At 46.9% G+C, this 144,179-nt stretch overlaps 1 protein-coding gene across 1 annotated transcript; it reads right to left on the reverse strand.

The window, feature by feature from the left end:
• Positions 1-1,365: 1,365 nt before the first annotated feature.
• Positions 1,366-101,681, reverse strand: LOC132407534 (neurogenic locus notch homolog protein 1-like). The gene is made up of 34 exons (XM_059994215.1): positions 101,118-101,681; positions 93,688-93,769; positions 60,671-60,936; positions 59,205-59,543; positions 49,540-49,662; positions 48,601-48,834; positions 46,230-46,385; positions 45,798-45,983; positions 44,240-44,353; positions 41,831-41,944; positions 40,608-40,841; positions 39,682-39,792; positions 35,257-35,449; positions 34,343-34,488; positions 33,609-33,722; positions 31,280-31,399; positions 30,143-30,295; positions 28,990-29,218; positions 26,958-27,159; positions 26,466-26,619; positions 25,608-25,792; positions 24,855-24,987; positions 23,963-24,220; positions 23,709-23,821; positions 22,145-22,719; positions 20,422-20,850; positions 17,794-17,942; positions 16,885-17,101; positions 14,556-14,649; positions 13,845-14,010; positions 12,658-12,959; positions 10,727-10,874; positions 8,443-8,540; positions 1,366-4,747 (listed from the first exon to the last, which is right to left on the reverse strand). Exons 1-34 carry the CDS (start codon positions 101,164-101,166, stop codon positions 3,377-3,379), a joined length of 7,557 nt encoding a protein of 2,518 aa, XP_059850198.1. The 5' UTR covers positions 101,167-101,681; the 3' UTR covers positions 1,366-3,376.
• Positions 101,682-144,179: the final 42,498 nt, after the last annotated feature.

A 144,179-nucleotide genomic window follows, 5' to 3' on the forward strand; every position in this document is an offset into this window, starting at 1 on the left:
GTTTTGCACTACTTATTTTCATTTTTTTATATACTGTGTATATTTCTTACTGTAATTTATTGTTTTTTTAATGTATTGCACGTTACTGCTGCCACAGTGCAACACATTTCACAATATGTGCAAGTGAAAGTAAACCTGATTCTGAGATGGAGTCGGTGGTAGGGGAGGAAAATGTAATGTCAGCATTCATTTCAAGAGGACTGAAATACAAGGGTGTGAAGCTGAGGCTCTACAAGGCATTGGTCAGACCGCACTTGGGAGAATTGTGAGCAGTTTTGGGCCCCTTATCTAATAAAAGATGTGCTGACGTTGAAAGGGTCCAGAGGAGGTTCACAGGGATGATTTCAGGAATGAAAAGGTTAACATCTGATGAGCATTTGATGGCTGAAACTGTACACACTAGAGTTTAGAAGAATGGAGGGAGGATTTCATTGAGACCTATCAAATATTGAAAGGCCTGGGTAGAGTGGAGAGAATGTTTCCTACGGTGGGTGAGTGTATAACCAGCCTCTGAATAGAGGGATGTCCCTTTAGAACAGAAATGAGGAGGAATTCCTTTAGCCAAAAGGTGGTGAATCTGTGGCGGTCAAGTCATTGGGTATAGGTTCTTGATCGGACACGGCATCAAAGGTTACGGGGAGAAGGCAGGAGAATGGGATGATGAGGGATAATATATCGGCCATAATGGGATGGCAGAGCAGACTCAATATGCTAAATGGCATTATTCTATTCCCAAGTCTTATGGTCAAACTCTATATATATATATATAAAATCCCTTTTAGCTAGAGTCTTAGGCACCCTAACTATATATATATGTGTGTGTGTGTGTGTGTGTGTGTGCGCACTGAAGACTCTTGCACAGTACCATATATATATTGTAATTTATGGTATATTTTATATATTGCACTGTATTGTCACTGTAAAACAACCAATTTCATGACATTTGTCAGTGATAATAAACCTGATTCGGAATCTGAATCTCATTTGACCGCATGTGATCCGTGTTCCTCCATTCTCTGCATATCCCTGTGCCTCTCCAAAAATTTCTTAAAAGCCACTATCAGCTTCTAGCACCACCTCCAGCAGCCTGTTTCACAGACCTACCGCCCTGTGTGTCAACGTTCACTGGCTGAAGCCATGACTTGGTCTTTGCTTCGGGTGTTTGGGCTGCCTCCTTGGGGTCTTCATGTGGCTGTGACCAAAGTTTCTCTGGAATGATGACTCTGTGAAGCATCTTGTGATGTTCTACAAAGAGTGCTGTACAAACATAGGCTGTTGCCTTTCATTTGGGTGAAGCACAGCCCGAAGACAAGAAAGAACCAGAGCCCAAAGAAGACCAAGGAAATGGAGCTGAACGGGAGTAGATTAGTTCTAGATGCCCTTGGCACAGTTTTATTGTTACAAGTACAGTTTACAAAAAGCAGTTAACAGAAAATACACCATATTTTCAAACTAGCATCCTCTGGCTGGCTGTTACTGTATGTTATAATCACCAGAGGGTTTTACATGGGTAACTTGAAAGCTATAAAACACTGCATCACAGGGCCAGGACACATTTAATATCTCACTTACATCATACAGATTTCTGAAACAAAATCTTTTATTAAACACTGTTTATTTACAATGTTTACAGAAATGGTACTTTCACTAAAACAGCGGAATAATCCTTTTACACAATCTCCTTTTAAAGGTGATCCCCATGTGTCTAATATGGGGGGAGGTGACTCTCAGCACCTCCTCTTTCCCAGGACACTTTTATGGCTGAGGGGGGGAATGTGGGAGGAAGGTGCTCGTGTGGATCGTGGGCGCTCCACCCTCTCCGGAAACAGGCGAGTGCCCCGTCTGCACATGGCAGTTGCCCCCTGCCTCACCCTGTCCTGTTGAAATCATCCTGCGAATGCATCACGATACGAAGTCAAACACCTACTATGTCGAGAGGTGGCAAAGGGAGGGAAGAGGGGACTCCAATCAGGAGAGAATGGGGGATGGTGGGGAAGATATAAAAGTGGCTGTAGACCTTGCTTGCTAATTCACAGCACCTCAAACCATTAACTTTCTGACCTTTTCCCTTGCAGCCCCGCCTGACCAGAATAACTTAAATGCCATTTAACTTTAAACATAGTGTCATTATTGAATCAAGTCAGAAACACAGACTTCAGCACAATATGATTACAGAAATCAAAAACTGAAATCATCTCTCTCAGTAACTTGTCAATGACAAGTGTTCCATTTCCTGGTTTCAATCGCAGGAGAGAATTGACAATTTTGAGCTGAGCATCCTCTGAGAACATTAACATGACGCCCCCCTGATAATACCGAAAACTAAACACGCAAAGATGCTGTAATTTGTTCCAAATGTGCTGTCCGCTACAACCTGTGATAGTGTCTGGAATTCACGTCATCAAATGCCCTAGTTGGGGGGGTGGGGGCTCAGTCCTCTCACACACACATAGACGTGGATGTGAACATACAGGAGTGTGAAAGCGAGTGTGCGAGAATAAGCCGTAGGGATGGTGGGTGTGGGGGAGGCAACCTGAGGGTGTGTAAATGTGGGAATCAGCGGCTGCAACTGTGTGTGTGAGAGACTATGATTTTGAGTGTGTGTATGAGAGACTGTGAATGGAGAGAGAGAGAGAGAGAGAGAGAGAGAGAGAGAGAGAGAGAGAGAGAGAGAGAGAGAGAGAGAGACTCACAGAGGGGGGAGGGGGGAGGGGCTGTGAAAGACTCACTGTGTGCCAGTGAGTGAACTGGGTTGAATTCGCCAGTGTGTGCATTTACCTAAGGGACCAGCACTGGTCACTGGTGTGTTGTGGGGCAGAGAGGGTGCACTTACCCGAGGGTATACAGTGTGTACACAAACTTATTTTCACTCTTTTCTTCAAAGATTCTGAACTCATATATAAATATAAGTCATACTATTTTTATACATTTATCATTAGCAAGAGATCGATCGGCTAAAAATTCATCGACACAAAAACCAGCTATCTATTCTGTTTTAAAAGTGTCAAGTTTCTATAAAAACAACACTGTCTCTAACCATCCGTCAGGCTCTGAGATGGGGTGTTAGCATCCATAAAATAAACTGCCCACATCTCAAACATAACAAAAAAAAGAATTAAATAAAATAAAAACACAGTAAAAATGTAAAGTACATAAATAAATTAAAGGAAAACACAGAACAAAAATCCATCCCTTGTTCATTTGCTCCTAATCAGAAACTGGACACGGCCTTCTCTGACAGTCCAACAGATGGGCCCCCGCTGTTGCATCTCACCTCGTCGGCTTCCTCCTCTGTGTGGCTGAGCTGCCTGAACCCCAGGGGGCTGAGGGAGGGGAGATGAGAACGGGTTTGTCGGGGGGAGGGGCTGGAAAGTTCTCACTTGAAGACCTGATCAGAGAGAAGTCCCTTCTGGGAGTGCATGCTGGTCGGGGGACTGGAGATGCCCTCTGACCAGTCGGACATGTTGGAGTGGGGCGAGGAGCTGGACCACTGGTCGGGGGACTCAGGCGAGGGGGTCAGGAAAGGGTGGTCAGCCAGGTGCAGCTGGTGGCTGGGCGTGTTGTCCAGGGGCGAGGAGTAGCCGTGCTGCGAGGGGGGGGTCAGGAACTGGGTGGTGGCCATCGACTGACTCATGGAGCTCGGCAGCGAGGTCGGGAGGAGCTGGGTATCCTGGGCCGAAATGGCGTGGACTGGGAGGCTGCTGCCCCCCAGCTGGGGCAAGTCGGCCTGCCTCGGGTCGGCGCCACAGTAGTTTTGGCCCATGGAGTGAGCGGTGCCGCCGGGCATGGCACTGAGTGCCGAGACGCCCTGAGGCGGCTGCTGCATCAGGTGCGTCTGTGGCAGGGCAGTGGTGCTGGTCAGGCCTTGATAGCTGACGATCTGTGACAAGGAGGTGTTGGGCAGCCCGTTGTGTAGCGAGGTGATCATTCCATGCTGACTCTGCTGCAGGCCCCTGGCATGGCCCTGCGCTGGGTTCCTCATGGGGTTGTAGGGGTTCTGGACCATCCCCGTCTGCATCTGCGTCAGCCAGTCGCACTGGCCGCTCATTGCGCCAGCCCCTCCCAAGTTCATGGTCATGGAGGTGCTGCTGATGGCCTGCCCGTTGGAGCCGGGCAGGTGGGAGAGACGGGGGGCCACCGATTCAAAAACCATCCTGCTGCCTCCTCCCAGTGTCTCCTGCTTCCTGCCCATGCCTAGATGGCTCAAGTTGAGGTGGCCGTCCACTGCCAACCCCTGCAGATGGTTGAGTTGGATGGAAGGCGACTGTTGGAAGGGAGGCGTCAACAGGGGAGGGGAAGCCACGTCTGACAGGTAGGCATGGGAGGACTCCATGGAATCAACAGGAGACAAGACCGAGGAGCTGTCCAACAGGCTTCCCTTCCCGTCCTGGGACTTCTTCCTCTTTACCTTGGCTTCTTTGGATTCTTTGCCGTTGGCCCCCTTGGCGTTGCTCTTGCGAGACTTCTTGCTGGGGCCAGCTGGCTTGGCGCTGCCCATGTAACCATTGGGCGAGCAGATGGGTGGGGAGAGGTTGGTGGCATTGCCACCCATCTGCACCTGGGGGCTCCTCACCAGGTTGTATTCATCCAGCAGCCTCACGATGTCATGGTGCATGCGCTCCTGCGCTATGTCGCGGGGTAGCCGGTCCATGTGATCAGTGATCTCGCGGTTCGCGAAGTGCTCGAGCAGGAGCTTGCCCGTCTCGTAGCTCCCTTCCCGCGCTGCCAGGAAGAGCGGGGTTTCCTCCTGAGGGAGCAGAAAAGACAAAGGACGGTGGTGGGTAAGGCAGAGATTAAAAAAAAACTCTACAATGTCAAGCACTCTAAAATAGATGTATGACACCAAAACATAACAAATTGGCCACTTTACCCTTTAAGCCTCCTGTTCCATCCAACGTGATCACCCGTCCTACTGTCCTACAGTGTCTACCCATCACTGGGCTCCTACAGTGTCCAAATATGTATTGATCTTACTTCTGAACGTGAATATGATTAGTCAGTCCAAAATGCACAACCTCTCAAGCAAAGGTTTTTCTCGTTGTCATCACCCTTTTTTCTGAGACTGTGCTCGCCCACCCACTACCCTAGTTGTCCTCGCCCACCCCCTACCCTAGTTGTCCTCGCTCACTCCCTACCCTAATTGTCCTCGCTCACCACCTGCCCTAGTTGTCCTTGCCCCCACCCCCGACCCTAGTTGTCCTCGCCCACTCCCTACCCTAGTTGTCCTCGCCCACCCCCTGCCCTAGTTGTCCTCGCCCACCCCCTGCCCTAGTTGTCCTCGCCCACCCCCTGCCCTAGTTGTCCTCGCTCACCACCTGCCCTAGTTGTCCTCGCCCACTCCCTACCCTAGTTGTCCTCGCCCACCCCCTGCCCTAGTTGTCCTCACCCACCCCCTGCCCTAGTTGTCCTCGCTCACCACCTGCCCTAGTTGTCCTCGCTCACCCCCTACCCTAGTTGTCCTCGCCCACCCCCTGCCCTAGTTGTCCTCGCCCACTCCCTACCCTAGTTGTCCTCGCCCACCCCCTGCCCTAGTTGTCCTCGCTCACCACCTGCCCTAGTTGTCCTCGCCTACCCCTACCCTAGTTGCATTCACTTCAGTTGGGAAGACAACCTAACAAGAATTTTACATCTTGTGCTGTAATCATCTGTAGAGAAGGTGGGCCTGGTTTACTCACTCCTCTCGGGATAATCCCCTCTTCCCAGAACTAGTGAGCCTTTCTTGCATTGCTCTAGATCAGGGTTCCCAACCTGCGGTCATGGACCCCTTGCTTAATGGTATTGGTCCATGGCATAGAAATGTTTGGGAACCCTGCCCTAAAGCATAGTTTTTGTTAACTGGAGACAAAAAAAAACTAGACCGCAATCAAGATGAGGTCCATCTGGGCCCCATATAATTGCAATAGGACTTACTTGTAAAAACATACACAGTTTTTGTTGATTCAGTTGTATGCTGTACCCACATGATGATTGTCTGTGGTTCATTAATGAGACACTGAGGTTCCCTCTGTGTGAGAACCTTTTTGCAGCTTTTCCTACCTGTAGTTCAAAACTGACTAACTATATTCTCCGTTTCCTTTTCCATCTGCTTTAATCTTGCCCCTTCATATAACCTATTCATCTCTCCTCTTAGCCTCTCCACACCCACTTTAACAGCTTTCTTTTCCACTTGAGTTTGGTACTATCAGCAAACCCAGATACATTAGATAGACCATTACCCAAACCACTGACATAGACTGTGAATAAATGTCTCTTGCCATGCCCCATTAACTAAAAGCCAATTGATAGTGAGCAACTGTCTATGAACTAATCTTAAATCCATGCCAATGCATTATCCCAAACCCACAACCCCTAATTTAGGGCGGCTCTTTACCAAATGCCTTTTAAAACTTGACTTGTGTATGGTAGAGTAACACACACAAAATGCTGGAGGGACTCAGCAGTCAGGCAGCATTTACTCATCACTGTAAGTGGAGACAATGATGGAGACAAAATGAGTTCCTCCAGCACTTTGCGTTACTCTGGGTTTCCAGCATCTGCAGAATCTCGTGTTTATGACTGACATCTGTTATTATTTTTCTATACTGCTTGTACTTGAAAACTCTTAATAGATTTGTTAAAAAGACTTCCCTTTTCATGAAACTATGCAGATTCTGAGGAACCTGATTATTACTTTGAACACCCACATTCCTAATAATGGGCTCTAACATCTGTCTTCTCTAAAGCTAAGCTACTGGAATGTGCTTCCTTGCTTTTTCTCCCTTATCCAAGATTATGGTTCCCCCTTTCAATTCTCACACCCCATTTTGCACAATCCTTGCTGATTTGATTTGACTGCATGTTTCGACAAATACAGTTAATCTTTGGAAAAAAAAAGTCTGGGAAGTTCTGAAAGATGCAGACCAATGCACCCATTGTTCCTGCAGACAAATCCTAAATCTGGCAAAGTCAACAATCAGACACAGTAGGCAAGGATGGATTTTAGTCCCATTAATTTCTCCAGTACTACTTCTTCATGAACCGTAATGCTGAAGCCTTGAACTCTCTGTTGTTTCTGGTACAATTTTTTTCTCCCTTTCTTCTGTAACAGTTTGTAAAATGTTCCTTTTCTGTCATTAAAGTGATCCCAGATTTTGCCAGCAGGTGTGTTTTCTTGAGGAATTCTTTTCTTTTCACAATCCTATGCAAGTCTTATAAACTGATTTTATTCTCTTGCTCCCATCCCATGATCCTTTCCCTTCTCCAGCTCTGTATCACTTTCGCCAATCACCTTTCCAGCTCTTAGCTTCATCCCACCCCCTCCGGTCTTCTCCCATCATTTCGCATTTCCCCCTCCCCCCCACTACTTTCAAATCTCTTACTATCCTTTCTTTCGGTTAGTCCTGACGAAGGGTCTCGGCCCGAAACGTCAACAGCGCTTCTCCCTATAGATGCTGCCCGACCTGCTGCGTTCCACCAGCATTTTGTGTGTTGTTATTCTCTTGCTAGTTTATTTGCAAGTTACTGTGTCTCTTTGCCAACTTTTCAGTTATCTTTTGTATGCGTTCTAAATCCCTTCCAATCTTCAGACTTATCTGCTCTTTTTGGCAACATTATAAACTGTGCTCCTTAATCTAATCGTATCTTTATCTTTATTTGATAAACATGGCCAGCTCATATTTCTCTTGGAGTTTTTCTTATGAGAATGGATGTTTGTTATGACACGGAAGCAGCCTATTTAGTCCACTATGCCCAAGCTGGCTCTTTCAAAGAGCGATCTAAACAGACTCACTCCCCCAGTCTCTCTCTATAACTTCTTTCACATCATATATCTATCCAATTTCTGTTTGAAAGATGCTCTGGAATCTGTCTTCATTACCACTTCAGACAGCAAGTATAATTTGGAGGTGGTGCAGAGGAGGTTTACGAGGTTGATTCCGGTGATGAAGGGGTTAACCCTCTGAGGAGAGATTAAGGTGCCTGGGACTATACTTGCTGGAATTCGAATGATGAGAGGGGATCCTACAGAAATATATAAAATTGTGAAGGGGATAGGTAAGATAGAGGCAGGAAAGTTGTTTCCACTGGTAAGTAGACCAGAACTGGAGACATAGCCTCAAGATTTGAGGCAATAGATTTAGGATGGAGGTTCTGTCCACTGGAGGCCCAGAGGTGTGTCCTGGGGTTGGAGGGGAGTGTGTGTGTGTGAGTGTGAGAGAGAGAAAGGGGCTTGATTTTGTGCTTGTTTTGTTGTTTGTTATGTTCTGCTGAACATCATGGGTGTGTTGTGTTGGTGCTGAAAAGTGTGGCGACACTGGGGGTTGCCCCCAGCACATCCCTAGCAGTGTTGGCATGTTTCACTGATTGTTTTGATGTACACATGATAAATAAATCTGAATCCAGGATGAGGAGAAGCCCCTTGCCTCCCCAGGCCCCACAGGGTCAGTGTACCTCTGGTCTCCTCACCTTGTTATCCTGCATGTCCTTGTTGGCTCCATTTTTCAGCAGGACCATTGTGGCCTCCATGTTGTTGACGGCAGCTGCCCAGTGTAGGGCTGACTTCCCTGGGTTGACAGAAACACAATGGGCTTTAATTATCAACCCCCATCCCAGTCCTCTTGATACGGGAGTCCACCCCTTTACATTGGGGATTGGGGTAGGGAGAGGGGCAGAAAACAATAACCCTGCACAGCTTTCTACATTGGTTTATGGCTATATATAGAATGTGAGAGGTTTTGGCCTCTCTTTGAGTATCTAAGTGACTGTTCCTTAAGTTCTAGTTGCACTTCATCCCCACCATTCAATCTTCAGTCAGCTGGTGCACCTGGGGGTGGGTCAGTCAGTGGGGGTACTCTCCCGGACATGGGGGTGGGTCAGTCAGTGGGGTACTCTCCCGGACATGGGGGTGGGTCAGTCAGTGGGGTACTCTCCCGGACATAAGGGTGGGTCAGTCAGTGGGGTACTCTCCCGGACATGGGGGTTGGTCAGTCAGTGGGGTACTCTCCCGGACATGGGGGTGGGTCAGTCAGTGGGGTACTCTCCCGGACATGGGGGTGGGTCAGTCAGTGGGGTACTCTCCCGGACATGGGGGTGGGTCAGTCAGTGGGGTACTCTCCTGAACATGGGGGTGGCTCAGTCAGTGGGGTACTCTCCCAGACATGGGGGTGGGTCAGTCAGTGGGGTACTCTCCTGGACATGGGGGTGGGTCAGTCAGTGGGGTACTCTCCCAGACATGGGGGTGGGTCAGTCAGTGGGGGTACTCTCCCGGACATGGAGGTGGGTCAGTCAGTGGGGTACTCTCCCGGACATGGGGGTGGGTCAGTCAGTGGGGTACTCTCCCGGACATGGGGGTGGGTCAGTCAGTGGGGTACTCTCCTGGACATGGGGGTGGGTCAGTCAGTGGGGGTATTCTCCCGGACATGGGGGTGGGTCAGTCAGTGGGGTACTCTCCCGGACATGGGGGTTGGTCAGTCAGTGGGGTATTCTCCCGGACATGGGGGTGGGTCAGTCAGTGGGGTACTCTCCTGGACATGGGGGTGGGTCAGTCAGTGGGGTACTCTCCTGGACATGGGGGTGGGTCAGTCAGTGGGGGTACTCTCCTGGACATGGGGGTGGGTCAGTCAGTGGGGTACTCTCCCAGACATGGGGGTGGGTCAGTCAGTGGGGTACTCTCCCGGACATGGGGGTGGGTCAGTCAGTGGGGTACTCTCCCGGACATGGGGGTGGGTCAGTCAGTGGGGTACTCTCCCGGACATGGGGGTGGCTCAGTCAGTGGGGTACTCTCCCGGACATGGGGGTGGGTCAGTCAGTGGGGTACTCTCCCAGACATGGGGGTGGGTCAGTCAGTGGGGTACTCTCCCGGACATGGGGGTGGGTCAGTCAGTGGGGTACTCTCCTGGACATGGGGGTGGGTCAGTCAGTGGGGTACTCTCCCGGACATGGGGGTGGGTCAGTCAGTGGGGTACTCTCCCGGACATGGGGGTGGGTCAGTCAGTGGGGTACTCTCCCGGACATGGGGGTGGGTCAGTCAGTGGAGTACTCTCCCGGACATGGGGGTGGGTCAGTCAGTGGGGTACTCTCCTGGACATGGGGGTGGGTCAGTCAGTGGGGTACTCTCCCGGACATGGGGGTGTCTCAGTCAGTGGGGTACTTTCCTGGACATGGGGGTGGGTCAGTCAGTGGGGTACTCTCCTGGACATGGCCAATGGTGGTCATCCATGGGTCCAGGCAGCCGGCAGTCAAGGGTTCTGCCCATGCCGATTGCTTGCTCCCCTTCCGGGGTTACATTCACGTCCATGTGTCCCTGGAAAAGGGTAAGACAGCACCTATGGGTACATCGTGGGGCCTTTTGGGACCAGAGGGTCTCACGGAGGCTCAAATGTCTGCTGGATAAAGATGGCCGTGTGGTAATTGGAAGCTGTTTACTGTAAATTGTGTGAACAGTGGAATGTGGTAATGTAATGGGGTTGCTCCCACAACGAAACATACTGGATGGGCTGATTGGCCTGGTTCTGCTCCTCTGCCTATAGTAATCCTGTAATCACTAAACAAGCCCCTTTTTTAAAAAAAATCTTACATTCCAATCTGATTTCCTCCCCATATCTGATCCTCTGGTCTCAGATCCTCTCATCTACACAGTGAATTTTGACCAGATAACCTTGAATCATCACCTCCTGACCCTTCCAGATCCTCCAGTTCCCTGCCTCTCCACCCACTCGTTCCTCCTGCAGCCTCAACAAGAGCCCCTTACCAAAGTCATCTACTGCGTTGACATCGGCATGGCAGTTCACCAGTTCTTCCACCATTCCCTCCACGGCCAGGCGTGCGGCCAGGATCAGCGGTGTGGTCCCATCGTGCATCCGTGCATCCAGGTCTGTTGCTCGATTCCGGATCAGGATCTGGAGGGAAGGGAATAGAGTGCACGTCAGGAGGAGAATATTCAGCCCATCACAGGAACAGGGGGCCATTAAGTGAATCAGTAACACAAGAATAGGGGGCTTTACTGAGTTTCCCATCTGTAACACGACACGACCATTCAGCTCCACACAGGGAGAGAAGTGCCCCCCCCCCCCACCCCACCAACCCCTGGAGCCACAAAGGGACAACAGATGCTATTCAGGACTTTGTAGCACGCCATCAATCTCCCAAATGTGCTTGAACCACCTACAGAGAGGCAGGCAGAAGATACAACAGGGTTTCTAAGAGACTCTTGGATAGGCACATTGAGCTTAGAAAAATAGAGGGCTACACGCTAGGGAAATTCCAGGTAGCTTCTACAGTAGGTTTCATGGTCAGCATAACATTGTGGGCCAGTTTTCTATGTTCTAAGTCATACAATTTTCCCTCCATGTGTTACATAGAAACTGGAGAAGACAACCCAACCCTTCCCCTCGAGCCAGTCACAAAGAGACCTTCCCCAGCCCCGCTGAGTCTGTCACAGAGCAAACGGAGTCCTCTCAGGCCCTCCTCTGAGCTCGCAAATAGGAAGAGGAGAAACCCAATCCATCCTCTGTCAAGGGCAGTCACACAGGAAGCAGAGGGACTCCATCTTTCATCAAAGATCCCCAGAACCTGGGGCCATGCCGTCTTCTCACTGCAACCATCAGGTAGGGGGGGACAGAAGCCTGAAGTCCCACACCAGCTGGTTCAACAAGTTACTTCCCTTCAACCAATAGGTTCTTGGACCAACAGGCACAACCCAAATCACTAACTCAGTATCTCATCACCATGACCAGTATGCGCCACAGTGGACTGTGTTTTCTTCTTTGCTGTTCTAATTGAGTTCTTTCTTGTATAATCACATAATTTATGTTGTTAGCTTTTTTTGCTTGTTGTCTACCTGATGTAATGTGCCTGTGGCAGTTTCCCGTTGCACTTCTGCCATCACAACAAAGGCATGTACACCGTGAAGATCACCAGCACATCTACAGATGTACAGTAGAGAGCATTCTGCCTGGTGTGGAGGCTCCAAAGCACAAAGTTGCAGAGGGTTGTGGGCTCGGCCAGCTCCATCGTGGGTGCAAGCTCCCCACCATCGAGGACATCTTCACAAGGCAAAGCTCCGAGAAGGTGCTTTCATGGTGCCCTCACCATCCAGAACATGCCTCATTTTCATTACTACCATCAGCGAGGAGGAATGCACACGCTCACTGTTTTAGGAACAATTTCTTCCCCTCTGCCATCAGATTTCACGAAAACAACCTTGCTATTTTGCTCCCTTTTTACACTATTTATTTATTTTTTATATATTCTTATTGTAATGTATAGTATTTTTATGTATTGCACTGTACTGCTGTTGTAAAACAAATTTCACAACATAATAAAGCTGACTCTGATTATTGTTCTAATGACAATAAATGGGCCTCCAAGAGGGCCACAACCTTGTCGTGCCTCAGTGACCTGGAGAGCTGTGCTGGCTGGAGTCAGAGCTTTATGCTTTGGTAGGGTCGCCCATGCCAAACGGGTCAAAGGGCAAAGGCCAGACAAAACTGTTACGGAAACAGCAATGAAGAATCCTTCTACATCTGAGTAGCTGTGGACAGAGAGAGATGGGACCTTCATAGTTGCCCTAAATGCCAGTGGTGTAAAGAAGGGCAATAAAATTAACTTTGATCACAGCTGGAAGCCGGTCCTGTCAGTTCGTCAGATAGCAGCTGGCCTGTGGCTCGTGCTAGTACCCACCTGGAAAACTCCCTGGGCATCCGCGGCCACAGCAGCATGTAATGGCGTCCTGCCCATGTTGTCCTGAATGTTGGCATCGGCGCTGGATTCAAGGAGACGCTTGGCAGCGTCAGACCGGGCATAGCGGGCAGCCAAGTGAAGGGCGGTTTCGCCTGTCCGGTCTGTCTGGTTGTGGAGGTTGGCCCCCTGGTAGATGAAATCAGAGATGAGGTTGCCTGGGGCGTCGTCCACTTCCTCCTCGCTGTTGCCCGTTTCCAGGCCACCCCCGCTGCACGAGGCAATCATCAGGGGAGTGAAGCCATCTGTGGAGACAAACCAGCTGGTGACCCCTCCATGGACTCTGTCTGCACTTCTCACCGCCTCAGTAAAGCAGCCCCTCCCCAGTCACCCCAGACATGGCAGAAGATACAAAAGCCTGAAAACATGTACCACCAGGCTCAAAGGCAACTTTCATCAAACACTTGTGTAAGAAGGACACTTGTCTGCACAGTCTACCTTGTTACGACCTTGCCCTTCACCGTTTGCCTGCTCTGCCCTTATCTGGCAGGTTTTACTCTCGATTCCGAATTGTTTGCGTTTCACCTCGTTCTAGCCCAACGCACTGAGTAATTATTTGATCTGTATGAACAGTTTGCAAGACAAGCTTTTCACTGTAACATGGTACATGTGAGAATACCTTGCAATAAGCTTTTCATAGAAACATGCTCCCCAACCCGGCCTCATACCACCCACCCAGGCTCAAGGAAAGCTTCCATCCCACTGACTCTTGAACGGACATCTTGTATGATAAAGATGAGCTCTTCATCTTTCAGTCTCTCTCAGCACGACCCTTGCATCTTATTTGCCCACGTGCACCGTGCGTGCTGTGCGACGCTGTATTCTGCCTTCTGTTATTTATTTTCCCCCTTTGCACTACCCCGACATACCTGTGTACCGATGACACACAAAACAAAGTTTCTCACCGTATTTGGGCACATGTGACAATACTGAACCAATTACCAGTGTCACACAACTCAGCCCACTGTCAAAGCTCAGCTCCAATCCAAACCCCATCTCACAGTAAACTCTCCCCCTTCCCTGTACAAACATAAGCCACTCTATACAATGCCCTCCTAGAGAGCAGTTTTACCTAGCGGCGTGCAGAGTTCTTTTCATATGTTACAGACCGAATGAGATGGGTAACATACCTGGGCCCCTGACGTTGACATCTATACAGTCGGGCTCGATTTCACCCTGGGGCGGGGTTGGCGCCATGCTCGGCAGCCGAAGGTCAGCGGCGTCCAGGTGCTGCTGGGTCCACTGTCTGTGGTCAGTGTGGTCCTCGCGGTTTGCCAGGATCGCCTGCTCTTCAAACTGCCAGAGAGCACAAGCGCAGGAGGACACCGTCACAGAGCGTCTCAGCGCTGCTTTGTGAGCGAGCGGGACGGAGGGAGGGAGGGGAGGACGGAGAGAGCAAAGCTGTACAGGTGCAGCCCGGCACCTTCCATGGTGGAAAAGCCCAGTGCAATGAAATGGGCCAGTACGGGAGGAGTGTTAAAATAATGCAGGGTACTGCCAACCCTTGGTGTTAAGAGGAATGTATTGGGGTAGTGATGAGGTGGGTGGGTGGGTACTGGAACTGATCCAGCTGGACAGAGTGAATCACAGGGTAGGTTTCACCCAAGAGATGAGGGTGCTCATCCCTCTCCCCAATCAGCCTCCAACAGGAGGTCCAAGGTACTATTAGAGTCATATTCCCCTTCTTCGACCGGTGTCATTCCGACTGAAAATGGCAGATTGAATACTGAATGAATGGGCCTGCAATCCTCTTGTCCACAAAGACAGGGAGAGAACTGGGGGCCAAGGGGTGAGTGGGGATGTGTGTTCTGTTTCATGTTTGTCACATGGAGGTTCTATACCTTGAACCTTTTCGTGTCTATTCCACTGTCATCACCCCAGTGCTCGTTCTGGTTGTCGTCCATGAGAGCTCCATCAGAAACGTTCTTCAGCGGCCTGTGAAAAGGTACCAAGAGGAGGGTGACCCCTGCTATCTAAATACCTGCTCACTCAGCAGCCCAGCCCCGACAAACAGAGTGATTCCCAGACTCCCGGGTAGCAAAGGGCAATGGGGAGACAGGTGGTGGTGGGGGGGAAGAGAGAGAGAGTTGAAGGAGGGTATTATGGAAAGAAGGTGAGACAAAGAATGGGAGAAAGGAACAATAGAGGAGATATATGGGAGAGATGGATGAGAGGGAGGAGAAGGAGACATAGAAAAGGAGGGAAAGGAGGAGAGGAAATGAGTGAAGAAACATGAGAGAGAGAAAGACAAGATGGGGAAGGAGTAAGAACAGAAAGGGGAGAGAGAAGTTAGTTAACAATGCATGAAGCTGATTGGCTGCATCTGGGGATTTTAAGAGAAACAGAGAAGGGAAAGAGGAAAACACAAATTGAAACAGAGAGACAAAAAGTGCAGCAGTGTGTAAGAGAGCAGAGGACAGAATAAATGAGATCTGTGAATATGTGTGTATGATAGAGGACAACTGTTTCTCCCTCAGAGTTCATATTTTAGGGTTCTTCTGAGAATAAACCTGCAGTGGAGCACCAGGAATGAGCAGGTTATTGAGTTCTATTAAAAGCCGGAACGTTGGAAGAGTTGGTTATAGGCGAGAGCATCACAACAGCTAGATAGCTGGCATCCTGGGTAATGCCATGCCAGATAGTTCCAAATCTGTGATAAAGAAAACTTTTAATGAAATTTCTCATTAAAGATATGAATTTCTAAATTCTTGCAGAAGTAAAGCACATTAGTTTTGACAATCCTTTGCAAATCACTGACTAAATGTTAAAGAATTATTTTAAGTTGAGGGGGGGGGGGTCAGAGATAGATCTGGATAAGAATGGCACCAGAAACACTAGTCTTCAGGAATGTGGAGAAGCAGGAGAAATTGTTCTTTGTTCTGAGACTGGTAGGCGGAGATCTAAAAAAGGTGTTGAAAATTCTGCTGCAGGACCTGATTCACAGTATTGAAGGATATGGAGGGTGTAGGGAGGTTTGACTCAGGAATCAAGTTGAGGAATACAGTTGGAGGTTGGCTGAGGAGATTAAAGGTCAGCTCAATGCAGAGGTTTAAAGTTATGAAGGAATAAGACCATATGTAGATAGAGCCATCTAACTGTACTGGATTGAGAGACAACGGACTGGATACAGAAATAAAATGAGATGTTTACTACAAAAAGCAGCAAAATCCAGTTTCTACAATGTGGTCTGTGCAAGATGGAAGGAGGATAAAAGACTAACAGTGGGTTGGATGAGTGGTCAAGGAGAATAAGGTGAATGGAAACAGGGTGGAACATTGGATTCGAGGACATTAAGGACCAAGACTTACGTGGACTGGATATAAATCTGAACAGAGCTATCAAGAGACACAAAGCTAGAACAAGCGGTAGATACCCAGCATACATGAACAAAAGGAGGGAACTGAGGAAATAATCACACACAGAAATAAAAGGACGGGTAAGATAAGAAAATGTAAGGGATAGACTGAAGGGAGGAAAGCCCAGAAAGGCAGACCAATAGTCGAAGAAGTAATCAGACAGACAGAAGGGAGGCAGCTGGGATCAGACTGACAGACAGACATTAAGGCATTCAGACAGACAGTCAACAAAAAGGCAGATAGGTACGACAGACATATAGGCCAACAGGCTTGTCTAGAAGGCAGACAGGCATGCAGAGAGACAGATACTGAAGCAGATACACAGGGAGAGAGTGAAAGACAAGCGGGTGGACAGAGGCTGCAGGAAAGCAGCTGAACAATCAGTCTTGCAGACAGACGGGTAGACGTGCCTAAACACACACACACACACACAAAAAAAAGGGGAGATAGGTGAGCTGACAAGATATTCGGACAAAGGACATTGTAAATCAGAATTATAAACAATCTTAAGCACATGAATGGGCCAGTGTGTGTAAATAATCTTTGCCCAAGTTTGGGGATTTGGTGGAACTCTGGAGGTTTGGGAGAGGAAGGAGCTACACAGAGAATCTGTCGACTCTATTCTACACAATGCTTCACAAGGACCCTCCCCCACTGGAATATTTCAACAAGCACACATCTTTGGAGCAAGCAGGCTATTGCCGAATGTTAAAATCTCCATTGCATAAACAAGTTGGCAATCTCCTTAATTGGGCATCACCTCAGGGAACCAGAAATCCAATGCGTCAGCAAACGGGTAAAACACCCAACTTACTTCAACCCGACAGAGTCCTCGCCAACCGGTTCACGACGTTTCTTCTTGCTGGACTCGGTGACCTTGAACCCTTCGGGGAACCACAGCTGCCCGTGCTCCCGATGCCTCTTGCGAGACACCAGCACCCCCATCCCAATGAAGGCGAGGAAGATGAGCACAGACACCACCACGTACATGGGGTAGAGTTTAACGTCAGGAGGCCTCTCATCGCCTTTACCTGCAGAGAAGGGAGGAGGTGGAATTCATCAAACCGAGCCGTGTGATCAGGAAGCAGAGGAAGATCGAGTTGGTGAGATGTGGAGAGATAGAAGCAGAGACACAGGCAGAGCAAGGCCCAGACGGTGAGCAAGAGGGATGGAGAGAGAGAGAGAGAGAGAGACAGAGACAGAGAAAGTATCTATGAGCAGCAGTAGGATCGAAAACCGTGAGCATTACATTTTATACAAACGCACAAAAAGCGATTACGATTCAGCCTGTGTTATAAAACAAGGTCAGTTAAACGGTGGATAATCAGAATGCAAAAAACAATTGAGGGAGAGGAAACCGTCCCAAAACGCTCCCAGGGTTTGTTTTCTTTCCTTTAGACTTGAAGAAAGTCGAACTCTTCTCCCTCATGTGAGGGGAAAGGATTTAGCAATCATCAAATTAGTGCAGCGGTATTAATCTGTGAAAAGCCTAGGAATTACTGATGGATCCCAACTACAAAGACATCAACTTCTCAAGCACTCCGATCAATTCTTTCTTTTGCCTTAATGATTTGGCAGCTGATAACGGGTTAGGAGATGCCCTTCGAGATGTCGTTAATTATACTGTTGGAAAGTGTACCAGTTTGCTCGTCCTTCTCCTCTCATTTCAGGTTGGGGGAGGTGGGTGGGCGATCATCAAAGGAGAAGGGGAACTTCCACTTACTTTGCACGACCTCTATGTTGTAGGGGAGCTGGAGGCTGCCCTGGGAGGCCATGGCGCCCAGGAATGCGGCCACATCTGCTGCGCTGTTGAAGCAGTCTGAGAAAGTCTGATAACATTGCCGATTGTCAATCTCCAAGTAAACGATTGATCTTGAGGAGGGAAAATAAAGATCTCAAATTTATATTGTGCCATTCACCAAGCATTTTACAGTTAATGGAGTATCTCTACTATAGGAAACTCAGCAGGAATCGAGACTACAGCCTGACAGCCGAAGTCAGATCCCCGAGTGGGCCTTGAACGCAAAATTACTGCGACGTAGCTGACATACTAAACACAATTGTACTAGTGAGCCCTGTATATACGTGTGTGTGTGTGTGTGTGTGTAAGTTTCACAATAAGACCAAGAGCAGGATCCCTGGCAAACCCGACCCTACACTCATCGGGGTACCAACAGCATCTTGATCATCTGTCAGGAACAACTGAATGTGTCCTGTGTGCAAGTTATGTTGAAGGCAGTGTCCCTTGTCAATTAGGAAGCCGGAGGAAAAACTCAACACATAGTTATAATCCAGTACAGTCACACACAGCACAAAGTATTACGATTCAGTACAGTCACACACTGCACATACAGTTACAACCCAACACATACAGTTATAGTTACACATCACATATAGTTACGGTCTAATAGTCACACAATGTATAGCTACGATGTAGTAAGTCACACACAGCACATATAGTTAAAATCTAATAGAGTCACACACAGCACAAAGAGTTACGATTCAGTACAGTCACACACAGAACGTATAGTTACAATCCTATAGTCACACACACAGCACGTATAGTTACAATCCAGTACAGTCACACACAGCACGTATAGTTACAATCCAGTAGTCATACACAGCACGTATAGTTACGATGCAGTAGTCAAGCACAGCACGTACAGTTACAATCCAGTACAGTCACACACAGCAGAAAGAATTACGATTCAGTACAGTCACACACAGCAGAAAGAATTACGATTCAGTAGTCACACACAGCACATACAGTTACAACCCAACACATACAGTTACACACAGCACATATAGTTACGATCCAGTAGTCACACACAGCACGTATAATAACAATCCAGTAGTCACACACACAGTACATATAGTTACAACCTAGTACAGTCACACACAGCACAAAGAGTTACGATTCAGTATAGTCACACACAGCACGTAGTTTCAATCCAACACATACAGTCACACACAGCACATAGTTACGATACAGTAGTCACACACAGCATGTATAGTTACAATTCAATAGTCACACAGAGCACATATAGTTACAATCCAGTAGTCACACACAGCACATATTGTTATAATCCAGTACAGTCACACACAGCACAAGGTATTACGATTCAGTACAGTCACACACAGCACATACAGTTACAACCCAACACATACAGTTACACACAGCACATATAGTTACGATCCAGTAGTCACACACAGCACGTATAATAACAATCCAGTAGTCACACACACAGTACATATAGTTACAACCTAGTACAGTCACACACAGCACAAAGAGTACCGATTCAGTATAGTCACACACAGCACGTATAGTTACAATCCAAAACATACAGTCACACACAGCACATATAGTTACAATCCAGTACAGTCACACACAGCACATATAGTTACGGTCCAGTACAGTCACGCACAGCACGTATAGTTGTGATCTAGTACAGTCACAGATCCAGCAGTCACACAAATAATACTAGCACAAGTCCCTGAGTGGCATGGCCTGAAGGCTGATGGTGCACGGGATCTTCTGCTTCCCTCTGCGTTATAGAAAGAGGCAGGGAGACAGTCAGTGAGGAGCCAATGGAATATTACGGGGATTGTGTTGGATGGGGAGGGTGGAGAAGAGGCTCATATTAATCATCATTGAAATAATAATTAGATAGATAGATGGGCAGATAGGTTTTAGATAGTGAACTGAATATATGGAATAAAGGGAACAGTTCGGTTTAAAAATACATATTTGTTTGGGCAGGTGAGCAGCATACACAGTGACAGGGACCCAGGTTCAATTCCAATGCTATCTGTAAGGAATTTGTACTATCTCCCCCTGTGAGCATGTGGGTTTCCTCTGGGTGCTCCAGTTTCCTCCCACAGTCCAAAAGACATATGGCTTCAAAGGTTAATTGGTCACACGTGTGTAACTGGGTGGGGCGGGCTCACTGGGCCGGAGTTGGTCCTGGTACCGTGCTGTATCTCTAAGTAATAATGCTGAAGTTGGCAGACTGGGCTAAGAAGTACACCTCTACTGGTCTACTGACCCCTTGGTACTGATCGTCACAGAGCAACAGACCCACAGGGTCGCAGTGAGTGCACCAGCCCGGATAAGGCTGAAGCTGGCCTTGCTTGTCTGTCCTGTTAGGTGAGGTCTTTCATTGATTCTATTGTGTCTCCTGTATTTGCTGTGAATGCCTGCAAAAAAATGAATCCCTTAGTTGTATATGGTGGCATACATGTCCGTTGATAATAAATTTACTTTGTACGTTAACCCAGAGGTGAAAAAAGGGACTGACCACTTAGTCAAGAAGGACATAGGATGATTGTAGGGGACAGTATTGGCACTTACCCTTTGACCTCTCGCTCATCCAGCTCCCTGCGGACCCTGGGGTTCACCATTGTGTACAGGGACCGCTTGACAGTCCTGAAGACTCCAGCTACGTGGCTGCCGATATCCTCCAGCGATCTCTTCACGTGTTTCTTGTGTAGCTCTTCCTCATTCCCAAAGTAGGGGAACACCATCTCGTTGCCATCCGCGAGCCTCTTGAACTTGACGTTGGTGTGCAGGACGCGGCTGAGCTCGCGGAGGAAGCTGACCGAGTTGTTTCGCAGCTGCTCGGGGGGTACCAGTACGATGAGCATCAGTGTCCCGTCCGCCAACTTCTCGGGCTTGTCGTTGGCGCAGTCCAGGCCGTCCCACTCGCACTCGATGTTGTTGCATCCCTGGTCGCAGTGTCCATCGCCGTAGTGATCCTTACAGTACTGGTCGTAGAGGGGGCTGGCGCAGGGTGGAGGAGAGGGACAACTCGTTACATGGTGACAGGATCACAGAACCATGTCAACAGCATCCTGTCCCTGAATCCCATTTTGCCATCCCTTCCTGCAGTCCCATCTCACCCATGTGGACCTGGGGCTAGGGTTCCCAACCTGGGGTCCACAGATCCCTCAGTTAACGGTAGGGCTCCATGACACAGAAAAGGTTGGGAATGCCTGGGGTGGGGGGGGGGGGGGATTTCTCCTACCTCAGGGGAAACTCATGAACACACCTATCATTGGCTAAAAAGATGATCCTCGTCATCTGCCAGCCTACCTCATCGTGGCCCCGGCACTTCATCTGTCCACCTGCAACGAACCCGCTCTGTTTTTGTGTCAGTGCACTCAAAGTGCTGGAGAATCTCAGCAGGCCAGGCAGTGGCTATGGAGGGAAAGGAAAGGCTGATGTTTTGGGCCGAAAGCTTTCATCAGGGTGAGTGGGCCACGATGAAGGGTCTCATTCCGAAACATCGACCACTCATTCCCCTCCATGGATGCCGCCTGACCTGCTGAGTTCCTCCAGCATATCGTGTGCGCGTGGCCCAAGATTTCAAGCATCTCTTGTGCCATTACATTCTGTGTTCTGCTTTCCTCTTTTCTACCTCTATGTCCTGATGGGTACGTCTCTACCAAAGGAGGTGAAAGCCACTCCTTCCTTCAGCCAGCCTGCAGGACACCCTTGGGTCACCCGATCAGGGTCACGCAAAGCCACGGGTGCAGCCGGTGCGCTGGTTATGCGACCACTGGCGCCAGGCAGACAACCTCTGACGATAATGGCTGGGGTCACCCGTCTGGTGAAGGCACCGCCCAGAGGAAGGCAATGGCAAACCACTCCTGCAGAAACATTTGCCAAGAACAATCACGGTCACGGAAAGACCGTGACCGCCCACGTCAATACAACACGGCACACGGTGACGACGATGGTGACGGTGTCCTGTCACGTGGAATGCAACAAAAGCTGTCCAGTGTAACCCATCCAACACTAACATCTCCCCTCCCGCTCTACATCTTCCCTCTCTCACTGTAATCTTTTATAACTTTCACTGTACCGCTGCCACAAAACAACAAATTTCACGACACGCAGTGTGCTGGTGACGGTAAACCTGGTTCTGATTATTCTGATGCTCTGTCCCCTTCACTCTTCCTCTCTCCCTTTCCTCACTGATGTTCCTTCCTGGCTTCAGTCCCAGGGACTCCCCAGTCCTTCCTGTCCACCTTGGCGCCCCCAATTCCCCCTGCCCCCCTGCCCTGGTGCTCACTTGCACTGTGACTCCACGTTCTGGCAGTCAAAGCCGTCGTACAGGCAGCCGGCGTTGTTGCAGTGCTCGTCGCATTTCCCGTCGCCGAAGTAGCGCCAGCACTGCAGGGCCTGCGAGCAGTTCTTCCAGGGGTCGTTGAAGTTGAGCGAGCAGTCTCCGCCGTCCCAGTCGCAGGCATGGGTGTTGCAACGAGCCTCACACAGCCGGTTGGCGGCCAGGCGGGAACACTCGGCGACCTCGCAGCCCAGTTCGACGTCGGGGGGCAGGGTGATGTCCTGGCCGCGCCCGCCGCTGAAGTTGTAGTCCAGGATGAAGCACTGCAGCCCGTTGAACTTTTGGGGGCAGCGGCAGCGGTAAAAGGGCTCGGTGGGCGCCCGCTCACAGGTCCCGCCGTTGTAGCAGGGGTTGGGCTCGCAGGGACTGCCGGCTGGCTGCCGGCAGTCGGGTCCCCCTCGGCCTGCGGGGCAGATGCAGTAAGGGGCACCGCCGGGTCTGAGCACGCACGTCCCACCGTTATAGCAGCGCAGGCTCCTGCAGACGCTTGCCTGGTTCTCGCACGAAGCTCCCTCGTAGCCCTGCCAAGGAGAAATGGAGGATGGGGGCTTTCAGTCAAAGGACATGAGGCAAGAACGTATAAAGCCCCACCCCACCCCATGTTTGCAGAGATTCAATCCCGACCTGGAAAGCCAACTGTGTGGAGTTTGCATGATCTCCCTGTGACCCTACAGGTCTCCTCCCAGAGCTTAAAGAAGCATGGATTTGTAAGGTGATCGTGTGGTTGGCCAGAGGCTTTTTCCCAGGGCTGAAATGGCTAACATGAGGGGGCATAATTTTAAGGTGCTGGGGAGTAGGTACAGAGATGTCAGGGGTATTTTTTTTTAACGCAGAGAGTGGCGAGTATGTGGAATGGGCTGCTGGTGGTGGTAGTGGAGGCAGAAACGATAGGGTCTTTTAAGACACTCCTGGGCAGTTACATGGTGCTCAGAAAAACGAAGGGCTATGGGTAACCCTAGGTAATTTCTAAGGTTGGGACACGTTCGGTGCAGCTTTGTGGGCTGAAGGGCCCGTATTGTGCTGTGGGTTTTCTATGACAAGATATCACTGTAAATTGTATCATGAAGTGTGTGTTAGAGATGACTAAGAAATGCAGGTAGGGGAAGGGGGAGGGGAGCAGGAGGAGTTAATAAAGGAAGTTGAGGAAAATTGGTTATCAATGCAGGACTAGTGCCTATGGCTAAGGATTGTGTAGGTCATGAACACTACCACCTCACTATTCGAGGATACACCTCATGAACACTACCTCACTGTTCCTCTTTCATGCTATATATTTACTTTTTATTTTAACTTACAGTAATTTTTAACGCATTGCACGTTACTGCTGCCACAAGCCAACACAATTCACCGTATACCTTCGTGATAAATCCGATCCTGGCCTCTGCCAGTTGACTCTGTGATGCAGCTTACGGGCTGTGAGAACGTGGCAGAGGACGCGTCACAATAAGCGGCCAGGACCACTTGAGGAAAACCTCAGGGTCACCTGCACTTGGGGCGTTGTGGCACTTACCGGGGGGCAGCGGCAGATGTAGCCACGGGCGATGTTGCCGGCAACGGCACAGGTCCCGCCGTTGCGGCAGGGCCGACTTTTACAGCCGTCGAACACTCGCTCACACCGGAGGCCTGGAAGGAGAGTGCAGAGGAAATGGTCGGACAAGAGATGGGCTGCGTTCACCACCTCCTCCCTTCCCCTCTTGTCCCCTGTCCCGCCCGCCCTGCCCCACCCCCCTCTGCCAAATCCTCCCCGTCCCCTCCCCTGCTCACCTGTGTAGCCAGGCCTGCACTCGCAGCGGTAGGCGTTGACCAGCTGGACGCAGTTCTGAGTGCCGCGCGTGTCGCAGGGGTTGGACAGGCACTCATTGACGTCACCCTCGCAGCGCTCGCCCACGAAGCCGGCCGGGCAGATGCAGCTGTAGCTGCCCACGCGGTCCACGCAGCGCCCATGGTTGAAGCAGCGGGGCTCCTGGGTGAGGGAGTCCACTGGGGGGTTGCAGTCGTCCAGGTTAATCTCGCAGTGCACACCTGCGGGAAGAGGGCCAAGGAGTGGCGTCAGGAAGCAGGACGGCTGGCACATGCTCTGGGCCGAGCCACCATAAAAACACTCAGGGACGTACCTGGTTCCGCAGTAATAATCAGAACTCTCTGCACGCCACTGAATGAGGAATTAAATATTATTTCCCCATCTCACCTAAATTCAGCAGTCTCACCAGTATCACCTAAGCCACTCCTGGAGGATTCCCCACTTCCTTCTTTTATCCCCAGCAGCAGGAACAGTCACTTTTCCCATCTGACCTGACTTTGGGGTGTTGGTACTCGATCCCCACTTCTCTTGTCCTCCTTCCCCAAACCAAGGCCATCTGCCATCTGACACTCAATGCTCACACCCAGACCTGGAGGGGTAACTTTAAAAAGTCCCCCATTCCCATCCCACTACCCCAGTCATAACTCTCCCACACTTCTTATCCGTTCTACTGCACGCAGGCTGGCGTCGGGTGGAATAGAGGAGATCTGGAGAAAGGCGGAGAGAAGGCTTATCCATGCCATCGGGGCAGTGACTAAAGAGAGCAGAAGGTCCAGTTTGTCAGCTTTAGAACCGGGGCCTCATGGTGCCCAACGGGATGGAAATCCCAGCAAACCACTTCAAAGCAACTCTTACCTTGTGTGCCCCGGGGGCAGGAGCACTTGAAAGTGTTGGTGAGGTCGATGCAAGTGCCACCATTCTGGCAGGGATGGGAAAGACATTCGTTGATCTCCTCCGAGCAGTTGATTCCGTGATAGCCGGCAACACACTGCAATTGATAGGGGGAGAGAGTGTGGGGGAGGGAGAGGGAGGGAGATATAACAGAGGGGGCAGAGAAAGAGGGAGGGAGAAAGACAAAGGGGGAGTGGGAGAGAAGGGAAGGGAGGTAGAGAGATGGGTGGGGGAGAGAGAGAAGAAAAGAAAGGTAGAGGGGAGAGAGAAGGAGAGAAAGAGGTGAAGGAGAGAGAAAGAGGGACAGAGATATAAGGGAGGGGAGAAAGAGAGAGAGAGAGAGAAAGAGGGGTGGGGATAGAGGGAAGAGAGAAGGAAGAGAGGGGTGAGAGAGCAAAAGAGAGAGAGAGAGAGAGAGAGAGAAAGAAAAACAAGTTTAAAAAACTAATTCTACACAAGGTGTGAGAGCAAAAATCACACCTGGAATATTCCTAGAAACTGGAGAACGGTCACGGAATGCCAATGATGGGAAAAGCTTCACTTCCATAGTGCCCTGGAGCAGAACCATACCATCCCTTGATAATGACCCACAAAAATGGTTGCTTCTGCTAACCCTTGACAAATGGAGCTGGGACACAGATTTTCGACCAGTGCCCTTTGACAGTGACCCCAAAACCCCTGAGCTCACGCCCTGAATTCTGGTCCCAGCCAGCTCACCTCGCACGAGTAGCCGCCCAGGTAGTCGGTACACGTGGCTCCATTTTGGCACGGATTGGGAGTGCACTCATCAACCTGCTCCTCGCAGTAGCTGCCCGTGTAACCGGCCTGGCACTGGCAGCGGTGCGTGTTGCCGGCATCGATGCAGATGCCGCTGTTGCGACAGAGCTGACCCGATTTCACCCCTGCGGATCAGAACATTAACGGGAGAAAGTCAGAGAGAAAGGGTGGGCGGAGATGGGGTGAGCCAATGGTGGCAGGACTGCTGACCATTAATGACAGGGTTCACAGTGACTGTGACCGCTGGTGGTGGTGTGGGTGACAGGGAACCTGCAGGACCTACCCTGCTGCTCGGCAGCCACTTCACAGGACACGCTGGGCACGTGTCTGCAGGTGGTGCCCGTCAAAGCAAGTGAAGCATTTTACTGAATGTTGGTGTGTATGTGAAAAATGGATCAAATAATTTATCTTCATCTGTATGCGGGAGGGCAGGGGGCAGGGCCACCGAAAATAGCTCCATGGTGGACAGTGGCAGGGTCATAGAGAGGGGAGCGGTGTGTATGTGAAGGAGGGAGAAGCTCGGAGAATGTGACCCTGCAAGCGGCCACAGCGAGCGGTCACTGGTGAGTTAAAAATGGTGAGGCATGGACACAGCGATGGGAAGACATTGCTGACCAGAGCTTTGGACACGGGCTGGTGGAGTCACAGTAAGTGGGAGGAGGTTGATGAGGAGAAGGGTGATTGTGGCAATGGGTTGGACAGATGTTCGGCACAGCTTTGTGGGCTGAAGGGCCTGTATTGTGCTGTAGGTATTCTATGGGGAGGAGATTGGTTGGCCAGGGCAGGGCTGGGACCTACCCTGCTGCTTGGCAGCCACTTCACAGGACACGCTGGGCACGTCGCAGTACAGTCCCGTCCAGCTGCTCTGACAGTCGCACCGGTAGGTGGTGCCCGTCTGCCAGCACTTGCCACCGTTCTTGCAGGGTGACGAGTCGCACCAGCGCACCAGGTCCTGGGAAGGGAAAGGGGAGAGAGGGTCAGGGCCTCGCTCATCTGCCTCCCCCCCACCCCTCCCACCGTAACATCAGCCGCCTCCCTCTCCGAGCTCCGGCCGCCACAGAACAGCTTGGCTGACCATTTTGTGAAACATTTAGTAAAATGTCATGCACGTTCATACCAACACCGCCTCCCTTCACCCGTCCTGTGATCATTCCCTATCTGGTCCGTACGGGAAAACAGATCCGGACCCCATCCCCCCCCTCCCTGTCTGGCCACTGGTGGGCAGTCCCGGTGCCTCAGAGCCCCTGGGGTATGAGGGAGGGGGGCGGATTTGGGTGGTCAGGAGTTTACCTGGCAATTGAGTCCAGTGTAGCCCTGGGGACATGTACACTTGTAAGTACCATAGCTGTCTTGACAAGTGCCCCCATGGAGGCAGGGCTTGGAATCGCACTCATTGATGTCGTGCTGGCAGTAGCTGCCCGTGAAGCCAGTCGGGCACAGGCACGTGAAAGTGTTAATTCCGTCCACACAAGTCCCACCATTGAAACAGGAGCTGAGGGAAGGAACCACATTGAATATAGAAACATGCTCTCCGAATCCTGGAGATGGCCATTCAGCCCATCGTGCCTCTGCTCACTCACTGAAAAAGCCTCTTTTTACAATTCCCTTTATTACCAAATCTTAAGTCCCATTCAGACAGCACAACAATTCACTGCCTCAACAATTCTCAACATCACTGTTCAGCTGCCAACCAAATGAAACTAATGTTCTCTCGTAAACGATTCTCCATCCTCACCATCACTTATCAAAACCATCTCATAATTTTGAATACCCATTGGGGTTAACCTATCATTGACCTAAACTTTCTGCCTTTCCCCCTCTAAGATGTTCTTTACAACCTGCTTCTCTGCTCAAATTTCAGGTCTTCTCCTCTCTACTAGTCTAGAAGCCAAGATGGAAAGTCTCCTGCTGACTTAACTCTTTCTCCCTTTCTCACTCTATCCTCTATTTCATGCTCTCACTCTCTCTCTGACATCCTCTTCTCTCTGCTGCCCTCCTCACCCAGCCCTTCCACCACCTCCCTCTCAGACTGTCTCCATATGGATTTAAAAATAGAGGGCTTGGCCGTTCAGCTGAGGATTTAAGAAAGGACTAAAGCTAAGTGGGGTACAACAGTAAAAAGACGAAAAACCAAATCAAATTAAGGAAAAAAATGCAAAATAATAAGGTTAAAATTAAATGCACTGTATCTGAATGTTAGGCGGCCAGTGGTGCAGTGGCATTGGCATTGGTGAATGGTCCCAGGTTCAAATCTGGCCTGGGCTCCTTGCATGCTTTACATCTGTGCTGAGTTGAGCGTTGAGCTGGCAACTTGGCTTCATAAAAATAGATAACCACTAAAGGAGCGGTAAGGTTGTCTCTGGAGGATATTATATATTATATCTGAATGTAAAAGATGTTCATAATACGATGAATGAGTTAATTGCATAATTAGGGAGGAACTGCTTTGGTCTGCTTTGGTCCATTATGGAACTATGGTTATGAGCACAAAGATTTGGAATTAACCTTTAGATGGTGGTTGACACTTAAAGCAGAAATTCCTGGAGCAAACAGCACGGATGAGCTCGGATAACGGGACAGAATTAGGGAATCGTCTCATGATAATTGACCTTCTGGGAAAAAAATGTCAAATGGAGAGGGGACATAATTTAGGCAGAATTATGTGGATTAAGTAAAGCATTTTCACAGGTATGAAAGATGTGTTGGGAAATCAATTTGAAATGTTTCCCTGTAGGAAGACCATGTAAATCATTTGAAGAAATACTTCATAATTCTCATTGAATGTACATTCCACTGAGAAAAGTAATCTATCCATGGCTAACTGAAAAGGCAAAGAACCGTAGATCAATAACAGAGGTTTAAAATGTTGCCAAGAGAAATATATGGATGAGAATTGGGAATATCTTAGACAGCAGGTGGTCAAAAAAAAAACAAGTGGAGGAAACTAAAACTGGGAATAAATTGGGAATAAATTGGTGTGAGATATGAAAAAAGAGATTGTAAGGAAGAGAATAACAGGATTAAATAAAGTCAGTGGTAGGAAAGTTATTTCCTTGTCTTCGCTCATTCTAGCCCTTTCTCCCAAACCCCTATTTCCTCTTACCTCTTACTCTCCTCAATCCACTCTTTCAATATCCCAAACATCTCAGCTCCCCTTACGATCTGTAACCCTCCTCTCAGCCCTTCCTCTGTCTGGCTGCCTCTCTTTCTCTGAGGTGAACTCCCTCTCTCCATTTTGCCTCTCCACCTCTCCTCATTCCTGTCCTTCCCCCATAGCCTCCCTCCTCCATCCTCCCACACCCCATCATCTCCCTGTTCTCACCTCTCCGTGCAGTCAGGGGCATTATTCTCACAGTGCATGCCACCGAAACCCAGCGGACAGGTACAGGTGTAGCTGTTGACGCAGTCTGTGCAGTTGCCGTTGTTTTTGCAGGGGTCACTAGCGCACTCATTGATGTCCACTTCGCACTTGGGGCCTCCAAATCCAGGGAGACAGAGGCACAGGAAGTTGTTCACACCATCGGAGCAGGAACCTCCATTGTGGCACGGATCTATCATGGGGTGAACGGAGAAGTTACTCCCGGCCGTCACCAATCGACGGCACCCTTTGCAGAATAAAACACCCAAGTCACTTTTATTGTCATTTCGACCGTAACTGCTGGTACAGTACACAGTAAAAATGAGACAACGTTTTTTCAGTATCATGGTGTTACATGACACAATACAAAAACTAGACTGAACTACATAAAAAACACAGAACAAAACTACACTAGACTACAGACCTACCCAGGACTGCATAAAGTGCACAAAACAGTGCACGCATTACAATAAATAATAAACAGGACAATAGGGCAGGAAGGTATCAGTCCAGGCTCTGGGTATTGAGGGGCCTGATAGCTTGGGGGAAGAAACTGTTAGTTATATCTGGTCGTGAGAGCCCAAATGCTTCGGTGCCTTTTACCAGACGACAGGAAAATAAACTAAATTCGTCGGTGAACCAAACAAGCATGTGATCAAAGGCCTGGTCATAGGATGGTAATGAGGGAGTGCCACATTGCTGGTGAGGTAGTACCGAACTCAGGAAGCTCTATCCATGTTCCAGAGAGTTACAGCGTCTAAATTGCAGAGGCTGGCACAGTCGGGTGTGTGTCGTAACAGTCGGGCAGTTCTGATTTGTCATGAGGTCAGTGGTGTGGTGTGACATTATTGTGGTAGTGCTCAGAGAGTCTGCTATCTCATCTGGGTGAAAGGTCAAACCACTACTCTCATTGCCCTCTCAGTTGATTGTAGAACGTCCAAGGCATTACCGCACGAGTTCCCCCACTGAGCCTCGTGTCAGGATCCAATTCCTTATCACTTCTTGTAAGAGTCCCTGTTCCTGCACCTCCCTTTCTATCCATGTCCCTCACTCCCCCTCCCTCTCCCTACGTCCTCATTCTGCCGCTCAGTCTTTCAGTCCCTCTCACTCCACTTACTGGGCTGGCAGTCGTCCACGTCAGTTTCACACGTGGTCCCGGTGTAGCCCTGACGGCAGGTGCACAGGAATCCGCCCATCGAGTTTTGACACATGGCACCGTTCTGACAGGGGCTCTTCACACACTCGTTCACATCCTTTTCACAGGTCTGGCCTGCAGAGAGAAGGAATCCACTCATTAGCTGCATGAAATTTTACTGCCTGACTGGCACGTGCAACAGACTATCTTGACTGCAATTTTTTAAAAAAAATATTCATTTCTTTTTTAGGGGGGCTTGTTATTAGTAGCAAAATCTGCACTTTGAGAAGGTGATGGTGAGACACATAGTGGTTGCTAGGACATTTCCAAAGGATTTAAGAATCGGTTACACAGGACAACTCTGGAGTCAGGTCTCAGATCTCCACCCTGGAGCGTATCAGTGAACTGGATGGGCTTTAGTAACATTGTCACTCAGGGTCACGGTCACCTGTGCAATCTTCATTCTAATTCTTGTTCCCAACTCCAGATAATTAAGTGTGTTTAAATGCCATAGTCGCTGTGCTGAGGTTTGAATAGACTTGAGGTTTTTGGTCCACACCACGTAACAGACTGAATGTGAAGCTGCGTGTGTGAAGAGCCTGTTTTGAGACAGATGCTCTGGGCTTTGATGTGTAGACATTCTGGCTATGGCACTGTGTGTATGGTATACTCCGTGCTGATGGTCTGTCTGTGGCGCCCCTTCTAGGCCGGCATGGTAGCGCAGTGGTTAGCACGACGCTTTATAATACCAGCGACCTGGGTTCAATTCCCGCCGCTGCCTCAGAGGAGTCTGTACGTTCTCCCTGTGACTGTGTGGGTTTCTCCGGGTGCTCCGGTTTCCTCCCACAATCTAAAGACATACTGGTTGGTTGGTTAGTCAGTCATTGTAAATTGTTCTGTTATTAGGCAAGGGTTAAATCTGGGGTTCCTGGGCAGCACGGCCTGCTCTGTATACTGCGTGTGTTGCTCTGCGTGTGACACGGCATGCCAGGCGCTCCGTGTATGACGTGTTGTGTGCCTGTGTGTGTGTAATACTTCATGCTTATTGCTCTGTACACACTACTCCACTCCGCGCTGAAAGCTTTGTGTGTGACAGATCTCACGCGGCACGCCACTCACCTTGCCATCCCTCCGGGCAGCCACATGAGAAGTTCTCGTAATCCTCGGACTCGTGGCAGACGCCACCGTTTTTGCAGGGCTGGCTGGCGCAGGGAGCCAGGACATCCTCACAGTTCACACCTGCACACGAGGGGAAGCATCATTAGGACTCCCGGACGAGAAGTGCAAACAGTGTTGGACGTGCGCTCTTGTGAGTGTGTTCAGCAGCTGCTCAGTTAGTGAGGAGGACAAGACGAATGGGGTGGCCATCTTGAAACCCTACGACCTCATTCGCACAGGTTTACTCTGTGTGATTCTCTCAGGCTTTATCAGTTTGCTTGTTAACAACGGGCAAATTGACTCTCACTGGGGATGGATCCCGTGCACACTGCCCCTCCGTGGAGTGGGGGGGGGGATAGGTCCCACAGGAGTTGCCCGCCAATGCAGCCAACCCTCCACCAGGGGTCAGCAGTCACTGGACTGGGAACAGAAGCAGAGCTTCCATTTATTTTGGCCTGAACTTGGACCCCAAGTCTATGCGCCACAGTACAGTCCCCACTGTACTGTGGGGACTGGGGATGAAATGATTCTTGAATATTAATTTATATTTTTTGTAGGGTTAAAACTTCCAAAGCTGAGGTTTCTCTTCTTTTGTTGTGTAATATGATTGCCGACCTTTCCCTCAATAGGTTTCCAGGGAAACCCAGCAGAGACAGGAAGGGTGACGCCATTTCCAGCGATTGTTCCCCCTGCACCAGTGTTTCCAGAGAGCAGGAAGCCAGCTATCAACAGCTCCTCATGAGTAGGCCCCTCACCAGGAAACTGGCTCACTGTTTGTTCAGCTTGGACCAGTCTCAGCCCCCCACTCCTCTCTGGACCCAGCCTTCCAGTGCAAATTGAAAGCTTTTCGGATGCTTCATGTTTGGGGCGGAGGCGGCGGAACTGGAGACGCCCTAGAAATGATTAGCTCACCGAGAACCTGGGGCTCTTCAGTTCCTAAACAGAAAGAGACTACGGCGTCAGCCCTGCCATAATCCGCCTGACTTTCATCCCCGAGTCAGGAGCTGACATGAAACTTATATCTGGGCTGGCATTTCTGACAGATGAGACATTACACTAAGACCACCCCACCTACTCTTCAATAGACTTTAAAAAGATTCCTGACACAGAGAAGTTTCACCAGGATGTTTGCCTGGATAGTTGGACCTCAGAGACCGGATAATCAGTTTGTGCGTGTCACTCTGGATGAACCAAGATTGGTTCCCTCGAGCAGAGGAGGCTGAGGGACAAGGCCATGAAGGTATACAAGATTATGAAAGGCATACATAGAGTCGATAATCAGAACTTTCTCCTGTAGTCTGGCATAGGTTTGAGGTTTTTAACAGTGTATCTTGGCCTGGTCTAATAACCAGAGAATGTTATCAATACCATCCAATATAGGAGCAGTATTAGGTCATTTGGTCCATCAAATTTGTTCTGCCATTTGATTATACCTGATTTATTTTCCCTCTCAACCCCATTCTCCTGACTTCTCCCTGTAACATTTGACACCCTTACTAATTAAGAACTGTCAAACTCCATGTTAAATATACCCAGTGACCTGGCCTCCATGGCCAGCTGTGGCAATAAATTCCAGCTAAAGAAATTCCTCCTCATTTCCGTTCTGAAGAGATTCCTTCTATCTGAGGCTATGCTCTCTGGTTCTAGGCTCTCACACTATTGGAAACATCCTCGCCCTGTCCACTCTATCAAGACCCTTCACTGTTCAGTAGGTTTCAATGTGATTCCTCCCTAATCTTCTAAGCTCCAGCAAATCCAGGCCCACAGCTATCAAGCACTCCTCATACATTAACCCTTTCATTCCTGGGTCTTGTCCAATGACAGCACATCCGATACGGGGCCCAAAACCATTCACAATACTCCGAAGCAGCAGCAACAGCTCCAGTCCCTGACACAGTCTTCTAACTTGAAAATGACCCTTTTATTCAAAGTTTCATCAGTGATCTAATCTTCAGCTCATGCCATTAGGTTTTTCCCCCAAGTCCCTCGTTTGGTGCCTTATCTTAAAGTTCCAACACACCACATATGATGCAGTAGGTGATGCAGTAGAGTTAGTAGTTAGCAGTAAACCTATGGCAGTGACATAACTGGCTGTAGTGTAGTGGCATCATCACCAGACTGCAAAGTGAATGGTCCCGGGTTCAAATCCGGCCTGCTCCTTGCAACTCAGCCTCGTAAAAAAACAGTCAAATGCTACAGAAACAGAGGGGGCAAAAGCCTCCCGATGCATCACAAGGCGCAGAAGGGAACAACAACAACTACAGCGACAGCACCTGGCTGAGTGTCTCACCTGTGTACGGCAAGATGCAGATGCACTTGTACCCGGCCACATCATCGATGCAGCTTCCCTGATTCAGGCACGGGTTGGACGCACACTCATTGATGTTTGTCTGACAATTGGGACCTGAAGGAGGAAGGAATACATCAGTACCGAAACCACACAGAACAACAGAGAGACAGAGAGGAAAAGAAGAGATACAGAGTGAAGTGAAAAAGAGAATGAGAAAGGAAGACCGCAGACAAAATGAGAAGAAAGAAAGAAAAAGATGGGGAAGTGTACAAGGAAAGAATAGATGAGAGACAGGGAAGAACATAAGAGGCAATGTGTATGTGACCAATTAACCCACCAACCCAACTGTTTTTCGTGTGAAGGAGGAGACTGAAGCACCCAAAGGAAAAGAGGGTACAAACTCCTTACAGACAGTGCCAGGAATTGAACCCATGTCACAGGCACTATAATGGAGTTACACTACGCACTATGCTCCCGTGCCGCTCCTAAACTGAAAATGAACAATCCTTTTAGGATCGGTCTCATACAGGAAAGTGAAAAATTTAAAACGAGATTAGGAGAACGATAGAGAGAGACAGGTTCATTCACAGAACTCCACAGTGCTGTGTTGTACACACACCGCCCTCCCTGTCCGGGGTCCCAGACGAGGAACGTGTCCGGGAACGAGGGATACTGAGAGTACTATCCTCTGGTCTGTAATTCTCAGCAGAGAGCCTCCCTGTGCTCGTTCCTACCTCTGAAGCCGGGCCGGCAGTCGCACAGGTAGCCATTGTTCATGTCCCGACATGTGCCGCCATTGACACAGGGGAGAGACTCACACTCGTTGACGTTCAGGTCACAGTTCATGCCTGTCCAGCCGGGGTCGCACTTGCAGCTGTACCTGTCAGGCAGAAGAACAGAGTCAGTTCGACAGCACAATCTCACCAGACCCTCCATAGGTACAGAGGAAAGGCCCCACTGCGCACCACAGGGCATGGCAGCAGAGACGGGTTTCACACACGTCCCTGTCAAACGTTCCCACACCCAGGTAAGATTAGAGGTAATCTTATGGAAGACATGTAAGATAGAACAGGTAAGATTACAGGTAATCTTGGGCAAAACAGGTAAGACTGCAGGTAATCTGAGGTAAAACAGGTAAGATAAAGCAGATAAGATTACAGGTAATCTTGGGTAAAACAGGTGAGATAGAGAATAAAATTTCCCCTGGAATTTCCATCAAACACAACCATGGCAGGTACAACACTGATTAGGTAGAGATGAGAGCTCCTTCTACGTGGTCCCATCAAAGACCGTAGGGATTAGATACCCAGTAAAACTCCCTCTACAGGGTCCCTTTAAACACCCCTGTGGTAGAAATAGCAAGGTTTGGATACCACGCACACAATCATCCATACATACCATTACACATCCCCAGGGCTGGGGCAACACTGGTTAGAGACAGAGTATGGCTCTCCCTACATGTTTCATAGATTTGGTAGCAAAGGTGATTTGGGTTTGATACCGAGTAAACGTCCTTCCACACACCAGCCCAGACATTACCAGACTCAGGCAAGTGCAGGTCAGGTACAAACTAAAGCTCCCCCCTTACCTCATCCCCCTCCCCGTTCACCCTATCGTCCATCCACCCATATGGTCGAAGAGTACGCACCCATTGAGGTCATCCCTGCACTCCCCGTGGATGCAGGGGTTACTGTTACACTCATTGACCTCAGAGAAGCACACCAAGTCATGATAACCCTCCGGGCAGATGCATGTAAAGCCATTGATATCATCCTTGCAAGTTCCTCCATTGTGACAAGGATTTGACGCACACTCGTCAATGTTAATGTTACACATCGGTCCTGGAATGCACAATCAAAACATTAAAAATAACAAGGACAGTAGTGAATATATGAATATTAATCAGGACATGATGCTAAAATATGCATATTAACCTCATTGTGGTGAATACATGAATATTAATAAAGGTATTACAATGAAGGCATGAATACAAATGAGGATCATCACAGCAAATAAATGAATGGTATTAAAGGAAAGAAGTGCACATTTTTCGATGTGGGAATGAGGTGGCAGCAAGTGTCACAGAGTCCTGCAGATGCACAGTATGACACTCATACAGCAAAGGATCAAACCCTTTACCAAGGGAGGTCAGGTTGTGTGCTGGAGAGGGAGCCAGGCCAGACAGCTTCCCAAACAACAGGTCAGTGAGGGGAGTCTGGGAGCAGGCCGAGAGTGGGATTTATCGAAAGAATCCCACAGCTTGCAGCAAAGAGGGAAAATAGGGCAGGGGAAAAAACACACACACACACACACACACACACACACACAGAGCCGGACATCTCCTCAGGAAGGCACAAAAACTTCTATGGTTACCGAAGTATTTTCTTCTTGTCACTGTTATAGAGGATAGCAAGCCTAGAATCACCACACAAGAAGGGGACTGGGAGAAAGGGTCAGGGGTTAGTATGGGAGGTGGGGTAGCAGTTAGTGTGCGAGAGAGATCAGAGGTTAATGTGAGGGCATGATTGGGAGTTAATGTGGTGGGGGGTTTGTCATTAGTGTGGGAGGGGTGTTGGTAGTTAGTGTGGGAGAAGGGTGTGTGGGAGAGGGGTGGGTGGGACCCGTCTCCCAGTGAGGGTCAGTGTGTGTGGGACCCGTCCCCCAGTGAGGGTCAGTGTGTGTGGGACCCGTCTCCCAGTGAGGGTCAGTGTGTGTGGGACCCGTCCCCCAGTGAGGGTCAGTGTGTGTGGGACCCGTCTCCCAGTGAGGGTCAGTGTGTGTGGGACCTGTCTCCCTGTGAGGGTCAGTGTGTGTGGGACCCATCCCACAAGGAGGGTCAGTGTGTGTGGGACCCGTCCCACAGTGAGGGTCAGTGTGTGTAGAACCCGTCCCCCAGTGAGGGTCAGTGTGTGTGGGATCCATCCCCCAGTGAGGATCAGTGTGTGTGGGACCCGTCTCCCAGTGAGGGTCAGTGTGTGTGGGACCCGTCCCCCAGTGAGGGTCAGTGTGTGTGGGACCCGTCTCCCAGTGAGGGTCAGTGTGTGTGGGACCCGTCCCCCAGTGAGGGTCAGTGTGTGTGGGACCCGTCTCCCAGTGAGGGTCAGTGTGTGTGGGACCTGTCTCCCTGTGAGGGTCAGTGTGTGTGGGACCCGTCCCCCAGTGAGGATCAGTGTGTGTGGGACCCGTCCCCCAGTGAGGGTCAGTGTGTGTGGGACCCGTCCCCAGTGAGAGTCAGTGTGTGTGGGACCTGTCTCCCAGTGAGGGTCAGTGTGTGTGGGACCCGTCTCCCAGTGAGGGTCAGTGTGTGTGGGACCCGTCCCCCAGTGAGGGTCAGTGTGTGTGGGACCCGTCCCACAGTGAGGGTCAGTGTGTGTAGAACCCGTCCCCCAGTGAGGGTCAGTGTGTGTGGGACCCATCCCCCAGTGAGGATCAGTGTGTGTGGGACCCGTCTCCCAGTGAGGGTCAGTGTGTGTAGAACCCGTCCCCCAGTGAGGGTCAGTGTGTGTGGGACCCATCCCCCAGTGAGGATCAGTGTGTGTGGGACCCGTCTCCCAGTGAGGGTCAGTGTGTGTGGGACCCGTCCCCCAGTGAGGGTCAGTGTGTGTGGGACCCATCTCCCAGTGAGGGTCAGTGTGTGTGGGACCCGTCCCCCAGTGAGGGTCAGTGTGTGTGGGACCCGTCTCCCAGTGAGGGTCAGTGTGTGTGGGACCCATCCCACAAGGAGGGTCAGTGTGTGTGGGACCCGTCCCACCTTGAGGGTCAGTGTGTGTAGAACCCATCCCCCAGTGAGGATCAGTGTGTGTGGGACCCGTCCCCCAGTGAGGATCAGTGTGTGTGGGACCTGTCCCCAGTGAGAGTCAGTGTGTGTGGGACCTGTCTCCCAGTGAGGGTCAGTGTGTGTGGGACCCATCTCCCAGTGAGGGTCAGTGTGTGTGGGACCCGTCCCCCAGTGAGGGTCAGTGTGTGTGGGACCCGTCCCACAGGGAGGGTCAGTGTGTGTGGGACCCGTCCCCCAGTGAGGGTCAGTGTGTGTGGGACCCGTCCCCCAGTGAGGGTCAGTGTGTGTGTGACCCATCCCCCAGTGAGGGTCAGTGTCTACAAAAGGAAGATGTTTAGGACAGAAAGAGGACTGTTTCAGTCCTGTTCCTTCTCAACATTTCCAATTTAGACTTCAACAATGCCATTCCGTGACGGATTCAGCACTGAGCTGATGTGAAATGACTCCCTTTAGAATTAAATCTCTCCTCAACTCCGAAACAAAGAAACAACATTCAAGACCTGGGTTTTCTCAGATTACGGGCTTGTCTTGTGCTTCACTTGCCCCAGATCTTTGAAAGCAGGACTGGTGGAGTGGTTTGGCCCTGAAACCCAATCCAACAGATGGGCTGCTGCTGAATAATGGGCGCTTTATTGAAAAGTCAGCCTCCCTCCTCAGCGGCAGCTGTACCCGGTCCTCAGGCCTCACAGCCTCTGGGCGCCCTGTGAGTCAGGTGCTGTAGTTTGGTGGGTGGGGGAGGCTGACCGAATCTCCCCATTCCAAAGGGAGAGTGAGAGAAGGAGGGAGGGGGAAGAGAGACAGTAAAAGGTCAGCGTGTGGAGGGGGATGCAGGAAAGGGAGACAGAGCCAGTGTGAGTGTGAGCGTGCACTTGTGCTGGGAGAAGGAACACGATACTCCTGAGATTCAGTGAGCTCGGCCTGACTGATGACAGTCACTCTTTTCACTCCAGCTCCTCTGCTTACCTGCTCCCATTGACTGGGCCTGGGCAGAGCCCTGGTTGCTCTGGCAACGCCAACTCAAGAGTTCTCACTCAGCCTTTTGGCCTAGTAAAGTGGCACTTAAGTTTCCCCAATTAGCGGGCACCCTCCTTAAAGGGGCGGGTGTGAGGCCCAGAGAACCAGAGCAGCCAAAGGCCATGAACTCAATTTGGCCGAGTTGGTCGGGCATGCCCAAAGAGAAGGGTGTTTGTGTCTTGCCATTCAGAAAGTGGCGAAATGTCCATAGGGAGGCCAAATGCAGAGGTCAAGGGGAATGAGATGTACTGGGGGGGGGGGGTGTAAAATAGTGGGGTGATAATACGGAGGGGTTTGTGTGTTATGAGACAGGGGTCAAGAATGGATTCTGAGATACCAGGAAGTTTTAGGGTGAGGGGTAATTAGAATGAGGATGGGGTTAGAGGATTGTGAATGAGGAACGAAGGAACGGGGTTAAGGAGGTTTTGACCCAAAATGTCAACAGACTGCCAATTTTCACCACAGATGCTGCTTAATTTGCTGAGTTCTTCCAGAAGTTTATTTTTCACTCCAGATTTCATCATCTGCAGCTGCTTGTGTCTCCACAGTTTGATGGGATTGTTCTAAGAACTAACACGGCTTGATGGGCTGAACAGCCTCCTATGTCACTTGGAAACAGAGAGGTTCATGTTCCCACTTACTCAGAGGCTAGCGACCAGCTGTAGGTTGCTCAGACTCAGCATTAGCTTACAGGGAACGTAATAGGAGACAAAATCTCTTTCAACAAACGTGAAACTCCGGCCTGGATTAATGACTGAGAAATGTTGCAGAAATGCGTTGGAGTTCAAAGGACTGGTCAGCAAGAGGTTTTGCAGTGCTTGCCAGGTGGGTTAGAAGTGGTACTTCAGGGTAGCGTCAGCAACACTCATACTATGAGGCTAAGGTGGTGAAACAGAACTGGAGAGCGCACAACAGTGAGGTCACACAAAGTTTCACCTCCACCCATGTGGAGTATCAGGACAAAAGTTTTGATCAAAGTGCTGCATTCCAAAGAGCACCTTAAAGGAGAAAAGAGGTGGAGAGGTTGAGGGAGGGAATTCCCAGGGAGCCTGTGGTATTGCCGATAAAGGCAAGGATTCGGTCAAGTGCCGGAGTTCTCGGAGGCTGGGAGAGTGGGTGAGCTGCTGCTGTGTGTGAGCATGTTATGGGAAATGAAGTTCTGGATGAACTGAGACGGGGGGCTCGCTCAGAGAGGACTGGAACACAGTTAACAAGTTACGGACAAAGGTTTCAGCACTGGATGAGCAGAGGGAGTGTTCCAGGGGTGAAAATTGGCCTTACCAGTGTAACCCATCTCACAGACACAGTCGTAGCTGTTAATCTGATCAATGCAATTGCCATATTCACAGGGGTTGCTGGCACAGTCATCCAAGTTTGTTTCACAGTTTTCACCTGTGGGTAAATAATACAATAACTAAACTTTATGAAACTTGATCATCCAACAACACAATGGAAAACTGAGAACCTAAGAAACTTTCAATTCAAAGCAAGAAAGAGCTGCATTTCGATAGCACCTTTCACAGCATCAGCATACCTACTGCCTCTCCCTTCAGTTCTTTCCTCTAGGAAAGGAGGCAGGCATTTCAAATTCAACAAGATCCCGCAAACAAAATGAGATTGTGATCTGAGTAACTTTGAAGGTAACACGAGTGAATCTGCAGATGCTGGAAATAAATAAAAACACAAAATGCTGGCAGAACTCAGCAGGCCAGACAGCATCTATGGGAGAGGTAGTGACGATGTTTCGGCCTGCTGAATTCTGCCGGCATTTTGTGTTTTTAACTGTTTGAAGGTTTTGCCTGAAGTCCGAGTGTTGGCTGCAACGTGAGAGGACACACGAGAGAGAACACAGGGAATAGGAAGGTGTCTGTTTTTTGGGAAGAGAATGGTGGATAGGGAACTATGGATCTGCTGGCAAAAAGGTTTGTGAGTGAGCAGTAAGAGAGAGAGAAAAGGAAAAGTGGGGAGAGGAGAGAATGGGAAAAGAGAAAGGGAGAGAGATAGAAGGGGAGAGAGGAGAGATGAGAAGAGATAGAAAGGGGAGAGAGAAAGGGGAGAGAGAAAGGGGGAGAGAGGAATTGGAGAGATAAGAGAGCGAAAGGGAAAATAAAGTCTTGACAGAAAACTGAGAAAAGTGAAAAAGGAGCAAAAGGAGAAAGGGATGAAGAGAGAGGAGGGGCAAAATAGCAAGAGAAAGAGATCATTACCTGAGGTCCCCTTGAGGCAGGAGCACGTGTAGCCATCCACCTTGTCCTGGCAGGTGCCGCCGTGCTGGCAGGGTTGGCTCTGGCACTCATTGATGTTGATGTCACAGACACGGCCCGTGTAGCCCGCAAAACACACACAGTTAAAGGTTGCAATGGCATCCTTGCACGTCCCATAGTGACAGGGATCCTGCTCACACTCATTGATGTCAGTCTCACAAAGAGTGCCGGTAAAACCTGGAGCAGAGCAAAAAATCAATCAACCATAAAGGCAGAGAACATCAGGAGAGAGAGAGAGACAGAGCAAGACAGAGAGAGGGGAGAGACAGACAGAGAGAGACAGAGACAGAGACACAGAGAGAGAGAGAGAGAGAGAGAGAGAGAGAGAGAGAGAGAGAGAGAGAGTGAGTGGGGGGAGGGGGGAGAGAGAGAGACAGAGAAGAGACAGAGCAAGACAGAGAGAGGGGAGAGACAGAGAGAGAGAGAGAGACAGAGACAGAGAGAGAGAGAGAGAGAGAGAGAGAGAGAGTGAGTGGGGGGAGGGGGGGGAGAGAGAGACAGAGAAGAGACAGAGCAAGACAGAGAGAGGGGAGAGACAGAGAGAGAGAGAGAGAGAGAGAGAGAGAAAGAGAAATAGAGAGAGAGAGAAAGACAGAGAAAGAGACAGACAGACAGACAGAGAGACAGAGAGAGATGGGGAAAGAGCCAGAGGACAGACAACACCAGTGCGTGTATACACAAGCACAGACATACACACACACATGCACACACACGTGCACATGCCCACACACACACACACACACACGCAAGCACATTTTGTACATACACACAGGCAGGTAGACCACACACTGAATCACACACGTGTAAATGCACGCAGGCAGGTAAACCACAATATGCATATATTCCTGTGATGGGCCTCCGCTTACATCAGAAACCAACAATGTTCATTAATGAAGAATTAAAGCGAGCTTCAATTTATTAGGCGGAAGCTCTGACGACACAGCAGAGGCCCACAGAGCAGAAAAACCGGGCAGGAAGTCGCTGGGGAGAGAAGGTCTAACCAGACATGATAAGGTGAGATGAAGTTTGGAGAGCGAAGCAAAGGCAAATCTGAGGGGGGAGGGGGAGGGGCAGGGAGGAGGGCAGAGGGAGCATCAGAGCGACTCGCTGCTCAGACAGGATGGAAGGTGAGGATAAACAAGGAGATGAGGAGCCTGAGTACTGACCTTCCAAGCATTCACAGTGATATTTATTTGGTCCGTCGACACACCTGGCCGCGTTCTTGCAGGGTGTGCTTGCACACTCGTCCACGTCGATCTGACACAAGTTACCATTGAACCCTGAGGAGTTAACAAGGAACTGGGTGACCGGGCCAGAAATGAGACAGGATTTTGCATTGGGTATTGATACAGGATACCAAAGGATGGGTGAGAGAGGAGAGAGGTGCTTTAAGACTTAAGAAGTACTGGAGGAAGAGGTTCACTAGTTGAGTCTAAGGAGGAATCTTATGATGGGGAAGGAGGTAAGTAGGTCAATTTATGCAGTCGAACCAGAGTATTCTCATCACTGTAAGAAGCAGAAACACACGAAAATCTGCAGCTGCTGGAAATCCAGAGCAACACACACAAAATGCTGGAGGAACTCAGCAGGCCAGCAGGAAGGGTCTTGGCCTGAAATGTCAACTGTTTTATTCATTTCCATAAACGCTCCCTGACCTTCTAAGTTCTTGCAGCATTTTGTGTGTGTTGCTCCGAGATGCATGGCAATTCGGAGCAAACTTTGCAACATAGAACCTGAAACAGCAGTGTCCCTGAACTTCACACCTGTCTGGTACTTACTCTCACACATAAAGTTGTCAGTCTCCATTCAGATCACATTTCACTTCCAGTGAGTGTGTGTGTCTGTGTGTGTGTATGCGTATCTCTGTGTGTGTGTGTATCTGTTTGTCTGTATTCATGTGTATGTGTGTATCTGTGTGTGTATATCTGTGTGCCTGTAACTGTGTGTGTGTGTTTCTCTGTGTGTGAATGTGTGTGTATCTGTGTGTGTGTATGAGTGTGTGTATAAGTGTGTGTGTGTGTGTGTGTATCTGTGTGTGAGTGTGTGTGTGAGTATCTGTGTGTGTGTATCTGTGTACGAGTGTGAGTGTGTGTATCTCTATGTGTGAGAGTGTGTGAGTATCTGTGTACGAGTGTGTGAGTGTGTGTATCTCTATGTGTGAGAGTGTGTGAGTATCTGTGTACGAGTGTGTGAGTGTGTGTATCTCTATGTGTGAGAGTGTGTGAGTATCTGTGTGTGTGTGTGACTGACTGAGCAGTGGGGCTGGGGAATGGTTGACTCCGGACATCAGCTGCCGAAGAGTGTGCGGCCTCTCCAGCTGCTCTGGGAGAAAGGGCTACTCGAGGTCGCTTTTCTGAGGCAGCATTTCCCAGTTGTGCGGTGGGGGCTCCATGGTTACTGAGAATGGCAAGTTGAATGGTCCTGACCTCACACTGACACCAGCCATTGACAGCCAGCGTCCCTGAACTTCACAACTCCCTGCCATTCGCTCCTGGTACACAAAGCCCTCAGACTCCATTCAGACCACGGTTCATTTCCTATTGCACGTTTTGTTCAGCAACAGCCTTCCTCATTCTTCAATCAGCTTCCAGAATTCCTCCACTGCCTCTTGCCCTCCACCTATTCCTCCTCAACTCTTCCCTCTTCACTATTTCCTAAGAATCTCCTCTACCACAAAACCTGACTTCCTTCTCTTTTTCTCCTTTCTTCCTCACTTTAACTCACAATCAGATGCAGCCCGTTAACCCACTCCTTCTATCAAGCTCATCCCCCAGTGGGGGTCAGTGTGTGTGTGGGACCCATCCCCCAGTGAGGGTCAGTGTGTGTGGGACCCGTCTCCCAGTGAGGGTCAGTGTGTGTGTGGGACCCATCTCCCATTGAGGGTCAGTGTGTGTGTGGGACCCATCCCCAGTGAGGGTCAGTGTGTGTGGGACCCATCCCCCAGTGAGGGTCAGTGTGTGTGTGGGACCCATTCTCAGTGAGGGTCAGTGTGTGGGGGACCCGTCGCCCAGTGAGGAGCAGTGTGTTGGGGCCTTACTACATTGAAATGTTGAGCAGAGTTCATCTTTACCTTATTAAAATGTGGTACAGGTTTGATGATTGGTATTGTATTGGCATTCTTTTTGTTGTGTTGTTTTTCTTGTATACATTTGCTGGTCTGTACGTTTGTTAAGGAGTTGAGAGGCGAAGGAGAAAATGCGTTATAAATAACAGCTTCAATCTGCTTTTAAAGTTAGAACAGAGAGGGGTGCCTATAGAGTGCCAGGAGTAGACCTGATGCAAGTCCCTCAGTCTGATAATCAATGTATTGGGCACACTCAAGCATTTTATCAGAAAGATGACTGGACTTTTTTTATTGAATTTATTATTTTCATTTTTCCAGTTTCAGTTGTTATGAGCAGAATCATCTTGGCAGTTGACCGATTGCTTCATAGTGAGGGGGTTGGGAGAGCATGTAGGCCTTGTCTTGGCAACTAAAGCCTGCCCGCAGGCCGGGATTAATCCCTGGCCTTGCTCACAGCACACAGAGGATGTGGTGGGGGTTGGGGTGAGTAGGAATGTTTATTGGCACTAACCTGAAGGACATTCGCACTCAAACTCGTTGATTTTGTCGATACACTTGCCCTTGTTTAAGCATGGATTACTGGCACACTCGTCGGTATCAATCTGACAGTAGAGTCCTGTGTAACCTGCAATTTTTTAACACACAGAATTAACCATTTCTATCTCAGATGCTTCATCATGAACATTCTTAGGATTAGAGACAGGAGAGGAAATATTTATTTTCCCCCATTAAAATCTGGAGGCTATTTCCCACTTGTTCCCACCGTAAAGTGTAGCATACAAATCATTTTCTTTTAGCCCACTCAGCTATCCGATCTGGCCCGACACAGACCTCACCTCTGCTCCGGATGCATGGATAGACTTCCTCGACAAAATTTAGTAATCTCGTTCTAGGAATGACCCAGAGAAAAGCTGTCCAGATCTCTGCCACACTTTTCCTGGTCAAACACTCTCAATGGACGTAAAATAAGGTCCCTGCAAAGAGAATGATCTCTCTACATCCATATGTGTAGTGACCTTAGCCACGTCAATCTTGATGAGCAGGCCTTCTGAACATTGGACATAGAAATCTACAGCACATCACAGGCCCTTCAGCCCACAATGTTGTGCTGACCGTGTAACCTACTCTGGAAACTGCCTAGAATTTCCCTACCTGATCTACTGAGCGTGGCAAATTACAACCCAAGTTGCACCCAACCCAACCACAGCCAAGTATGGACACTCATGGTTATTGTAATGCCTGAATCCCAAACACAGAGTCAAGTCTTAGGCTCTGTTGGTTAACTGAACCTCCGTGTGAACTGAGAATATTGAAGACATAATTGCTTCCTGTGCTAGCGACGTTCAGTACTGAGCCTTGGTGGGTTTGAGGCCCAAACCGATCTAGTTTCAAGGATACCTGCCAACATGGGTGCCACCAGGCACAGACTGAGTGGCCAGGATTTGATGCAATCTGCCCTTGTCCCCTCACCCATCGCTGCCCTGGGAGGGTGGTCTTACATCCAGATTGCCACAGGTAGCTGTCAATCCATGTTGGTGTCGAGCATGAGTGACACAGACCAGACAAGGATAACAGGTTTAGTTATCTGCGTAGGTGTTAGTTAACCAATTGGACATGATCATTATTATAGTTCAAAATTCCTGTTTCCAGATTTATTTTCTAATGTTCCCCACTGGGACCTGAACTTATTTCCCCAATCATCTAGCACAATAGCTTTGCTTTTATATACCGTTCCTCCATTATCGAACACGGGATTCCATAGACACTTTTTCAGCAGCCATGTCAACTTGTTCTGCCATTTTGGCGGGCCTGCTTCCCAGTTATTTTTGAGTCCTCTGTAAAGTTGTACCAATGAGTTAGTGTTTTTCTTTCTCGATTGTCTAACAACTGTAGACTTCCTTTGTCTGTGACCGTCCTCTTTAGTACCTACTGTTATGTTAGGTGAAGGCTTTGACGCTCGTCTCTGATTATGTTCTGTCTAAGCAGGTGATGTGGTCCTTACACCGTCGTCTGTCTCCCACCACTCCTCCCAGCTGATCCCCTTCACGACCAAGGGCTTCTGCACCTACCGGCCATGCAAATACACTGGAACCGTCCAATCAGGTCGAGGCAGGTGGCATCATTCTGGCATGGACTGGACATGCACTCGTTGAAGTCCAGTTCACATCGAGGGCCGTGGTAGCCGGGCAGGCACTGGCACATGAAGGAGCCCAGCGTGTTAATACACTTCCCTGAATGTTCGCAAGGGTTGGAACCTGCAACAAGCAAAAGCTTTAACAGATCATCGCTCAAAGTTCTCCGCCGTCCTTCCCTCCCTCAGCCACTGTTCTGCCTCCAGAGACTCATTCTACCAGGTGAGCCCAGACCCAAGCATTTCTCTCCCTCTATTGCTCGCAGTGATCTAACAAGACACCACGTTAGGAAGGGTTGTCTGAACCTCACTGCAGGACAGGAGAAAGAAGTGCGAGCGAAGATGAAGGATTGAAGGCTCCCTGCGTTACCTAAAGAACACTCGTCATCGTCCTGCTTGCAGGCAGTCCCCGAGAACCCAGCTGGGCACATGCAGATCGCCTTCCCGTTGACAGGGTTGGTGCTGCAGTTGGCTTCCTCGTGGCACGGGTTACTGATGCAGGCATCATTCAGGTGACACAACAGGCCTACAGAGCAGGCAAGAAAGGAGAGAGGATCAGCAGGGAGGGTATACCACAAGCAAACAGCCACCCAGTCTTTCCTTCACATGAACAATATCCCAAATTCCCAGACACCTATTTCATCAATCACGCACCCGATCCTTTGCTTAAAATCTGGTTCAGATAAGAATCTTACAATGGGAAAAGGCCATTTGGCCCATCTGGTCTGTGCTCTTATTTATGCTGAACACAAGCCTCGTCCCATCTCGTGTCATTTCACTCACTTCTTCTTTTCCCTTTCTCCTTCAGTTCCGTACCCAGATTCCCTTTTCATGGACTGTGCAAGTCATTCTCTGCATTTCTGTGTTCTGTATAAATGTGTGAACCTGTGAACGGTGCCTCCAGAAGGCAGCGTACCTACATTGCTGAAGACCCTCGCCATCCTGGACTTGCCCTCTTTGCATTACTATCATCGGGGAGGAGGGACAGGAGCCTGAAGATACACACTCAATGTTTTAGCAGCAGCTTCTTCCCTCTGCCATCAGATTTCTGAACAGACCATGAACTCGTGAGCACTAAAACAATATTTGTCTTTTGCTATGTATATTTAAATTTGTAATTCATAATAGTTTTCATGTCTTGCTCTACACTGCTGCTGCAAAACAACAAATTCAGTGACATTTGTCGGTGATAATAAACCTGATTCTGATAAGTATATTGAGAGCTTGGGCACTTTGTATTCTACACGGGGAACATCTTCTCTACCATTTGCCTATCGAGCACCTTCATTATTTTAATAACCTCAGTCAGCCATCTATTCCAGAAAAATGAGCCACAACCTTTAGTCCTTCCTTGCGGCTGACACCTGTCAGTTCTGCTATCATCCATGTAAATACGTTGTGTGCACTTTCTACAGTTCTTCTCAGTCAAAGGGAGATAGAGCACAGCAGTAAGCCCTTTCACCCATCAAACCACGATGACTGTTGACCACTTCAGTAACTTGAGGAGCAGAACTGTCAAAATGGTATCTAATCAAAGTCCCACAATTTGATGCAATTTCTCTACTTCTGAATTTTACTGTAGAAGTGATGCTGAATTTTGAATATTCTTATTGATTTATTCAATAAGTTGTGATTCTCAGTCTCCAAGTCCCTTCCTCCTCCAGCCCTCTAGACTCATATTCTCCAGGCAGTCTATTTGTCCGCATCCATCCTACTAAACATCTCAAACATATGGATTGGTGTGAAAGATCAGAAATGGGGAAGATTCAGCAGCAGCAAAGGATCAGGATCAGTGAAAGCTGGGAAGGTTCAAGATCAATGCTGGTGAAAGCTCTGAGGAGCTAAGGTCAGAAGGTGGAAGGAGCAGAGGTAGCACGTTCAGAGAACAGCAGTGAGAGAGAGAACAGAAGGTCAAGGGTAGAGACAAGAGATCACTGGTAATCAGACACTGCTCTGAGACAAAAACAGCAAGAGTTCAGAGGTGGCAAAAGTACTGAGGTAGTGAGATCTCCAGGGTGACAACAGGTCAGAGGTAGTGAGAGGCTAAAGGTGATGACAGGTCAGAGACAGTGAGATCTCTGGGGTGATGACAGGTCAGAGTCAGTGAGAGGTTAAAGGTGATGATAGGTCAGAGAGAGTGAGATCTCCGGGATGACAACAGGTAGGTCAGAGGCAGTGAGATCTCCCAGTTGATGACAGGTCAAAGAGAGTAAGAGGTTAAAGTTGATGACAGGTCAGAGAGAGTGAGATCTCCTAGGTGATGAGAGTGAGATGTCCAGGGTGAAAACAGGTCAGAGAGAGTGAGATCTCCTAGGTGATGACAGGTCAGAGGCAGTGAGATCTCTGGGGTGATGAGAGTGAGATGTCCAGGGTGAAAACAGGTCAGAGAGAGTGAGATCTTCTAGGTGATGAGATTGAGATCTCCAGGTTGACAACAGGTCAGAGAGAGTGAGATCTCCTAGGTGATGACAGGTCAGAGGCAGTGAGATCTCTGGGGTGATGACAGGTCAGAGGCAGTGAGAGGTTAAAGGTGATGATAGGTCAGAGGCAGTGAGGTCTCCCAGTTGATGACAGGTCAAAGAGAGTAAGAGGTTAAAGTTGATGACAGGTCAGAGAGAGTGAGATCTCCGGGGTGATAACAGGTCAGAGGTAGTGAGAGGTTAAACGTGATGATAGGTCAGAAGCAGGCAAAGGTCGGAGGCAGGTGATTAGTGTGATATACAAAGATGTTCATGTTTTACCTGTCCTTCCGTGGGGACACTCGCAGTAGAAGGAGGCGACACGATCGTGGCATGTGGCCCCAGTGTAGCAGGCAGCGATGGCACAGTCATCAATGTTCTCACTGCAGTCGTCTCCTGTCCAGCCATTGACACAAACACAGTTGTAGCCTCCATTGCTGTTGTGGCAGGTCCCTCCGTTCTGGCAGGCATTGGGCTGGAGTTGACACTCATCCACATCCTCAGTACAGAACTGGCCTGTGGTGAAGGCATTGGAGAATGGAGAAAGAAAATCCCTCAGAAAATCACAAACTAAGCCCCTGAGCTGTAACGTGTAGCAGAGGGAAGGGAAGAGCCTCCCAGTTATGTTATTGGAAGAGGAGCTGGGCTCTACCAAAGGGGGCAGCCAGATAAAGTGAGAAACAGCACAGTTCTTGCTCCCATTTGACCCTTCTGAACATGGTGCAAGGACTGTGATGCTCTCTGGAGTTGGAAATGTCACAGCCGGTCAACCTTCGGAAGGGTAGGCACCTCAGTTGGAGGCCGTTTTTAATTAGCCGGTTCACATTGGTCCCTTGGCCTCCAGACAGGTTTTGATGGCAGTACCATTCCCTCCCAGGAGGTCCCACAACAGCAGGCACTGACAGAGAAACATTCTGTTTCTTTGCCGGATGTCATCATGAAAGGTTGACACTAAACTGACATAAGGGCTGGTTAAAGGCACCAAAAAGGGAAAAGAGGGAGTGAACAGAATTAGGGCAGGAATTCCAGAGTCTAGCAGATGAAGGCTTTCGATGGCTGACTGATCAAATTCGAAGACTGGAACAGCTTTATTATCAGCTGTGGACCAATAAGCCGCATTTCTTGGAAAGAGACCCCTGAATCTCACAAACAAGAATAGAAGTCTTCTCACAGGAGGCAGCCTGGCAGGCTTGAGGTGAGATGATCTGTCCGAGTGTTTACCTGTCCACTCTGGGGGGCACTGGCAGTTGTAGGTATTCACCCCATCCACACACAGCCCTCCGTTGTCACACTGGTGGTCGGGGCAGTCATCCACGTTCACCTCGCAGTGCTGGCCCGAGAAACCTGAAGTAACCAGAGAAAGAAAACAGTCATAGAAACATAGAAAACCCACAGCACAATACAAGCCCTTCGGCCCACAAAGCTGCGCCGAGCATGTCCTTACCTTAGAACTACCTAGGCTTACCCATAGCCCTCTATTTTACTAAGCTCCATGTACTGATCTAAAAGCCTCTTAAAAGACCCTATCTTTTCCTCCTCCACCACTGTCTCCAGCAGCCCATTCCACGCACTCACCAATCTCTGCATAAACAACTTACCCCTGACATCTCCTCTGTACCTACTTTCAAGCACCTTAAAACTATGCCCTCTTATGCTAGCCGTTTCAGCCCTGGGAAAAAGCCTCTGACTATCCACACAATCAATCCCTCTCATCATCTTGTACATCTCTATCAGGTCACCTCTCATCCTCAGTTGCTCCAAGAAGAAATAGGTTCACTCAACCTATTGCTCCCCAATCCAGGCAACATCCTTGTAAATCTCCTCTGTGCCCTTTATATGGTTTCCACACCCTTCCTGGAGTGAGGCAACAAGAATTGAGCACAGTACTCCAAGTGGGATCTGACCAGGGACCTATATAGCTGTAATACAGAGCAATACCCAGATAAAGAGGTTCAGGGTGGTGAAGGGTGCAGACTCTATCATGACACCATGGGTTTCCAAGATGATATTGGATTTGGGACTGAATTTCACCTGGCTCTACAGAAATCTGCAGCTAAGCAGCTGCTGAAGCCATCGTTCTGCTTCACTTACAGCTCAGATGCGGTGCAGCGCTGGAGGTGGTGGGGTTGAAGGGTGGAAGTACGAAAGTGAGGTACTTATTTGCTAGCAGACATTCCATGGTGGGGCTGTGCTGGGAAGAGCACTTTGACCTGGGAGTACCCCAATGTTGGGCCCTGCCCAAACATCACTAACCTAGTTCTGAGAATAGTGTTGCTCGACAGTCGAGGGCACGAGAGGAAGGCCAGATGTTCTACAGTGATGCTGAACAATATGGAACCCTCGTGTTTCCAGAAAAACAGCAGATTTTCAGTTGGATGAAAGAAGTAGGATTGACTGATTTATGACTCTACCAAAGAAATTGAAACTGGAAGCAAGGGTCTGTAGAGACAACAAACCCTTTTACTTCCTCATAGGACTTCAAAGTACTCCACAACCAGGGATTACAGTTCAAATCACCATAAGTAGGAAATGTGGACGATACTCGGAGCACAGCAAGATTTCACAATCTACAAAATAATGACTAGAAAGTCTATTCGTTGCTGAATAAGTACTGGCCAAGCAGACTGACAGGAACGTTCCACCTATTCCATTGAGGGCAGATGATGCCAAAAGACGATGATGGCAGTGCAGCACTCTGTCAGTAATACACTGGTATCATCAGCCTAGAGTTTGTGCTTCAATCTCTGGAGTGATTTCTGAACCCTCTTAAACTTTCAACTGTACAGCAACGGCACTAACCACAGAGTCACAGCAAAAACCTTTCAGGTTACTGCGAAATCTCAGTTCATTTAATAACGTTCATTTAGGAAAGGGAATTTGCCGTCCTTCCCTGAACATAACTTATCCTTTTTTGAAGTGCCTCATTGAACAATTTGGTCGCGTTTACAGGAACGGGTTACTAACGTCGACCTTTCTAGCAACACCCATTTCCTGTAAATTAATTAATTAAAAGACTTAGACAAAGGAACATAGTTTGTGGTTGTGCATTTTGTTGAACAGCTTTGATGTAATTTGCCTTTTCCTGTTTCAGACTATCTTGTGCTTTCCAGTCATCTCCAGCTGTATGTTAGTTTGTGTGTGTGTGTGTGTGTGTGTGTGTGTGTGTGTGTGTGTGTGTGTGTGTGTGTCTGTCTGTCCATCTGAGTACATAACAGTGACTCCGTGTGTGTGTGTCCATCTGAGTACGTAACAGTGACTCCGTGTGTGTGTATCTTTCTCTCCCTTTAACTTTGTGTGTGTGTGTGTGTGTCCGTCTGTCCACCTCTGAATTTTAACAGTGGCTCCCTGTGTGTGTGTGTGTTTACGACAAACCCATACAAAAGAGATTACTATTTTATGAACGAGAATTAAAAATATACGAAAATAATAATTTATGCCTATCACTGCAAAACAGGAAACTGTACTCTACAGAGCTCAGAAACAGGAAGTCAACTTGTCAAAGCCCAAATTTCCTGCAGCTTACATACTTAACCCCTGCTGGCAATGTTCTGACAACCACCATTTGTTCTATCCTCCAACCTGCAGAAATTATTCCAGAATTTGCAGGATTTTGAACTGTAATAACCAATATACTTCCTGTTAAAGTTGCAGAGTCACACTCACAAAATGCTGGAGGAATTCAGCAAGTCAGGCAACATCTGTAGGAAGGAATAAAGTGTCAACATTTCTGGCAGAGACCCTTCACCAAGACTGCCTCCCTCTTTTTCTCTTTTTTTCCATCCCCCATTTTAGTTACCCTTTCATCCCTCATCCTCTTCTCCCCTTCCAGCTTCTTACTTCATTCTCCCCCCACCTCCAGTTCCCCCTCACCTGGCTTCACCTATCACCCACCAGCTTGTATTCTTCCCATCCGCCACTTCCTTATTCTGGTTCCTGCCCCCTTTCTCTCCAGTCCTGATGAAGGGCCTCGGCCTGAATCGACTGTTTACCCCCCCCCCCACCCACCCCACATTCGATGTTGCCTGACCTGCTGAGTGTGTTGCTCAAGGCTTCCAGCATTTCTTGTGGCTACTATTGTCTTGCGCATTTGGAATATCAACAGAGGGCAAAGTTCCAGACCGTCTCCCTTCCCCACCCATGGGAACATGAGGAACACACTCAGCCACTTCATCCAGTTCTGCCATTCAATGGAACCGGGCTAATTATCTCATCATTCTAATAACCTGCCTGACTCCATTTCCAATCATCAGGACAAACATCACTGGGGCAGCCACCAAGGTGGCCATCAGCCACTAATCACATTGGTTATTCTCTGCACTTTCTCAAAGCACCAGAGTCCTCTGCTCAGCTACCCACGAGAAACTGACAGGACTTCTAATCAAAGCATCTTTTGAGACGTGGAAGGAAATAAGAACACCCTGAAGTATCCAAGCAAATCCCGCACAGAGGGCAGGATTGAACCTGGCTCTCTGACATTACGAGGCAGCATCTCACTAGACTACACCAATGTGCCACCACTCCCCCTGCCCCATGTTCTGGGGCTCACTGCTATCACAAATGAATTGCTTTCTCCAAATGTTATTCATTATTTTTATTTAGAGAGGATGTAAGGGAATGAGCCTGTGCCATCCAATCACACCCACGTGACCAATCACACCCATGTAACTAATCACACCCACGTGACCAATCACACCCATGTAACCAATCACACCCATGTAACCAATCACACCCATGTAACCAATCACACCCACATGGCCAATTACACCCACATGGCCAATTACACCCACGTGACAAATCACACCCACCTGACCAATTACACCCACGTAACCAATCACACCCACATGGCCAATTACACCCACATGGCCAATTACACCCACGTGACAAATCACACCCATGTAACCAATCACACCCACGTGACCAATCACACCCACGTGACCAATCACACCCACGTGACCAATCACACCCACGTGACCAATCACACCCACGTAACCAATCACACCTACATGGCCAATCACACCCACGTAACCAATCACACCCACATGGCCAATTACACCCACATGGCCAATTACACCCACGTGACAAATCACACCCACCTGACCAATTACACCCACGTGACCAATCACACCCACGTGACCAATCACACCCACGTAACCAATCACACCTACATGGCCAATCACACCCACGTAACCAATCACACCCACATGGCCAATTACACCCACGTGACAAATCACACCCACCTGACCAATTACACCCACGTGACAAATCACACCCACTTGACCAATTACACCCACGTAACCAATCACACCCACATGGCCAATTACACCCACATGGCCAATCACACCCACCTGACCAATCACACCCACCTGACCAATCACACCCACATGGCCAATTACACCCACGTGACAAATCACACCCACCTGACCAATTATACCCACGTAACCAATCACACCCACCTGACCAATCACACCCACATGGCCAATTACACCCATGTAACCAATCACACCCACATGGCCAATTACACCCACATAATCAATCACACCCACATGGCCAATTACACCCACGTGACAAATCACACCCACATGGCCAATTACACCCACATGACAAATTACACCCACGTGACAAATCACACCCACGTGACAAATCACACCCACGTGACAAATCACACCCATAGCCGATTACACCCACGTGACAAATCACACCCACGTGACAAATCACACCCATGTAACCATCACACTCATGTGACCAATCACACCCACGTGACCATCACATGCACGTGACCAATCACACCCACGTGACCATCACACCCACGTGACCAATCACACCCTTGTGACCAATCACACCCACGTGACCATCACACCCACGTGACCAATCACACCCACGTGACCATCACACCCACGTGACCAATCACACCCACGTGACCAATTACACCCACGTGACAAATCACACCCACGTGACAAATCACACCCACGTGACAAATCACACCCACGTGACAAATCACACCCATAGCCGATTACACCCACGTGACAAATCACACCCACGTGACAAATCACACCCATGTAACCATCACACTCATGTGACCAATCACACCCACGTGACCATCACATGCACGTGACCAATCACACCCACGTGACCATCACACCCACGTGACCAATCACACCCTTGTGACCAATCACACCCACGTGACCATCACACCCACGTGACCAATCACACCCACGTGACCAATCACACCCACGTGACCAATCACACCCACGTGACCAATTAATCTACCACCCCGACCTGTTTGGAATGTGGGAGTTTTCTATCTGGGGAAGCCACAGCAATCAGAGGAATCCCACACGGACACAGTGAGAATGAACAGACAGGATCGTCTGGAGGAATCCCACACGGACACAGAGAGAATGAACAGACCGGATCGTTCGGAGGAATCCCACACGGACACAGTGAGAATGAACAGACCAGATCATCCAAAGGAATCCCACACAGACACAGAGAGAAGGAACAAACCGGATCGTCTGGAGGAATCCCACACGGACACAGAGAGATTGGACAAACCTGATCGTCTGGAGGAATCCCACATGATTATGGAGAGAACCTATAAACTCTTTACAGACAGCGGTGGGAATTGAACCTGGGTCAGTGGCACTGCAATAGTGTTACACTATGCGACTGTGCCATCCTAATGTCAAACATAAATATAAATGTCATGGTATACAACCCTATTCAAAATTACCAGCCCTCAGAGGAGGCAATTTCACTCTTTAATCTATAAATCTCCCATGTCATATTAAATAAATTTCCCTCTAACCAAGATTTCTTCTCCTGGACAGTCATCCTGGTTGGAACCCGAAGAGATCTGAACTTCAAGTGATGAAAATTACTTCAATAAAACTTTTATCTGATTAAAAAGAAACCTTTATTTCAATCCTGATAAAGACAGTAAAATGATAAAGGCAGTTTGTTTATAAATAGTGACACATTGGACGGTACTTCACACAGAGTTGTTATCAAACTAAACTGTCCCTGAGTCATATCAGGAGATGTTAGGGGAGTGAGGTGGTGAAAGAATTCACTTTCTGAGGGTGTTAGAATGAAGACAGAGGTTTATAGAGGGAATTCCAGAGTTTAGATTCATGGCACCTGAAAGCACACGGTCATTGGTAGTGTATTTAAAATCATCAATAGGAGTACGCAGTTATCAAATGTGTTTTGACTGAAAGAGGCTCAGGAGAAATCCAGCTGATTGTTGGAACTGGACTCAATACAATTCAATGAGCAAAAGTTCTGAGTGAGCCAGACTTGAGGAGATAGAGGCAGCAGACTGTTGTTTGAAATGAAGCTTGCCTGGGGTTAGAACAGGAGAGGAAGCCAATAGTAGCAGTGGAACAATGATACAACGCCTTTATTTCCTGTGGAGCATCAAGAAAGTTCACCTCTGTCCCAGGATACTGATAGACTTTTACTGCTGTACCATTGAGAGCATACTCACCAACTGCATCTCAGTGTGGTATAGCAATTGTCCCGTATTGGACCGCAAAGCACTCCAGTGGGTGGTGAAAACTGCCCAGTGGATTATCGGCACACGATTGCCCACCATTGAGAAATCTACCATAAATGCTGCCTGGGCAGGGCGAAAAGCACTATCAAGGATGCATCTCACCCTAACCATGGACTTTTTACTCTCCTCCCATCCAGTAGGCGCTACCGGAGTCTCCGCTCCCCCATCAGCAGAGCTTCTTCCTTGAGGCTGTGACCCTGCTGCGCCTCACATCACAGCGCTAAGCAGTATTGCACCCGTATTGACAGTATTGTACTGTCTCAGTACTTTTATATTTGTGTGCTGTAGCGCTTACTTTTTATTCGCAGTTATTTTGTCTAGGGATACTCACTTCCTGATAGTCCCTCACAATGTTCCACACCTGTCTGACTGCAAACCTTCCAGTGACGATATCCCTACAGTAGTGTTGTGAAAGAGTAGCAGGATTTAGAAGGACCAGTGATTGGTTTCCAAGTGAAGATGGTCTATTGCCTGTGGTGAATGGCCATCTGAAGGCCCCTGTAAGGTCTCATACTTCCTGACTTGAAAGTTTATTAAAAATCCTGCAACTTCTTCCATGAAAGCACCTTCACTGGAAGGGTGGCTGTGGTGCACCTTCTCAAAAGCACTTAAGGATGGGTAATGATTTATTGCTTTGTCAGCAACACCTCATCCTCAGCCCTTTCTCCTGAGTGTTGGTCTTCTACATTGGTCTATCATTCATTAAAGGCAAAGTATGTGTCCCTTGCCTGCACAGTTATCACGGTGAGTTGCGGTGCCTCTCGCCAAACAGCCAGACAATATCCAAGCAACACACACAAAATGCCGGAGGAACACAGCAGGCCAGAGAGCATCTATGGAAAAGAGTGAACAGTCGACATTTCGAGCCGAAACCCTTCAGCAGGTCAAGATTCAACTTCTGAATGATGTTGAGATGAATCAAATCAGCAAGTTTTGGAAGGTGAACTGAGATTCACAAACGAGTTGGAAGAACACAACCACAAACGAAGTCACCAGAGAGACACTGAAGCTGGTGATATGAAAATCTTTACTCAGCACAATAAGTAGGCATCATTGGATGACATTTTTATATACTAAAGATCAAAGGTAATGACAGGACAATTCTATACTTACAATTTATTTATTTAAGGACCTTCCAGACCTTTGAGGCAGGCCACCCAGCAAACTCCAATTTAGCCCTAGCCTAATCACAGGACAATTTACAATGACCAATTAATCTACCAACCGGTATGTCTTTGGATTGTGGGAGGAAACCAGAGCACCCAGAGGAAACCCACACGGTCAGGGGCAGAACATACAAACTCCTTACAGGCAGTGGTGGGAATAGAATGGGTTGTTGGTACAGTAAAACGTTGTGCTAACCACTACGCTACCATGCCATGGTATCCTCATTGCTTCCTTTGAATTACATATAAACTTTCAAATATCTAGATCTTTGCACTCGCACTCCAGACACCCAAAATGAATGTTAGTCACCATTGACTCTGGGCTGCATTCATGCATACACACACATCTCAAGTCAATGGGGTGTTTTTTGGTTTGCAATCAATCCCAGTTTGCAGCTCCAAAAACGCCATTGTTCTGAGCTGCATTTTAAACCCAATCTACAAACCACAATCAGATCCAAAGACTGGTTGCTGTTGCAATTAATATTTGTTATGCACCATAACCCCAGAATTCGTCCTAACAGCTTGCAGACAGGCAGAGGAAGGGTGTGCAGAGAAAATTATGAATGATTTGATGGGACAAAAATAAAGGAACAATTTCCATTGGCTGGAGGGTTGGAAACGAGAGGGTCAAGATATGCTCAGGAGTAGAAAATGTTTCTGTTCTTTCTATTGTTGATTTGTATTCTACAGCTTCAACTGATGGTGAAGCAAGTTTAACAATAACAACAGGATTGTGTAAAACTGGAAGGGAAGAAAATTGTATAAGGAAAGGCAGGGAGATTGGGATGATTTATCACAGAGGGCAAGGTGACTTCCTTTTGTGCTGCAAGAGAATAAGAAAAAGATTGTAAAAAAAAGTTTATTTTGTATAAAACCTGTTTTTTGGCTAAGTTCAAAGTGATGGGAGTCAGGGCAGATCACACACAAAGATATTATTATAAATTTTAACTCCAGGTTCTAAATTAAGGAAGGGAGATTTCCTTTCCTGACAAGAAATTTACAAGAAATTCCTGGACTGGATGGCCTGATGTGAGCTCTACTCAGGATTTTAACCCAAGGTCAAAAAGGGGGAGGGGTAAGGGGATGTGTAGGAGGCAGAGTGAGAGTGTAGGAGGGAGCAGCGTCCCCAGATACTCACTCCTCTCACCAGTCTACAGTGCCTATGTCCGCAGCTGGACTCGGTCCAGGAAGCTGCTGCCCAGATGTTTCCTCTAAGATTAATAGCTTCAATCACAGTACCCTGGGAGAGTGACACAATGAGCCCCTCTTGTCCAATAGCCAAGTGCACCACTCTGCATCCCTCCATCCCACCTCCACACCCTCCCCCACCGGTCTCACTCTAAACAGGACAACAATCTAGAATACTAAACATTTCCCAGCCTTCCATCTTCTATAACCCGCAAATCCTTCAATTAGTTTTCAACTTGGAGCTCACTCCTAAGTGTGGAGGCTTTGCCAGGTTTATGTGTGGATCTCCGGGAATGCATATACAATTGATAGCATCAGAGTGTTGACTTCAAGGGAATGAATGTTGAAGGCTGACGTTACTTTATTACTTGCTTCATGTGAAATGAATTTCAGCAGATCTGTGTATAAGTCCTGCCCCAAATTCTCAATGGCATCCTTGTCCATAAAGCTATCTAGGTTATAAACAAAAGGCACTTGAACCACGTTGGCCGGTGGTGGAGTGGCATCCACATCGGACTTCGAGGCGAGTGGTCCGGGGTTCAAATCCGGCTGGCTCCCTGCACGTTTTCCATCCATGCTGGGTTGAGTGTTGAGCCGGCAACTTGAGCTAGCAAAAACGCTAAAGAAACAGCAAGGTTGTTGCCTGACGCACCACAAAGTGCAGAAAGGAACAAGGACAACTTGATTAAATACGAGACTAGAAATCACAATGCACCCATATGATCTATAAAAACTCCTCATCCTTTGATTGGATTTCACCTTTAAACCTGTTCTTTGTATCCACTAATCTGAATATAAACCAGCAGGTAACACACATGTGGAAGTGTTATTCTGTATAAATATTGACCAAATGACTCAATTACATCTCAGGTACCCATTATTGTCCACACAACCCAATCCCTCCAGCGAGTTACATCGTGCAGTTGAACATGTGAACAGGTACAGAAGCCATAAACAGGGAGTGAGCCACTTACCTGGGAGGCAGGTGCAGTCATAGAGAGCGTCACCAAGTGGGCGGCAGGTTCCTCCGTTCTGGCAGGGCGAGGGGGAGCAGGGCACGTAGAGATTCTCACAGTGGCGACCCGTGTATTCTGGAGGGCAGGAGCACTGGTACGAGCCAATCTCATTGAGACAGGTGCCACCATTCCGGCAAGGCGAGGGGCTGATCGCACACTCGTTGACATCCTGCTTGCAGATGGGGCCGTGGAATCCGGAGGTGCATCTGCAGATATAATGGCCTTCGAATGCAACGCACTGCCCTCCATTGGCACAGGGATTAGAGGCACATGGGTCCGCCTGCTGGCACTGCTTACCTAAACACCAATGTAAAACAACCATTCAGTACAACAGTGGATGGCACAGCAAGAAAAGAGTATGCAAACAAGGTCCCCATTTCTCTCACGGTTTACGCATACTCCTCCTTCCACACACAAAATTCCCCATCAGTAACTCCACTCCCGACTGAATCGCTCCTCACACTCTGAACCATCAGGGCCTGCTGGGTAAAGGAAGGCCATTCAGCCCCTTGAGTCTGTGCCAGTTTTCAATTCCACCACTGTTTTCTAACTTCATTGTCCCAATTAGATTCTAGGATTCTTCAGATCCTCCCACAACAAAACCCCACAAGTTTCCAATGACTCCTAGCCTCAAGAGTATCTGGGGAAGAATTACAACTTTTCACAAGTATCACAAATTCCTAGTATCATCCTGAAACAATTCAGCTCCAAGCTTAAGCTTTTGGCTTCTCAATCAGGAATCTCGCCTTGTTTCTCTCTCTCTCTCTCTTCTCTATAACACATAGGAGCAGAATGAGGCAAATCAGCCCATTGACTTTGCTCCACCATTCCCTTTCAATCACATCCTCCCGCCTTCTCCCAGTAATCTTTGACACCCTTACAGGTGAAGAACATACCATCCGCTGCTTTATAAATACCTAGTGACCAGGCCTGTGGCAATCAATTTCCACAGACTCACTACCCTCATCCTCATCCCTGCTCTAAATGGAACATCCTTCTCTTCTGAGTCTGTGCCGTCTGGTCCTAGACTCTCCCACTATTGAAAGCATCCTCTCCATGTCCACTCTTTTGAATATTCAGTAGGTTTCAATGAGATCCTCTGTCATTGCTCTAAATTCCAGTGAGTACAGGGCCAGAGCCATCAAATGCTCTTCATATGTGAACACTTTCTTTACTGGGATTGTACTTGTACACCTCCTCGGGACCTTCTTTTTCCCCACTATAATCCTGCCATAGGCACTTTCAGACCCCACAAAGAATCTATCCTTTCATATACTGGAAATAGGCCATCAGTGTCCCATTCAAGTCAACTCTAGTGAAGGGCATTGTGTGTGGTACCTATTCCCTATGAGGGTCAGTGTAGTGAAAGCCGCTCCCCCCACCCCGCCATTCTGAAACATGAATCTGAACGAGCTGCAACGTACCTGCCCAGCCGGGTGGGCACCGGCACTTGTACTCCCGCAGGCTGGTCGTCAGCTGGCAGCTGCCCCCATTGCGGCAGGGGTTGCTAAGGCATGCGTTATCGACGGGTGTGAGGCAGAGGCGATCCGTGAAGCCCAGCCGGCATGTGCACCTGTAGTCGATGGTCTGGCCGTTGATGACGGGACTGCAGGTGCCCTCATTCTTGCAGGGTGAACTAAGGCAGGGATTGTGGAACTGACAGCGATCTCCCAGATACCCCAGGCTGCACCTGAAGGGGGAAATGAAACCTCTCCATTACTGCCCAGAGCAGACACAGGACACAAAGGCAGATCAATACTTTTCTTCAAGGCTTTTAAACTCCCCAAGAGGCTTTACATGAGTACGGACACCAGCACATACGTTCAGGTGGCACAGAGATCGATTTCAATGTCTGTCGGAAAGCAGAGGGGCAGGAATCAGAATGAGATGTGGATCAGGTGGGATGTAGAGGTGAGGTGGGGTCTTTGCAGGAGGAATGATGTGAGAAGCTCGTGGAGAGTGGATGGCGTGGAGAAAGAGGTGAGGTCACTCACTTTGCAAGACCAACCTGGTCATTACAATGTAAATTCCGGTTTCCTGCTGCACTTCAGAAGTCTATCACTGAAGAAAGAGCTACCACCAACAGGCCCTCAGGCCCTACGCACATTTATCACCCCCTCCCCCCACCCCCCGGATCAGATGTCCCTCAAAAGTTCACCTGTCTTTAGGCTGATTTATATTTGTGCATCGCATCTACACCGTAGGTACTGCATACCCTACGCCGTAGGGTGATGTACACCTCCCCAAAAAACTCACTCATGCGTCACAGCGACGCAGACCACAACAACTGTGATTGGTCCGCTTGGTAGCATTGCATTTCCCCCTACGCATTTCCGGTTGCTTCTTCTCCGCTATGTCTGTACACCGATGTGAAATAGATGAACCAAATCGTCAAATCTACCTGCCGACATGTGAAAATGTTTGAAATGCATTTCCTCGTCCACGTCTCTCATGAAGAAACTCAACACAGGGGCATAGAAACCCCACCACCAACTAGCGTTTTGGCGCACACCAAAGCATGCTCGCTACGGCGTAGAGCGATACAGAAGTGAAAATCAGGCCTATGGCATAGTATAAATCAGCCTCAACAGGTTGCTCCTGTTTGCCCCGCTTGATCCTTGGCCCCTTCTCTTAGTTCTACCTTTGAGGAACTGGCTACAGAAGCACAGTGAAGCGTATCCTAACAGATTGCATCAGAGCCTGGTATGCAAACACCAACGGCCAAGAATGACAAAGGCAACAGAAAGTGATGGATACAGACCGGCCCATCACAGTCAAAGCCCTCCCCACCACAGAGCACATTTACAGGGAGCTCTGCCACAAGAAAATAGCATCCATCATCAAAGACCCCCACCATCCAGGCCAGGGTCTCTTCACACTACGACCATTGGGCTGAAGATACTGGAGCCTTAGGTCTCACATCATCAGGTTCGAGAACAGTTATTACCTGACAACCATCCTGAACCGGATTGGAGAATTTCACCCAACACAATCCTGAGCTGATTTTACAACCTGCACACTCACTTGCAAGGACTCTTTACAACTCATGATTGCAGCACTTTTTAAAATTTCTACAGTTTGTTTTCTTTTGTACATTGGCTGTTGGTCAGTCTTTGCTCATGTACAGTTTTTCGTAAGTTCTATTGTATTTCTTTTTTTTCTTGTAAATGCCTCAAGGTAGTATAAGGTAACATACTGTCAATACCTTGATAATAAATTTAATTTTGAACTTTGACTCTTTCTTCCGGGTTATACATGATATGACTCTCCACACCACCCGGATGGAGTACAGTATCCTACCAGTGCACGAACAGTTCACCCAGACACTTCCTGCAGCTGTCCATCACACTGGATGGCCGCCTCTCACAGGATGCTACTTTACTATTGGATGTGTTGTCCAGCCTTCTTCCTGACCCCCCAGAATTCATTATCTTCATTGCTACCTGACCGGGTCATCCTTGGCAGCAATCGCCTTATATTTTAGTCTATAAAAATACTGATAGCCGTTCCAATGCACCAAGTCCTGCTCACTCACACCCTGTGCTGTCTGACCCACACTGGCAAAGAGTTCAGCGACAATTCTTATCCTTGACTCCTTCGGTGACAGTGTGTCACCCTATTCCTGCAAACTCCTCCACAGTATCAATGAAGAAATCTTGGGCCTCCAACTTGCACATGAATGTAGGTAGTCCAAGTGGAAACAGATGAATAAGAATACTATAAAGCCAATTCCCTTTTTTAATTTTTTTGCACTCCTTATTTAATTTATGTAACATCCTGCTTCACATTTTTACTGTTCTGCTGTAGGTATTTCATTCAGCAGATTTGAAGATAAGATCATTTGAAGATAAGGGATGATGAGGAACGTGTGCCATCCAATTAGTGTGGTGGAACTGGGGGGGGTGGTTTCGGTGAGGGACACTAAGCTCGGTCTTGGGGCTTTTGTTTGGTGGGAGATGAAGACAGAAGACACTTAAGAGAACAGGTTGTAGGATTCAACCTGGTGCGGGACCGTGATTTGACGGAGCCAGGTGCAGAGATCGATCGAGGATCGGTGAATATCAGTGAAGGGTTGAGCTCCAACCTGTGCACATTTGACTGTTTAATTAAAATGGGCCCTTCTCTTTTTGTTTTTCTTTACTAACCCTTTAGTTAAGATTGATAAATATAATTCCTTTAACGGTATGCAGTGTACTGTCTGTTATTTTGTGACACTAATTTATAACAGGGTAGCAAATTACACAGCATCCACACAAACCGGGGTTTGGAGTGGGAGAGCCGTTTCAATCTCAGGAGTGTGTCAGCCAAGGAAAAGGGGGGTTTCATTTAAATTTATAAATATATATATTTCTTACTGTAATTTAGTTTTTGTCATTATGTATCACAATGTCCTGCTGCCACAAGACAACACATTTCACAACGTATGCCAGTAATGTTAAACCTGATACTGACTCCCATTTGCGCAAGAGATTCTGCAGATGTTGAAAATCTTGAGCAACCCCACAAAATACTGGAGGAACTCAGCAACTCAGGCAGCACCTATGGTGGTGGATAAATAGCCGACTCTGTTTTGAATTCAGGCTTCTGCCGCCTCTCCCCCACCCCCACCTTCCTTTCCAGTCCTGATGAAGGCTCTCGGCCTGAAACGTCAGCTGCTTTTCCCCTTCCGTGGATGCTGCCTGACTTGCTGAGCTCATCCGGAGTTTCATGTATGTGTTTGTGTCTTTTCTCAATTTGAGCGGCGCAGTGAGAAAAGCCGCCACCTTGCATCGCCAGAGATCCAGGTTCGATTCTGACCTTGGGCGCTGTCTGTGTGGCGTTTACACTCTGGGTGTTCCAATTTCTTCACACATTCCCGACTTGCCGGTGGTCAGGTTAACTGTAAATTGTCCCTAGTGAAGGACAGAATCTGGGGGCAGTTGATGAGGGTATTGGGAGAATAAAAGATAGGGTTTCTGCAAATGGGTTGTTGATGGGCAGCATTGATTTGATGGACTGAAGAGAGGGATCAAAATTCAGTCCTGCCTCATATACAACCATGCCTTTTTTGCATAAAAAACGCCAAACACAAACACCCAATGTTGGCTCGAAGGTGAAATCAAATCCTTTGGCTACATCCACCAGCTGACCCCGCCACCCTCTACCTTCTCCACCACAATCGCCCATGGCTCATAGCTTATCCACTACTCTGCCGCAGTCACCCATGGCTGATGGGTTATCTTTAAACACAGCCTTCAAGAGAAACAATGACAAGTTGGGAGCTGGGTGTGAAAGGAGGTCCCTTTTCAAAGCATCTGTTCCCAGAGACCAACAGAAGTAACTCACTGGCTGCTGATGGACAAAAGGAAAATTGAGAGGGGGAGGTCTTGAGTTTATGGCTGTTTGATTTTATTACTTGACAGAGAATTTGTTGGTGAAGAGAGAGAGGGGGAGAGGGAGGGAGAGAGAAAGGGAGAGAGAAAGAGAGAGGGAGAGAGGGGACAAAGAAAGAGAAGGGAGAGAAAGAGAGAGATGGAGGTAGAGAGAGGAAGAGAGAGAGGGAGAGAAATAGAGATAGAGAGAGACAGTGAAAGTGAGACATACAGAGAGGGAGAAATAGAGGGAGAGAGATAGTGAGGGAGAAAGAGAGATAGATAGAGAGGGAGGGGAGAGGGAGCAAGGAAGAGCAGAAAGAAAGATATAGAGAGGGAGAGAAAGAGAGAAGGAAGGGGGAGGGAGAGAGAGATGACTGTCACTGTTCTTCATCAAACATGAAGCTGCCTCCATCTGTCAGTGATGTCATTTCAGACCTTCTTGTGTGGTGAAAACCCTCCCACTTCCCCCTCCTGTTTCCTTTAATGAAACCTCTGTCGAGACATGATCTGATGTTGTAAGTGCTACAAGAGGCAAGTTGTTCTCAGGCCCCCTGCTGCCATGGATATACTTCAACCAAAGGATTCCCCTCTGCCCCCCCCCACCTTCCCACAATTCCCACACTCGCCACATAGGCTGGAAGGTGGGAAAAACAGAGCAACCATTACACACATCAGATCCCACAGCCAGGTAATGTCACCAAACCTCTCCCAGTCTAGATTCTATTTCAGTCTTCTAAGTTCCTCTTTTCTGTTTTTGTATTAGTCCTTTGCAAAGAGGCAAATGTAGGTCCTCAAGAGGATGGAGAAATAAATATGGGGTCATTTCCTTAAGGAGTTTGATTAAAGGCTTTGGTGGGTAGGTAGGGAGACACTATTACAATGAATGTGGTGAGTTATAGAGTCATAAAGTACTACAGCATGGAAACAGGCCCTTCAGCCCATCTAATCCATACCAAAGTATTACTGATTGGCGTTATCTCAAACAATAACGAGGTGGCCTACAGGGAGAAGTCAACTCACAAACACAATGGTGTCAAGAAAACAACCTCTCTCTCAATGTCGCAAAAACAAAGGAGCTGGTTGTGGATTACAGGAGGAATGGAGACAGGCTAACCCCTATTGACATCAATGGATCTGGGGTTGAGAGGGTGAACAGCTTCAAGTTCCTGGGCATCCACATCACCGAGGACCTCATGTGGTCTGTACACTCCGGCTGTGTGGTGAAAAAGACACAACAGTGCCTCGTTCACCTCAGACAGTTGAGGAAGTTTGGTATGGGCCCTCAAATCCTGAGAACAATTGAGATCATCCTGTCTGGTTGCATCACTGTCTGGTATGGGAACTGCACCTCCCTTAATCGCAGGACTCTGCAGAGAGTGGTGTGGACAGCCCAGTGCATCTGTAGTTGTGAACTTCCCATGATTCAGGGCATTTACAAAGACAGGTGTGAAAAAAAGGCCTGAAGGATCATTGGGGACCCGAGTCACCTCAACCACAATCTATTCCAGCTGCTACCATCCGGGAAATGGTACCGCAGCATAAAAGCCAGGACCAACAGACTCCGGGACAGCTTCTTCCACCAGGCCATCAGACTGCTTAACTTATGCTGATGAGTGTACTCTATATTACATTGACTGTTCTATTTATTATAAATTACTAAGACTGCACATTGCACATTTAGACTGAGATGCAACATAGAGATTTTTACCCTTCATGTATGTGAATGATGTAAGAAATAAAGTCAATTCAATTCTCCCTAGTTCCATTGATCCACACCTGGACAGTAGGCCTCTTCCAAACATGTACCTATCCAAATTTCTCTTAAGTGTTGAAATCGAGCCCGCCTCCACCACTTCAACTCGCCAGCGCATTCCACGCTCTCACTACCCCCTGAGGGAAGACATTCCCCTTCATGCTCCCCTTAAACATTTTACCTTTCACCCTTAGCCCATAACCTCTTGTTCTAAAGAGGGTAGATGGAAGGTTAATGGTTGTGGAACAGAGCGAGGAAACATTACTTCACATTGAGGGCCATGGATCTCCTGCCCCTAAATGCATGAGGTCACAGGGATTAAAGAAAGATTAAAAAAAACAAGGCCCAATAATTTATCTTGGCCCAAGTCTAAGGGTTAGAGAGACAAAGTAGGCAAATAGAAATGGCATGCAGATAGCCAGGCTCTAAATAAGCAGCTGAACAAACTTTTCATTCTATAAGGTTATTTATTTATCTATCCAATTATTGATTGATTATTTATTTATTTGTTTGTTTGTTTAGTGATACAGTACAGAGTAGGCCCTTCCAGTTCGTCAAGCTGTGCCACCCCAGCGACCCCGATTTAAAGCTAACCTAAACATGGGGCAATTAACCTACTCAGTATGTCTTTGGGCTGTGTCAGAGCACCGTGGGAAGCCCACGCATTACACAGAGACTCCTTACTGCAATTGAACTCTGAACTCTGGAACACCCTGAGCAGTAATCGCATCATGCTAAACATTTTCTGCATGGAAGGTTTGTTCGGAAGGTTCAATCGTTAGGTATTAATATTGAAGTAGTAAAATGGATTCAACAGTGGCTGGATGGGAGATGCCAGAGAGTAGTGGTGGATAACTGTTTGTCAGGTTGGAGGCTGGTGACTAGTGATGTGTACTGGGATCTGTACTGGGTCCAATGTTGTTTGTCATATACATTAATGATCTGGATGATGGGGTGGTAAATTGGATTAGTAAGTATGCAGATGATACTAAGGTAGGTGGTGTTGTGGATAATGAAGTAGGTTTTCAAAGCTTGCAGAGAGATTTAGGCCAGTTAAAAGAGTGGGCTGAACGATGGCAGATGGAGTTTAATTCTGATAAGTGTGAGGTGCTACATTTTTGTAGGAATAATCCAAATAGGACATACATGGTAAATGGTAGGGCATTGAAGAATGCAGTAGAACAGAGTGATCCAGGAATAATGGTGCATAGTTCCCTGAAAGTGGGATCTCATGTGGATAGGGTGGTGAAGAAAGCTTTTGGTATGCTGGCCTTTATAAATCAGAACATTGAATATAGGAGTTGGGATGTAACATTAAAATTTTACAAGACATTGGTAAGGCTGAATTTGGAGTATTGTGTACAGTTCTGGTCACAGAATTATAGGAAAGATGTCAACAAAATAGAGAAAGTATAGAGAAGATTTACGAGAATGTTACCTGGGTTTCAGCACCTAAGTTACAGGGAAAGGTTGAACAAGTTAGACTTTTATTCTTTGGAGCATAGAAGGTTGAGGGGGGACTTGATAGAGGTATTTAAAATTATGAAGGAGATAGATAGAGTTGACGTGGATAGGCTTTTTCCATTGAGAGTAGGGGAGATTCAAACAAGAGGACATGATTTGAGAGTTGGGGGGCAAAAATTTAGGGGTAACACGAGGGGGAATTTCTTTACTGAGAAAGTGGTAGCTGTGTGGAACAAGCTTCCAGTAGAAGTGGTAGAGGCAGGTTCGGTATTGTCATTTAAAGTAAAATTGGATAGGTATATGGACAGGAAAGGAATGGAGGGTTATGTGCTGACTGCGGGTCAGTGGGACTAGGTGAGAGTAAGCGTTCAGCACGGACTAGAAGGGCCAAGATGGCCTGTTTCCGTGCTGTAATTGTTATATGGTTATATATGGCACTCAAGACTTAAAGGGCTGAATGGCCTCCCATCGAGACCACTTTTCCAGAGCTGAGGAATGAAGTTTGAGCAGAATTGACAGGGTCTGGAAATGGGCAAGAGAAGAATCTTCACACGATTCATTGTCAATATTTTTAAAGAGTCAACTGTGGTCTCACTGGGCTGCAGGTTTTACTCTTTGACAACACAGCTGACATCTTCCCTTGCTTTCTCTTGAATAGCACACATATAGAGAACAAAAATCAAGCAGATTTCACAAAGAAATTCCCATGTGCTAGTGAGCGGCGGGTGTGGAGAATGAGAAGGCAACAGAGAAGGGAGAAAATTCAAGAGCAAAGTGAGAGAGAGATGGAGATTATGAGAGAGCAGGAGAAAGAGGGAGAGAGGCAAAAGAAGCAGAAAGAGACAAAGCAAAATCAAAAAAGAAAGAGAAGACAGAGAGAGAGGCAAGACAAAAGGGGGAGAGTGACAATGGATGCCAAGAGACTCAGAGAGGATGGGCAGGAAGAACTGCATCATCTGCTCACTGTGAGCTGGGCTTCAGTGCCTGTCGAGAGGCAGGTGCGCATGGTAATGAGGAAAGCAGCTGCAGGGCCCTTCAGGGCAGCGGCCTGCAGGAGAGAAGACCGACAAAGGCGACAGGAGAACGGAGAGAAAGGCAATGCACGGAGCTGGCTGTGAATGCATGGGGCTTTCCTGTTCAACTAATCACGGAGGCCCTGTGTTTCCCAAGCTCTCAGAAAGTGCCAGGCCTGAGCAAGACCTGTGCTACACAGTAGGGTTTAGAGGCAAGGATGCAGGAGAGAGGACTGGTCCATGCCGTACACTGCATGTGTATCCAAGTAATTGGGACTATAAACTCTCCATCTAACTTGAAGTCTCAATCCTGGCACGTTCTTTGTCCCATCAGCTCCGACTGATCCTGAAAGCCCCTCCGTGCCAGACCCCAGGTGCTAAAGGTAAATATTCAATCCCTTTCACAGCCTACGACCTCTCACTTCACGAACACATGCAAGCAGTTAAAAATACCCAGGGAACACACAGCCAACTGAATTTCGTGTTTACTCAATATACTGACAAAGATGTGTTAAAAAGCCTGGTGACACTCTCCAAATTAATCCAGGCAACTAGCTACAGACCATGGTACGCAAGTGACCCAATGAAAAAACCTGCTTATTTTCAACCTGTGACTACAAGAAGGGTCATTCCTCAAATAATACTTCAAATAATACTTCTCACATGGAAAAAACATCATAGAGCAGTTTACAGAGCTGCTAATACGAACCATGTAGTGACACAAAGGAACAGATAACAAAAGAAGAAACAAGTAACATTTAAGGAGTGCATCATAAAACGTAGAACAGCACAGCACAGTACAGGCCTTTCGGCCCACAATATTGTACCAACCTTTTACCTACACCAAGATCAATCTAGAGCAGGGATTTCCTGACCCCCTCGCTTGATCAATGGCATATAAAAGGTTGGGAACCTCTGATCTATGTGCCTACCTAAGAGTCTCTTAAATCTGTCAGTTGCATCTGCCTTTACCAACATCTCTTGCACTGTGTCCAACACAGCAGCCGCTCTCTGTGTAAAAAAATTATGCCTTCTCTTATTATCTATTGTCGCTCTGAGAATCAGCAGCTCCATCAATGCCACCTATCATCTTATGCACCTCTATCAAGTCACCTCTCATCTTCCTTCGCTCCAAAGGGAAAAGCTCTAGCTCACACAATCATTCCAGAAGGAAAAGAGGCAGTGGGAACTGGGGGAGGGCAACTGCAGAGTTTAGGGTCTTGCCAGATAGAGGCACCACCACTGGTGGTGAAGAGATAAAAATGGGTGGTGGGCAGCACATTAGGCCAGAACTGTGAGAGGCTAGGGGGCCCTGCAGGTGATTACATGAACTGGAAGGGTCAAGGCCTTGGAGAGATGAAAGTAAGGGAATGAAATTTTAACAGGGAGACGTTGCTTAAATGGGATGAGGTGAAGGTCAGTTAATACAGAGGTGTCAGGTGAATGGGACTTGCTGATTTTTGAGATCTGGATGATTGTAGTGAGTATGAAGATGTCAGCTCATCAGGAATGAATTGGTGTAGTCATGCTTAAATGCAGTAAGTACCTGCATTAGAACTTCAGCAGTTAATGTGTTCAAGCAAGACCAGGTCACTCCCATAGTCAGGGATAGAATTCTCTTTTCCCAATGAGGGAGAAGGCCTATGGAACCTGAAATCTGCAGAGGGTCAGTGTGTGTGGGACCCTTCCCCCAGTGAGGGTCAGTGTGTGTGGGACCTGTCCCCCAGTGAGGGTCAGTGTGTGTGGGACCCATCTCCCAGTGAGGGTCAGTGTGTGTGGGACCTGTCCCCCAGTGAGGGTCAGTGTGTGTGAACCCATCTCCCAGTGAGGGTCAGTGTGTGTGGGACCCGTCTCCCAGTGAGGGTCAGTGTGTGGGGGACCTATCTCCCAGTGAGGGTCAGTCTGTGTGGGACCCATCTCCCAGTGAGGGTCAGTGTGTGGGGGCCAAGTCCCCAGTGAGGGTCAGTGTGTGGCGGACAAGTCCCCAGTGAGGGTCAGTGTGTATGGGACCCGTCCCACAGTGAGGGTCAGTGTGCGTGGGACCCGTCCCCCAGTGAGGGTCGGTGTGTGTGGGACCCGTCTCCCAGTGACGGTCAGTGTGTGGGGGACATCCCCAGTGAGGGTCAGTGTGTGGGGGACAAGTCCCCCAGTGAGGATCACTGTGTGTTGAACCCCTACCCGGTGGAAGTCAGTTCCATTTGAAGAGGAGATTGGATTTACAGTACACCTAGTTCTGGCCTGGGTGGGTTGCTGGGCAGTGACAGACGTTGTGCCAGAAAGGCTCGTTCCAAGCTGTATCTCAAAGTAAATATAAACACTAAAATATCGGAGCAGAATTCAGCCATTTGGCCCATTGCATCTGTTCCACCATTTCCAATCATGGCTGATTTCTTTCTCAACCCACGTCCTCCAATCTTCTCCCCATTTTAAATGGGTGAGGGTTTAATGATTAGCACAATCACTTCACAGTGCCAGAGATGTCTCTTTGGGGTTTGATCCCTGCACATTCTCCCCATGGCCGCTCCAGTTTTTTCCCACATTCTGAAGGCATATGGGTTACAGTTAGTAATCTTCTTTAACCCTTGACCCTCCCTTACCAATCAAGGACCTTTGCCTTAGAGATACCCAAAGACGTGGCATGTACAACCCCCCATGCTAAATGAATTCCACAGATTCATCACCCTCTGAATGAAGAAAATCTGCTTTATCCTTGCCTTTCCGAATCCAGCAAATTTCAAGGAGGTCACCCCTTCATCCTTCTCAAAACTCCATCCAACACAGGCCCAGATTCACTAAAACACTCCTTATTCGTAAGCCTTTCGTTCTGAGTTCATTCTTGTGAACCCCCTCTGGATCCTCTCCAGAGCCAGCACACCCGCTTCTTTAGACACAGGGCCCAGAATTGCTGACAGCCTCCTTCGCGGCGGTAAGGTCTCTGAGAACGGCTGTGGAACTCTACTCGAGTGCCGGAGGCTGTTGCTGGAATGTCACAGCGCATTTCTGAAGTAGGGACAGGCTGGCGATTCAGAGGAAACCCGCTCCACAAGTGCTGTTACATTCAGCGACTTAAAAAGAATGTTCTTTTTAAAAAAAACACAGACAACAGTGTCTGGGACAGATGGCTCTGTGATCTTTGATCCTAGTCTGAATGTTAAGCTTGACACTCGGTTTCTCCTCCTCCCAGATTGTGCCGACTGCCATCTGCCACACATAAGCGTTGCAGGGGTGGACGTGAGGCTCCCAGCTACAAAAAGGAGGTCACGTCGTGCTAATGAATATCTTCAGAAATGTAGATTATTTAGCTTTGCCTCTCTTCATTCCATCATCTCTCTCACTTCCCTCCTCTTTCTCACACATTCCCTTCCCCCTTCATTTGATTTCTCCTTCACTTCTCCCCTCTGCTCTCAGCTTTGCCCCTCCTTCTCCCTCTCTCTCACATACACACACATCCCTGACCTATTCTTCTCACCTCCTTTCACTCCCTCCTTCCCTATCTCCTGTCTCTCTCTCTCTCTCCATCTCCTTCTTTTGGATTCTTTACTGTCAAATGACAGTAAGGAAGAACTCTCATCAATTTTCAGGTAGATTCCCAAGTCATGAACTTAACTGTGATGGCCTTTGAGGGATTGATAATTTGACACAACTCTGTCCCTTACCACCAACCCTGACATATTTCTTTCCAAATCCTCCAGCATTTTGAGATTGATCCCCCGGCCTGTTTCGGTGTTGTTTACACAAGTAGCCAGCGGTATCGCCCCTCCCCACCCCCACATCCCCTTTGTGTTCACTCTCTGAGGCAGCCTGTGTCAATGAAGTTGTGTTCATTATCACTGAAGCTTAATCGGGTGGAAAAGTTTCAGATTCCTGAAAGTTAATGGGGAACGAAAGCCGCAGCAGAGGCAGCCAGGCGGCAGGTGATGTGAAACACCTGCTCCCAGACGCAGGGCCCAGCAAGGCCTGCATGAGCCTAAAGCTTGGCACTTTTTGAATCACCAGGCCAAGCCTGACCTCACTGGTTACAGAACATAGGACACGAACAGTAAAACACAATGCAGGCCCTTCGGCCCACTATGCTGTGCTGACTTTTTAAATCTATTTCAAAATCAATCTAGCCTTTCCCTCCTGCATAGCCCTCCATTTTTCTTTCATATGTGCCCACCTAAGAATCTCTAAACTGTCCCTAATGTATCTGCCTCTACAACCACCCTTGGCACACACACACACTGCTCCAAAAAGCCCCACATCTGACATCCCTTGTATATTCTGCCAATCATCTTTAAGTGATGCCCTTTCATATTAGCTGTTTCTGCTCTAGGAGAAAGGAGCTGGCTGTCCACTCTTCACATTTCACATTTTGTCAAGTTTTCCCTCACCCTCCATTGCTCAGATGTTCCCCTTTTACAGTTAGTGCTATCCTCTCTCTTTCTGGCTTCCACACTCAGTTCATTATCATGATCAGCAAACTCACCCAGACACAATCCAGGCGTGGTACAGTTCAAACAATGACATTTTACCATAAAACAAATGGCCTTGTATCAGAGAATATTTATCAAAGTTCAAAGTAAAGTTATTCTCAAAGTACATAGATTCACCATATACAACCCTGAGATTCGTTTTCTTGCGGGCATATACAGTATACCCAAGAATCACAATGAAATACCACACCCAACAGGACAAACAACCAATGCGTAAAAGACAACAACAAACAAATAAATAAATGGATGAATGAATGGATAAATAAGTAATAAATATGGAGAGCATGAGGTGAAGAGTCCTTGAAAATGAGTCTATAGGTTGTGGGTATAGATCAGCGATGGGACAGGTGCAGTTGAGTGAAGTTATGCCCTCTGGTTCAAGAGCCTGATGATTGAAGAGTAATAACTGTTCCTGACCCTGATGGTATGGACCCTGAGGCTCCTGTACCTTCTTCCTGATGGCAGCAGCAAGAAGAGAGCATGGTTTGGATGGTGGGGCTCCTTGATGGTGGATGCTGTTTTCTTACAACAGCACTCCGTGTAGATGTGCTCTACAGTGGGGAGGGTTTTACCCGTGATGGACTAGGCCATATCCACTACTGGTTGTAGGAATTTCCATTCAAGGGCATTGGCTTATCCAATTGTGCACTCAGTCAGTACACTCTCCATCACACATCTATAGATGCTTGTCAAAGTTTTAGATGTTGTGCTGAAACTTTGCAAACTTCTAAGGAAGTAAAGGTGTTGCCTTAATGGCATTTTAAGCTGGGCCCTGGAAATGATAACACTGAGGAATTTAAAGTTGCTGACCTTTTCAACCTCTGATGCCCTGAAGAGGACTGGCTCATGGACCTTGAGTTCCTCCTCCTAAATCAATAATCAGTTCTTTGTTCTCGCCGACATTGAGGGAGAGGTTGTTGTTTTCATTCTCCCTCCTATATGCTGATTCGAACACCACCTTTGTTTCAGCTAACAACAGTGGTGTGGTCAGCAAACTTAAAAATGGCATTGGAGCTGTGCCTAGCCTCACAGTCATAAGTAAAAAGCCAGTGGAGCAGGAGACTAACCACACAGCCTTGTGGTGCACCTTTGCTGCTGGAGATTGTGGTGATGCTGTTGCCAGTCTGACTGACCGGCTCTGCAAAGGGGAAATCAATGATCCAATTGCACACAGAAGTATTGAGGCCAAGGTCTCAAAACACAAAGCACAAAAGGAGGCTATTTGGCTCATTATATCCTTCCTGGTCTCAGAGCTACATGACCCAATCACACCTCAGGAAAACATAATCAAAGACCCCACCCACCCCAGACATTCTCTCTCCTTCCCCTCTCCCATCAGGCGGAAGATATAAAAGCTGAAAGCACATCCCGGCGGACGCAAAGACAGCTTCTAATCTGCAGTTATAAGACTATTGAACAGTCCCCATGTGCAATAAACCAAATCCTTGACCTCACTACCTACCTTAACATGGACCTTGTACCATATTGTCTACCTACACTTCACTCCCACTGCAACTGCAAAACCTTATCCTGTATTTTGTCATTACTTTTCCCCTTTACTAGGTACCGCAATGTACTGGCACTCACTACCCCAATGTACGGATACTCTACCCCAATGTACTGACACTCACTACCCCAATGTACTGATACACATTGTATTAGGCTGCTGGGGAGGCACATCTAGAAGGGCCAGCAGGTTCCTACTGCATACTGTGTAGGACCATAGAACACTACAGCACAGTACAGGCCCTTCAGCCCTCCATGTTGTGCTGACCCATATAATCCTTAAAAAAGTACTAAACTCACACTACCCATAACCCTCTATTTTTCTTTCATCCATGTGCCTGTCCAAGAGGCTCTTAAATACCCCTAACGTTTTAGCCTCCACCACCATCCCTGGTCAGTCATTCCAGGCACTCACAACCCTCTGCGTAAAAAAACCTACCCCTGATGTCTTCCCTAAACTTCCCTCCCTTAATTTTGTACCTATGCCCTCTGCTGTTTGCTATTGGTGCCCCGGGAAACAGGTACTGACTATCCACCCTGTCTATGCCTCTCATAATCATGTAGACCTCTATCAAGTCCCCTCTCACTCTTCTACGCTCCAAAGAGAAAAGTCCCAGCTCTGCTAACCTTGCTTCATCTGACTTGTTCTCCAAACCAGGCAACATCCTGGTAAATCTCCTCTGCACCCTCTCCATAGCCTCCACATCCTTCCTATAATGAGGTGACCAGAACTGAACACAATACTCTAAGTGTGGTCTCTCCAGAGATTAAATAAATAAATAAACATGATGAAGTGATCTGTATGGTTGGCATTTAAGATAAACTTGCACCGTGCATGTGACCATAGTAAAGAAATATATAAATCTTGTTCCATTTCACCTTCCAGCACAAGACCATTGGCTGATGGTTATAATTCTGCTCATGTTTAAACGTGATGGAAGTTTCTACCTCTCCCACTCTTGTGGATAATGGTTCAGACTCCCAGCCAGCCACTGGGTGCAAAGATTATGAGAATACACGTCACCACCCTGCAGAAGCATGCTTGGAGAGTGCAGGGGCTTCTGGCTCTGAATGGATTATCTCCCAGAGAGCTCTGCCTCTCAGCTCTAACACAGGACAGAAGGAAGAGCAGCAATATCAGCTCGCTCCCACACTATCTCTCTCCTTCTGCAGAGAGTCACTGCCAGGAGATAAGGCAGAGTGGAAAAACTTACGGCCATGTGTAGATTGAGGATATCTCTCTGAAGGGAGGGGGTGAGCAAACTGATATAGCTTGGAGGGTGTATGCAGAATTCTGATATTCCCATATTCCATTCTAACTTCCCTCTCTTTCCCAGCCCTTACACCTGGCTGGGAACTGTGCACTATCCAATCCATGCTGCAACCCTCTGGGAACACTCAATGCAATCAGAGACAGGGACAGTTTCACCATGACATACCTACTCTGGGAGATCCTGGTGGGACAGTAGCTTTTCACCATATTCATCTTATCCTGTGAGCACCTGATAGGGAGAGCCTGACGTCTCACCTACACTACATCCACTCATATACTTGAAGGAACACAGTAGACACATATATGTGATTTTAAATGTATTTGCATATGTACGTCACTAGCAAGGTCAGTAATTATTGCCTAATCACAAATGCCCTCCAAGATGACCACAGTCTTATTGTGGTTTGGAAGCTTGCATGCTTCAGCGACTCAGCGAGCTATGTTGGCCAGAGTCTGGCTTTATGCTTTCGCTCTTGGTAGGGTCATCCATGCCAAACAGGTCAAAGGCTAGAGGCCAGACTAAGAGTGGTCCACCAGTCCTCCAGCTTTGGAGGTTCAGCTCAGGGCTAACAACACTCTGAGACTGTTACAAAGAGCTGTCTAAATCACAGAGATAAGCAAAGAAGATAGAGACCTCCTTCTCCCTCCTCCCTCCCAATCATAACATCCACAGAGTCAAAGACAGAATCTCTGTGCACATCTCTTTTCCAGGGTCTGTCTGACTTTCGAGCAAGGCAAGAAGGAAGTAATGGCACAGACATGTCCGCAAGAAACACGATTGTGAAAGCAACCTTTGAATAAAAAAAGGGAAGAGAGGATGGAGGTTGGCTAGTTCCCTTTTCAAAGCTGGGTCACAGGAGTCCAGTGTCAGCAGAGGAAGGTAAATTAAATCAGGAGTAATGATTGTATATATAATTAAGTGTTCAAAGCAACTGGACAGCACAGACAGCACCAGGCTCACACTGCTGCTTTGGAGGTACGGGTCCCACACACACTGACCCCCACTGGGAGATGGGTCCCACACACACTGACCCTCACTGGGAGACGGGTCCCACACACATTGACCCTCCCGGGGAGACAGGTCCCACGCACACTGACCCTCACTGGGGGACGGGTCCCACACGTACTGACCCTCACTCGGAGACGGGTCCCACACACATTGACCCTCACGGGGAGACAGGTCCCACACACGGGGAGACAGGTCCCACGCACACTGACTGGGGGACGGGTCCCACACACACTGACCCTCACTGGGGAACGGGTCCCACACGCACTGACCCTCACTGGGGGACGGGTCCCACACACACTGACCCTCACTGGGGAACAGGTCCCACACACACACTGACCCTCACTGGGGAACAGGTCCCACACACACACTGACCCTCACCGGGGGACGGATCCCCCACACACTGACCCTCACTGGTTGACGGGTCCCACACATTCTGACCCTCACTGGGGGACGGGTCCCACACACACTGACCCTCACTGGGGGATGGGACCACACACACTGACCCTCACTGGGGGACGGGTCCCACACACACTGACCCTCACTGGGGGACGTGACTCACACACACTGATCCTCACTGGGGGACGGGTCCCACACACACTGACCCTCACTGGAGTATGGCATCCACTCATTAGGGTTTGTGTTCCTTGGACACTCTCACTGACCCGGAAGGAGCAGCAATATTTCTGTAATCCTATGAGGTTTACTGAAGACACAAATAGAGCAATAACAAAAACAGTGGTGTCTGTATGTTAATCAGCCAGTTTCCTCTGTGTCTGCTCAAAAGTTATTGTTCCCGTTTCAAGCCCCAGACAGCCTTACATAACTGAACATGTACTCAGCGTTTGGTTATGAGGTCAGCCAGGGAAACAAGATTCGGGGAAGAAAAATGTCTCCGCAACCGGACTCCCCATGAATTCCAAAAGTTCCAGAAGTCCTGACTGTAAGCCATTTTACCACACTTAAGCAGATAACGTCTGCTAACTCACCTGGTGCAGTACTGAGGGAGGGTCACACTGTCACACAGACAGTACTGAGGGATTGTCACACTGTCAGAGGGACAGTACTGAGGGAGGGTCACACTGTCACATAGACAGTACTGAGGGATTGTCACAGTGTAGGAGGGACAGTACTGAGGGAGTGTCACACCGTCAGAGGGACAGTACTGAGGGAGTGTCACACCGTCGGAGGGACAGTACTGAGGGAGTGTCACACCGTCAGAGGGACAGTACTGAGGGAGTGTCACACCGTCGGAGGGACAGTACTGAGGGAGTGTCACACCGTCAGAGGGACAGTACTGAGGGAGTGTCGCACCGTCGGAGGGACAGTACTGAGGGAGGGTCACACTATCACATAGACAGTACTGAGGGATTGTCACACTGTCAGAGGGACAGTACTGAGGGAGTGTCACACCGTCAGAGGGACAGTACTGAGGGAGTCACACTGTCAGAGGGACAGTACCGAGGGAGTGTCACACCGTCAGAGGGTTGGTACTGAGGGAGTGTCACACCGTCAGAGGGACAGTACTGAGCGAGTGTCACACCGTCAGAGGGACAGTACCAAGGGAGTGTCACACAGTAAAAGGGACAGTACTGAGTAAGTGCAGCATTATCAGAAGCCTCTGGTGGTTTTAAAATACCAAGACTGAAGATCAGAAAAGAGTTTAGTATTTTCCTCCTACATCCTGCAAATGTTTAGAACTACAAGCACTATCAGTAAATGTAGATTGTCTGGTCATAGTACTGTTCTTGGGATTTTGCCTTGCTAAATTAGCCACCTCATTTCCTACCTAATGCAAATATGCTCTTTTGTCTCCAGTGGGAATTGCTGGAACAATCTGCGACAGCAACAACAAAATGTTTATCAGCAATGGTGACATCTCCATCACTCATCTCGAAGCCAGAGCACTGTAACCCCCACCCACCCTCTCTGATCAGCCTCCACTTCTGAAACCAACTCAGGCATCTCGCTTGTCACTTTTACCTTTATTTCACCCTAAAACGGTTGAAAAACAGTTCCACAATGACTTTGAAGTGAAGTGGCAGTTTATCTAATGTCTGGGTATGAGGTGATGTTACTGGGTAAAACACTTCTGTGTTTGGACAGGATCACACTTCATGCTTAATTATAACACACTATATGTCACTGGGTTAATTTGCTCTATACATCTACAAATATAGAGGAGTTTTTAAATATATCAGATACAGGACCCCCTCTGGATTTTACTACTTTGGAACTGAATTTCACCCAGTTCTGGTGCACAAGACAACTTATGCGTTTGCCACTAATAATGAAATTAGCCAAACTTCATGTAAGTATCAGAGTGAATTGAAGTTCTCTGCCATCAGTTTGCTGCCTAACCACTAAAGAGATCCTTCACTCTGCACAAACCCTTCAGAGCCTTTTCTGCATGGCAAGCTACACAATTCACCCTTTAAAAATACTCCACGCACGGTAGCCACACAGCATTCGTCCTTCAGGCAGTATGACCACGATGGGGAAGAGAACGTCTGCAGGGGCAAAGGGGGAGAGCTCCAAAACTTACTGAGGTCCTGAGGGGCGAGATTTATGACAGGAGGCTGTCTTGTGTGCTTAGGGAAGCGGGGTGGGTGGGGGTGTGGTGCAGAAGAAGAGCCTGGCAGGAGGTGGCTCAAGTTGCTGTGATCTGTGCCAAGCTGAGTTGCACACCACTGAACACCCTATCTGTGTGCGAGCAGACGCACAGATGAAGCCTTAATATTTTAGATAATGAGAAGTCATAACTGAAGAACAGAAGAGAAGCCACCCACATGAGAGAGGAATAGTGATCTGTGTTCACCAATTCTCTCATCAGGGACACCAGAGCTGAAACCACCCTGTGGGCAGAGACTCGGTAGGCCCCCCCCCCCCCACATGTTTCATTGTGATTACTGCAGATGACAAGGATCAAGGAGATATCCATCCCCAAACTTTGGCAGGAAAATTGCCGCATCACAAGAGCAGGAAAACAGAGCAGCAGCATCCTTCCCCACTGTTCAGTCTGATCACGACCGATCTCTGCTGGCCTCAATCTCTCATCTCTCCTCATTCCCCATTCCTTCACGAATGTATCTATCCAAAAACTGCCCCCCAACACTTCCAAAGGTTTGACCTCCACAGCCCCCCAGCTTAGAGAATTCCAGAGAATTAGCTCTCTCTGATTAAGTAACTTTCTTTGCATCTCAGTCTGTGACCTCAGCCTCAGAGGTACTGCACACTCTGTGGTCGGAGGTCCTCTCACACATCACCCACTTGCTCAGGAGACAAGCGTCAAAGAGGAACTAACTCTTTCTTGCTGCTTCTACTTTTTGCACCCCGAGGTCAGTTCTCCAGCACACAGCCGTGGCCTGCAGCCCTTTTGAGACCCAGGGAGCAGATTGATAGCCTCCTTGTGCTAAGAGCTGACAATGGCAGAGCCGCCCTGAGTGGACAAGCAGACGGAGCCCAGGAGCTGCTCCCGGCCCAGCAGAATCAGAATCGTGAAACATAAGTGAAGGTGAACTGTTGGCCATTCTGCACAAACAGGAAGATGCTGTGTTTCAGTAAACTGCTCTCCTAGACGGGCAGAGAGAGGTACGGCATGTGGAAACTCATCTTTCTCCTGCTGGAACAGCAACCTGCACTCTCCGACTACCCACACACCCCTTTTCACCATCGGCAGGAAGATACCGGGACAGGAGTGGTTCACGGGACGTCTGCCGGCTCTGCCCTGAAACAACATCAGTGCGGCCTGAGAGCCGGCAGATTGTAAGACCATTGTCTACAAAGCCGCCTTTAGTGCAGATTCACAAGAGTGTCAGGTCATCACCCTTAGGTGGCAAGTTCACCTTTGTCCCACAGGTACCCATCCCAGAATAATAATCCTTCAATTCGCCCTAGATCAGGCCAGATCAACAGAATCAGAAGCAATTTTACTATCTTTGACATAAGTCAGGAAATTTGTTGTTTTGAAGCAGCAGTACAGCGCAAGATATAAAAATGCTGGTATGGTATAAATTTCAATAAGAAATATATATATTAAATAAATTAAATAAGTAGTGCAAAAAGATAGCAAAAATAGTGAAGTTGTGGTCATCGGTTCATTGTTGGTTCAGAAATCTGATGACGGAGGAGGGGAAAGCTGTTCTTAAAACAATAATAAGATGTTCTTATGGGCGGTCAAAGGCATCTATGCCAAGTCAAAGGGAATGGGAGCGGAAGCACAATAGGGAGTACTGTGACATAACATTACGTCATCAAAACTCACCAATATGGTCAAAAGCAAAAAAAGCACAGGGTGTGAAGGATAGGAAAAAAAAGATTTTAAAAAATATTTGACACTTTGTCAAGATCTTTCCATTGTCCAATTGCATCCTAATTTAGTGGCAAATCATATCCTTTAATATACAGAGATAAATGACATTGGTGTGGCAGCTGCTGGCATTGCTGCAGAGTCTGCCTTGCCTCACATAGAAAGGTTGCCCAAGTTATACATGTCTGTTCAATCTCTGGCAAGTATGTAAAAATGACTACTAGCAAATCTGGTTTCTAAGCTTATATGATGCTGTGGATCTTGGGCTGTGACAATATTGTCAAATCTGTTCGATTGGGTGTGACTATACTGTCTATAAGATCTAGCATGTTATTGTTCATAAAGTATTTTGGAGCTTCCTGAAGTTGCGAAAAATGCAATGTAAATGCAGGTCTTTCCATTTTTGCAACTCTATCTTGGCAGCAAACTATTCAGCCACATTTGACATGTTTCTCCTTACCGAGGAAGTGTGGAGTTGGTTAAGTATTGAGTAATGCTTCTTGTGTAACTGACCTGACAGTCCCAGGGTAAGTACAAAAGTTCAAGAATAGGCACTCAACACTTTAGGACCAATATGTAGAAGATTTCCTGCACTGGCATGGTCAAATTTGCATCAAGCAAAATTATTTCAAATAACCCATATTTTGACAAGACGCTGTCAGGCTCGCTACCCTCTGCAGTACAACTCAGCTCTCTTACCGTCACCTCCTTCCTTGAGGACATTTTGTTCACTTCCTCAGCTTCCAAATAAATAGTTTTGCACCTTAATTTTAAAACATCAAAGGTCAAAGAGGGCTCACAATTGTTTTGCTCCCAGACTATAATGAATTTCACTGCAGACTAATTCCAAAGAATGAAGAAAACTATTTGGACTTTCAGAGCACAATTTAGCTTCTACAGTCACACAACTGGGGCATGCAGTTGTCAGGACCAGTTGTCTGCGCCTCCTAAAGAGAGAGGTGACGGATTAAACAAGTTGGAATTCTTTTCACTGGAAAAGGCCTGGTTGACAGAGAAAGCATATCTCCTTATGGGGGAGTTCTGACTAAACCCATGCTCTTTGGAGAAGTTCCCCCTCCCCCCCCACCGAGACAGTGGAACTCATAACCACATTGAACAGTTAAGGCGGTGGCATAGATGCCCTAAAGGTAGATCTAGATCAGGGATTCCCAACCCTATTTTAATGCCATGGACAGCTACAACTAACTGAGAGGTCTATGGACCCCAAGTAGGGAACGGCGGGTCTATATAGACTCAAGTTAGAGAAAGGAATAGGTTGCAATTAGGAGGTGGGTGTTTTGCAGGGGTTTAATGAGTCCAATGGAGACATAAGAATTCTCACAGCCAAACAGAGGTTCAAATCCCTATAGCTCAGCCTTTGAAACGGACGAGGGAAGCAAAACAAGGTTCACATTCACTGCTTGTACTTTCCTAGTCCACTAACTTCTGGTTAATGTTCTGTACAGATTAGGGAGAAAGGAATAATTGATTCCTGTCTCAGGATTAAATATTGCAAGGCTCCTCACCTACAATTCACACAACATCAAAGGCTGTCCGCCGAATCACTTTCACTTTCAAATGAAAAGTAAACAAGACCTTGGCCACTGGCTTCACTCCTCACCCAGTGAAGCACGAGAAAGGTCTAACATCTAATCTCTAGTCTGTGCTGAACACCACTGTGTGAGTAGACAAACCCCAGAATTGGCCTCAGTCTTACCATTATTAGGGCCACATATTTACCCCATTTAGTATCCTGCAGCTTCACCAAGGTCATAAAAGGTTCACAGGTAGCAGCACTCTCAGACCTGAGACTGAAAGCTGTGGGTTCACGGTGTTCTTTAGAGAGCTTTTAAATGGGTTGACTCTCTCTCTCCTCTCACTATAGACCCTTGAGTAGTTGGACTCCCCTTTCACTCTACCTAAGGCCAAACAATTTTTCTCCTTAGCCTTCTCCTGCTCTGAGGGACAGAACAGTCTTTCAGTCCTGGCAACATTCTGATAACCACCCTCCACCACTCCTCTGAGTCACCTACAGGCCTTTGACATCCTTCCTAATGCAGAGTGTCTCGAATCAGATCTCTGGTCCAGCCCACAGCGTCTGTAGAGGTTCATGTGATTAGCTGGTGTAAAGCTGAACCTGTGATGTGGTCATTTGCACTCAGCTAAACTAAAGCAGTAAAAGAAAGGAACAGAAGCCACAAAAAAACTCACTAGTTCCTCTATATGTGTTGTGTGCCCTCATTTTCTCTCTTCCCCACTCTATCCACTCTATTTTCAAATTGTCCAATTGCTTCTCAGATCGGAGTTCTGAGAGGCGGGACTGCGCAGGCGCGTGAAGGAGGCCCGGGAAGGAGGGAAGATATATAAAGAACGCCGCCTTAAGAAGCGGGCAGCTTCGTTTGCGGGCAGCGGAGTGCGCCGGGAGCAGAGTGTAGGGCTTGGGCTCAGAGGGCTTAAGTGGAAGAGGGCACAGTAGGCTTATCTTTTAGTTCTTGTATTTTCAGTTATTTGGGAGGTATGAGTGTGAGGGCAGCTTGTTGTTCTCGGTGTCGGATGTGGGAGATCCTGGAGTCTCTGAGCCTCCCGGACGTCCACATCTGCGCCAGGTGCGCCGAACTGCAGCTCCTGAGGGACCGAGTTAGGGAACTGGAGCTGCAGCTCGATGACTTTCGCCTGGTCAGGGAGAGTGAGGAGGTGATAGAGAGGAGTTACAGGCAGGTGGTCACTCCGGGACCACGGGAGGCAGATAGGTGGGTTACAGTCAGGAAGGGGAAGAGGCAGGTACTACAGAGTACCCCAGTGGCTGTACCCCTTGACAATAAGTACTCATGTTTGAGTACTGTTGCGGGGGACAGCCCACCTGGTGGGAGTGACAGTGGCCGAGCCTCCGGCACAGAGGACGGCCCTGTAGCTCAGAAGGGTAGGGTTAGAAGAAAGAGGTCCATAGTAATAGGGGACTCAATAGTCAGGGGCTCAGACAGGCGTTTCTGTGGAGGTGATCGGGAGTCCCGAATGGTAATTTGCCTCCCTGGGTGCCAGGGTTCGGGACGTTTCTGATCGCGTCCAAGATATCCTGAAGTGGGAGGGTGAAGAGCCAGAGGTCATGGTACATGTAGGTACCAATGACATAGGAAGGAAAGGGGAAGAGGTCCTGAAACAAGAGTATAGGGAGTTAGGAAGGCAGTTAAGAAGAAGGACCGCAAAGGTAGTAATCTCGGGATTACTGCCTGTGCCACGCGACAGTGAGAGTAGGAATAGAATTAGGTGGAGGATGTATGCGTGGCTGTGGGATTGGAGCAGGGGGCAGGGATTCAAGTTTCTGGATCATTGGGACCTCTTCTGGGGCAGGAGTGACCTGTTCAAGAAGGACGGGTTACATTTGAATCGTGGGGGGACCAATATCCTAGTGGGGAGGTTTGCTAGGGCTACAGGGCGGACTTTAAACTAGTAAGATGGGGGGACGGGAGACTATTTGAGGAGACTATGGGAGAGGAGGTTAGTTCACCAGTGGAGCAAGTAAATAGACAGTGTGTGAGGGAGGAAAGGCAGGTGATGGAGAAGGGATGAGCTCAGCCCGAAGATGTAGGGGAAAAGAAAAAAAAGGATAATAAATGTGAATGCATTGTTAGGGATGGAAAGAGAGGAGGAGATGGAGAGTATCTTAAATGTATCTATTTTAATGCTAGGAGCATTGTAAGAAAGGTGGATGAGCTTAAAGCGTGGATTGATACCTGGAATTATGATGTTGTAGCTATTAGTGAAACATGGTTGCAGGGATTGGCAACTAAATATTCCTGGATTTAGTTGCTTCAGGTGTGATAGAGTAGGAGGGGCCAGAGGAGGAGGTGTTGCATTGCTTGTCCGAGAAAATCTTATGGCGGTGCTTTGGAAGGATAGGTTAGAGAGCTCCTCTAGGGAGGCCATTTGGGTGGAATTGAGGAATGGGAAAGGTGTAGTAACACTGATAGGAGTGTATTATAGGCCACTTAATGGGGCGCGTGAGTTGGAAGAGCAAATGTGTAAGGAGATAGCAGATATTTGTAGTAAACACAAGGTGGTGATTGTGGGAGATTTTAATTTTCCACACGTAGACTGGGAAGCTCATTCTGTAAAAGGGCTGGATGGTTTAGAGTTTGTGAAATGTGTGCAGGATAGTTTTTTGCAACAATACATAGAAGTACCAACTAGAGATGGGGCAGTGTTGGATCTCCTGTTAGGGAATGCAATAGGTCAGCTGACAGATGTACGTGTTGGGGAGCACTTCGGGTCCAGTGATCACAATAGCATTAGCTTCAATATAATTATGGAGAAGGACAGGACTGGACCTAGAGTTGAGATTTTTGATTGGAGAAAGGCTAACTTTGAGGGGATGCGAAGGGATTTAGAGAGAGTGGATTGGGTCAAGTTGTTTTATGGGAAGGATGTAATAGAGAAATGGAGGTCATTTAAGGGTGAAATTATGAGGGTACAGATTCTTTATGTTCCTGTTAGGGTGAAAGGAAAGGTTAAAGGTTTGAGAGCACCATGGTTTTCAAGGGATATTAGAAATTTGGTTCAGAAAAAGAGGGATGTCTACAATAGATATAGGCAGCATGGAGTAAAGGAATTGCTCGAGGAATATAAAGAATGTAAAAGGAATCTTAAGAAAGAGATTAGAAAAGCTAAAAGAAGATACGAGGTTGGTTTGGCAAATAAGGTGAAAGTAAATCCGAAAGGTTTCTACAGTTATATTAAAAGCAAGAGGATAGTGAGGGATAAAGTTGGCCCCTTAGAGAATCAGAGTGGTCAGCTATGTGTGGAACCGAAGGAGATGGGAGAGATTTTGAATGATTTCTTCTCTTCGGTATTCACTAAGGAGAAGGATATTGAATTGTCTAAGGTGTGGGAAACAAGTAAGGAAGCTATGGAACCTATGACAATTAAAGAGGTGGAGGTACTGGCGCCTTTAAGAAATTTAAAAGTGGATAAATCTCCGGGTCCTGACAGGATATTCCCCAGGACCTTGAGGGAAGTTTGTGTAGAAATAGCAGGAGCTCTGACGGAGATCTTTAAGATGTCATTAGAAACGGGGATTGTGCCGGAGGATTGGCGTATTGCTCATGTGGTTCCATTGTTTAAAAAGGGTTCTAGAAGGAAGCCTAGCAATTATAGACCTGTCAGTTTGACATCAGTGGTGGGTAAATTAATGGAAAGTATTCTTAGAGATAGTATTTATAATTATCTGGATAGACGGGATCTGATTAGAAGTAGCCAGCATGGATTTGTGCGTGGAAGGTCATGTTTGACAAACCTTATTGAATTTTTTGAAGAAGTTACGAGGAATGTTGACGAGGGTAAGGCAGTGGATGTAGTCTATATGGACTTCAGCAAAGCCTTTGACAAAGTTCCACATGGAAGGTTAGTTAAGAAGGTTCAGTCGTTAGGTATTAATGCTGGAGTAATAAAATGGATTCAACAGTGGCTAGATGGGAGATGCCAGAGAGTAGTGGTGGATAATTGTTTATCGGGATGGAGGCCGGTGACTAGCGGGGTGCCTCAGGGATCTGTTTTGGGCCCAATGTTGTTTGTAATATACATAAATGATCTGGATGATGGGGTGGTAAATTGGATTAGTAAGTATGCCGATGATACTAAGGCAGGAGGTGCTGTGGATAATGAGGTGGATTTTCAAAGCTTGCAGGGAGGTTTATGCCGGTTAGAAGAATGGGCTGAACGTTGGCAGATGGAGTTTAATGCTGAGAAGTGTGAGGTTCTACATTTTGGCAGGAATAATCCAAATAGAACATACAGAGTAAATGGTAGGGCATTGAGGAATGCAGAGGAACAGAGAGATCTAGGAATAACTGTGCATAGTTCCCTGAAAGTGGAGTCTCATGTAGATAGGGTGGTGAAGAGGGCTTTTGGAATGCTGGCCTTTATAAATCAAAGCATTGAGTACAGAAGTTGGGATGTAATGCTAAAGTTGTACAAGGCATTGGTAAGGCCAAATTTGGAATATTGTGTGCAGTTCTGGTCACCGAATTATAGGAAAGATATCAATAAATTAGAGAGAGTGCAGAGACGATTTACTAGGATGTTACCTGGGTTTCAGCAATTAAGTTACAGAGAAAGGTTGAACAAGTTAGGTCTCTATTCATTGGAGCGTAGAAGGTTGAGGGGGGATTTGATCGAGGTATTTAAAATTTTGAGAGGGATAGATAGAGTTGATGTGAACAGGCTGTTTCCATTGAGAGTAGGGGAGATTCAAACTAGAGGACATGATTTGAGAGTTAGGGGGCAGAAGTTTTAAGGGAAACACGAGGGGGTATTTCTTTACTCAAAGAGTGATAGCTGTGTAGAATGAGCTTCCTGTAGAAGTAGTAGAGGCCAGTTCAGTTGTGTCATTTAAGGTAAAATTGGATAGGTATATGGACAGGAAAGGAGTGGAGGGTTATGGGCTGAGTGCGGGTAGGTGGGACTAGGTGAGATTAAGGGTTCGGCACGGACTAGGAGGGCCAAGATGGCCTGTTTCCGTGCTGTGATTGTTATATGGTTATATGGTATATGGTTATATCCATCTCTTTCCCTTTGTCAAACAATTTTAATCTCTTTCCTGCAATCCGTCCATCTCTCTTCCTGTCTGTCTCTTACTTCTTCTTCCTTATTCTGTTTCCTTTTCTCTACTCTCTCCCAATCCATCTCTCTTCCTCACACACACTTTCCATCTATCTCAGTTTACCTGTCCTTCTCTCTTTCTCCTTTTCTCATTATATATGTGTGTCTCTTTCAGTCCACCTCTCTTTCTCTTTGTTTCTCTTTCAAAAGAAATTCCTTTCTCTACCTCTCACTTGCTCTTTCCTTAATATCACTCATTTAAATTAAAACCTAGTCCAAGAATTCCCTCTCTAGAAACTATGGTGCTAAGCACAGCAGGATATACCTGTAACTTTGGTCATTGCAAACTTCCTGCATTCAGGGTTCTCAGATATCTCCAAGGCTCTGCTCTTCCCACATCTGTAACCAGCTCCAGTTTTTTAACCTTAGTCTTTCTTTAGAATCCCAGAGATTAATGACTCAGCCAGCTGGTGTGACCTTAATTCTGGAAATCCTTTCCTTTACATTTCTAGCTCTCCAACTCTTTTAGTTCCTTAAGCAAAAATCTCTCTCCTTGAACCCCTCATTTAGTTACCCATCCTGCAGCCAGCTAATTACCCAACTTGTGGTCCTTTGTAGAACTTTGTGATTTTAACCATGCTAAACCTGCTATAAAAATCCGAGTTCTTCTTGTTATCACTGGGGCCAGGAGAAGGAGACCAGACAGTTCTTCAGGCCGGTTGCTTCATTCCATGAGGTTACGGCTGATCCAAATTTAAATTGTTTTTGTTTGTTCCATAAGGGCATTAAAGAATATAGAATTAAATTGCACAGTGAGGAGAGGTGTGATCATAATTGGCTTTGAAAGGTGGATTCAATGACAGAATGGACTTGAGAAGCTGAGGGCACTCATCTTTTCCACCATCTCCCACTCTCTAGTCTGTAGAAACAGAAAATTTAGGTCACCCCTGTTTGGTGGTCTGAAAATGAATGATTATGTGTAACAGCTCCCTGGAGATCTGTGAAGTGCAAGAACTATGACGCCCGTTAACGTTAGTGGAGGAAAGTTTTTTGGGGGGGGGGGATGTCGGAGGTAGATGTCTTACACAGAGAGTGGTGGGTGCCTGGTTGTAGAAGCTGATACAATAGAGACCTTTAAAAAACTTGGCACATGGATGTAACAATAAAGGAGGGTTATGAATTGTGTAGGAGAGAAGGGTTAGATTGATCATGGAGGTTTACATAGATCAGCACAAATCGTGGGTCAAAGGGGCTATACTGAGCTGTACTGTTCTGTGTTCTATATATATTTGGTATCTTGCACTTGGACCTCCATTAGGCAAGACCAAAAACCCTGGTTTCTCCACAGTCTCAAATTAATTCAGAGGAAGCACTGGCCTCAAAAGAATACTGATCAACATGGATAAACCATCAGGTTTTAGTAGGCCTCCAAGAGGACCTCAACTTTGTTGTAGGGTTTGGAGGCTTGCGTGCCTCAATGACCCAGAAAGCTACACTGGCTGGAGTCAGGGCTTTATGCTTTGGCTCTTGGTAGGGTTACCCGTGCCAAACAGGTCAAAGGGTAGAGGCCAGACTAAGAAACATCCACTGGTCCCCCAGGTTTTGGGGTTCAGCTCAGGGCTAACAACCCTGACTGATAAATCAAAGTTGTTATGAAATAAGCAATGAAGAATCCTTCTACATCTGAGTGTGATGGTATTCCCGAATCTCACCCAGGACCTGCATGACTGATAGTGCTGAAAACCAAGAGGAAGCAACTGACTTGCTGAAGGAAGCCCTGAACACCACCAGAGATAGTGAACCTTCATTGCTGCCCTAATGCCAGCAGTAAGAAAGTTTTGGGTAAAGTCAGTCATTGGCTGTGAAGTGGCACAGGGCAGCCAAGTTGATGAAAGGTGTTGCAGGAATGTCAATTAGTCGTGGACTGTTTGTCCCCCACCCTTCATCCTGTGGACTTGTGGACTGGTATTATACTAGTTGCTGTGCATGGGTGGGCAACATTGTGATTGAGTGTGAGTGGGTGTGTGAGAGACAGAGAGAGAATGTGCATGAGATAAGAGAGACAGAGTAATATGGAATGTGTTTCAGAGTGGGGGGTGACAGAAAGAATGCGAATGTATATCTGGGAATGACAGAGATGACAAGAAAAAAGTATGTTAGTGAGTGAGAGTTTATATAAAAATGGGGAAGGAGGGAGAGAAGGGGGAGGGGTAACAGGGAAAACAGGGAAACAAGACACGAACAGCCCCCACCTAAGTCTAGAAAACACATTACTGCTTAAGCTAATTTCCATCTTTCTTCAAGCCAGGTTATGTGCGATTCAATTTCCAAATTTTTTTTCCCCAGTAGTGGGGATAAACAGAGAAAAAGGAGGAGAAAGAGAGAGAGAGAGAGAGAGAGAGAGAGAGAGAGAGAGAGAGAGAGAGAGAGAGAGAGAGAAAGAGAAAGAGAAAGAGAGAGAGAGAGAGAGAGAGACTGTATAGAAAAAAAATAGTGATAATACATAATGATGTAACAGGAGTGAGTAGAAAAGAAATAAAGACAGAAACAGAATGAAAGAAACAGTTAAAATGAGACAGTGAATGAGGGGAACAGATGAAAGAGAGATAGATGAAGGGAGAAAATGACAGATAAAATGTTCAATGTTACTATCACAATTTTTACTAACACTCTATCTTTCTCCATAGCTATTTCATCACAATTTCTAATTAGGAACAGAGTTTGCATGGGGTTGGGCCAAAGCCTAAGTTATGCACAATGAGTACATTATGGGTCCCAGTTAGACAGATTGAAGCAAGGGGCCTTTTGCCAAGGTGCTTCACTGTATAATCCTGCTCGCTGTTAAACCAAATCTCGGTATGTCTAAAACTGGAATCTTATGAAACATTTTGCTTTTCTCCTCCTCTGTTAAGGAAGCTTTTCTTTCTATCACTAATAGTATCCCCACCCTTCTACTTTTTTTCTGGGGGAGAGGGGAGGTAGAGAGAGAAAATGGAGGGATCTAATTAGAATGTGTGTCCATCTGCGCTTGTATTGTAACCCAGGGAAGAACAGTTAAAGCAAGTGAGACGTGCTCTGTAGGCCTCAGACGCGGTGATTAGTCACACAGTATTAATCTGAGGCCTAACAATAGGCCTCAAAGTCTGACCGAACTCCAGCTGTCAGCTAGTGAAAGAAAGGAAAGAAAACAGATTTAGAGATTGAAGCGTCGGGGCAATTGCTGCAGAGTGGCGTGGCTTGGCTTTCAGTCATTGAAAGAAGCGCTTGGGCCCTTTGTCTGGTAATTGCTTATGGGCCCTGAGTTTGGTGTATGAGGGAGGGAGGGGAGGAGGGTGTGTGTGGAGGCTGGACATGGAACTTGGAGCAGCACAATGCACAATCCACACAGTCAACAGATGGCACAACCTGCCCCTGGTGGGGACAGAATTAAAATGTTTGTAGATCCACAAGTGTTGTTTTCTTTCATTGTCTTATGGATTCAACTTTGAGGCCCAGCGTTCCACTGTCATTACTCTTGTCATTGCCCCCACTCCTCCCCTCCCCTGAGCTCTTCCCTTCTGTTTCAAGGGAACATCCACAGCTGTCATTCCACCCACAATGTTATATTACTTTATAACAGGTCATAAAGCCTAAATGGTCTTAGTTGGTGGTTATACTCTGCACATGTCATATGCCAGTCCTATTAACCTTAACCTAACAATATATTCCTTTCTCCTTTTATCTCAGTTCTCCCTGCTCTCTGGGTAAAGATATTTATTTTGTTTTTTATATAGGATGCATTTACGACTGTCTTCTATTTATGACTACTATTCTCGCACTCTCACCACAAGATGAAGCAGCTGTGACCTTTCTATCAAAAATATTTCAAATGTGAAAGAATTCCATCAGATCATACCTGTTCCCCCACCTCCTCTTAACTTGGACACTCCTAATGCAGGCAATGCAGCCCAAGATACTCTTTGGGATTTTCCTTAACATGTGGGATGGTACGTCTTTTACCAGGCTAACACCTCAGAGAATAATCAAGGTCAAGTGCTACAGTCACAGGTATATGTATGCACTGGTGCAATGAAAAAAAAACACAGCAACATCACAGGCAAATAGCATTAGAGACACAAGAAAAATGTAAGCTATGCAAGGAGTTCAAAATCTCAGCAAGGACAGTTTTGAATAGGTAAAAATGAAACAGAAGCTTTTGGACTGTCATAAGAACATCTAGCCCAGAATGTAACTTTAGTCTCATATCAAAGAGACTAACTTGAACTGTCTTTTGGAGTGCCCTCTCACTGCATCAGATTTGGGGCACTCCAGAAACAGTTTGAGGAGGTTGGTTGTCCATTACCTTGAGGAGATAGTCCATTACCGTCTTCTCAGGACTCTCAGAGTAGGCCTCACTAGCAGCACCCATAACCCAAATGTTAATCTAACCAATGATGATGTTACTGATGTCAATTCTACACAATCGGGGTGATATCTTGAAAATGAGATGTTAAACTGAGACCCCATCAGCTCTTGCAGGTGATTGCAAATGATCCCGCCTGGTTCAATCCGAAGAGCAGTTGTCACCTGTGGTCTAATATTTATCTCTCAATTAGCATCAGTAAACATAACTATGAAAACTGGCCAGTATGATTCCTTTAAACAAAACATAAACAATACTTCAAACTTATTCCCAAAGACCTAAAAGATTTTGGGAATCCTGAAGGCAGAAAAGTTGCTAGAGAAACATATTCTTTTCTATTTTTTAGAAAGATCCTCCTTTGCCCCCATTCCATCTCATGGATCACACAGTTAGAAATTCATCTGAGGAATCCTAATTATTTTCTGGAAAAGCAATTCATTGGAAGGGAAAGCAAGTTTCTCTCACCCAGCAAACACCAGAACCCCACCCAACTTGGATCCCCACATACCAAGCAATGCACATAAACAACACCAAAACTAAGTCAACACTGCACCCACCATTGCAATATGACACCTACTTAAAATTGCAACTTGCCTCTCAACAATACAACTATTCCACACCACATACCATCCACCCAGAACAGCATGCCCAGCATTACAACCTATCAACCTGAATTGGCTCAACTCTCCCCACAAGACAGATTAAGTAAATTGAGCATTGGTCCTCTGGAATTTGGATGAATGAGAAATAACCTTATTGAAATACCAAATTCTTTCAGGGCTTGATATAGTCGATCCAGGGATGATGTTTCCCATGGTTGGAGTGCTTAGAACCTGGCGTCAATTTCAAAATAAGAAGTCAACTAATCCAGACTAAGAAGGAAGTTCCTTACCCCAGCAACACACACAAAATACTGGAGGAACTCAGCAGGACAGGCAGCATCTATGGAATAAAGTACAGTCAACGTCTCGGCCGAAACCCTTCGGCAGGACTGGTTACCCCAATTTGTCACTAACTGGCAACAGCAAAGAAAACAGCTCAGTGTCAGTCTGTATATGGAAGCAAGACAAGTGAAGGTGACTTCTCCTCACGTTCCTCCTGAAGAAATGGAATAGGGATGAGGAGGGATAAAAGGATGGAGAGCAGAGGCAAGCAGATGAGGGTCAGAAAGGGCTGCAAAGAAAAGGGAAGGTCAGTGAGCACGAGAGAGGAGAAATGATGAGAAATCAGAACCTATCAGGTAAGAATAAATCAACACCAAATCATGAAAGTAAAAGAGTGACGATACTCACAGGCAAACTTCAGTACCATTAGGATTCCGGCTACATCTGCCACCGTTAGCACAGTATTCTGACTGGATAAAGCAATTCAAACCTGAGGGAGAGAGGAAGACAGCAAATTAGTTGTTTTTAATAGCTTCCCAGCCTAACCAACATTTCTCCCTGATAGCTTGTCCATCTGATTAGTTGCCACCTACTTAGTAAGCAAAGGACACCATTGTTCAAAAACCTGTCTGAAGCATTGAAACAAAACTAAAGCCTCTCCTAATCATTACAAATCATTATTATAATGATTTATTCAACAACAAAATCAATAACACAAGGAAATCTGCAGATGCTGTAAATTCAAAGCAACACGCATAAATGTGGGAGGAACTCAGCAGGTCGGGTCTGGGGAAATGAACAAACAGTTGATGTTTCAGGCCGAGACTGAAAAAATAAAAAGGTGGGGGGTGGGGAAGGGAGGGAGGATAGCCAGAAGGTGATAGGTGAATCTGAGTGGGTGGGAAAGATAAAAGGCTGGAAAGGAAGGAATGTCAAAGGAGAGGGAAGTGGACCATGGGAGGAAGGGCACGGGGGAGGGGGGCAATAGTCAGGTGAGAAGAGGTAAGAAGCCATTACCCAGATGGAAAATAAGGTGTTGCTTCTCCACCCTGAGGGTGTCTCACCAATGCAGGGGAGACCACATTGGCAGCACCACACACTATAGATGACTCCAGGAGATTCACAGGTAAACTGTTGCCCCACTCGGATGAACTGTCTGGAGCCCTGAATATGAACCGTGAGGAAAGAGATGAATGGACAGGTGTAGCATTTTGGCCACTTGCAGGGAGAAGTGCCAGGAGGGAGATTAAATGGGGAGAGAGGAATGGACAAGGGATTCACAGAGGGAGCAATCAACCCCTATTGAAAGCGTGGAGTGGAGGGCAGTTGAAAATGTGTTTAGTGGCAGGATCCCTTTGGAGATGGCAGAAGTTGCAGAGAATGATAAGGGGGTTCATGGGAAGCCTGGTAAGGACAAGAGGAACCCCACCTCTGATATCCTGGAAAGGAGAGCTTCATTCTGGAAGCACATGCTGCAGAGATGAAGGAGCTGAGAACAGGCAATAGTATTTTTACAGGAGACAGGTTGGGAAAGGCAGGTAAAGCTGGAGCTCGTGTGGGTGCTCATGGCTACCCTCGAATCTGGAGAAAATGCAAGATGTCAAAGGAAAAATTCAGACAGAGGAAAGTGGTGGTGGAAGGAAAATGGTTGGTTCTTTTATTGATAAAGAAGCAGAGAGCTTTAAGGGCTTCCTGTTGGCAGAGTATAAATGTATAAGGACTGGACATCCATGGTAAAAATTAGGCAAATAGGACTAGGGAATTTAAAGTTATTGAGGCGATCGAGGACCTGAGAAGTGTCGCAGATGTAGGCAGGAAGGGATTAAATAAAAGGGGATTGAAAGGAGTTGAGGTATGAGGACACAAGTTCAGTGGGGCAGAAGCAGATAGAGACAATGGGGCTACCCAGACAGTAAATCATTATTGTGGTGGTACATCAAAATGATTTATTTTATTGGTCTAAGATCCGGGAAAATATGAAATTTCAATTTAATTGAAGAATGTGCCACATGTAAATCAATATCTCAAGAATACACTGACCCTCACTGGGGGATGGGTCCCACACACACACACACACTGACCCTCAGTGGGGACATGTCCCACCCACACACACACTGACCCTCAGTGGGGACGGGTCCCACCCACACACACACTGACCCTCACTGGGGGATGGGACTCACACACACTGACCTTCACTGGGGGACGGGTCCCACACACACTGACCCTCAGTGGGGACGGGTCCCACACACACTTACCCTCACTGGGGGACGAGTCCCACACACACTGACCCTCACTGTGGGACGGGTCCCACACACACTGACCTTCACTGGGGGACGGGTCCCACACACACTGACCCTCACTGGGGGACGGGTCCCACAAACACTGTGCCTGTGGTCTCCTAGTCTGATCTAGGGTAAAGGAGTGGAAGGTGTGTGGTGGTGGGGGTGGGAAAACTTGGTGAAATCATTATTATTGGACACACGAGATTCTGCGGATGTTGTAAACCTTGAGTAACACACACAAAATGCTGAAGAAACTCAGCAGGTCAGGCATCATCTGTGGAGGGGAATAAAAAGTTTTTGGCTGATACCTTTCAGCAGAACTATTTCAGCTATTATTGGAAACTTCAGTGTGTGAGTCTAGGTAAGCTGCTTGTCCATTCCGCTGTGAGAGGGGTGTCCCTGGCGCTTGCTGAATATGCTGGAGACTCTCAGCAGACTGTGCGTTCTTCTGTCGCAGGCGCCTGTGCTGAGCGGGATGTGTATGAAGCACTCAGTTATAGCCTTGAAGAGCTGGGAGTTCAGTAACAGTCTGTGGCCCATGCGTGGGAACAGGCAACAGCTGTGGAGTAGGGCTCTGTGTTGGGAACAAAGGCGCGGAGAGAGAGAGAGCGAGTGAGAGAGGAGGGAGCAATCAGGGTCACTCATTGGCACTCACTCTCCGCCGCTGCTCAGCGGCCTTCTGTTCTCCGAGGTCTTGGCACAGTTCCTCCCCTGGCTGGTTGCACTCAGTATTACCAATCACAGCCCGGAACTGAGACCACGCCGGCGTGTGTCAACGGCACAGGCGCTGGTCACTTGAGATAGAGACAGGGCAAGATCCAGAGCTGTCAATCCCAGGAGAATGTCCACAACACTCGCCCACACTGTCGCATCCTGTGGAATCTCACTTGCTCCCATTACTGAGGGAATTCCCCCCCTCCCAGGATAAACGAGAAAGCTGGGAGGTGACTTGCGGGTTATTATTAAGGGACCTGACAGGGTAAAAGATGTCACCATTTAGGAAGCACGGACTGCAGTTAGACTAACGCATTTTGGGCGAATAACGTGTGGAAGACGACAGCACGGTGGGGGGTTCAATCCCGAACTCGGGTGTTGTGTAAAGTTTGCACATTTTCCTCGTGACCATTTGTTTCTGTTACCCACTTCCCAAAATTGAACGAGTTGCTAATGGACCACTGTAAATTGCCCCCGGGGAATAGAAAACAGGATGGATTTGACAGGAGTTCCGAGAAAATAAAATGGATTAAAATAGGATTAGTGTAAAATAAGTGTTTGATGGTTTGCATGGGCTGAATGACCTGTATCTGTGCTGAATCTATCACTTGTACAGATGATTCTGACAACTCAAATTCTTCATAACTTGGAACTTCAAGCCTGGGTAAAAAGTTGCTTCAATTCAATCAATTTAATACTATGCCCAGGGTGATGGTGTTGAGTCATCTTCCTGACTAAGTACTAAGTTTGCAGTAAGTAATTGAGTGGGTGGTCAACACCTTTTGGCCCACCTAGCCCACACAAACCATCCAGCATTCATTAAACACAGTAGTAAAGCCAAGCACAAATGGCCACTAGCAAAGTGCGCAGAACTCTCAAAGCACCTGAGATCAGGATCGAAACCTCCACTCTGCTCCCTTCTCCCACACTCTCACCATCACGCTGGTTACCCCTCAGCCTTCTTGTTTATCTTGGCGGCGGGGAGGGGGAATCTCCAACGTAACGCAAGAGATCCCTCCTCAGTTCCAGTTGAATTCATTGGAAGCTGGAGGGTGACATTTGGGGACTGGAGTCAGATATAGGCCTATCTGTAGAGTTGTAAACTTGGTCAGCTCCATCATGGGCATTAGCATCCATAGTATCTACTACATCTTCAAGGAGCAGTGCCTCAAAAAGGCCCGTCCATCATTAAGGACCACCACCAGTGAGGAGATGCCCTCTTCTCACTGTTACCATCAGGTAGGAGGTACAGAAGCCTGAAGGCACACACTCAGTGATTCAGAAACAGCTTCTTCCTGTCTGCCATCTGATTTCTGATTGCACATTGAACCCATGAACACTACCTCACTACTTTTTTTATTTCTGTTTTTGCATTACTTATTTAATTTAACTTTTTAACATACAGATATAACTTTACTGTAATTCAGTTTTTTTCTATATTATCACATTTCACAAGGTATGCTGGTTATATTAAACCTGATTCTGATATGATGACAGGTATTCTTTCTCTATAGGGTCTTAGAAACCAGTTGAGTTTACAGGACAATGACTTTCATCGTCCCTTTTACCAAGATTGATTCAATTTCTTTAACTTCCCTCAGCGTGTTCCAAGTCTGAGGTTAACAGACCAAAAGGCTCAGGGCAGTAGCCTTGGGCATGCGAGGAATGGGCCTGGAATGCCCAGTCCCCAGAACAGGTGATCAGTGAACCATCTTCCCATCAATCTTGTATCGTTCCTCTTATCCCACTTGCAGCACAAGTCTCATGTTTCGATCATCATAGTGGCCAGACCTCTCATAACAATCAGTTGCAAGGCACACTGCTAAACTAGTCTTTAATTTTCCCGGGGGCCTGGTCTATTTTATAATAATTACCAACGATACACTTCCAGGGAAATGATAGAGTGATAAGTCACGTGATAAATACCAGCAACTTGGCACTTGTCAGCAAGTATCACTTTCGAAAGCTCACGGACTAGTGGAAGCCTTGTTGCACTGAACTACGTTTGATTTCCTCATCTCCACTTAATTGCCATCTTCCATTCCAGACCCCAGTCGCTCACAATCCACCTCCCCAACTCTCTCCTCCTCCTCCCACTTTCCCATGCCGGTCCTCCACAGCTCACCTTCCTTCTCCACTGCGGAGCCTTACTTTTGCCAAGCCTGTTACTCACTCTGTCCCGCTACTGGGACGCAAAAGGTGGATGTGAAGACTGACAATAGTTAGAGGCAGGCAGATAGAAATACAGATAGGGAGAGAGATAGGTTTACACTACACAAACAGGTGCAGATAGTCAGACAGACAGACATAGGCGAGAGAGAGAGAGAGAGAGAGCAGAGTGAAAGATACAGAGAACAAGCAAATACTAAAACGCAGAGGCAGACGGGACACACATGGGCAAAGACAATGAGACTCACAAAGAGATGATCAACATTAGGTGATAGGTGATAAACATCCCAGCCCCGTCACCGTAAGTCGATCAGACAGTGACTCCTTACTTCGTCTCTGACCCAAGGGCACTGAAGTCAAGTCGTACCCCTTGATGGAAACTGAGCCCTTCACGCAACCAATGCCGGCGCTGAAGGGTTCTGCGAAAGACGGTTCGACTTTTACGGGAAACCATAAAACAGGAGGTTTAACAGGGGAGATGACAATTTGAACTAAGGAGCTCTCGCAGCCTAGTCAACTGAGAGGAAAGAGTGGGCGAAGAGAGCTCTCTGTTTACACCGGTTGAAAAATCGCAGAACAGTGATCTGACGAACGCGCTCCGGTCAAACGCAAGGGAAACTTCCCACCAGATCGTTTCGATGTCACTTTAAATTGCTGGTGTGATGCCAGGAACTGCCAATGTGGGCTGGCAGTGGCGGGTAAGTCACCCACCTCCTGTTCGTGAGCGCTAAACGGCGCTGAACATCGAATACAAGTTTGGCGCAACTTCCCCACGTGACCGCTGGAAGTTACCAAAAAAACACACACACTCTAGCGTGCAAAGCAAACCGAACATCAGTCGGTGGTGGGAGAGGATGTCGTGACACACTCAGACCGTGTGGGAGCAGTAATAATAAAACAGCTAGTCGCACAGGAAGGGGATTGGTCAGAGAAAAATTGGTGGCCAGCGGCACTGTAAGAAGATACCAGAGTAAAGTGTGCGGGGCAAGTCACTCAAACCTGGTTTCAGTAACAGCGGAGGACACAGAGAAGAAACTAGGCTAACGTAAATTCTTTGGGGGAGGGGGAATGCGATGCCGATCTCTCACCACCACCCTGCGCATCCCGTTATACAACCGGCGTTTACACATAACCTTTAATAAATTAAAGTATTAAACACAGCCCTATTGAGGCGAATAACCAAATCCTTAGACATCAAACTAAACACTACACATGCTGAAAATATGAAATCAAAACAGAAGAATGCTGGGAAAACTCAACTGATCAATCGATAAACATTTTTATAATTTTTAACTTTTTAACTTTAAATCCAGTTGTGATGAAGAACTCTGGGCCTGAAACTTTGTTTCTCTTCCACGGATGCTGCCTGAGCTGCTCAGCTTTTTCTGTTATTTGGTACGGGGAATCTAAAGGAGGGAGGTCTGGGGAATTCCCGAGTTTAGGGCCACGGCGCGTGCATGAAAGGCGTGAAACTCAGGCTCATTGAAGGCTTTCAAGACCAAAATGAGCAAGGCGCAGAGGGTGTAACACCGAAGGAGGTTCCAGAGTTAAGGAAACAAGAGTGAGAATTTAAGGACAGCGATTACTGATGAGCACCTTGTGAAGGTGTGCGGTTTGTCTGCTGGAAGAGGGGCTGGGATTACGACTAATCTGAATATCGGGGTGGGGTGGGGAGGGGGGAAATCAGGTTACGATCAAAGCGAACATGAAGGCTGGGGAGTGGGGACCGAGGGTGGGCTCACACTAGAGGTACTAGTTGAGGTTACCTTGAAATAGCAACATCAGTGGGGCGGGTATGGGTGGGGTGGGGTGGGGTGGGGTGTGCACTCCACCCATGGTCTCTGGGTCGGAGCTATGCGGGTGAGTTTGCTCAGTCTGTGAGGTACAGAAATTAGATCCAGAAATGGGAGTTTGGAAATCGGGGTGGAGGCGGAATTTCTCCCGGGATCCAGGCTGGAAGTGGTTTCTTTCACTAATGCGACCTTGTGAAGAGTTTGCGGTTGGTCGCCCCCCCCCCCCCCAAATAGAGGAAGAGACGTCTCCTTGAATGGGTGGAGTTGGGGTTGTTGCTGAAAGAGATTAAAGAACTAAACTTCCATAATTATGCAGGTCCCCTCCCCGAATCAGAACATGAGTCCATACTTAACAGAAACAATTTCAAGTGGGGAAGGCCTAAAATGTTTGACTTCCATCTGCCCCGCCACTCACACTCTCTCTCTCTCTCTCGCTCTCTCTCTCCCCCTCCAACTTCTACATCTCCCCACACCTCTTCCCCATCGCTGTGAACCTAGCTCCATCCTGCACCCCGACAGGCTCGGTCAGGGACCAGGAGCATCCCCCCCCCCCTTTCTCACACAAACACAATGAGGTGCCGATGTTATATCAAGTGAAAGACAAAAGAAAACTAAATCGTGGGAACTGTGTTCCTTGGGGAGTGAAAGAGGGTCAGGCTGAGATTCCCCGGTTCCGCGGCGAAAGCTATTCGCATTACAATGTGTCCGGGCAAAGGCAGCTCCTGGGACGCAACAAGCGGAAGAAGCTCGAAACTTGCCCGAACTTAACTCGCCTTTAATCGAAACCAGTAACTTAAAGCAACTCTGCCTCCCTGCCTCCCTGCCTCCCAATACCTTGACCTCCGGTTTTATGGGAAATAGTTTTGATCCGCACACCCACCTTGCACCAGGGTGGGCAATGATATTAGACATAGGGTCAGCACCAACATTCCTCCAGTCGAGATTCGAGAGAGGTTCCTTTTCCTTCAGTTCTTTGTGTTATCCTCTCGGTTATATCTTCAAACAGACCATAAATCCACAGAGGTCCCCGGCTGGGGAGGAGGGAGTTGAAGGGAAAAAAAGTTGCAAGCAATTGAAATATCCCTTTTTGTTTAAATAGAAGTAATCCGGGCAAGAGTAGAATTGATTGACGAGGTGAAGTGGGTTGAAATCACAGGGTCCCGTCACTGGTTTATAGATCCGCTCACAGACCTCACGCTCTGAACTTCTCTTTCTCAATAACCTGTAGATGGGAATCTGGTCTTGGCTCTCGGTCCTCAGCTCATCTCCCCAAAGCGTTAGAGGCTGAACTGAGGTAGAGAAAAAAGCTTCTCTGTCTCTCCCCCTGGTGGGCGGAGATTTGCTCCGTATTTGCATAAAGCTGTGAAGAGATCTTCGTCTTTCGTCCCACTCCTTCCGATCCTCCTTGGGAATGGGCAGTCGGAGGGTGCTCGGTAGACCAAGTCTCAACTGGGCACTACCTCTTCCGAGTCCACACCACACATACACACCGCTAACCTTAACTTCAACTCCCTGTACGACCATCGAACTTTTCTTTTAAGTATCCAACTTTCCCTGAAGTAAGGTTCAGCTCTAAATTGGATCAAACGAGAGGCAGTTTTCAGACTTAGCCAAAACTTTTCAACATTTGTTAAACTCTACTTTCTTGAACTAGCTTACTTTATTTCTGGCGCAATGTTACTCCGAACTTGTAGATAAATTTTCATAGAACAAATTTAGACCTTTGACCTTGTTGTTTCTAATCCCTCTTTCCTAGATCAGCTGTTGAACAATGAAAATGTTGCAAACACTCAGACTTCCTGTTGACAACCCTGTGCTTAAGGTCACATCTTTAGTCCTAATTTTTATACTCTCTTCATAGATTCTACCTGCTTAATTATAATGGAAACTTGTAATATAAGCACCGTCACACCGTAATCACCCAGTGGAGACACAGCGCCTCTGCAGTCGCAAGATTGCAATTACACAGAGATGCTGTACCTTGATCTTGTATTTGGAATAACAGTCCTAACTTTGTCATTTTTACTCATCTCGGAGTCGCAACTTTGAAAACAAAATGGGCTTGCAAAATCACTCGACTGTATCGTTATCTCTGATTTTGTTTTCACCAGAGTAACTGGCTCGCCAGTTTGGGGTTTCACTATATTTTTACTGCGTTTGAAGTGGAAATTATTGAGGAATTGTGAGTTAGACAGTGATTTTCACTGCGTCAGATATCCCAAATTGCATTACGGCCAAATACGTGTTTAAGTTTTGTAACAGAGGAACCGAGGTAGTCAATTCAGGCCATGCTCTCTACTCGCTGCTGCCATCAGGAAGGAGGTACAGGAGCGTCAAGTTCCATCCCACCACAAACATGAATAGTTATTTCTTCCTCCCCTCCCACCCCCCGACCACCTTCTTGCTCTAACTTCTCCCCTTTCTTTGCCTGAGGAAGTGCCTCGGCTTGAAACGTCGACTGAGTTCCTCCGGCATTTTGTGTGTGTTGCTCGGATTTCCAGCATCTGCAGGTTTTCTCGTCTTTGCATTGCCCGTCAATCGTCAGGGTCCTGAACCAGCGTGGATAACTTCACGACCCCAACACTGAACTGATTCCACAACCTATGGACTCTACAACTCACGTCCGCAGTATTATTTATTTTCTTTTTGCATCTGTGTTGTTTGTTGTTGGCTGTGTGTCCGTCTTTGTGTGTAGTTTGTCACTGATGCTGCCGTGTTTCGTTGATACCCACAAGAAAATTAATCTCAGTGTTGTATATGGTGACATATATGTACTTTGATAATAAATTTTCTTTTAAACTTTAATACAGAGCAGTCATGTGACAATATTCAGATAGTCTGCTTTCAGTGACATTTGTCCTGATACAACCCCTAAAATATCAGGAAGAAATATCCGATTCTTCTCAAGTTGTGGCATCGTTTTCTAAAGGGGAGATGGGCCATTAACGAGACCTTACAGTGTAGTACCCTCATAAGAGCACTGGGGGCTGTAAGCCTGCATTATGTCCTCAAGTGAGACTCAGACTCGTAACCTTTTGACCCGGAGGTGAAAGTGCGAGCTGCTCAACCACAGCTGACATCGTAAGACAAATTTTTTTCACGAGGGAGTAGAAATTCCTTGCAGAGGCATCAAAATAAGGCCAGTGTGTGACATTACAATCAGGATTGTGTCTCATTTACAACCTAGATCTACATATATTGCTCGCTAAACCCACTAGGACTAAATTTAGACCTGCCTCCCTATTCACAATTTGTAAGAAATCTACCTGTCCCGCCTCCAATGCAATCCCTTAAAAGTTTTGCACAGACCCTCGCCCTCACTCGATGGTCGAGAGCTCGCAACTTCTGTCGATTATCTTATTGGAAGTAACCCACCTGGACCAAGTTGAAAAATAAGAAATCCACTTAACGATGCAGAACACGAAGCTTACGGAAGTTACAGTACTTCTTTATTTTGATCATTACTGGACCGGGCTGCAATGTCACAGTAGTGTGGTATGTTATTGGAACCCTCTCCCTCTCTTAGAATCATAAAATACTGCAGCGCAGAAACAGGCCCACCCAGTCCAAGCCGACACGATATTCTGCTTAGTCCCGTCCACCTGCACCTGGACCGTATTCCTCCAACCCCCTCTCATTCACATACCTTTCCAAACTTGTATAACTCAATCCCCGTCTACCACTTCCGCTGGCAGCTCGTTCCACACTCGCACCACTCTCTGAGTGAAGTTCTCCCTCAGATTCTCCTCGAATATTTCACCTTTGACTCCTAGCTCCGGTCTCACTCAACCTGAAGAGAAAAAAAAGACAGTACACGTTCTCTCCCTATCAATATTCCTCATAACTTTGTATACAGTGGATTCCGGTTAATTGGGACATCGGTTAATAGGGGAAGGCATTTATTTGGGACAACTATTAAAAAAACAAAAACACCAAATCGAGAAAATATCCAGGATTCCCTTCGTTTATTTGGGGCACTATGCCACTTCATTGGGGACAGGAGTCTGTTGCCGAACAGATTCTACCTTGTGTCAGTCGCATGTGCGCACCTGGCCGTTAGACAGATGACCATGCTTCAAACTTTAAATAGCGACAGTTGCGCGTGTTTGCATTCAACAAGCAGTGATTTTTGTGACTGATAGTTGGGCGAGAAATAAGTAAGGCAATTTAAATTGTTTTGTTCACCGTGGTTTCAAATATTCAGACTTGAAGATGCCAAAAAGTATCAGGTTTGAAAATGAAACAATTTCACGACTTCAACAAGTTAAGAATTATGAAGAATTTGGAGGTATCAGCAATCATATTGAATGTTACAATGAAAATGAAGATTTGGCATTATATGCTTTCAAGAGGGTGAACCCTTGCAAGGTGACAGCCTCTGATAGTGTATCTGTAGGGTTCTGAAAACCTGTGCCAACCAACTAATGAGGCATGTTCAAAGACTTCAATCTCTCGTTGCTACAGTGGGAAGTGCCTACCTGCTTCAAAAGGGCAACAATTATACAAATGCACAAGAAAAGTAGGGCGAGCTGCCTTAGACTATTGTCCAGTAGCAGTCTTATTTAAGGACCCATCACCACAATAGGTCTACAGTGGATGTGATCCCATTGGCTCTTTACACATCCTTGGATCACTGGACAATACTAATACCTTTGTCAGGATGCTGTTTGTTGACGACAGATCTATGTTCAACACAATCATTCCTGCTGTTCTGGCAAAACCTTGGCCTCTGCATCCCCCTCTGCAACTGGATCCTTGATTTCCTCACCGGAAGACCACAGTCAGTGCTGATAATCAACACTGGCACACCTCAAGTAGGAGTGCTTCCACTTCTCTACTCTCCCTACATCCAAGACTGTGTGGCTAGGCACAGCTCAAACGCCATCTATAAATTTGCTGATGACACAATTATTGTTGGCGGGATTTCAGATGGTGACAAGGAGGCACAAGATAGATCAGCTGGTTAAGTGGTATCACAGCAACAACCCTGCACTCAGTGTCAGTAAGACCGAAGAATTGACTGTGGACTTCAAGAAGGGTAGAATGAGGGCACACACACACCAATCCTCATCAAGGGATCAGGGGTGGAAAAGGTGAGCAATTTCAAGTTCCTGGGAGTCAATATTTCTGATAATTTATACTGGGCCAACACATCAATGCATCTATGAAGACAGCACAACAGTGGCTATATTTCATTAGGAGTTTGAGGAAATTTGGTATGTCATCAGAAATACTCAGAAATTTCTACAGATGTACTACAGAGAGCATTCTACCTGGTTGCATCACTGTCTAGTATGGAGGGGTCTCTGCACAAGATTGAAACAAGCTGCAGAAAATTGTAAATTCTGTCAGCTCCATCATGGGCACCAGCCTCCTCAGCATCCAGGACATTTTCAAGGAGTGATGCCTCAAAAAGGCAGCATCATTAAGGGCCCCATCACCCAGAACATGCCCTCTTCTCATCGATACAATCAGGGAGGAGGTACAGGAGCCTGAAGGCACACACTCAATGACTCAGGAACAGCTTCTTCTCCTCTGCTTTCCGGGTTCTGAATGGATATTGAACCCATGAACACTACCTCACTACTTTTTTTTCACTACTTATTTAATTTTAACTGTTATATATATTTACTGTAATTTAGTTTATTATTATGTATTGCATTGTACTGCTGCTGCAAAAGAACAAATTTCACAACACATGCCGTTGATATTAAACCTGATTCTAATTCTGAAGGCACTTATCAGCACTGTCTACGCTGATTTTGTTCATTTACAATCAATCACAAGAGCACGGCAGATAAATTGCTCTGTCAATAACTATTAGGAATTAATACACAGTTTTATAGTACTGTGGAGGTAGAGATGGTATTCTAATTTAATTTAAACACATAAATTGTTACTCAGTTGAACGGTGATTTGTCTTTTCCACACATTTTTGCTACTTCTATGAGTCATGAACAGCTGCTTAATTGGGCAAAAATGTACCCCAATTGACCGGAATCCACTCTACCTCTATAAACCTCATGTGCTTCAAGGAATAAAGTTCTATCTTATTCAACCCTTCCCTAGACCTCGAATCCTCAAGTTCTGGCAGCATCTTTGAAAGTTTTCCTATTCAGTCTTTTCCCTTCTCTCTTGGTATTTTCATCAGTCTACCCCTTTCTTTAGTTTCTTGCCCATCTCTCTGACCCCTTCTCGGTTATTTTACCCTTCTCGTTAGTTTCTTGGTGTGTTGTACCTTCCCTCTCACTCAAGCCATTGTGTCGGTGGGTGAAGCTTGTCCCGCTGTCCTTTCTTCAGCTGCTGTGCTCCCTCATGGGCCCAGGTTCCCCTCCCAGCACACCCGCCCAATTACCGAGCAACCTGATACTCAGTACCAGCAGTTGTTCAGCCTCTGCACAAGAACTCCTGTAAAGGCTCAGTTTCAACATACATGCATGGCCAATGGATTTCATCCTGGTAAAAAATGCCCAAAACCTGAAAATGAATTGTAAATCATATCTAAGTGAGGACTGGCCGCCACGTTCCCTCCAGTGAAGTAGCGATAACACCTTCGCCGGATGCGAGGCATGGTGAGGTTGTGGAGAAGCATGTTTCTTATTTTCCATCAGAATCCAGCCGAGTCCCACAACGGAAACAATGGAGAGAAAATGTGGCCAAGGTCCCTATCACTAATCATTGCCTAGAGAGCTGGAACATTAATCAACGGTTCTACTCTTGATGTCTGCCGGTGAATCCTGTGGCTCTCCAGCTGGGTCTCCTGCTCCTCGGGGTACGTGCGCACCGCGGCCGGGCGGCGAACATTGACACAGCGCGAACCAGTAAAAGAGCAGCCCCACCCTCCCTTGTAATCAAACTCCTGCGAGCGTCGGCGGCTTCAGCAAGCACAGGGAAAGATTACTTTTAAAAGGCGCTGATTGCAGCGCGGTTTTCGTGCCCGCACATGTTTCTGGTGGCACCGCGTATCGCTGAAGGGGTTGGTGATTACTGCGAGTTCTTGCAGGTTCAGTTTGTCGTCGGGATAATTAGTTCAGGTACATGAGGTACTTGCACCTGTGTGTGCACAGGTATCCAAGAGTAGTAGGATGGCGGTTGTTATTGACCACGAACCTTACGACTGTGTTCAAATCCCAAAGTGAGGAGTGTTAGTTATTTTTAAATGAACCAACTACGATTCAAAGATCAAAACTCTTAAGTAAACATATTATCAAAGTGCGTATGTTTGCATATACTACCTTGCGAGTAATTTACACTTTATTGAGAAACAGCTCGGAATAGGCCCATTCGGCTCTTCGACCAGCAACCCCCGCCTAATCACACGGGACAATTTACAATGACCAATTAGCCTAGCGCCCTGGACTAGCGGAGAAAACCCGGGCACCCGGAGGAAACCTACGCAGTCACGGGAAGAACGTAAAGCTCCTCCGAACAGATTTGGGAAAAAATAAAGAAGTACAATAGCATTTATGAAAGACTATATATCAACAAAGACTGTCAACCAATGTGCAAAAGACAACAAACTGTCCAAATTGAGAACTTTTCAAGAAAAGAATCCTTGAGAATGAGTCTGTAGGTGGTAGAATCAGCCCAGTCTTGTGATGCACCCAGATTTGGGAGTCTGATGGTTGAAGGATAATAACTGGTCCTGAAACTGGTGGTGTGGGACTAAGGCTTTCATACCTCCTGCCCATTGAGTAAGAACATTGGCCTGGATGGGGAGGGGGGGAGGGTCTTTGATAATCAGTGCTTTCTTTCTTGTGGCAGTGCTCCATGTTCAAAGTTCTACCTACATTTGTTATTAAATGTTATGTATACTATGGACAACCATGAAATCCATCTTCATACAGACAGCCACAAAACAAAGGGACCCATCAAACACCCAATGTGCGAGAAAAAAGAACAAATTGCGCAAACAGTGACAAGTAACACTTATAACTAAAGTTCTCAAAAGTGAGTCCAGAAGCCAGGCCATCATAGCAGCCAGTCCAGAAGCCAGGCCATTGTAGCAGCCAGTCCAGGAGCCTGTTAGTTGCAGTTCAGTGCAGAGATGACTAAATGTCACGGTCCATCCCTCGCCTCTGGCCCCAACACCCCAACCTCAATATACTCAAAGCTGGGGAGGGCTTTGCCTGTGATGGATGGGACTGCAACCACCACTTTCTGTAGTCTTTTCCATTCCTAGGCATTGGCGCTTCCGTAGTAGGTCGTATTCAGAATCCAAACAGTTAACTAACCTTCACTCATGTTAAACTGGGGATGATGAGAAAAGGATTCATGATGTTAGTACAGGGACTGGACAGCTTGAGTTATAAAGAGAGGTTAGATAGACTGGGGCCTTTTCTCTCTGGAGGCTGGGGGTTATTTACATAGCTTTATAAAATCTCCAAAGTTCAAAGTAAAATTTATTATCAAAGTACATAAATATGTCACCAGAGACAACCCTGAGATTCATTTTCTTGTTGGCATACTCAACAAATAGTAGCTACACCAGGATCAATGAAAGATCAACCAGAGTGCAGGAGGCAACAAACTGCAAATGCAAATAGCAATAAATAAAAAGAATGTGGGATAATGAGGTTAAGAGTCCTTAAAGTGAGGTCATTGGTTGTGGAAACATTTCAATGATGGGGCAAGTGAGTGTAATTATCCCCTTTTATTCAAGAGCCTGATAGTTAAGGGGTAGAAACTGTTCTTGAACTTGGTGGTGCGAGTACTGAGGTTCTTGTGCCTTCTACCCGATGGCAGCAGTGAGAAGAGAGCATGGGCTGGGTGGTGGGGTCCTTGAAGGATGCTGCTTTCAATGAAGTTGCCTTGATGAAGACCAGCTCAGTGATTGGGAGGGCTTTACCAATGGTATACTGGGCCGAATCCACTACTTTTTGTGGGATTTTCTGTTTAAAGGAATTGGTGTTTCCATACCAAGCTGTGATGCAGCCAGTCAATATACTCTCCACTACAGATCTATAGAAGATTGTCAAAGCTTTAGGTGTCATGCCGAGTCTCTGCAAACTCCTAAGGAATCATGAGGGACACAGATAAGCTGAATAGCCAATGTCTTTTCCCTTGGGTATGCGAGTCCAAAACTAGAGTGTACAGGTTGAAAATGAGAGGAAAAGGTTTATAAACAACCTGAAGAGAAACTTTTTTCAGAGAGGGTAGTGAATATATGGAATGAGATGCCAGAGGAATTGGTTGAGGTGGGTTGAATTCCAATATTGAAAATGTATTTGGACAGTTATATGGATAGGAAAGGCTTAGAGGAATTTGGGACAAATGCAGTCAAATGGCTCTAGCTCAGTTAGGCACTTTGATTGGCATGGATGAGTTGGACCAAGGGCATATTTCCATGCTTAGGGAAGGGGATTTTTTTTTCTTTACCTGTTCAGTTTTTCGGTGTGGGCATCATTGACAAGCCAGCTTATATCCCATTCCTAAAAACCCAGAACAGAGTGGGCATTTAAGAATCAAACACATTGTGGCTCTGTAATCACATATGGTAGACTTCCTTCTCTGAAGGGCACAATGAACCAGAGGCGGGGGATTACAACAAACCATCTGTGTTTAAATCCACCCTGCAACTATGGTGATCTTCTCATTCAGACCACCGGACTATTAATTCACTAACTTAATTCCTGCAAATCCATGCACACTCATCTGTATTTTTAATTTTTATTGAGATACAGTGCAGAGTAGACCCTCATCCCTTCGAGCAACCTCCAATTTAACCCTAGCCCAAACACACGACAATTTACAATGAGCAACCGGTGCATTTTTGGAGTGTGGGAGGAAACCAGAGTACACAGGGGAAACCCGCGTTGTCACTAGGAGAAAGTACAAACTCTTTACAGGCAGTGGTGGGAATTGAACCCTGGTCATCAGTACTGTAAAGTACTGTGCTAACCTCTATGCTACTGTGTCACCCCAATCTTTCTGCTATTCTTATGTGTGATTCCAGAGAAAATTTTTAGAGACAGGGATTACTCTGTGAGGTGGCAAAGTCCCGATGGGCTGCAGTGGCTTCATTCTGTGCCACAAGAATGTATGAAAATACAAAATAAAGAGTGGGGTGTATTTGTGTTTAAACTTATGTTTAGATTCTTCTGATTTTGATACTGATGCTCTGCAGACACCTTGATTAACTTCAAACATGATTAAAGCAATTCTGAAGCTTTTTGCTAACTGTTTAAACAAGGGTGGATCTGTGGATAACTTCCACAACTGCACGATAACTGCCAACGGTGATAAATCTGTAGTGCGGCTGGAATCACCCAAAGTCAAAATAAACACCATCTTTGATCAATGTGTTTATACATATTACAGAGTAAACATCACAAAGCTCGGCAGTTCAAGTGAAGTATTTGAAAAATATAATCAGTGTTGTACTTTGGGGAAAACACAATGGCCAATTAATACGCCACAAGCTCCAATTAACAGTATCAGATAATGATACCAACCTTCCAATGGTACATTCAGATTGGGGGGAACATTAACTCAATACACACGAGAGGTTCTGAGGGAGGTGATGGGTGAGATGAGAGTGGGTATAAAGAAATAATGTGTTACACAGAGCACCACTGGATTTTGCTCTAACTACATAAAGTTCTAATGAAGCAGGCCATTCGGCCCTCTGTTACAGGCCAGCAGTTATGTTCCTCAAGAAACTCTATCTCATCTTTCCCTGCCAACAGTACTGTGAACTACTGAGCACATCTGCATGAAATGTCGCCGTAGGAAAGCAGCATCCATCACTGAAAATCCTCACTGGCCAGGCCGTGCTCCTTTCTTGCTGCTGCCATCAGGTAGAAGGTACAAGTGCCCTAGGACTCGTACCACTAGTTTCAAGAACAGTTACTACGCCTCAACTGTCATGTTCTTGATTAAAAGAGGATAACTACACTCATCTATTGAGATGTTCCCACAACCAATGATCACACTTTAAAGACTCTTTAACTTGTTATTTCATGCTCTCGTTATTTATTACTATTTGTTTATATTTGCATTTGCACAGCTTGTTGTCTTCTATGCTCTTGCTCTTTCACTAATCCTGATTAGTGTTACTATTCTATAGAGTTGCCAAGTTTGCCCAGAGGAAAATTAATTTTGGGGTTGTATGTGGTGACATGTACGTACTCTAATAATAAAACTTACTTTAAACTTTGAATTCCTTCCATCTCCACATGTTGGCCCCTTTCTCTATCACAGTTCACAACAACTCCATGTGGGTAAACCTGCAATTCTGAGCACTTTCTACAACCTGGCGTAAAACATAGAATATAGAACTGCACATTACACAGCAGGCCTTCTGCCACAAAGTTGTGCCAACCTTTTAACCTACTCCAAGATCAATCTAACCCTTCCCTCTGACTCAACCCTCCACTTTTCTTTCATCCATGTGCCTAAATGTCCTTGGCTTTGAAATGCTGTCAATTAGGAAATCTACTCCCAGCAACATGTCACAAATGAGCCATGTATTAGTGACCACATCATTTCCTTTGATGCTGTACTAGGGTGAAATATTGGCCAAAACACCCGTAACAATTTTCCAGTTCCTCTAAATAGTTGCCTTGCGAACTTTTACATCCAATGGCCCCAGTTTAGCAACTCATCCCAAAGATTTCACTTCCCACAGTACCTCACTTCCCTAGAGCCACCTCCTCTACAGTGCTGTACTCCCTCAGTTCTGCAGTGAACAACCTGGGTGGATTAGAGCTTGTCTCAGGTTAAGGGCTTGAACTTAAGTCTGTAGAGTTATATAGATAGACATAGAACAATTACAGCATAGACCCAGGCCCTATGTCCCATCTATTCCATACCAAACCATTTAAACTGCACCTAGACCATAGCCCTCCATACCCCTGCTATCCATGTACCTATTCAAACTTCTCTTAAGCATTGAAATTGAATTTGCATGCACCACTTGCACTGGCTGCTCGTTCCACACCATCATGAGCCTCTGAGCGAAGAAGATTCCCCTCATGTTCCCTTTAAACTTTGCACCTTTCACTCTTAATCCATGACCTCTAGTAGTCCCACCCAACCTCAGTGGGAAAAAACCTTCTTGCATTTACCCTATCTCGACCCCTCATAATTTTTATACCTCTATTGAATCTCCCTCTGTCTTCTACATTACAAGGAATAAAGTCCTAACCTATTCAATCTTTCCTTATAACTCAGGTCCTCTAATCCTGGCAACATCCTTCTAAATTTTCTCTGTACACTTTCAACCAGATTTACATCTTTTCTGAAGGTAGGTGACCAAAACTGCACACAATACTCCAAATTAGACCTCACCAATGTCTTATACAACTTTAACATAACATCCCATCTCCTGCACATGGTTCTTTTGATTTAGGAAGGCCAATGTGACAAAAACTTTCTTTACAACCCTATCAACCTGTGCTGCCACTTTTAATGAATTATGGATCTGTATTCCCAGATCCCTTTGTTCTACCACATTCCTCAGTGCTCTATCGTTTACTGTGTAAGACCTACCCTAGTTGGTCTTACTGCAGTTCAAAACCTCACACTTGTCTGCATTAAATTCCATCTGCCATTTTTCCAGCTGGCCAGATCCCCCCATAGCTCTGATAGTCTTCCTCACTGTCCATTACACCCCAATCTTGGTGTCATCTGCAAATGTGCTGATCCATTTAAACATATTATCATCCAGTTCATTGGTATAGATGATAAACAGCAATGGACCCAGCACCGATCTTTGTGATCCACCGATCACAAGCCTTCAGTCAGAGAGGCAATCATCTACTATTATTCTCTGGCTTCTAAGCCAATGTCTAATCGAATTTACTACCTCACTTTGAATGCCAAGCGACTGAACCTTCTTGACCAACCTCCCGGGCTGGAGCTTGTCAAATACCTTGCTAAAGTTCATGTAGACAACATTAACTGTCTTGCCTTCATCCACTTTCCTGGTAATTTACTTGAAAATCCGTAAGACTGGATGGACATGATCTTCCTTGCACAAAGCCATGCTGACTATCCCTAATCAGTCCATGTCTATCCAAATACTCATATTTCAGGTCCCTTAGAATGCCTTCCAATAACTTTTCCACTACTGATGCCAGAATCAGTTTAAATCACCGGCATAGGTCATAAAATTTGTTGACATTGGAGTAATGGTACAATGCAATACATAATCATAGAAAAAAAATAATAACAGGCTCATCAGCCTATAATTTCCTGGTTTATTTTTAGCATCTTTCTTAAACAGCTGAACAACATTGGCTATCCTCCAATCCTCTGGTACCTCACCTGTCGCTAAGAATGATTTAAATATCTCTGCTGGGGTCCCTAAAATTTCTGCATTTGCCTCCCACAGGGTCTAATGGAACAACCTGGGGATTTATCCACCCTAATTTGCCTCAAGACTTTAAACACCTCCTCCTCTGTAATCTGTTTAGGGTCCATGATCTCAATGCTGTTTTGCCTCACTTCTATAGACTCTCTGTCCATCTCCTGAGTAATATAGATTCATAAAATCCATTTAAGATCCCTCCTATCTCTTTTGGTTCCACACATAGATTACCATTCTGATCTTCCAGAGGACCAATGTTGTCCCTTGAAATCCTTTTGCTCTTAACATATCTGTAGAATCCCTTAGGATTCTCCTTCACCCTGTCTGCTAGGGCAACCTCATGCCTTCTCTTAGACCTCCTAATTTCTTTCTCAAGTGTTCTCTTGCAGTTTCTTGTACTCAATAAGTACCTCATGTGTTCCAATCTGCTTACATATGCTATGTGCCTTTTTTTTTCTTAATCAGGGCCTCAATAACTCTTGAAAACCAAAGTTTCCTAAACCTGTTATCTCTACCTTTTATTCTGACAGTCACATACAAGCTTTGTACTCCCCAAATTTCACTTTTGAAAGCCTCCCACTTACCAAGAATACCTTTGCAAGAAAACAGCCAGATCCTCACTGATACCATCAAATTGGCCTTTCTCCAATTTAGAATCTCAATCCATGGACCAGACCTTTCTTTTTTCATTTTACTTTGAAACTAATGGCATCATGATCACTAGATGCAAAGTGTTCCCCTTCACAAACTTCTGTCACCTGCCCTGTCTCATTTCCTAATGGCAGATGAAGTATTTCACTCTCTCATTGGGACTTCTACAGATGATTAAGGAAACTTACCTGAACAGATTTGACAAACTCTATACCATCTAGTCCTTCTGACCAGAAGATAAGAAAGGGTCATATCAGATTGTCATGCAAACATTAATTGTGGTGTGTATAGTATTAAAGATAGTGAAATTCCAGGAATAGCTGGCCCTCAGCAGGAACAGAAAGGTTGGAAATATCTAGTGATGCACCAGGCTTTCTGCGATCTTTACATGAATCCCACCCCTCACCACTGAGTCTGTCTGAGATCTCTATGCTTTCAGGATAAAGGCTGACTGTGCCTGATTAAAGGGCATTCCAAGTTTTCAAGATTTATGATTTAAGCTTATTTATCGTGTATACATTGAAACATTCAGTGAAGTGTGTTATTTGAATAACAACCAACACACCAGAGGATATGCTGGGGGCAGCCCACAAATGTCACCACACTTTCCGGCACCAACACAGCATGCTGATGACGCTTGACAAGTCAGCACAGACCACAACAAGCAGCAAAACAACTCCCATTCCTCCCTTCCACCCATGCACATACAGTCTTCTGAACTCAAGACAGGCCATCTTCTTTGGCCTCCTGCCTCCAGCAGACTTCAGTTTGGACTTGGATATGTGGACATTGGGCCTCTGACTATCCCAGTGGACTCACAGAGATTTGCAGACCCTAGTCTCCACCCAACAGACCTCAACTTCTGGACTTCTGATTCGACCCCCAGCATGGACTACTGGACCTGCCAATCACTGTCTTTTCCCCACGAGCTTCTACTACTGATGGCCACAGCCACAGATGCTGAACCCTAAATTCTGTATCTTCCTTGCTGACCACTCTTCCTCCATCTTTTTCAATGTGGAGTTTACTGTCATATGCACAAGGACATGTATGCACAGGTGAATTGAAAAACTTACTTGCAGCAGCATCACAGACATGTAACATCACTACAGAACACAAGACAAAGCTACAAATTTGCAAACAACCTGCTGGGCTGTGGACAGCAAGGTAAGATACAGCTGGAATAGATCAGTTGGAAATTTGGGTGGATAAATGGTGATTGTGGTTTAAACTGGACAAGTGTGCAGTGACGCATTTTGGAAGGTCAAATGCAAGAGAAAAGTATCCAGCAAATGGCAGGAACCATTAGGAACATTGAGGTACGGAGGGGTAGAAAAGGTTGAGAGGTACGTGTGTCAAACGTGGTCAAATGGGTCTAGCTCAGTTAGGCGACTTGGTCAACAGAGGTGAGGTCAACAGAGGTGAGATTGTCCAAAGGGCCTGTTTCTGTGCTGACTTTCTCTGCAGAGGGATCGTGGTTTACAAGTCTATAACGCCCTGAAAGTTGCAACACAAGTGGATAGGGCGGGAAGGAAGGGAACACTATGGTTTCCTTCAACATTCAGGGCATTGTCTACAAAAGTTGGGAAGTTCTGCTACAACCCTATAAAAGTTTCTAGGCCACATTTGGAGTATTTTATGTAGTTCTGATCACTACACAGTAGGAAAGAGATATGGAGGTTGTGGAGATGGTGCAAATGAGACTTACCAGAATATTGCCTGAAATGGAATGTATTAACTAAATGCAGAGGATGAATAAACCAGTGTTGTTTTCTTCGGCGTGTCAGAAGTTGAGAGTGACCTGATGGAAGTGTATAAAATTACAAGATGCATATTATGATGGGAATGTTAAATATTAGAGGAAATTGTTGGTTTTGTGTTTTGCACCTTGGCCCCAGAGAAATGCTGTTTTGTTTGGCTGTATTCATGTGTATGGTTGAATGACATTTAAATTTGAACTTGAACTTGGTTTAAGGTGAGAGGGAGAACATATAAAGGACACGTGGGAGGCAAGTTTTTATTACCTACAGACAGTGGGTGTCTGGAAAGCACTAACAAGAAAGTGGGGAGTGGGTGTAGAAACAAACACAGTAGCAACATTTAAGAGACATTTAGACAGACACATGAACAGACAAGGAATAAAGGGATATGGACTATGTGCAGGCAGATGGGATTAGTTAGAGTTACATCATAATTGGTGATCTGAAGGCGTGTTTCTGTGTTGTACAGCACAAGAACACACCTTTGGCCCACAATGTCTGGGTTGTTCTTTCACTCTAAGTTTTTCGTCCTCTGTCCCAATATGAGGCAATTTCTAATTCTAGTGTGATAATGCTCTTGTGAATCCCTCAGGATTCTTCACCACGTATAAGGAGCATCAACATAAGTTTACTCATTCTTGTGCTTTTACCCACGTTAGTCAGTGATTTGGAGATGGGTTGGAACTCAAAGCACGCTGTATTTTGACTCAGCAAACAACTATGTATACGAGTCACCACAGCGAACCTCCACAGAGTCTACTTAAATAATGCCTCTGTGAAGTACAGCAACACCTTTTGACTCCAGGTTAAACAATGCCAGTTTAAGAGTATTTATCCTTGTACTGTATTCAATTTTTCCACTACACTGCCATCCTTTTCTCTCTAAACCCTGGTTCCAATGAAAGACCATCAACTCAAAACATTAACTACATTTCACTCCCCATAAACGCTGCCTGACCTGCTGAGTACAGTATTTCTGACACTGATATTTTCACATAAATACGACTTGTCCATTTACTCAGGGCACTACAGCAAAATTCTATGGAATCTATTTTACAAAAAAGCAACAGAATACATGTATCAAGTGTGAAATTACATCAGACTCTTCCGATAAAAGCAGAGTGACATTTCTGTATACATTAAGGCCATTTAAGAAACTTTTAGATGGGCTCAAGATGAGGCTATGTAGAAAGGAAAAATTAGATTGACTCTAGAGTACTTGAAGTGAGCGTAGGCCAAAGGGCCTGTACTGTGCTGTAGTGTTCTATGTTCTAGTAGAACACTGTAAGCAGGTCATAATTATATATCTAATATGAATACTAACAGTATATCTAATATGAATCCCAGTATTCTGCAGCAATGTCCTTTCTCACTAGATCAATCTGTGTTCCATCTTGGCCTATTACGCTTCTTCAGGTTGTTCTATAAGTATAGCATATCCACTCTGGGTGCTTACAGGTACTTTACAACAAAATGGTGGCCATTCTGCCCACTTGGTTCACTTGGTTATGTTGCACTCAGAGGCTCCTCCCATATTTCTTCATCTAAGCCCACATTGATCCTATTTATTCTCTCTCATGTGCTTTCTTAAATCCTATTTTTAAAGGAAGATGGGAGGCAAGTCAGACCTTCAAGACTGTTCTGCCATTCAGTGTACTGGCCTCAACTTCATTTGGTTATAGATTCCACATTCCTCTGCAACAAAAATTTTCCAATATGAAATGGAACATGGGGCTTTTGTTCCTTGTCCCAATCAGAACTTCAATAGTTCAAAAGCCACTCCGTGACATTGAGCATAGAATCCAGGAAACGCACACAAAATGCTGGAGGAACTCAATGGGCTAGGCAGCATCAATGGGAAAGAGTGCAGTTGACATCTCGGGCCGAGACCCTTCATCAGTGAGACCTGACGTAAAATGGGAGACCGCTTTGCCGAGCACCTACGATCCATCAGCCTGAAAAAACAGGATCTCCTAGTGGCCACCCATTTTAATTTCACTTCCCATTTCCATTCTGACATTTTAATCCACAACCTCCCCTACTGTTGTGATTAGGCCACACTCAGGTTGGAGGAGCTACACTTTACATTCTGTCTGGGTAGCCTTCAACCTGATGGCATGAACATCAATTTCTCAAACTTTTGGTAATACCTCCCACCCCCTCTTCCTTCACCATTTCCATCCCGGCTTCCCTCTCTCATCTTACCTCCTTGATTGCCCATCACCTTCTTCTGGTGCTCCTCCCCCTTTTCTTTCTTCCATGTCCTCTCCTATCAAACTCCCCCTTCTCCAGCCCTTTATCTCTTTAACCAATTGACTTCCAGGCTCTTTACTTCACCCTTCCTGGTTTTATCTATCACTTTGTGTTTCTTCCTTCCCTTCCTCCATCTTCTTACTCTGACTCCTCATCCTTTTTTTCTCCACTCCTGATGAGGTCGCGGCCCAAAACATCGACTATACTCATTTCCATTGATGCTGCCTGGCCTGCTGAGTTCCTCCAGCATTTTGTGTGTGGTGCTTGGATTTCCAGCATCTGCAGATTCTCTCTTGTTTGTGATCGAATCCAGGAAGCCAGTTATACAACTTGGAGGGTGTTATGTGCTGGTCGTGATGGCCACAGTCTGAGGGACAGAAGTGATGTTCTTCCCAACATCTGCAAATGTCATCATGAATATGGAAAGAGGATGTGGATAAGGTGGGAGCTTGCTGATACAAATTAATTTTCTTGCTTCCTACATTAAAAAAGTGGCTAAATTTGAGAGAGAATTTTCTTTCCCTCGGATGTACAATGTACAGGAAATGCAAGTCAATGAGTTGTACCATATACACAATGACAACATTCAGGCATGTGGAATTCAGGTTACAATCTGATCAACCACAATCTTATTAGTTAGTGAAACAGGACTGAGAGAGCAAGTGATCTACTCTTGCCTGTAATTCACGTGTAGATTTCTGTGAGTTTATCATGAGGCATGTGCGCATGGGGTTGGTCAGATTGTGGGGATTTTTACAGAACAACACTCTGGTAGGAGGTGTGTGGGGAGGTTGGGACAGAGGAAGCACTAAATGAAACCACTCCACAGAAACGTACCCACTCCGGTATTGTTACCATGGTAATGACATAAATGGTTTCCCTCAGCAAAAGGCCAGGTTTTTTTTTGGTAAGAAAAGCATTAATCACCTTCGAGTAAAACTGTGCATTTGTTTTCTGGTCCAGTTTACATAAATTTGAATGAGCTTTTTAAATTCTGGCTGCAAGGTTAAAGGATCTTCCACATCCTGTTACTTAAATAGATCACTGTACACACAGGAAAAAGGTGGCGGGATCTCACAACAGTTTTATTTTTAGGTTAATTCATCTCTTTTATTTTGTGCTGATTTATGATGTTCATTTCCACCTCACCATCAATGAATCTCTTTCCCACTGTGAGTAGTGACAAAACGAAGGCAGGCAGGGGTGGGGAGGGGACTTTACTTATACCCTTATATCCTGCTGACTTTGGTTGCGTTACCTCAGTAGCAGAAGGGAAATGGGCGAGTAAGAGGGCAGGAGGAATGGGGAAAAGGGCAAGAGGATGAAAGAGAGGGAGCGAAAAAGAGTGGATGATGGAAAGGGAACCCTTGCATGTGAACTGAGAAACATTCCCACAGATCAAGGAACAGATTATTGGGACAACTGTCCACAGCAGACACCCATGACTTGTATTAATATTGGGCCTTTCACATCCACATGTTGATCACAAGTGTTTTGCAGCCAGAATCAGGCTTAATAACACCATCATCATGTGTTATCAAAAGTTAAGGACGTAGATTGGGAGACCGTTTCGCCGAGCATCTATGCTCTGTCCGCCAGGACAAGTGGGATCTCCCAATGGCCACCCATTTTAATTCCACTTCTCATTTCCATTCCGATACGCCAATCCATGGCCTCCTCTATTGTCGCAATGAAGCCACACTCAAGTTGGAGGAACAACGCCTTATATTCTGTCTAGGTAGCCTGCAACCTGATGGCATGAACATCAATTTCTTGAACTTCTGGTAATGGCCACCCCTCATGCCCTTTCCAGCACCATTTCCCATCCCCTTTTCTTTCTCTCACCATATCTTCTTGCCTATCCATCACTCCCTCTGGTGCTTCTCCCCCTTTTCTTTCTCCCATGGCCTTCTATCCCCACCTATCTGACTCCTCCTTCTCCAGCCCTGTATCTCTTTCACCAATCAACTACCCATCTATTTATTTTATCCTTCCCCTCCCCCACCTTTTACATCAACTCCTTTCCTTTTTTCTCTATTCCTGCCGAAGGGTATTGGACAAAATGTCGACTGTACTTTTTTTCATAAATGCTGCCTGGCCTGCTGATTTCCTCCAGCATTTTGTATATGTCATCAAAATCCGGCTGCCTTTGTGGTAGCAGTACAATACAATACATACTAATAGAGGAAAAGAAACAAATCTCAATAGTGCAAAAATACAAATTTTTAAAAAAGTAGTGAGTTTGTGTTCATGAGTTTAATGTCCATTCAGAAAATGGATGGCAGAGAAGAAGCTGTTCCTGAATTGTTGCCTTCAGGTTTCTGTACCTCAATGAGAAGAGGGCATGTCCTGGATGATGGGGGTCCTTAATGATGGATGCCACCATTTTAAGGCATTGCTCCTTGAAGATGTCCTGGATACTATGGAGCCTGGTGCCTGTGATGGAGTTGACTAAGTTTACAACTCTCTGTAGCTTATTTTTGATCCTGTGCAGTAGCAACCCCCACCCCCCTTCTCACAACCATACTAGCCAGTCAGAATGCTCTCTACAGTACATCTGTAGACATTTGTGAGTACCTTTGGTAACACACCAAATCTCCTCAAACTCCTAATGAAATATAGCTGCTGTTGTGCCTTCTTTGTAACTACATCGATATGTTGAGCTGAGGATAGATCCTCAAAGATACTGGCATCTAGCAACTTGAAATTGCTTGCTCTTTCCACTTCTGATCCCTCTCTGAGGAATGGTGTGTTTTTCCTCATTTTACCCTTTCTGAAGTCCACAATCAGTTATTTGGTCTTACTGATGTTGAGTGCAAAGTCGTTTCTGTGACACCACTCAATTAGCTGATATATCTTACTCCTGCACACCCTTTCATCACCATCTGAGATTCTGCCAACACTAGTTGTGTCATCTGCAAATTTATAGATGCATTTGAGATGTGCCTAGCCACACAGTCACGGGTGTAGATAGAGTAGAGCAGTGGGCTAAGCACACATCCCTAAGGTGTGCCAGTGTTGACAGTAAGCGAGGTGGAGATATTGTTTCCGATCTGCAGAGATTGCGGTCTTCCAGTTAGGAAATCAAGGGTCCAGTTGCAGAGGGATACAGAAGCCCAGGCATTCCGATCAGAAATGTAGGAATGATTGGGTTAAAATGCTGACCTGTAGTTAATAAACAGCATCCTGACATAGGCATTAGTATTGTCCAGCGATCCAAGGCAGTGTGAGGTACAATGATCAGATTGCCTGTTTCTCAGGGATGCCGATTGGTCTATTGAACCACTGGCTCTGCACGGACCATGGTTTAAATTCAAATGGATGACGCCGGTATTGTAGGTTGCATGCTCTCCCGGTGACTGAATGCATTTCCTCCCGTGTCCTAAAAAAAAGTACTGGCAAGTGAACTGAGAACGGTACTTTGCCCCCATGTGTAAGCGAGTGGTAGAATTTAGAACGTAATAAGAAGTAGGAGCTGAAAGAGGTCATTTGGCCCATCGAGTCTGCTCCACCTTTGAATTATGGCTGATCCTTTTCTTCCCCTCCTCAGCCCCACTCCCTGGCCTTCTCACCATAACCTTCGATGCCATGGCCAATCAAGATCCTATCAATCTCTGTCTTAAATACACCCAATGACCTGGCCTCCACAGCTGCTTGTGGTACTAAATTCCACAAATTTACCACCCTCTGGCTAAAGAGTCTCTGTTTTAAATAGACACACCTTTATCCTGAGGCTGTGTTCTCTTGTTCTAAACTCCTCCACCATAGGAAACATCCTTTCCATATCTACTCTGTCCAGACCTTTCAACATTCGAAAGGTTTTAATGAGATCCTCTCTCATCCTTCTAAATTCTAGAGAGTACAGGCCCAGAGCCATCAAACATTACTCACATGATATCCTTTCACTCCCAGAATCACCCTTGTGAACCTCCTCTGAACACATTCCCCAGTGAGGGTCAGTGTGTGTCGGACCCATCCCCCAATGAGGGTCAGTGTGTGTCGGACCCGTCCCCCAGTGAGGGTCAGTGTGTGTCGGACCCGTCCCCAGTGAGGGTCGGTGAGTGAGGGACCCATCTCCCAGTGAGGGTCGGAGTGTGTGGGACCCGACACCCAGTGAGGGTCAGTGTGTGTGGGACCCGTTCCCCCACTGAGGGTCAGTGTGTGTGGGACCCATCTCCCAGTGAGGGTCAGTGTGTGTGGGACCTATCTCCCAGTGAGGGTCGGAGTGTGTGGGACCCGACACCCAGTGAGGGTCAGTGTGTGTGTGTGTGGGACCCGTCCCCCAGTGAGGGTCAGTGTGTGTGGGACCCGTCCCCCAGTGAGGGTCAGAGTGTGTGTGTGGGACCCGTCGCCCAGTGAGGGTCAGTGTGTGTGTGGGACCTGTCCCCCAGTCAGGGTCAGTGTGTGTGGGACCCGTTCTCCAGTGAGGGTCAGTGTGTGTGGGACCCGTCCCGCAGTGAGGGTTAGTGTGTGTGGGGGGGGACCCATCCCCCAGTGAGGGTCAGTGTGTGTGGGACCCGTCCCGCAGTGAGGGTCATTGTGTGTGGGGGGGGACCCATCCCCCAGTGAGGGTCAGTGTGTGTGGGACCCATCCCCCAGTGAGGGTCAGTGTGTGTGGGGGGGGACCCATCCCCCTGTGAGGGTCAATGTGTGTGGGACCTGTCGCCCAGTGAGGGTCAGTGTGTGAGTGGGACCCATCCCCCAGTGAGGGTCAGTGTGTGATTGGGACCCATCCCCCACTGAGGGTCAGTGTCTGTGGGACCCAACTCCCAGTGAGGGTCGGAGTGTTTGGGACCTGACACCCAGTCAGGGTCAGTGTGTGTGGGACCCGTCCCCCAGTGAGGGTCAGTGTGTGTGGGACCCATCCCCCAGTGAGGGTCAGTGTGTGTGGAACCCGTCCCCCAGTGAGGGTCAGTGTGTGTGGGACCCATCCCCCAGTCAGGGTCAGTGTGTGTGGGACCCGTTCTCCAGTGAGGGTCAGTGTGTGTGGGACCTGTCCCGCAGTGAGGGTTAGTGTGTGTGGGGGGGGACCCATCCCCCAGTGAGGGTCAGTGTGTGTGGGACCCGTCCCGCAGTGAGGGTCAGTGTGTGTGGGGGGGGGACCCATCCCCCAGTGAGGGTCAGTGTGTGTGGGACCCAACTCCCAGTGAGGGTCGGTGTGGGACCTGACACCCAGTGAGGGTCAGTTTGTGTGTGGGACCTGTCCCCCAGTCAGGGTCAGTGTGTGTGGGACCCGTTCTCCAGTGAGGGTCAGTGTGTGTGGGACCCGTCCCGCAGTGAGGGTTAGTGTGTGTGGGGGGGGACCCATCCCCCAGTGAGGGTCAGTGTGTGTGGGACCCGTCCCGCAGTGAGGGTCAGTGTGTGTGGGACCCATCTCCCAGTGAGGGTCAGTGTGTGTGGGACCCATCTCCCAGTGAGGGTCGGAGTGTGTGGGACCCGACACCCAGTGAGGGTCAGTGTGTGTGTGTGTGGGACCCGTCCCCCAGTGAGGGTCAGTGTGTGTGGGACCCGTCCCCCAGTGAGGGTCAGAGTGTGTGTGTGGGACCCGTCGCCCAGTGAGGGTCAGTGTGTGTGTGTGGGACTCGTCGCCCAGTGAGGGTCAGTGTGTGAGTGGGACCCGTCCCCCAGTGAGGGTCAGTGTGTGTGGGACCCGTTCCCCCACTGAGGGTCAGTGTCTGTGGGACCCAACTCCCAGTGAGGGTCGGTGTGGGACCTGACACCCAGTGAGGGTCAGTTTGTGTGTGGGACCTGTCCCCCAGTCAGGGTCAGTGTGTGTGGGACCCGTTCTCCAGTGAGGGTCAGTGTGTGTGGGACCCGTCCCGCAGTGAGGGTTAGTGTGTGTGGGGGGGGACCCATCCCCCAGTGAGGGTCAGTGTGTGTGGGACCCGTCCCGCAGTGAGGGTCAGTGTGTGTGGGGGGGGGACCCATCCCCCAGTGAGGGTCAGTGTGTGTGGGACCCATCCCCCAGTGAGGGTCAGTGTGTGTGGGGGGGGACCCATCCCCCTGTGAGGGTCAATGTGTGTGGGACCTGTCGCCCAGTGAGGGTCAGTGTATGAGTGGGACCCATCCCCCAGTGAGGGTCAGTGTGTGATTGGGACCCATCCCCCACTGAGGATCAGTGTCTGTGGGACCCAACTCCCAGTGAGGGTCGGAGTGTTTGGGACCTGACACCCAGTCAGGGTCAGTGTGTGTGGGACCCGTCCCCCAGTGAGGGTCAGTGTGTGTGGGACCCATCCCCCAGTGAGGGTCAGTGTGTGTGGGACCCGTCCCGCAGTGAGGGTTAGTGTGTGTGGGGGGGGACCCATCCCCCAGTGAGGGTCAGTGTGTGTGGGACCCGTCCCGCAGTGAGGGTCAGTGTGTGTGGGGGGGGACCCATCCCCCAGTGAGGGTCAGTGTGTGTGGGACCCATCCCCCAGTGAGGGTCAGTGTGTGTGGGGGGGGACCCATCCCCCTGTGAGGGTCAATGTGTGTGGGACCTGTCGCCCAGTGAGGGTCAGTGTATGAGTGGGACCCATCCCCCAGTGAGGGTCAGTGTGTGATTGGGACCCATCCCCCACTGAGGGTCAGTGTCTGTGGGACCCAACTCCCAGTGAGGGTCGGAGTGTTTGGGACCTGACACCCAGTCAGGGTCAGTGTGTGTGGGACCCGTCCCCCAGTGAGGGTCAGTGTGTGTGGGACCCATCCCCCAGTGAGGGTCAGTGTGTGTGGGACCCGTCCCGCAGTGAGGGTTAGTGTGTGTGGGGGGGGACCCATCCCCCAGTGAGGGTCAGTGTGTGTGGGACCCGTCCCGCAGTGAGGGTCAGTGTGTGTGGGGGGGGACCCATCCCCCAGTGAGGGTCAGTGTGTGTGGGACCCATCCCCCAGTGAGGGTCAGTGTGTGTGGGGGGGGACCCATCCCCCTGTGAGGGTCAATGTGTGTGGGACCTGTCGCCCAGTGAGGGTCAGTGTGTGAGTGGGACCCATCCCCCAGTGAGGGTCAGTGTGTGATTGGGACCCATCCCCCACTGAGGGTCAGTGTCTGTGGGACCCAACTCCCAGTGAGGGTCGGAGTGTTTGGGACCTGACACCCAGTCAGGGTCAGTGTGTGTGGGACCCGTCCCCCAGTGAGGGTCAGTGTGTGTGGGACCCATCCCCCAGTGAGGGTCAGTGTGTGTGGAACCCGTCCCCCAGTGAGGGTCAGTGTGTGTGGGACCCATCCCCCAGTCAGGGTCAGTGTGTGTGGGACCCGTTCTCCAGTGAGGGTCAGTGTGTGTGGGACCTGTCCCGCAGTGAGGGTTAGTGTGTGTGGGGGGGGGACCCATCCCCCAGTGAGGGTCAGTGTGTGTGGGACCTATCCCCCAGTGAAGGTCAGTGTGTGTGGGAACTGTCCCCCAGTGAGGGTTAGCGTGTGTAGGATCAATTCCCATTGAGAGTCAGGGTGAGTAGGATCGATTCCCAGTGAAAGTCAGGGTGTATGGGACCCATAGCACTGCAAAGTTATTTTTGTTTAGGATGGGAGAAAGGGATTTCAAACCAGGCAATGTCATGATGTAGTGCCTTTAACAGGGTAGTTGTTTCCCCAAATCATTTGATGTGCTAGTAACAATGTGGTGTTAATGACTGGGTAGGATGTAGTCAAGTGTGAGAGTGAAATGAACCCTCAGAGCTTTGAAGATGGAATTTGGGCACCAGGTGTGGAACTGTTTAAATGCAGAATAAATTAAGGGATCAAACGGGACAGAACAACACCAAAGGGTCACATCAAACACCTTGGAGGTTATGGATCCTTGTGTAATAAATCAATTGAAAAGACACAGGACAAAATAAAGCTGACAGCTGTTTCATCTCAGTTTCCTCTGCAGCGTCCTGGGGCTCACTGGATTGTGAATTCCTGAGTACTTGTGCCCAGAGACTTGAGCATCATAAAAATACCTAGCTCGGATATGAAAAGCTGCAGCACCAAGCCCAGTGAATTGACTCCTGCCGCTGACATTACCCTCAACGCTGCTACCAGCCCTCTCCCACAAACCCCGACTGCCACACTATCCCAGAGCAAACTGCCACTCACGGTAATCGTCAAACCTCCTCGTTCAAAGTAAATTTTATTATCAAAGTACATATACAACCCTGAGGCTCGTTTTCTTGTGTGCAAATCTATAGAGTAGTAACTATAACAGGATCAATGAAAGATCAATCAGAGTGCAGAAGACAACAAACTGCAATTGCAAATACAATTACTGAAATGTAGTTCTAATTTTTCTGTGCTTTACAGTTTCAGATTCAGACCTATTTATCACATGCTCATCAAGACATACAGAGAAATGTGTATTTTGCATTAACAACCAACACACCTAGGGATGTGCTGGGGCAGCCCGCAAGTGTTACCACACATTCCGACACATGCCTGCAATCCTCAGCAGAACCACACAGAGCACAGGCACCAACACAAGCCCTTGTCCTGCCTTCCAGCCACCCTCCCACCCACACATACAGATAGACAGTCCTCCAACTCCAAATTAGGCCTCCAGGCTTCCGACCTCCCGGCTCAGCCATCTTGACAACAAAAGCGAGTGCAAATTGGCAAAACTTCTCATGGTGTTCACAATCAAACAAAAACTGACATTGAGCCACATGGGATATTGAAGATGGATAACTAAAATTTGGTTTAAGAAGCAGATTTTAAAAAATTTCTCATAGGAGAAGGTAGGTTAAATATGTAGTTAGGAAGGGAACTGCAGAGTTGAAGGTCTCAACAGCTAAAGGCATGGCCCCAGAGTGGCAACAGTACAAACTGGGAGCTTTGCATACAAGTCATCAAATGCCAAAGTGCAAGCAAGTAAATGATTCAGAAGGTAAATAGTGTGCTGTCCTATATATTATGAATAGGAATAAAGTAAATTGAGTTTACTATCATGTGCACAAGTAGACTGAGTACAGTTACAATAAACAATTTGCTTGCAGCAGCATCACAAGAGTAATTGCTGTAATTATATAGGAGCTTTCTGAGATCTCAGCTGGAAGCTTTGGTCTCTTTACATGAAAACATATGCACGTACCTTAAAGAGAGCTCAGTCAAGATTAACCATGCTTGTTCCTCAGATGGTGGGTTCACTGTACGAGGAGCGAATGTGCAGATTCAATCTGTCTGTTCTAGAATTCAGAAGAGTGAGCAATCTCATTGATAGGTACATGATTTCAGTGGCACGGTAGCTCAGGGGTTAGTGCAATCGCTCTACAGTGCCAGTGGTAACCAATCAGGATCCTGCTCTCCCCGTGACTATGTGGGTTTTCTCCAGGGGCTCTGGTTTCCTCCCACATTCCAAAAGACGTATGAGTAGGGTCAGTGACTTGCAGGCACGCTACGTTGGTGCCAGAAGCATGGCGACACTTCGGGCTACACCCAGTATAATCCTCCGACTGTGTTGGCCGTTGACAGAAAACAACACGTTCCACTGCATGGCTTGATGTACGTGTGACAAATAAAGCTAATCTTTTAATTTTATGGGGCCCGCAGGTTAGATACAGAGAGTGTGTGTCTTCTGGCTTGGCGTATCCAGCTTCAAGGCTCACAGTCTATTAACCATATAACCATATAACAATTACAGCATGGAAACAGGCCATCTCGACCCTTCTAGTCTGTGCCAACGCTTACACTCACCTAGTCCCACTGGTCTGCACTCAGCCCATAACCCTCCATTCCTTTCCTGTCCATATACCTATCCAATTTTACTTTAAACAACAATACCAAACCTGCCTCTACCACTTCTACTGGAAGCTCATTCCACATAGCTACCACTCTCTGAGTAGTTACCCCTCGTGTTACCCTTAAACTTTTACCCCCAACTCTCAAATCATGTCCTCTTGTTTGAATCTCCCCTACTCTCAATGGAAAAAGCCTATCCACATCAACTTGATCTATCCCCCTCATTCTTTTAAATACCTCTATCAAGTACCCCCTCAACCTTCTACGCTCCAAAGAATAAAGACCTAACTTGTTCAATCTTTCCCTGTAACTTAGGTGCTGAAACCCAGGTAACATTCTAGTAAATCTCCTCTGTACTCTCTCTATTTTGTTGATATCTTTCCTATAATTCAGTGACCAGAACTGTACACAATACTCCAAATTCAGCCTTATCAATGCCTTGTACAATTTTAACATTACATCCCAACTCCTATACTCAATGCTCTGATTTATAAAGGCCAGCATACCAAAAGCTTTCTTCACCACCCTATCCACATGAGATTCCACCTTCAGGGAACTATGTACCATTATTCCTACATCACTCTGTTCTACTTCATTCTTCAATGCCCTACCATTTACCATGTACAATGTACAATTTACTATTCGTAAGGGCCAAGCCACTCAGGACTAAAATTTATCAGCAGTGCCGTACACGCGGGGCCCTTAGTATTGTTAAGGATCCCACCCGTCCATCCAGCATCCTCTTTGACTTTCTACCATCAGGCAGGAGGCTACGATGAATAAAAACAAGAATGGTTAAAATGAAAACAATTTCTTCCCTCAGGCCACTAGGCTTCTGAACGCCCAGTCTCATTGTATTCGAAGTGTCACTGGTTAGTGTTTCGTACCTTACAATATTTAATATTAATGCACTTTAGTTTGTTATTTGTGTGTGATTCCTCTGTAGATTTTATCCTTAACTTCATAAGTTGTCATGTGCTATGTGTGCTACTGTGCTTTACACCCTGGTTCAAAGAAACATCTTGTTTCTATATACATTATATTCATATGCATAGTTAAATGACAATAAACTTGACTGGTCAACTTGAATTAGGAGAAATTTCTTCAGCAGCGAGATAGAGCGAGGTGAATTGTTTAATTTCAGTCACAAGAAGTGGCGTCAAATAGATAGAGTTGGGGACAGCTTTGGTCTTTTGTGTAGATGGAGGAAATTTTAGCTCATCCAATACTGGGTGCAGTTCAAGCAGTTGGATGAATTAAAAAGGGGAGATGCTGCCCATGCAAAAATGGATACTGATAACAGAAGCGATTCTGCGGACACTGGAAATCCAAAGTAACGCACACAAAATACTGGAGGAACTCAGCAGGTCAGGCAGCATCTCTGGAGAGGAATAAAGAGTCAGCGTTTTGGGCCAAGACCCTTCGTCAGGACTGCCTGACCTGCTGAGTTCCTCCAGCATTGTGTATGGATACTGATGTTGTGCTTTTACTGGATATTCCTGAGGAGCAGGATGTGATGAGATCCAAACTGAGATGAGGTAAGAGTGCATACACAGGGGGCCAGCAGTGCAGGCCTGGGACCAGAAGCCTTTGCTGCTGACCAGAATCAGGTTTATTATCACTGAATAAGTCATGAAATTTGTGATTTGCAGTGGCGGCAGTATGGTGCAATAGTTACAATAAAATTATATAGTGTAAAAGAGCAAAATTGTGAGACAATATTCATGGGTACATGAAGCATTCAAAAATCTGATGGTGGAGGGGAGGAAGGTGCTCCTAAAACATTGAGTGTGCATCTTCAGACCCCTAGACCTCCTCCTTGATGGCAGTGGTGAGAAGAGGCTATGCCCTGGAAGGTGAGGTAGTACTAAGAAGTTAACCATATAACCATATAACAATCACAGCACGGAAACAGGCCATCTCGGCCCTCCTAGTCCGTGCCGAACTCTTAATCTCACCTAGTCCCACCTACCCGCACTCAGCCCATAACCCTCCACTCCTTTCCTGTCCATATACCTATCCAATTTTACCTTAAATGACACAACTGAACTGGCCTCTACTACTTCTACAGGAAGCTCATTCCAAACAGCTATCACTCTCTGAGTAAAGAAATACCCCCTCGTATTTCCCTTAAACTTCTGCCCCCTAACTCTCAAATTATCTCCTCTCATTTGAATCTCCCCTACTATCAATGGAAACAGCCTATTCACATCAACTCTATCTATCCCTCTCAAAATTTTAAATACCTCCATCAAATCCCCCCTCAACCTTCTACGCTCCAATGAATAGAGACCTAACTTGTTCAACCTTTCTCTGTAACTTAAGTGCTGAAACCCAGGTAACATCCTAGTAAATCGTCTCTGCACTCTCTCTAATTTATTGATATCTTTCCTATAATTCAGTGACCAGAACTGCACACAATATTCTAAATTTGGCCTTACCAATGCCTTGTACAATTTTAACATTACATTCCAACTTCTGTACTCAATGCTTTGATTTATAAAGGCCAGCGTTCCAAAAGCCTTCTTCACCACCCTATCTACATGAGACTCCACCTTCAGGGAACTATGCAGTTATTCCTAGATCTCTCTGTTCCTCTGCATTCCTCAATGCCCTACCATTTACCCTGTATGTTCTATTTGGATTATTCCTGCCAAAATGTAGAACCTCACACTTCTCAGCATTAAACTCCATCTGCCAACGTTCAGCCCATTCTTCTAACTGGCATAAATCTCCCTGCAAGCTTCGAAAACCCACCTCATTATCCACAACACCTCCTACCTTAGTATCATCGGCATATTTACTAATCCAATTTACCACCCCGTCATCCAGATCATTTATGTATATTACAAACAACATTGGGCCCAAAACAGATCCCTGAGGCACCCCGCTAGTCACCGGCCTCCATTCCAATAAACAATTATCCACCACTACTCTCTGGCATCTCCCATCTAGCCACTGTTGAATCCATTTTATTACTCCAGCAATAATACCTAATGACTGAACCTTCTTAACTAACCTTTCATGTGGAACTTTGTCAAAGGCTTTGCTGAAGTCCATATAGACTACATCCACTGCCTTACCCTCGTCAACATTCCTCGTAACTTCTACAAAAAATTCAATAAGGTTTGTCAAACATGACCTTCCACGCACAAATCCATGCTGGCTACTCCTAATCAGATCCTGTCTATCCAGATAATTATTAATACTATCTCTAAGAATACTTTCCATTAATTTACCCACCACTGATGTCAAACTGACAGGTCTATAATTGCTAGGCTTACTTCTAGAACCCTTTTTAAACAATGGAACCACATGAGCAATACGCCAATCCTCCGGCACAATCCCCGTTTCTAATGACATCTTAAAGATCTCCGTCAGAGCTCCTGCTATTTCTACACAAACTTCCCTCAAGGTCCTGGGGAATATCCTGTCAGGACCCGGAGATTTATCCACTTTTAAATTTCTTAAAAGCGCCAGTACTTCCACCTCTTTAATTGTCATAGGTTCCATAACTTCCTTACTTGTTTCCCACACCTTAGACAATTCAATATCCTTCTCCTTAGTGAATACCGAAGAGAAGAAATCGTTCAAAATCTCTCCCATCTCCCTCGGCTCCACACATAGCTGAACACTCTGATTCTCTAAGGGGCCAATTTTATCCCTCACTATCCTCTTGCTTTTAATATAACTGTAGAAACCTTTAGGATTTACTTTCACCTTATTTGCCAAACCAACCTCGTATCTTCTTTTAGCTTTTCTAATCTCTTTCTTAAGATTCCTTTTACATTCTTTATATTCCTCGAGCAATTCCTTTACTCCATGCTGCCTATATCTATTGTAGACATCCCTCTTTTTCCGAACCAAATTTCTAATATCCCTTGAAAACCATGGTGCTTTCAAACCTTTAACCTTTCCTTCCAACCTAACAGGAACATAAAGATTCTGTACCCTCATAATTTCACCCTTAAATGACCTCCACTTCTCTATTACATCCTTCCCAAAAAACAACTTGACCCAATCCACTCTCTCTAAATCCCTTCGCATCTCCTCAAAGTTAGCCTTTCTCCAATCAAAAATCTCAACTCTAGGTCCTGTCCTGTCCTTCTCCATAATTATATTGAAGCTAATGCTATTGTGATCACTGGACCTGAAGTGCTCCCCAACACATACATCTGTCAGCTGACCTATAGCATTCCCTAACAGGAGATCCAACACTGCCCCATCTCTAGTCGGTACTTCCATGTATTGTTGCAAAAAAATATCCTGCACACATTTCACAAACTCTAAACCATCCAGCCCTTTTACAGAATGAGCTTCCCAGTCTACGTGTGGAAAATTAAAATCTCCCACAATCACCACCTTGTGTTTACTACAAATATCTGCTATCTCCTTACACATTTGCACTTCCAACTCACGCTCCCCATTAGGTGGCCTATAATACACTCCTATCAGTGTTACTACACCTTTCCCATTCCTCAATTCCACCCAAATAGCCTCCCTAGAGGAGCTCTCTAATCTATCCTTCCAAAGCACCGCCATAAGATTTTCTCGGACAAGCAATGCAACACCTCCTCCTCTGGCCCCTCCTACTCTATCACACCTGAAGCAACTAAATCCAGGAATATTTAGTTGCCAATCACACCCTTCCTACAACCATGTTTCATTAATAGCTACAACATCATAATTCCAGGTATCAATCCACACTTTAAGCTCATCCACCTTTCTTACAATGCTCCTAGCATTAAAATAGATACATTTAAGATACTCTCCACCTCCTCCTCTCTTTTCATCCCTAAGAATGCATTCAAATTTATTATCCTTTTCTTTCTTCTCCCCTACATCTTCAGGCTGAGCGCATCCCTTCTCCATCACCTGCCTTTCCTCCCTCACACACGGTCTATTTACTTGCTCTACTGGTGAACTAACCTCCTCTCCCATAGTTTCCTGAAATTGATTCCCCATCTTACTAGTTTGAAGTCTGCCCTGTGGCCCCAGCAAACCTCCCCGCTAGGATATTGGTCCCCCTAGGATTCAAGTGTAACCCGTCCTTCTTGAACAGGTCACGCCTGCCCCAGAAGAGGTCCCAATGATCCAGAAACTTGAATCCCTGCCCCCTGCTCCAATCCCACAGCCACACATTCATCCTCCACCTAATTCCATTCCTACTCTCACTGTCGCGTGGCACAGACAGTAATCCCGAGATTACTACCTTTGCGGTCCTTCTTCTTAACTGCCTTCCTAACTCCCTATACTCTCATTTCAGGACCTCTTCCCCTTTCCTACCTATGTCATTGGTACCTACATGTACCACGACCTCTGGCTCCTCACCCTCCCACTTCAGGATATCTTGGACGCGATCAGAGATGTCCCGAACCCTGGCACCAGGGAGGCAAATTACCATCCGGGACTCCTGATCACCTGCACAGAACCGCCTGTCTGAGCCCCTGACTATTGAGTCCCCTATTACTATGGACCTCTTTCTTCTAACCCTACCCTTCTGAGCTACAGGGCTGTCTTCTGTGCCGGAGGCCCGGCCACTGTCACTTCCACCAGGTAGGCTGTCCCCCCCAACAGCACTCAAACATGAGTACTTATTGTCAAGGGGTACAGCCACTGGGGTACTCTCTAGTACCTGCCTCTTCCCCTTCCTGACTGTAACCCACCTATCTGCCTCCCGTGGTCCCGGAATGACCACCTGCCTGTAACTCCTCTCTATCACCTCCTCACTCTCCCTGACCAGGCAAAGGTCATCGAGCTGCAGCTCCAGTTCCCTAACTCGGTCCCTCAGGAGCTGCAGTTCGGTGCACCTGGCGCAGATGTGGACGTCCGGGAGGCTCAGAGACTCCAGGGCCTCCCACATCTGACACCAACAAGCTGCCCTCACACTCATATTTCCCGAATAACTGAAAATAACAAGAACTAAAAGATAAGCCTACTGTGCCCTCTTCCGCCTAAGCCCTCTGAGCCCACGCCCTACACTCTGCTCCCGGCGCACTCCGCTGCCCGCAAACGAAGCTGCCCGCTTCTTAAGGCTGCATTCTTTTTATATCTTCCCTCCTTCCCAGGCCTCCTTCACGTACCTGCGCAGTCCCGCCTCTCAGAACTCCGATCTGAGACGCAATTGGACAACTTGAAAATGGCCGCCGCCGCACTTCCTCTCAAAGCCTCGCTGTCCTCTTCCAAAAGTTGAGGGCAAAATGCACAGAATTAGATTTACACCACATGTTCTGCTTAGTTCTGAGGCCAAAAATTTTCACTTCAGTCCCATCTGACCACAAGACCTTCTTCCATACAGTATCTTCTCAGTGATGCTTTGCAAAGTCTTTACCAGCAAAGATATGTCTTTTAAGTGGTATGTGTGGTGTAAAGCTAATACTGTGCATCAGCCAGCACCATCACTATTGTAAAGTGTGGTGGAGGTAGCATCATGCGATGGGGATGCTTTTCAGCAGCAGGGTCTGGAAATCTGGTCAGGACTGATGGGAAGATGAATGCTTCTATATATAAAGAGATCCTGTTTAAAACCTACTAGCCTCTGCCAGAAAGCTTAAACTAGGGAGGAAGTTCGTCTTTCAGCAGGACAACAACCCAAAGCACACTGTTAGAGCAACCATAGAGTGACTTCAAATAAAGAAAATTAATATCCTTGAGTGGCCCAGTCAGAATCCTGACCTTAACCTGTTCGAACATCCCTGGCAAAACCTCAAGATTGCCATCCACCGCTGACAATTGCATGCAATTGCAGAAACTGTTTGGCAGCAATCTCCTGTTCCAATTACATGGCATATCACCCCAAATAAACACACATACACAATATTGTGCAAAATTCTTGGGCACATGTATATATAACTAAGGAGCCTTTGGCACAGTACTGTAGTAATTTTATGTAATACATTGTACTGTTGCCTCAAAAAAAAATTCCATGTCTTATGTGAGTGATGATAAATCTGAATCTGATATGGGACTCTATTGAAGACTGAGAGTGGGAAGAGGGCAAGGAGAGGGGAATCATGGTCGGGAAAGGGAGCGGGGAGGGAGCAGGGAGCAGGAAGCATCAGAGAGACAGTCTATGATGATCAATAAACCAATAGTTTGGAATCAAATGATCTTGTTTGGTGTTCCAGGGCTGGCTGTGTCTACACCCGTGCCACTGCCAGCCCCTGGCACTCCCTCTTTGCCACATGTCCCACTCCCCTCCCGCGGTGCTCCACCCTCACCATTTCCAACATCCTTTGTTCTCGTCTGATGTACAACTCGCTCTTCACTCTACGTTGACAAATACAATACTGTGCAAAAGTCTTGGGCACCCTAGCTATATAATATATAAATATATATATATATATACCTAAGACTTTTGCACAGTACTGTATATATCTATATTATTGTAATGTATAGAGTATTGCACTGTACTGCTGGCACAAAACAACAAATTTCATGACATATGTCAGTGATAATAAACCTGATTCTGATTCTAAATCGCAGAATCAGAAGTTGAGAACGGAGTGGAAATGTCAAATTTGGATGAGAGGACAGAAGTACCTGCAGAAAGTTATCAGCTGACACAGGGCCATGATGGGCAGCTGGGCATTCCGCAGCTTGGCAGAAATATGATTAAGAGAGAGGAAGTGGTTCTCTTGGGCATGGTGAGTTTGAAGATGGCGTAGGAAGCAAACTAGGCAGAGGTGCAAATTTGAGGACAATACCAGGGTAGTTAGATCAAAAGAAATGCCATTCACTTCTCACCCCCTTTATTCAGAAGTCTGCTTTCTGGTCTGTTGACTCAGTTTTAAAATTCTCACTCTTCAGTCTAATTTCCTCTGTGGCCACAGTCCCACCATTCTCCACAACCTTGGTCTGAAGTTGTTTTATTCTGGCTCTTAGTTCCTTTTTCTTGGGATGTACCTCCTGAACAATTTTTGACCTCCTGAGGTTTCCTTATAGACAAGCAGCTGGAGGAACTCAGCAGACTGGGCAGAATCTATGGAAAAGAGTACAGTTGACATTTCTGGCCAAAACCCTTCAGCAGGACCTGAAATGTCGACTGTACTCTCTTCCATAGATGCTGCCCGGCCTGCTGAGTTCCTCCCGCATTTTGTGCGGGTTGCTCGGATTTCCAGCATCTGTAGATCTTCTCTTGTTTATGAGGTTCCTTGATCACCACTTTGTCAAACTCCTAGGGTCATTTGACAATACAAAGGCAACAATTAGGAAGTGGCGTTCTTTTTGCAATCCGCATATTTAAATAGGAGTTCAAAGAAGTGATAGATTTGCACAAAGTCTGACATAGTCGACGTTGTGGTGCAGAAGCTGAGAGAACATAGGAAAGGTAGTGAAATGCGCTCTGCGCGAGAGTAAATCCTATTGTGAAATGCTACATGCAAATTCTATTCTTTTAGCTGTCTCACATCTACTCCCAGTACTTACACAGGATATTAGTCAAACCAACAAACTCTCTGGGAGCTGTTTATCAACGACAGCTGAGAGAAAAAAAAACTTTACAGTGCTATGAAATAAACTCAGAATCAATCCCACTCCTCTCAGACTCCATGTAACATTAAGTTTGTTCCACCAGTCATTAAGACCATGGATCAGCTCAAATGGATTCATGCTCCTCTCCACTTCCCCCCAAAGATTGCACTGTTTTCAGAGAGCTGCATTTGATTCAAGTCTCAGCAGAGAGATCCATTCTCCCATTATCCTGTGCTTGAGCACCCTAGATTTGAGTTTTGCGTGATTTCCATCAGAACAGAGAGTTTCATTCTATCAGTAATGAGGTGAGTCACGGTGAACTTGGAAGCCTTCTGCAAACTCAGAGAAAGGTTTAATATCACCGGCAATGAACAAAAGAAAATCTGCACGTTGGAAATTCGAGCAACACACACAAAATGCTGGAGGAGCTCAGCAGGCCAGGCAGCATCTAGGAAAAGCGTACAATTGACATTTCAGGTCAAAACCCTTCGGCAGGACAGTATCACCAGCATATATAGTGAGATTTGTTAACTATGCAGCAGCAGTACGATATATGATAAACATAGGTAAAAACTGAATTAAAGTAGATACATGTATGTATATTAAACAGTTAAGTTAAAATAAGTTGTGCAAAACAGAAAATTTAAAAAGTAGTGAGGTAGTCTTCATGGGTTCAATGTCCATTTAGAAATCAGATGGCAGAGGGAAAGGAACTGTTCCTGAGGGGGGACATCCCCACACGCTGAAGTCATTAGGACCCGGATGGTGATGCCTGAAAGAGGGCAGGAGCACATTCAGTAACCCTGTTCAAAGAGGTTTGTAAAGACAGCCAAAGAAAATGAATTTCAGGGAATATAGAAGGGAGAGGAAGTAACTGGAGAACTCTTTTAAAAAGCCAGCACAGGAATAATGGGCCAAATGGTTTCCTCGAGCTACAAGGTTCACTGAATGACATACGAGTCTGTTTTGCGTTTGCTCAACAAGACATTACATCTGTTCCATCAAATGTGGAGCGTTTTAATGTTTTGCTGGTCTATATAACCCCCTTGTCCACAGAAACCTGACCAATGATGACAAATTAAACAGTGAAAGTAGTTAAAACCTCAGATTGTCCTGGGTACTGCAGAGGGAAAATTTAATTAATTTTCAGCCTGTGGCTCTTTCAATCTGATGTACATTTACCGAACACCACAATAAAATGCCTCCCACGTGGGAGTCGTGAGCCCTGCTGATTTCAAACGGATACATAAATAAAAGCATCCTTTCCAAAAAAACAGGCTGGAAACAGACTTCAGCAGATGGCTCTTAGCGTTGCAGGGCTGCAGGGAGGCCACTGTCAGTGAGCAGCAGATGGTCAGTAGTGAGGCATGTGATGGCGTTCCTGGCCCTGGATAGGTCCAGAGTAACAAGAGCAGTTTGATATTCTGTCGTGTTTGAGGCGTCTTGTCTAAACAAAACAATGACCCTTCTCGGCTGATAGTTCCTTCAGCTGCCGATGCTGAATACTGAACAATCAGGCGCAGGATGTGGGCACTCAGTCCCTCCCTCCTCCTTTGTGCTTTACCAATTAGCTGCTCCGTTCTCTGATTTAAACAATTGCCATGGCAATCGCTCACATACACACGCATTTCAGGGAATACTGATACAGCACTAACACAGAGAAAAGTGCTAGGTAATAGATTACCAACAAGTGGGTAGAGAAAGACAGAGACGTATACACACAAACTCTCATGCACACAGACGAACACAAGCCCACATGTAGACAGATATCTATGGAAGGTAATCGGTAGACTGAGGAAAGGTTGTTGGAGAGGTACCATGAAAACAAACAAGTGAGATGTAGGAGTGGGTGAACGAAAGGAGTAAAAGAGGATTAGGAAGAGAGGGTAAGCAAATGACACAATAGGGAAATATGTGAGGTAAGTGGAGGAAAAGCAAGAGGAGAAATAAAGTATGGCAGAATGATAGGAGACAGAATGTTTGCAGAAAATAGGATTCAAAGGACATTTAATATCAAAGAATGTATACATTATACAACCTTGAGATCAGTCTGCTTACAGACAGCCGCAAAACAAGAAGCCCAAAAGAACTCAATTAAAAAAAGGACAAACCCCCAAACCTCTCTGCGCTCAGAGAAAGAGAAATAAAACACAATCCACGCAAACAATTGAAGCGAGCAACAACAGCAACAGCATTCCGAACCAAATGGAGTCCTTAGGTCCAAATCCCCAGAGCAGGTCCAAAGCCTCGGTGGTCAGTTCGTCACACAGCAGCCGGAGGCTGTGTCACAGCGTCGCAGAGAGAGGAACACCCCCACCCCCCAGTCTACCTGGGCCGGTGGTTAAATTGTCCAAACAGGGGATCGTACCTCGATTAGGACCTGGGGTCCGCAGCAGCGAATCACTCCGGACCTAGGAGAAACCATTCGCGACTTCTCCACATCAGCTTGACGACTAGACAAGAGAGATGGGAAAAAACTATGCAATAAGAGGAGATAGAGGGACAGAGAAACAAAGGTGGGAATTATGCAGATATAGACATGGGAGAACAGAGACAAGAAAGGGAGATACTTACAGAGAGATGGAGACAGACATACTGTATATGTAAACTTACACATGCATACCTTAGGATATAAATAAAACTGTGTTATGTACGACAGACAGTAATGGTTTATCAACAGATGCAGAAATGTTGATCCAAAACTTTTTCCACAGAACTAGAGCAGTGGCCTGAGCTTCAGTTGCTGTAAAACTCGTGTCAAACTAAAAGATAAACATTCACCAGGATCAAAGGGTTGTGAGTGGTCTGTACAGTTATATTTACAAAATTAAATCAGTTTGCTTCCTGAAAGATTCCTCTGCCATGCACAAAGCATCTCTTTGCCAATCACCTCAAAAATGGGGTGAAGGCACTGCTAAGACTTCCATTTGTCCAAATCTCCAAGTTTTAATTCCTGCTGCTCTTGCCAAAATTGGGAGAATGTAAGAACATAAGAGACTAGAGCAAGAGGGGGCCAGTTAGCCCCTCAAGCCTACTCCACCCTTCAATAAGATCATGGCTGATCTAATCTCTGCTTCATGACTATTTTCCCGCTCTTTTCCCATATTGTTCATTTCAGAGTCATACAGCAGATGAATAGGCCATTTGGCCCATCAATGTCACACTGACCATTAAGTACCTATTAACATTACTTACGTTTGATTTTCTTCACACTCTCTTCAGTTCCTGTCTTGAACATAGTAAATAATTCTAACTGCACAGGTCATTGGGATAACTTCCAAAGAATCACAACTTACCTAGAGAAGAATTTCCTTTTCATGTCTGTGCTTAAGCTCAAAGCTCCAAGAGTTCAAAGTAAATTTGCTATCAAAGTACATATATGTCATGATATACTTATTTCTTGCAGGCATTCACAGTAGGACAAAGAAATAATGAAAACTCCAATGGAAAAACTACACACAAATGAAGATTAACAAAGAACCAATATGCAAAAGAAGACAAACTGGGCAAAAACAAAATAATAAATAATTATTTATTACTGAGAGCACAAGTTGTAGAGTCCTTGCAAGTGAGCATGTAGGTTGTGGAATTAGCTCAGAATTGAGATGAGTGAAGTTTTTGACACTGGTTCAGGAGCCTGAAAGGGAAACGAATGGTGAGACCCAAGGCTCCTGTACCTCCTTCCTGATGGCAGCAGTGAAATGAGAGCGTGGCCTGACCGGTGGGGACCTTTGATAATTTATGCTGCTTTATTGAGGCAGCTTTCTTTGTAGATGTGCTCAGTAGTGGGGAGCCATTGGCATTGGAGAATTATTTTTGATTCCATGCTTCCTAGTCCTAGATACTCCCACTATCCATCCTGTTAACCCCCCCCCCCAAGAATCTTTCTTCAGTAAGATTACCTTTATTTAACCTCTCATGAGTAATAGGTTTGACCTGTGCAACTTGTCTTCATATATTAACTCTTCTTCTCAGGAATCAGTTTAACCTTTGCCTGCATTATAACGCTACCCTTTCTGAAATATAAAGGCCAAATTGTACCCTGAAGTGCAGTTTTACCAGCACTCAGAAAATTGCATTAAACTGTTTGCGTAGCCTTCATCCGGATGGCATGAATATCGATTTCACCTTCTGGTTTAAAAAAATCCCTTTCCCTCCCCTCTTCTTCTATTCCCCTGGCCTTTTACCTCTTCTCATCTACTTATCACTTCACCCTGGGACCCTCCCCTTTCCCTTTCTCCTTTGGTTCACTCTCCTCTCCTATCAGATTCCTTTCTCTTCGGCCCTTGACCTTTCCTACCCACCTGGCTTCACTTATCACCTTCTAGCTATCCTCCTTCCCCTCCCCCCACCTTTTATTCTGGCATTTTCCCCTTCCTGAAGAAAAGTCTCATCCCAAAACATCAACTGTTTATTCATTTTCATAGATGCTGCCTGACATGTTGAGTTCCTCCTGTATTTTAATGTGTGTTGCTTTGGATTTCCAGCATCTGCAGAATTTCTCATGTTTATGCATTAAAACTTCCCTACTTTTGTACTAGGACCCCCAATTGCTTTGTTACATTCATGCCTCTAAGTTAGAAGCTTGTGGGTTCAAGTCCTGCTGTAGAGATGTGATACAAAAAAATTCCTGCTTTCCAATTATCCCACTCTCCCAACCCCCATTTTCTGAACCTCATTTCATTAACCAGCCCATGTTTTATCCCCAGACTCTGAAACTTGTTCAGTCTCTATTCTGGCAAGCTCTCTCCCTTCAACTCCCAAACTCATCCTCCCACTCACCATTCAGTCTTCTTCTCACCTGATCCCATCCCTTACATACACTTCCTGTGCTCAAACTCAGTTCACAAGTCTCCTCGTGCCCTCTCTCCATTCCTCCCAGAAACCCCAATCCCCACTTGTGACTCCTTCTCTAATTCTTCCCTATCTACTTTCCCCCCCCCCTTTTGTCTTCCAAACCTCATATACAGAACCCAGTCTGCCCAAGCCTTCATTTTTAACTCCCCTATCTCCCTGATCTTCAGTCTCTACTCTCTCTCTTCCCAAGACCCACCTTTCCCCAAATCTTTCACAGATCAGCATTTCCCTACCTATCAGCCGTTGTGTAATGTAGGGAAGATACAGAGAGGGTGAATGTGTGCATTAAATGGCCTGTCAGATTGCTTCATCATTGTGCTCTCCAGATTTTAAAGCCCAGAGGCTTAGTTTCACTCCAAATTTTCAACCACAAACCAAATGTGTGTTTTTTTTTAAATTTAAAAGCACAAAGACAGGGTCTGAAGCTCTCTGCCATGGGAAATGCTTGCAACTTGGACTCCACCTGTCCTATCCTGCCCATTCTTGTCCAGTTTCAACCACTAGCTTTCTTCTGTTCTATTCTATCTGCTCTATCCACGCAGTTAAAGACTGAATTCTTATATTAAAAAATGATCATCCTGTCAAACCTTTCAAGCACTTGGCTACCAGGCTGAGAAACCAGGTGTGTTCAACACTGCTTTTCCCCACCACCTGTGCCTGTAACATATCACAGGCACTTCTGGGCAATGCAAGTTAAAGAACTCGACACCAGATATAGGAATGAGTGACTAAAAAGCTTAGTCAACATGATAGTTCTTAAAGAAAGCAAGAGGAACAGGATGGAAATTCTTGAGGTTTAAATCTAAGTATCTGAAAGCAGAATTGTCATTAGTAGAATAATTAAAATCACAGCATGTTGAAAGGTCAGAGGAAGAGTAGAGTAAAAGACCGTAAGACAAAGGAGCAGAATTAGGCCAATCTAACTAGAGGAACTGTAGGCAGACACATGGTTCCATTTCAATATCAGAGAATGTTTACAGTATACTACCTGAAATACTTGCTTTTCACAGACATCCACCAACACAGAAGCTAATCCTAAAGAATGAACCACAGAAAAAAATGTTAGAACCCAAAGGCCTCTTCTCCTCCCCCCACGCACAAACAGCAGCAAAGCATCAACCTCCCCCACCCATTCAAAAGAAAGTGTTTGCATCCACCACCCAAGCAAGCAATACCAAAGCCCCCAAAGAGAGACCATGATCTGCAATCCAAAAAAAATTGTTTACCCGACAGTTTGACAAGACACCAGGTCTCTCTCTCTCTCACTAACAAGGGACGGAGAAATATCACCCATTTCACAATTAAAGAGGAGACTAATAAACAGTTGCTGTTACGATCTGCCACATGGCTTTTTATTCAGAGATTCTCCAACCTGAGAATCGGCAGCAAACTCTCCTCACATGACAAGGACAGTTGCAGCTGCAACTTCAAAAAAAGATTAGAACTAATACAATAGCTTGGGCAAGTATTAGAAATGCTTTTATGCTGAGCCAGTGGGCCAGTCCATAATCCAAACTGAGGATAACAGTGATAACAGGGTGCAGCACTGCCACAAGTACCCTCAGTCAAGTGAGACTTTTAACCTAAGCCCTGGCTACTCTTAGGGAGATGTAAGTAAAAAACTGAACAAATTACAGGGGCTCTTGGGAGGGGACTTCACCCCCAGGGTGTCAGACAACATTTACAAGTAGTTTATCCAGTCATCATGTCACTCCTGTTCGTGGGATCTTGCCCTGCATCAATTGCCCATCCTGTTTCCTACATTATGGCGCTTAACGCTCTGAAAGGTATTTCATTGGCCGCGGAATGTTTTGGGATGTCTTGTGGCTGTGCGCTCCTCGTCCTAAGTGTGCCCAGCCACAAGGGTGGGGACTGCTGCGGCAGTTGCACCGCCAGTCAGCGGAGTGAGCTGCCCGATGTCATTCGTGTGCGAGTGTGTGTCAGTCCTTCTGTGACGCACAGAACAATGGAAGACCTCAGGTCTGGGAATCCAAAAGGAGTTGGTGCACAGGTGACAGAGCAGGGCAAGCCCGCACCTGCGAGTGTGGGAGAGTGTGTGAGCCACACAGAGTGGGAGGGGCTGCTGAATTGAAATACTTACTCATGTGCGTCCAACATGTCAGGGCTCAGCCAGTCACACTCAAGCGTAAACATGATACCTTAACAAAACACACCGGTTTCATGTGAAAGTCACATTTTCACACGGTATGAGAGCGAGTCCCACAAAATTCGGGCAGACGCCAAGTTTCTGATGAGCGTGTCGAGCATCGCGGAAAAGCATGGTGCCAGAAGATTGAGGGTGGAGTCCTCTCTCTGAACTCTCACTCCTCGTACTCCAACACAAGATACAACAGATATCTATAAGCCAGTTACTCAGGGTATCGGGGAGATCTATAAGCAGAATACCAGATGCCAATGAATGAGTAACAGGCTGCATTTTAAATAAATAGCAGAAAGCTAATGGGCCACCAGGCAGTAGTGATCCTTGCCCTTACAGATAGAGACTTTATTGATCCCAAAGGAAATTATAGTGTCACAGTAGCATTGCAAGCGCACAGAAATAAATATTAGAAGAGAAGCAGAAAGAATAAAAAATAAGTTACCACAAATAGTCTAACAGGAGGGAGTCATCACTTCCCGGCTATAGGTTGTCTCATTGTAAAACCTAATGGCCGAGGGTTAGAGTGACCTCAAATAGCACTCTTTGAAGCAGAGAAGTTGTCTTAGTCTATTACTAAAAGTGCTCCTCTGTTCGGCCAAGGTGGCATGCAGAAAGTGAGGTGCATTGTCCAGAATTGCCAGGATTTTCCGTAGGGTCCATTGTTCTACCACAGCCTCCAGTGTGTCCAGTTTGACTCCTATAACAGAGCCAGCCTCTCTAATCAGTTTATTGAGCCTGTTGGCATCACCCGTGTTGATGTCATTGTCCCAGCACAGAAGATTGTACTGCCGACA

This window comes from Hypanus sabinus, chromosome 18, assembly GCF_030144855.1.
Source record: "Hypanus sabinus isolate sHypSab1 chromosome 18, sHypSab1.hap1, whole genome shotgun sequence".
NCBI lineage: Eukaryota > Metazoa > Chordata > Chondrichthyes > Myliobatiformes > Dasyatidae > Hypanus > Hypanus sabinus.

Bases quoted from the DNA above. Each gene is read 5' to 3' on its own strand.
- LOC132407534 (XM_059994215.1), bottom strand. From the start codon at position 101,166: ATGTTGGTGCTGACCCTATGTCTAATATCATTGCCCACCCTGGTGCAA. The intron at 44,354-45,797 runs GTAGGTGCAGAA...AAAAAATTGCAG, and splicing joins CCAGTGTATTTGCATGGCCG to GTTACACAGGACTCTACTGT. The intron at 39,793-40,607 runs GTAATGATCTCT...ATTTACCCACAG, and splicing joins CTGCCTCAAGGGGACCTCAG to GTGAAAACTGTGAAACAAAC.